The sequence below is a fragment of the Stegodyphus dumicola genome, chromosome 6 (assembly GCF_044657685.1).
Source record: "Stegodyphus dumicola isolate Sdum_Otavi_A_Nest chromosome 6, ASM4465768v1".
NCBI lineage: Eukaryota > Metazoa > Arthropoda > Arachnida > Araneae > Eresidae > Stegodyphus > Stegodyphus dumicola.
In genome coordinates, this window is record NC_140773.1 from 47,445,869 (window position 1) to 47,567,286 (window position 121,418).

General features: G+C 33.0%; 1 protein-coding gene, 1 long non-coding RNA gene and 1 other non-coding gene across 3 annotated transcripts; 1 reads left to right on the forward strand and 2 right to left on the reverse strand.

The window, feature by feature from the left end:
* Positions 1 to 15,244: 15,244 nt before the first annotated feature.
* Helz (Helicase with zinc finger) lies at positions 15,245 to 95,904 on the forward strand. Its single transcript, XM_035359487.2, has 16 exons — positions 15,245 to 15,409; positions 22,787 to 22,974; positions 31,575 to 31,881; positions 37,323 to 37,496; positions 40,601 to 40,986; positions 56,812 to 57,028; positions 62,526 to 62,636; positions 63,677 to 63,798; positions 72,950 to 73,156; positions 74,555 to 74,814; positions 82,361 to 82,479; positions 84,323 to 84,616; positions 85,127 to 85,234; positions 86,745 to 86,820; positions 90,044 to 90,239; positions 93,248 to 95,904. The coding sequence occupies exons 2-16, from the start codon at positions 22,802 to 22,804 to the stop codon at positions 95,658 to 95,660; spliced, it is 5,163 nt and encodes a 1,720-aa protein (XP_035215378.1). The 5' UTR covers positions 15,245 to 15,409; positions 22,787 to 22,801; the 3' UTR covers positions 95,661 to 95,904.
* On the reverse strand, positions 82,974 to 107,636 carry LOC118188958 (uncharacterized). The gene is made up of 3 exons (XR_004758195.2): positions 107,373 to 107,636; positions 88,968 to 89,216; positions 82,974 to 83,861 (listed from the first exon to the last, which is right to left on the reverse strand). It is a non-coding gene; the product is annotated as an uncharacterized LOC118188958 (long non-coding RNA).
* TRNAI-UAU (transfer RNA isoleucine (anticodon UAU)) lies at positions 106,851 to 106,942 on the reverse strand. The gene is given in 2 exon segments: positions 106,851 to 106,886; positions 106,905 to 106,942. It is a non-coding gene; the product is annotated as a tRNA-Ile (tRNA).
* Positions 107,637 to 121,418: the final 13,782 nt, after the last annotated feature.

Below are 121,418 nucleotides of genomic sequence, written 5' to 3' on the forward strand. Positions count from 1 at the left end.
TATATGTTACAGAATTATTAGCGTTTGTTTTGTAAGGATCTTAAGTTTTACTAACGTTTATTTTATTTTAAATCTTTACTATCACTTCTTATTTTCTACTTCCGGCCAGAATTATAAGCATTAAAGTATTTATGCAAAGTTTGTCTGGCGAACGCCAAGTACTTAAGTTGTGGCTTTTTGCCAAGCGAGGGAGAGGAAGCAGTTAGTTGAAGCAGGCTGCTTACCTTAGAAGTTTTACTCAGTTACTGTTTGCCTTCCAGGCCAGAGGTTTTAATCCTCTTGATAATTTTTAAACGTATTGTAGTGTTCACAGTTCTCTGTACTACATACGGCTTCCTGTTAATATAAGGCCAATCTTCCACGTTTATTATTTTAAAGTTAACTTAGAGTTTAGTTCTATTTTTATATTTTTACGTTAGACCCCAAGTAGCGGGTCTGTGTATTCCGAAGTACGGAAGTTATTGTAAATAGAGAAAAAATAAAGGGTTTTGTATACCCTTCTTGTGTATCCTGTCTACCTCCCCACAATTAGTGAACATAGCTTTAGTAAGCTCTCTGTTCCGAGTCAGGTCCTTGCATGTTCCCGAAGAAGGTTAGACGGAACATTGAACCTGATAGTTTTACAGAAACGAGATATGACAGGGAAACCTTTAAGAAAATTATATGATCAACTGGAAACTAAACTCCGTGCTCTTGAAGTTCTTGGGGGTAACACGAGAAAAATATGCTGCAATGTTATTTCCACTCGTGGAATCAGCATTACCAGACGAAACTTTAAAAGCGTGAGAGCGTTTTCGGACAGATCATCGCAGAACTAGAGATCTAGATGAAAATGTGCAGACCGTTGCTGAGAAGAGTGACTCAGATTCGTTGCTAGAATTTCTCCAAGACGAGGTTGATGGAGAGGAAACAGTATATCTTTCTTAGCAAAGTTTTCAGCAAAATAAAACAGAATCAAGTAAGGCGTGATAACAGAAATAATTTCGAAAGCAAGATTCTTAATATTTACTAATAATTCTAATCGAGTATCAACTGCCGCTGAACTCTTTACGTCGGTACAGGGACAAATTTCATGCATAATTTGCACCAAGTCTCATAATTCTTCGAATTGTTTTAAAGCTAGAAAAATGTCTTTAAAAGAGAGAGAGAAAATTTTATTAAAAAATCTGGGTGTTGTTTTCTATGCTGAAAATATGGTCATCACGTACGAAAATGTAAGGTAAAAGAAAGTTGTCTGAGCTGCGGAAAGAAACACCCTATTTTATTATATATAAAATTAAATCAGCATACCTCTACGCCCACCACCGACGAGGCTGAGCAGATAGAAAATCCTGTCTAGAAAGATCAATCTCTGGCAAATGTGTCTAAATCCTCTTGCGCAAAGTTGCAAACCTTCAGCCAATGTGAGAGGGAATGGGATAAAACATAAGGGGGCAAGAGCAATTATTGATACTGCTTTCTCAGAGTCGTATGTGTTAAAAAGTGCTGCCGAAGTGATGCGATGTCAGGTTGGAAGCTATGAATATCTCCAGCATTCTCTTCTTGGAGGAAGCAACACAGGGGTGTGTAAACATGATATATTTATATTATATTTATATTATATTTATCGAGTATTGATGGAACTTTAAAAATGCAGCTTCAAAGTATTAAGCCAAGAAATGATTTTCGAGACCGTTCCGCCTGTAGTTCCTGAGTTTTGCACAAAAGAACTATCAGTCAGTAATATATACATTGATGATTATGATCGGGCCCTACTGAAATTTTAACTGGAGCCTTGTAGCTGGAAAGTTAATGATTGGTGGTCTTAAAATGTTATCGTATGGTTTGACTGCGACTAAGACGCATCTCGGGCATGTGATGGGTTCAAAAGATAAAAATGCATGTTTACTTGTCATTTCCATGTTATCATTTCCATGTTATCAGTCAATAACGAAGTTGCGGCTACTGGACTCGCTTGGAATTACTGATCCATATGCACAAAAGACCAAAATTAAACTCCAGGAAGCTGCTAGGGAATACTTTATAGAGACAGTTAACGTGGAAAACAATCGTTATACTGCTCATTGATCTTGGATAGAAAATTATCCTCCACTTCCTATCATTATGATTTAGCACTAAAACACTGAATGCTACTGTGCAGCATCTTAAATACCAATCATTGTATAAGTAATATGAATTTTTTTTGATTGTATCAGAGCAGATTATAGACGAGATGAAAGATCAAAAGATCCTTGCGTGCACCATTTACTACATAGTTCCGTTGTGAAGGAAGATAGCACTATTAGAATAAGACCGGTCTTTGATGCTTCTGCCAAACTGAAAGGGTCACCGAACCTCAACGACTGTTTAGAGAAAGTAGAAAATCTTATTGAGTCAATTCCAAACATTTTAGTTCGTTTCTGTACAGAGAAAATAGGTGTTATTGCAGATATGCGAAAAGCTTTCCTCCAGATAAATGTCTTGCTTACCCGCAAAGGTTTTCTACGTTTTTTATGGCTTGAGAGCAATGGAGAGCTCGAAAGTTTTGAAGATGTAGCTACTATTCTTCAATTAAATGATTTACAGAAACTAATTTTTGCTAAACCCTGGTGACAGGCAAAGCAAAATTCTTTGTTCTTAATGAACCCAAGTTGAACTAAATAATTAAAAAGTAGAAAACACACTATATACAGTATGTTCATCGATTAGCATAATTCATTATGGTGTATCGTTCTTGGTCTTTTGCACAGATGAATGAGTGTAAAGTCATAATCTCCTATGCTATGCACAGCTTCATTTTCGTGGTTATCGCATTTGGTGTAGAAATAATGCGAGGCAATAAGAATCTCACTATCTAAGAGTTTAATTTTTAATTCTCGATGTATTGCGGTATTTCTTGCAACCCACGGAGAGTCCGTAATAATTCTGAGAAACTTATTTTACTGTTTTTGCAGTAGCTGACGATTCGATCTGGCTGTGGCGGCCCATGCTGGTGCGGCGTACAGTAAAATCGGTCTTATTGCTTGAAGATAGAGAACCCTCTTTGTGTACTGATCAGTAACTTTGAATTTATCCCTATTACAGACATAAATAGACATAAAAGCTTTATGAGCTTTTTCACGGATATACATAATATTCGGTCGGAAAGATGAAAGTTAAGTTAAGTTTGACAGTTATCGCCGCGATATCGCGCGGGGCGCGACGTTTCCGGCTCAGTCAGATGGAGCCACATGGGCACATAACGTAGCAAGGTCATAACAGATGAGGTCCAGGCTAATGAAGTAGCAGGGGGTGACTTAGGACATGCAAGGAGACACGAGACCAACGGAGAGGCATAGTAGAACAGAGCGAAGCATATCAGTAGCACGTAGGATCAATAACAAATAAACGCGTCATTATAGAGGTAAACGAGACAAACTAGTGAGAAAATACCTCGGAAAGTAAAATGAGTACATTTGAATGAGAAGGTGGTGATTGTAACGTACAGCAAGTCAAAGATGTAGGTATGTCATGTAGGGGAGTTAGAGTCTCGGCTGAAATGAGCCGCAAAAGGACGATATATTTTGTCTTTTTGAAGCACTTGATAATTAAGCACTTGGAGCTAAGAAAGATGATTACATTCAAGGGCTCTACTGAAGAATTTTTCATTCGTGCGATATAAGATCTCCTCCACTCTTTCCACTTTAAGACCCTTGTGAAGCGTGTCGTTGCTGACGAAGAAGTGGGCATCAGTAATGAGCCTGAAATATTTATTTTGAACAATTTGTAATTCCTTGACGGAATTTGTAATCAAATAATTTTTTTAATAATAACGTATATTAGCTTTGACGAAATTTTTAAAACCACGTTGCTTATTTTCAATTGCTTAAATATCCGTTTCTTTTTTAATTAATTCTAATTTAATTTACGTTTCTATTTTTAAATTAATTTGTGCATATCAATTCTTAAGAGATTGCTCACATTCCCGCAAGCGCTTTTGTACTAAATGTTTTGAGTTGTTTGAGTTGACAGTTAATTGATTTTAAATCTTTTTTTTTTTTTTTTTTCTTTTTCTTAATTGTGAACATTTTAATTAAGGAATGTTTTTCAAGGAGATTTCCATTCTACTTGGTGAATTTTTTTCAGCATTCTGATTACTTAAGAAAGCCTTGTTCGTTCACTGTTAAATTTATTTGTGTTGTTATTCAGAAAAATACCTTTGCTTTGATTTTTAAGTCAGAGCATTGCCATTGCCATTTTAAGTCAGGCCATTGCTTAGTTCTTAAAAATATTATAATCAGTATAGAATGAATTTTATTTCTTTCTGTGTCTGGGCACCAATATAGGGCGCACAAGCTACAAGGTCTTTCGTTCGATTCGTTATCACCATAGAACTGGAAGCGGGGAATTGATTTAAAAACAAAACACACGGGGGACAAAGGAGGAGAAGGTGAGAAGCTCCGAATCAGTTTTTTTTCTTTCCCCTACCCTTTCTCCTTATACCGGCGGCAGGTCTGCAGCCATGTAAAGGAAAGAAATCCCACATGTAAACAAGAATGCCAGATGCCAACTTATATTTAAACCTTAATAACTTTTTTTTAGTATAAATTACATTTGATTGATACATTATTTTAAATATAAAAGTATTTTACAATATATTTAAAAAAAATCTTTCAAGTCGCAAAAAGTAGAAGGAGATCGCAAAAATTTCGCAAAATCGCAAATACTAAAATTTTAGTGGACAAGCTTGTCCAAAGTCACAAATTTGCGAAAAATCGCACGATCTGGCAACACTGTGTTCAATACGATTGGGACAATACATACCACAATAAGAATTAATTTAAAATTTCTTAAATCTGACATTAAAAATGTTAAATTACTACTTAATAAGAATAATAAGAACTATTTAATACTAAGTATGCCTTAAATATAATTTTACTTATTCTAAAATTTTAAAAAAATATACGGACAAATCAAATCTTGAGTAATTGGTGTGCTCAAAAACATAAGTGCCCCATCTGCCCATTATGGCCAGGTTTCTTTAGTCATATATTTGATTCCTAATTCTTTATAAGCACTTCAGACATAAAAACCCATTTAAAAGTGGGGTTTATTTACCCAATAGGGCATAAAATCTAATTTCTAGGACGTATGTACCCATTAGAACCGAAAGGCTTATGAAGAGAAAACCTCCGATACAGAGAAAAAGTATTCAATTTACCAGTTGGAGGTCCTTGCGCTCGTAGAAGCACTGAAAAAGTTTTGTGTTTGCCTTTGGGGAATTTCATTTTAGATAGTGACGGAATTTTCAGCATTTCAATAGACGATGGAAAAACGAGATTTAGCGACGTGTGTCGCCCGTTGGTCTCTGTTATTACAGGAATTCGATTATGTTATAAAAGCATCGTAAGGACGTTAGAATGCCACTTGCCGATGCCTTGAATAGAGCTCCAATAAACGTGTTATGTGTTTCTGTTGAAGATATTCTACTTACATAGAAATTAAAACTTGACCAAGCAAATGACTCCGAAATAAAAATCATTAAGAAATTATTGAAAACCTCAAGTTTTGAAAATTCTTGTCATAGAAATGACGTATTATACAAGTTTATTGACGGCAGAGAATTCATAGACGTACTGGAACGCATGCAGACTAAAGTCACAAAAGATGCCTACAAGAAAGGACATACCGGTATCAAGCATATAGAAAAACACTTAGAGGAATGCTATTTCATTCCCAAACTTCCGCAGAAGATGGAAAAAGTTATCGCCAATTGCTTTCATTTCGTCCTAGTAAACCGCAAAGCAGGAAAAAAGGAAGGATTTTTACATCCGGAGATTCGAGGAAGACATGTTGCATACATTTCACACGTTGCATACACCACTTGGGTCCTACGGAAAATATCCATAAAACTACAAGCACATATTAGTAGTGGTCGACGCGTTTACTAAATTTATTTGCAATTTTGAGGCTCCAGGCGCCCACTAGGAAACCTCAAGCAGTTTAAAGGCTCGCTGAATACGACAACTCCATCGACAGTATTGTTTCGCCCTGGACAACCATGAATATCTGACAATGTAGCTCCACCACAACCAATGAAACGGACAAGACAGTACCATACGGTACCTGCCGAGCCTGAAACAGCCATCGGCAGCGATGCCTCCAGTCCTGTGGAGACTGATTTTAAACATATGTGGCCGAGACTGCCTAGGTACAGATACTAATCAGTATCTTCCCAGGTTTTACCTGAGTCGATCCCGGAGTGGTGTTCAAATAAGACAAGAATTTTCCTATTCAGACAGGCAGCGAGACGGACTGTTTGTTTTAATAATCGCCCGGCGCCTTTCTGACTTAGCGCATTCGTGCGCCACACGACCTTATACCTATTGCCAGCGCTGGCCTGGACGTAATACAGAAGTGATGCCATCTTTTCTATTACCAGCTCGGAAAGCGAAAAGCGATAAATCAGAAGCACCTTTTCCGTGTGAGACGAGTAACATGTGCAGATGGCAGAGACGCCTCATCTACCAAATATCACGACTAACTATAAATAACTACTTTTCTTGTAAATATTCAATATTATCATTGTTTGTCTTCATTAAAATGTCTTTCGCTAATTAATTTGGTTGTTATTATTCCCCCGTATATGTATCTCTCTCTCTCTCTCTCTCTCTCTCTATATATATATATATATATATATATATATAATTTATCAAGCAAAGCAGTAATAACATTTTATGAAAAACCAATTTTGGTCTAGAAAACATCTTGCGCAATATGCTGCAAAATAAGTAAAATATAAAAATTGTAGAAAGCTCGCCTAAAAGTTACCAAGAGCTGCTGCTTCAAAAGGTTTAAAACGTTTTAAAAAATTAATACACATGAAAAGCAAATCATTAGACATGTAAAACATAAATAAAATTAAAAAACTGAAAAAGTTAAAAAGTAAGCGGAAAATGGTAAATTAGCCAAATTCGACTTCCAAACAGGCTTTTCAAGGGAAATTTCATTTATTTGAACGTCGAATCAAGCTAACCCCATTACGCGTTTCGCCGAAACAGACAATTGAAACTTTTTCGCTAAAAAAATTTTTTGACAAAGTGTCTTGGAAATTTTAATAGTCTCAATTCTCTGTTATATATATATATATATATATACTATATCTTATGTTTTACAGAGTTGTAACATAATGCTTATAAAGCGCTGAATTTTTTAGTTTAGATTCCTTAAATTTGCACAAAATAGGATATAACAAACAAAAACTGAGTGGCCAGCATATGACCTCCCACCAATTCTGTATTTTAAATAACAAAGAACTTCAAGTGATACTTTACTCAAAGCTTAATGTTGTTTCAAACATAGAATTGATTCATTGTTCCTAAATAAAATCTACTATGCTTACAAATGCTATGGCTCAGTGTTAATTATAAACACTATGTAGAGACGTTAGGATTTTTTGGAAGCTGGAGAGAAGAAAAATTAGCAAACGCTTTCGCCGGGAATCGAACCACAGACCTCTGGAATACCGGCCCAGCGTGCAGAACCACTACACCACGAAGGCACGCTAAGAAGGCGGGAGAAATACCTTATATACTCCCCCTTTTAAAGAGCGACTGGGGTTTTTAGGGGACCTAATCGCCAAACCCTGGGTGTGGAGAATCCTCCTCCAACACCTTTTAGTTCGGGCGCCACAGTAGAGACATTAGGATTTTTTGGACCGATCGTATTGCGCAACTATAGAATTTCGGATTCACAAATAAATCACTTAATAACTACAAAATTTTTGAAGCAGCATAGCTTTAGAATTCTTGATAGAGTGTTAAGTGTTGCCATACGCGTTTTACAATCTTTCTCAGTATATGATATCAGTGTTCAGGTTTCTTAATAAGATGACAACTTTATTAATTGACACATTAACTTTACATATCAAAATTCACTTTCTTTGCACTCACGTCACATAAAATTTAACAGTAAAAATTAGAAAATCTTTAGAATTCTTAATTCTTCGATCACTGTAGGCAGTAGCTTCTTTTGAGGGTTCCTTTTTATCGTTTCTAAAACTCTCTGATGCGTAAGTTAGGATATAGTTATTATATTGGGAGGGGCAGAAATATTGCCTGTGTTACCACCTTGAAATTCCTCTGCATCAAGATACATTGGATCATTAGGTAGCAAGAAAACATCTCTTCTGGGTAAATTATTTTCCTTTAAGGAATTTTTCTGTTGAAGGAATGAATTCTTTAAAGAAACAATCTCCTAAAATTTCATTGCTCATTCATGTGCTTTTCTGACTGCGGTACTTTACAGAAGAGCGTTTTTCGAAACTGTTTTAAAAAGCTTTATGACCTGGGAATTTTCAGCCATTACAAGGTCCATTTGAGGCTTCTTGTAGCATTCTGCATGCTAAAACTGTCAACCTTTCTTCACTACGCTTATAGCCAGGAACTATCGCTTCAGTTCTGGGTACAAAACTCTTACTACGTAGCATTTTTTAATTAAGGCTTAAATCATCAGTATTAAATATGTAATCATCGATCTGACGTTAGTTTCAATTACTTTCTGAACTATTTTCTTCAATACTTTCATTTCTTCAAAATCTGATGATAGGTTTTCATCAGAAACAGTTAACTGACGGATACTGTAGCATTTCTTCCATTTCGAGCCAACCGATTATTGCTCTGAAATTTGGGCCCCCTTTGTTTAAATAATAACGAAATTGCAACACCTTTTGTTCTAAAATAGTCTTCAAAATAGGATCCTGAAATCTGTAAAGAAAGCATACAAAGCTTCATTTATTTTCTAATAGTTCCCTTCTTTCAGAGTTTTTTTTTTTTTTTTTCTTTTTGTTAGATTTTTTCCAGATATTCTCGGAGTTGGTTCGGTGTGAATAGTAGTAATTCGCAACATCCGTGCATATGAAACTTGATTCACACAGACAATAAAAAAATTGTTTTAGAGGAACAGTTATAGGCCGGCAACTTCTTTTTACAATTCAAAAGCATAGTCCTACATAAAAAATTCTCTACACATTTTCCCCCACTCCGAGATAAACTAGGTTCCCCATAACTCAAATTTTCATACATTGCAGTATCACAGGAATAATATTCTAACCGTTAAACAAATCTAACGAATTTTAAAGCTTAATCTAATGAAAATCAAAATTATGCAAATTTTTGTTAAATACCTTCAATTAAATTTTGTAAAATAATATTATAAGCATAAAAGCACTACATTACATTTACACATAATATTAAATTATGATGTTCAAATATTCAGCAACAAATTCACAAACAGATTAATATAATAGTGATAATAATAAATTCAGTTAAAATCTGTTAACTTAAATCACAGTCCTTTTAAAGTCAATCATAAAGCCTATAAGTCCTGTATTTCAAATGGGTACATAATGATCTTACCTATTTTCTAGATGTTTCGTAGAAAACATTCATCGCCTATCAACACCATATCATTTATTTTGAAATTTGGACTTCTTTTGAATTCTGCATTGTGTGTGCTGATCGTAGATTCATGATATATTCACTTTTGCACATCTTTCAGAATAAATTCAGTAAGTCTTCTCTCTAACTAAAACGTTTCTTTAAAATATCCTTGCTTGAAAAGCCTGATTTGTTCTGTTTTACATTAGATAAACTTAAAATTCTTTTGCCAAGTAAGACATGTGCAGGTGTTGAAGGATATAGTTCTTCTGGCTTAGTATAGGTATAAGTTAATGGTCTCGAATTTATGATTCCCTCAATTTCAATCAGAACTGTCTCTAATTCTTTTAGAGTCAATGAAGATCTTGCAGTTGCTGTCTACAAAACTGTTTTTACTGATCTGACCATCCTTTCATAATATTCACCCAACCATGTTCCTCTTTCAGGGATGTATTTACATTTGATTCGTTGGGGTAAAAAATATTTCTTTATATCAGAGTCTCCATCATTCCTTTATATCAGAATCAATCTCCATATTTGTCTTATATATAGACAAAGAGAAAGAAGGAGGTCCACTTCAGCTAGTTTAAATGTTTTTGCATTATTCGTGTAGTTGTTAGAATACAACCCACCACTAGATGTAAATTTTCTGAAAGCGAGCATGAATTGCTCTTTGTTCTATTTGGACGCATAACAGAACTGGTAAAGAAAAGCATATAAAATTTACTGTCATTGTTCTTTACAAAGAGAGGACCAGCAAAGTCTATTCCCGTTATACCAAAAGGTGATGATTCTGCAATTCTATGAGCTAGCAGTTGTATTGTAGCTTGCATTCCTGGACGAGCACTATAACGTTCACTCGCTATGAATCCTTTGGGAAGTGACTTTATGTACAGTCTTTCTCTTATAACCCAAAATCTTTCTCAAGTTTGGACTAATGTATGAAAACTTTCTGCATGGTATACCTGATTATAAGCATCATTAATTATAAGTTCAGTGAATCTGCGTAATAGCACGGTGGACAATGTTACGCGGGCAATAGCATTGGATATTTTTAAAAAAACTTCATCTTTGATTCTTGTAATCTCTCGCCAACTACAATAATTACTTTCTCATCTAAAGCTGTATTCAAGTCCCGAATCTTTGAAATTTTTTAATTTCTGTTTTATTCTTTCGGAATGCGTTTTCCTTCTTTCAGATTCTTTAATTCTTCCAGAAAATGTTCCTTCTGTATTTGCTTGATCCAACATATCGTTGCATATCACCTGCAATTAATTCAGTTTGAATTCTGTCTTCTTTGTTTTTGCTTCTCACGTTAAATCTCTTAATATAGGCTGTTCTTCTGTACGGCTTTGGAATTGAACCATATTTGTCAAAATTCAGAGGTAATTTTCTTCTTTCTTATTTTCGTCAAATTTCGCATTCATTGATATGTTAAACTTTATATACATTTTTAAACTTCTTTCTTCTAGTCAAAGGGACAATTTCAATTGTACTGTAATGCCCTTTTTTTAGGTTATCTCGACTGCTGCAATGTCTCCAATTCGATGGATATGGTATTCCTTAAATTTAACTAACTGTATTCGCGACGAAATGCTTCCACTTTTTGGTATTTCCGCCGATCCAGCAAAGAGTTACTGCAGAATCAGTCCACAAGAAGTAATTATCTCATGTGTGAAAAATGGGTTTTAAGAAGTTTATTCTTCCAGCAATCAATTTTGCCATGAACTCTAACCTTGAAAAAGTTAATGTCTTTACTGGTGCTATGCTTGATTTAGATTTCAAAATTTTCATCTGATGTTTTGTAGCGGACATAAATGATAGCTCCGTATGCTAATTCACTAACGTCGGCAAAAAGTATGTAATTGGAATTCGGTGAGACCTGTTTTGAAATAATATCTAGGTATCGATAAAGTTTCCAATTTAGAAATATCTTACACCATTTAACTTTCAAATCCTCCCCCCATCTACATCTCTCTCCCATAATCTTCACTCCAATTACAAATGGTGTAATTAATCCCATTTATATCAGTACAATTAAAACTACTTAAATTAATTTTTTAACTTAAAGATGTTTAATATGAACGTTGAATTTAGGATGTGCATAATTTGAATATATACTGTATATTCTTTAATGCATTTGTTAATATAGTACATTTTTATACACTAGAAATTAAAATAAAAGTAGAGAGAAATACGTTTTAATTTAAACCATAAAATTTATAAATTTATAATTACTCATCAAAACATAAAATTAAGTACATTAATACAGACATTAGTTTAAAAATCAGACTTTAAAACGAAACAGATAACTTGAAAATTTATTTGGTAACAGTAAATTTGCAAGTTACCTGTCTCGTTTTAATCTAAGATCAAGCCTTTTATGTGAATGTTCAAAAATAGTACCTCAGGATGTGGAACATTTGATTTTCTCATGTCCTACTTTTGATGGTCCTAGATTATGCTTGCAGAACGATTTGAAAATGTTCGGAGTGACTTGGCTAGTGAACTTATTTGTCTTCGTGAAGTCCAGACTGCTGTTCTCGACTTTTGTTCGTTTCATTTATGCGTGTAACTTTTTTAATGTTTTAGTTTAAGCCACGTCTTGTACATCTGTGGTGCACGGGGAGTCTTTATGTTTTCAAATAAAAAATAAAAAAGTTAAAAAAGTTAAAAACATACACTCCTACTTCATATGTGAAGCCGGAAAACAGCAAATAGATTATTTTCACTAAAATTAAATCAAGGAATTGATTATCTGATAGATCAATTGCCAGAAGCCTATATCAACAACTACAAAAACAAGCGAATTATTCCTTACCTTTATTTGAGTAGTTATTGCTGTCTTTGATGCGGATGCTCCGGTGAAGAATGGCCTTAATTTATTGATCTTGAGAAGAGAAAAAAAATATGCCTGACCTCTACCATCTTCAGTTTAGCTCTAAAACGACAGTCAGAGAGTTAAGTGATTGATAGCTGAAGGAAAATTTTCCCACGCGTCGATCTTTGCAATGATACGAGATTCGCTTTTTGTCGAGTAGATCGCAAAAAACGAGCCTTTCTTCCGACTCGACTGTGTCCAGACAAGATTGTCAATGAATAAAGACTTGTGATAGAAAATATACAAATGATGAAGAAATTTACGATCCAATTGCTTTCTTTGGATTGAGTTTCTTTATAATTTTCTGTATTTCTTTGGGAGAAATCGGGTTGTTTAGATTTTCAGGATCTTTACATAGAAAATTGGTCGCGTGATTGATAACTAAGAACATATAGTGAATTTGAGTTTCAGAAAGCAGAGCCTCCTTTTACTCTGTATCACGTGAAGAACATCAGTAAAACAAAAAGATGAAAATAAAAGTCAGGTGGCCGTAATCAGTCGACGAAGAGGTAGCTTTCTGGTCGAAGGTCCAAATCAGTGAGCTGAAAAATCTTGTACAGTCAAAAGTTGTTAATTCGGACACCCATAATCCGGAATGATCTATAATCCGGACCTCAAAGCTACAAACTTTCTGCGCATGCGTCGCGTTGACGCATGCGCGTAAGACCTTTACGGCTGCGAATATGCTTGTGCGCGTGCGCAAAATATGTTTACGAGTGCGCGTTTAATGTATAACGGACGGTATAAGCTAAGCTAAAATTATTTAATTATCTATTTCAGTTAATGTTGCAGATTGCGTTGTTCCTTAATCTTCGAATTGGATCCGGCTTATTATTTTTTGCCAACTGTTAGAGCAATTTTATAAAAGTAAGCTTGAACTTTTCAATTATGTCAAATAGAATTTCTGATATATATTTACTAATATGTAAAGGATTTACAAAGCGAAAGTATATTTCGAAGTTCATTAAACAAAAAGTGGAATTGCTGCAAAAAATGGATAAAGGCATATCCTTTGTTTATCTAAACTTTAACGTTTGTTTATCTAAGCTTTGTTTATCTTTAATGCAGCGGTGGGCGCGCAATGAATTGGAAGTTGATCTGTCAGCACTATCCTTATCTTCAGGGCAGATGTTTTTATTTTATTTGGCTTATAATTCCTTACTAAATGTAGTATTTCATCTCGATGTACTCCGTCTTTGATATGATTTAAATCAAATTCCTCGTCATTATAATTCGCTTCCGATAGGGAAGAAAGTGACAGAGGTTATTGAAAACGAAAAAATTTCGATTGACAAATTAGTCCGTAGACACAGCAATTATAGGACTTGAACAGCGGAATTTTGTAACTGAACAAGAAATTATGTCTGTTTATAGAATTAAAGAGAATGTATTATCACGTAAAAAACGAAGCAACTTAAACAACTTACATTGAAAGAAATGTTTAATAAAGCAAACAAATAAATATTAAGCTTTTTTTTTGTAAATTTTGATACCCTTTAGATCATAATTGTTCTTTATTTCATAAATTACGGTTTCATATTTTTAATTTTATAATTTCTGCATGCCATCTTACCAGATTTAAACTGATGATCTATAATCCGGAAAATCGATAATCCGGAATCGCCGAAGTCCCGACGAGTCCGGATTAACGACTTTTGATTGTATAAGTAAAAAGTGTTAAGAATGGAGAATGTCAGATGGATATTTGTGCTTTTCTCTGGGAAATGGAGAACATCTAAGAGAGCTGATGCAGTTGTTAGGAGGAGTGAGAACTGAATAGAAGAAATTTTTGGCAAGTTTTTGAATATAATCTTGAATTACTTTGAGATCACGGTGGATATACGAATTTGGAATGAACCATGGCGCGTTGATAATCTCTCTGCGTGATTTTTTTGAAGAACTTGGACGTGTTGAAGGTGAGTTTTGGCAGCGTGGCCTTAGACAGGACTAGCATAGAGTAATGCTGGTCGAAGTATAGATTTATATAAGAGGAGTTTATTAGAAGCAGACATGTGATTTCTTCTGCCAAGAAGTGGGCGCATAGTTGCAAGCGTGATATTAATTTTTTTTTTCACAGTTTCCCTGAGATGTTTCTTAAAAGTCAATTTTTTATCAAGAATGACTCCTAGATATTTAACTTTGTTAGCCCAGTCAATTTCTTCATCAAACGGAAGAGGTCTAGGTGGAGTGAAATTTGTTTGGCCTTTGCGAAAATTATTGCTTTAGATTTTTCGGTATTAACTGCAATCTTCCAAAAATTGAACCAATTTTCTAGATGATTGAGGTAATGTTGAAGAAGGAGCTGGACAACAGTAACAGTAGAAGCTTGGGTTATAATTGCAGTATCATCAGTGAAAAGAGCAATGGTAATTTGTGCGCGTGCGGGAATATCGTAAATGTAAATGTTATATAAATATAGAGAAAGTACAGATCCTTGGGGCACTCCAGCGAAAATTTTTGTCGTGGAAGAAACAGAACTGCCAATTTTCACTGCAAAGATTCTGTCTTGGAGATAGGAAGCAATAAGTCTAATACAATGATCGGGGAAGTTTAACTTGATAAGTTTGTATATAAGTCCTCGGTGCCATACCCTATCAAAAGCTTTCTCAATATCAAGGAAAATGGCTCCGGTAGGGAACTTACAATTGAAACCGTCAGTAATATAGTTGATGACACGAAGCAGCTGGTGATTAGTACTGTGAAGAAGACGGAAGCCAAACTGTTCTTCTGGAATGTAGGAGCTCTGTGGAATAAAGGTGATTGATAATATTCATATCATTCGAGTGTGGGAAATTATTTAAAGTAAACTGTGGTTCATAGTTATTAGCGAAGAGGTTGACAATTTTCTCGTAAATTTTGGTATTACTATCATCTAGATTGGGTCAAATATTGGATTTTCTTTCGAACACAACCTACATTTATTTCGTAAAATCAGTTTGGCAACAATAGAATGGAATAGTTCATTTATTTGCGTTGGGTAGTGAAAGGATGCGGTAGTCAATTAATTCTCGTTTATTATCGTTTAGCGCGTTAATATTTTCTGTTTTGTAGTATGTTAGGAATTAAAGGACGGCAGATAATTTGTATAATAATTTCTGAACTCTTTTAAGTATCTGTTAAGTTCTTGTAAAAGGTATATCTATATGTTTTTAAAACATAATTTTCTAATTTATTTTCCCAAACACTCTGCAATTGAGCATTGTAAAGAACTGCTTTCTTTTCTTTCATAAAAATTCTTTTTAGTAGCATTATTAACTAAGAAATATGAAGTGATATCAGAATTTTACAGTTACACAGTTTTTCTTTTCGAATTTGTATATGTTATAGGTGTCTTTCTTGTTATATTTTTCCCTCCTTTTTTTTGCTCTTTTCTCATTTCTTTTTTTAATGGTCTTCCACCATTCTTATTGTTATTTTGCATGCTTAACGAGAAATTGATCCCCATTTTAAATTCGTTTTGAACTATTTTTAAGATTCTGGAAAATGATATGTTAATCATTTTTTTTTTTTTTTTTTTTATTTGTATTAGCAATTTTTTTTTTTTTTTTGTTTTGGCTGTAGTATATGCATTTTATCTTTTTAAGATCTTTGATACTTATAAAAGTTTTGTAAACCTGAAGATAACTTTTTATGTAAAGTGTAATGATAGCAATATAATTTGGTATGATATTTAATAATTTAAGTGATTGTTCAATTAGAAACTTGAATCTTTGTCACTTTTACATGAAACTTATTTGCAAAATCCTTATTATAATTCAGTTTTTTTTTAGTTTCTGTATGAATAATTTAAAATAGGCCTTTCTGCATATGAAAAGTAAAATTTTGTATGTTCTAAATCATTCGTACGCAATGTACAGTATTTTGAATTTAAGTGTACTAAGCTGTACATGAAATGAACAGTATGCTAGTGTAATCTGTACTTTGAAAGTTAATATCCTAAAATTTCGAGACTGTATAAAGTATGCATGGGTATTATATGCTTTTTGCATTACTATATCTTTGTGGTTCATCATGCTCTGAAATGCAATATGTAAGGAGTTTGTGAAAAATTGACATAATGCGTATCATTTTTATGTATGAAAACTAGCATGTCACATTTATAAACTTAATTTGTCACAAATAATAAAAGATTTGTTTTGGCATACAAAGTCACAGTAATTTTTAAATTGAAAATTTTATATTAAGTTTTTAATATTGTATTAAACGTTTTATAATGTTTATAATACTATGAGATATAGCATACTATGTCGAGGCCCGTATAATGTTGCAAATATACATACACAGTAGTACCTCCTGTAAGGAACACATCTATTTAAGACACAGTTTTGTTGGTTCCAGTGGCTTTGAATTAGACACATATTTACTTAATAAGGGACACCTCTATTTAAGGGACAAAACATCTGGTAGGTACCCCTTATTGGGAGGTACTACTGTATGTGGCCCAAGGAAAAAAGAATTGCATTTGATGTATAATTTTTAATAAGTTTTGTGAATTTTAACAAGGAAAGGGTGAATGTATTTATCAGTATAAATAAATTTGATTTTTTTGTAAAACTCTATTAAAAGTCCTGTAAAATTAAAGCTTTTGGAAATTACTTGTCCACTTTAACCAGAATCTCAACTGTGTGTCACCCTCCTCCCCCTTTTGTTCAATCTTGTGAATTAGTTTTTCTTGCCGTTGATGTTTTTTCTACTTTAGATTAATACAAAGCTGGTTGAATCAACAACAAAGACATGCTTAAAAGTAGATTATAGAAAATAATAGAAGCTCTTGAAGTTGCTGCTAAACCATATTATTGTAAAGCATTATCTTATGATCTTCTGTGTACCTAGTTGGGCTCACTAGTAGCCGATTGGGAAAGTCCCTGAGCACTGGTAGTTTGGTCTGAAGGTCGAAATCCTACAAACAGGCTGGCTGCATGAATGTTTTATTGGTTTCTCCCATGTGTAATGTGTTTATACTAGCCAGTTTCCCTTCGAAAGTTCTCCACGAAACCATACCTCCCTTCATGTAGTGCCTGAACACGTAAATACAGTCAAAAGTCATTAATCCAGACTCGTCGGGACTTCGGCGATTCCGGATTATCAATTTTTCCGGATTATAGATCATCAGTTTAAATCTGGTAATATGGCATGCAGAAATTATAAAATTAAAAGTATGAAACCGTAATTTATGAAATAAAGAACAATTATGATCTAAAGGGTATCAAAATTTACATAAAAAAGCTTAATATTTATTTGTTTATTTTATTAAACATTTCTTTCAATGTAAGTTGTTTAAGTTGCTTTGTTTTTTACGTGATAATACATTCTCTTTAATTCTATAAACAGATGTAATTTCTTGTTCAGTTACAAAGTTCCGCTGTTCAAGTCTTATAATTGCTGTGTCTACGGACTAATTTGTCAATCGAAATTTTTTCGTTTTCAATAACCTCTGTCACTTTCTTCCAGAATTTGAAATTTGGGCCCAATCCAAATATAATTTACACATTTCTTATTATTTATTTTCAAAATTTGTATTTTAAAATATTTTTCTAAATTTTTCAAACAAAATTTTCTATTATAACCTATAAAATTTTTAACATCGTCTTAACGTAGATGTATTTCTAAATGTATCTGCAAAAAATTATGAGTTCTTTATTCAAAATTTCCAATGATATATGTGAATTTACGTTTTGCCCCATTTTGAAAATTGCCGTATTTAATATAAGTGATAATAACGACAATGTGGTTTATGTAATTTGTTAAAATTATTTAAAAGAATGAATGATGGACCTTTTTTTCTTTCGTGCATGAATGAAAAAAAGGAAAGTAAGTAGGTTACTATAAATAAAGAATTCCACCAAGTGAATTATTCTTGGTGCAAACTGAAAAAATACGCCAAGATAAATTTTTAAATTTCTCCATACACTTCTTTCCAAAAATTACAAAATTTAATACCTAGGCATAATTTGAGTCATAGAATCAAAATATGGAAAAAAATTGATATGTTATTTCAGGAAAAGTCCGATTTTGTGTTGAAATACCTATGTTAGAATAATTTAATAAATATCCTAAGTCATGCTTTCGAGACATGAAAAATGCAGTTTCAATTTCGTTAATCAGCCCAGTAGAACAGGAGATACAGAACTGTTCCCCCCCCTCTTTTTTTTTTTTTTTTTTGCGCAGTTTGCACAGTGATCTGTTTTCACTAAGCAAACCATTGGAGAACTGTACAAAGTTGGCATTAAACACAACTTCGACATTGTGCACTTATCTTTTATGATAAATCCTTCTGTATTTTCTTTTCGTTCTGCTGCACAATTTGACATTGCATACCAGAATAACATAAGTAAAACTATCAATGAATAACATAAGACTATTAATAATAATGAAATCTAACAATGAATCTACAATGAAATCACAAAATTTGTCATTGAATTGGTATTTATGCAACCAAGGTACTTGCATATTTATTTACACAACCGCCTTAACAGAAGGTGCCAAATTTTGAGAATGGGGCAAACTCTGGGAACCATGCACATAACAAGGCCCCAACTAACCGTGCTTGTAACAGTTTTTCAGTCCAGCTCCATGGCCATTTTCACATGCATTCTCTTTGTTTTATTTCAATTTCCAGTAGTTTTTATATACATGTCGAGGTATTTTTCCCCTTAAACTCAAGGAAGCCCACCAGCGGCCGAGCAGTAAAGTCTCTGAACACTGGTAGTTCAGACTAAGGTTCGAATCCCGCGAACGGACTGGCTGCAGGGACGTTTTTGTGGTTTTCCCCATGTGTAATGTGCATATGAGCCAGTTTCCCTTAGAAAGTCCTCCACGAAGGCATCGCTCCCTTTAGGCATATAGCCCTAGTGTGCTTTGCTGTAATCTCAATAAACCAAACCAAACCAGCCCTTAAATTCATTTTAGACTCGACTTGTGGAATTTGCCAAGTGTGAAGAAACTGTGATAAAATTTCTGCAGAAATAAAAGTATTTTTCTGCTAAGAGGAACAATTGTTTTGAATCTGTTAAAGTAGTGATAACCCTGAAATTTCCACCAGAACAAGACATAAAAACCAACTTGTAAGTAGATTTATTGATTGATGTTGGGAATGAATACCTAATTAGAATGTAAAATATATATGTAATAATTAAATTTAAAAATTAAGTAAGTTGTCATGCCTTCTTATGTATAAAAATTGCCGTATTGCACCAAGGCAGCTGCTTTAATACATAAGTACGGATATTTTATCTGTAATATAGATCTACTGACAACAAATTTTCCTGTTATTCTTAGCTTTTAAAATAGCCAAACTGTATGTATGTATTCAAACTATAAGTAATGATATTTTTAAATTCGCAGACGTGAATCTTGAAATGTGTCCAGTAGTGTATATTGGAAAGAAAATAAAGTACAAATCGGGGAGCATCATTCTAGAACCATAATCGAGAAAATGCCATTTACTCATGGCCTTTTTGGAACTTAAGGGTTCCAGGGCCAAACTGTTGGTCACTTAGTTAAACATGAACAGTTTGTTGCAGTGTTAAACATTTTGCTACAAAATTGGTTTGGTTTATGTGATTATGGCAATGCCTCGATGGCTATCTGCCTAAGGAGAGGAATGCTTTCATGGAGGACTTTCTAAGGGAAACTGGCTCATATACATGTTACACATGAGAAAAACCGTGGAAACACCCATGCAGCCAGCCCGTTCGCACCACAAAATCTGACTTTTCTGGCATAATTTTTTTTTCTCCATATTCCAATCCAATGTTTCAAATTATGCAAAAGTGCCAAGTTTCTTAAAAATCGCCCAGTTTTGAAAAAATTGGGTCTCAAAATTTTAGTTCCCCCAATATTAATTGAAGTTGGTGCATATTTATTAATATATCTATTTTTTATTAAACTTATTTAATTGCTTCTTTTGGAATTCAAAATTCCAAATAAAATTAGCGCATTTTTTATGATTTATTTTTTTTAATTTGTATTTTTAAATAATACTTATATATTTTTGAAAATTTCAAATTATACATATAAAATTTTTGCCATCATTTTAAAATCAGTATATTTCTGGACATACCTGCAAAGAATTAGAAGTTTTTATTCAAAATTTCACAATACATATATATGTGAATTTATATCTGGTTGTAACAAAAGTTTTTTTGCCAAAAAAAAAAAAAAATTCTTAATAAAGTTAAAAAAAATTAAAAGTAGTACCTTTAAGTGTGGATAGTAATCACCATGCAAATCTGATTTTCTCCAAACGTTTTGGTAGTGTTTCAAAACCTTCGAACCTTCCAAAAACAGATCAACCTCATTTCAGACATCCTGTGCAGAATGGAAGATAGCACCAGCAGGATGTAGCTGCAGGTGTGAAAAAAGGTAGAAGTCAGAAGGGATATTGGGACTATATGGTGGGTGTGATAAACGAACCCATTTGAGTCCATATAGAGTCCAGCTGGTGAATGCAGACACAGGTGGTCTTGCATTATCTTTTACGCCAGAAACTCAGTTCGATGTTTTTCCTTGATAGCAGTATCAACACAAACTAGTATCTCGCTGTACATCTTATTATCGACTATACCTTATTGTATTTACCTTTTTCCAGATACTCTTTGTGGATAACACTATGGCAACCCCACCAGCATGATCTTTTTGTAAGTCAGTTTGTGCTTTGCGATACTGCCCACAGGCTCACCAAGTGCAGAATAACCCTGTTTTTAACCTGTGGTGTTGAAGTTAAAACAACTTATTTAAAATGACAATCCAGTCCAGAATTTTGTCTTTGTGTTGATATTCAAGCAGATTAGTGCACGCCCAAACAGGTCTGTCCTTATCTGCTTGAGTCGGCTTATGTGGCACCCTGCAGTTGAATCTGTACGTCAAGTTTATGTGATGCATAGCTTGACTAATGGATATGGCACTAACGTTTAACTCGTTAGCAAGTTCTTGAGTGGTTGCTTACTGATCTTCTTCCACAAGTTCTCACAGGTGAGCCTCATCAACATCAGTAAGCTGGCCAGAGCACTCTGTTTCTAGAATGTCATAGTCCTTGTTTTTGAACTTTTGGTAAAAAAACTTTACAGTGTTATATAATACAACAGGAGTCTGCAATTTTGTAGCTGTGGTTTGCCAAACCAATCTGTCAATACGATTCAGGGTGCTGCACATAGGAAATATTTGAAAGTATTCGATTCTCGCAGAAATGCATGCAGAGTTAGAGATTAGAGGCCAAGATTACAGATTTAGAGTTTTATTATGTATTAATTATGCATCATTTAAAGGTATTAATATAAAATAAACAAAATAAAATGTAATTATTCTATCAACATAAAAAAAAATTAATTATACATATACAGTTCAAAGTTCGTAATCCGGACTCTTCGGGACTTCAGCGATTCTGGATTAGGGGGTTTTCCGGATTATAGATCATCAGTTTAAATCTGGTAAGATGGCATGCAGAAATTATACAATTAAAAATATGAAACCATAATTTATGAAATAAAGAGCAATTATGATCTAAAGGGTATCAAATTTTACAAAAAAAAAAAGCTTAATATTTATTTGTTTACTTTATTAAACATTTCTTTCAACGTGTGCATGCGTAGAGCATACATCACGCGCACTTATAACCTTAGTGATTAACTTTAAAAAATTGCGAAGTATTTCAGTTTTTTTTTTTTTTTTTTTTGAAAAACTCCCAAGACTGATAGAAGTAATTATTCATCAAAAGTGATTTTAATTTTTTGCATTATTGCCTTAATTTTTTTTTTTTTTTTTTTTTGAAAATAAAGTTAATAGTAATATTGATGAGAAAACAGTGCATTACCACCAGATTTTGAATAAAGGTCTCCCGTTTCTCAGTGTTAAAATTTTACCATCACATTCTAGAGAAATTGGCACAGTAACAAAATTTGAACGTTCATGATGATATTCTTTAGAATTTTATACTTCAATTTTTTAATTAGTAATATTTTAGAAGTTTAGGCTATCATTCATTTAAACATAAAATGTGCTTTACAGTGAAGCTGTACATTAAAATAAGGGTACTATTCGGTTTCGAGGGCCGTAAAAAAATTGCAGCGAAAATGTATGCGTAGTCGGTAGCGAAATAGCGATGCAGGCATCCATTCAGTTATGTTTAGCAATTTTTATATAAATTATAAGAATGATCTGAAATGGTTATTTACTCTTATGCTTCCATTCAGTCATGTTTAGCTTTTTTCATATAAATTATAATAATAAAGTATTATATGAAATTAACCTTTCATCTAAATTAAAACATCAATCTTAGATAGTTATTTACTATTATACTTCCTTTCTTGCCGCAATTATTTTTGGCAGCATTGGCATCAACAATAGTTTGGCGATTTTTTACGGACCTCGAATCCGAATAGTACCAGAATAAAATACAGAATTATATTAAATATTTTTTTTGGGGGGGGGGTATTGCCATGTTGTTAAATATTTTTTGGGGGGTATTGCCGTGTTGAGGAATTTTTATTTATTTATTTTCTTTTTGCTGCAGCTGTGAAAAAGAAAAATGGATAACTTTTGCACATACTGCAGTGTAATTGTTGGCTCCGAGGCAGAATTGCGGGCACACTGCAATTCTGAAGGGCATCAACTGACAATAATGAGTGATGAAGGCAGAGAATGGAAATTTCGAGCCCCTCCTAGAGGTGTTGGAGCTGATCAGTATGCACTTTGTGTATCGTAAGTACTTTTTAAAAGAATCTTTATCATAATTTTACCTTGAATTTTTTATAAAGAAACGTATTGTTTTTAATAATAAAGCATTCTGTACGAGAGAGAGAGACTATACCTTACTTAAATATGTTTATATTTAAAATGAGCAGATTTATTAAATTATTAATTAATTTGTCAGGCTAATAATAGTCTTGAAATTTATTTGTTAAAATAATAATTTTGAACTCCATTTGGTAACATCTTAATGTGTCTTATCAGTTTATGTGTCGTCAAATTCATGCACAAATGTTTCATAACCAGAGTTTAAACCATCAAATGATCAGTTGATTATATGCAATTTACTAAATTTTTAATGTACTTTTTGTTTGGGATCTCGTAGCCAAAAGTTCAAAAATTTAGACTATCCTTAGATGTAGTCCATAGTAACTAAACAGGCTAATTTAATGGCATATAATATAAATATTAATTATCCCCTCCAAGGAATATTCTTAGATATCCTTTAGGGAAATAGTCTTCAGATATTTTATACTAGTTAACCAAAAATTTAAGATTTCTGTTTATGAATATCTAAACATCAGAAGTATCGTCTTGTAGCTATTTTATGGCATTGATGTGCTGTATCTGCTTTTCACTATTAAGTGTAATATTAATGTTTAGCAAAAATATCTTTGATCTCTGATTTTGTTTTTGAAAGTTTATTGTGTTATGAAATATTACTGCTTGCTTCATCAGTGTCTTCTAATTTATTACTTTTTGAGGAATTTGTATTTTGTTTGGTTGATCTTTACAATATGGTAACTGGTAGTTTGGCGACATTTTGGAGGCGATAAAGGTTACTACCTGGCACTTTGGTAATAATGTGAGCAGTACTCAGTTCCGATTACGCATTATTTTGTGTGAGGGAAATGAGAGATCATGGGATATGTCATGTGATATTAATGGACGAATTACGGTTCTTTAATCGGAAAAGGGAGGAAATTGGGAAAAAATCTAGAAATTTTGTATTTGGCTTTATTCTGTGTTATGTGAAACAGTGTTCGTGAATTTTTGGATCCCATGGCCGTAACTAAAGTGAATTCGAAATGGGTATTTATGTATGTATTAATTTAATGTATGTGCTCATTTATATTTTAAGTAGTGTTTTTGAATTTAATTATATTTTAATTAAATGATAGTTATTTTGTGAATTTTATGTTTGTAGGAATTTAGTACACGTTTAAGTTGAAGTAAACATGCATGGAAATAATTTAAATATTTGATACTAAGTATTTGTAATGCTTGCAGTATGAATTCGTTGGTGATGTGTATAATGTAATAGATGATTTAGAGGTAAAAGTTTTTGGATATTTTATTTATTTTATATGTGGAAATGTTCATATTTGGAAAGGGTAAATACTTTTTCGCGATCAGGTAATTTCATATATGTTCTTTTTACCGGGTTTAAAGATTGAGAAAATTGTCATGTATTTTCGTGAAATTTTTCTAACTTATGAGAAAAAAGCAGTGTACATGGATATAGTGAAGAGTGTGCGCAATGCCATTTTTGTGCAATTCTGGGATGTTTTTTTAAGTAAAAATAAGTCGGTGTGTACATGGTTTATGTGTATGTGTTATTTTGAAAAACGCGTAAGGAGTATGGTATTGTGCACTTTTTCCCAATTTTGCAGTGAATATTTGTCATGATTAAGCAGTTTTGTTAGATAAAATTTCTAGCATAAGTGTAATTCGGCTAGTAGATTGTTGGAAGAAGTGTTCAGTAGATAAAAAGAAAAGAAACATGTCTTTACTTCGTGAAGACAAAATGGCGGCGGGAAAAAAAAATAGAGGGTTGCTGTAGGAGAGTTGGTCGCCAAATTTTCGCCAAAAAAACGCCAAGTTACCATAATGTAAAGATCAACCTTTTGTTTTCTAAAATGTAAATACTTAGTCATTTTATTGTTATAAAGCCTAAATTTTTGCAAAATGCAGTTTTAAGTTTTTGATATTTTAGCATTTTCATGGCGACTGTCAGGCATATGTGTAAGCAAGAAATTCTTTCATTTTCTAGCCAGCATGCTGGTGCGCCAGAAGCATTTCTCGTTCATCCCTAATCGCCACACATTTGTTCCAGTGCCCTGGAATGTTTTTAAATACCACTAGATCATGTCCTGTGTCCATTACTTTTGAACTGAATATAGTTTTAGGATGCGGATTTTCAATTTGTCACATTCTGTGTAACGTTGGTGTCAGCTGTTGCGGGGTAAAATGTAAACAAACAGAGCTGGTCTTTAACTCACCACATGATATAAACATTTGTGTTTCTGACATACCTTAAAAACTTCTTTTTCTGTTCTTTCCTTTGCTACTATGTAGGGTCTTTTAGGATTACTGTGTGGGGGTAGTACTATTTCACTTTGCATTGCTTTTACCGCTTATATTTCACGTTCCTCTATTTTATTTCGGAAAGCCTTGACCTTCAGTTTATTATGACAAGCAAGCATTATTTATCAAACTCGTATTGTAAATGAGCCAATTAGTGACATGACAGAGAGTGTTGATTCATATTGTAAAGAGTTAGAGAGAGATATTTCTAGTGATTCTCATGTGGAAATTTTGTAAGGAGACTCTCCGAGTGTCTGCCATCTGGTTCACATGACGGAATAATTTTAATAGTACTTCTAAAATTTATTTCTCAAAGTAAGCAATTTTCTTTCTATATTTTCATGTAAAGTAAAGGAAGGATTATAAAATGCTAATTTAAACGCATATGATAGCTTAAGTAATACTCTAAAATAGTACCAAAAATTATGATGCTAGGTCATAAACTTTTTTTGCGATTTTTTTTTTTCTAAACTTAGTCTTAGCAGATGTAAAACCCCTGGCCTGCAGCATGATTTCTTTCAACTTTCATCTGTCCCAAGGGAACATCTTAAACAAAGGCACACTATCTTGAAAGGGTTAAAATGCATCTTTTTTATTGTTTTTAAATAAATTTCAACAGAATTTTGAAAAATGCATTTTTTATATTTTGTAGTATATCTTTTAAATATGAATTTTATTATAATATAATTAAGCATTGCCTTTTTAAAACAATTTTAAATTTAAAAATTCTAGTTTAATTTTCTTTCTTTTTTTTTTTTTTTTTTTTTCACATCTGAATTGAAATGAATGGGATTCTGATGTAAGCTATGTAGGTATATGTCTAATGAAGCAAAGCTTATGTAATAAATTGTTAATATTTTGAATATTATATTTGTATTATTTGAGTATTGCATTTGTATAATTTGAGTATTGTATTTGTATATTTTGAGTATTTTTAATATTTGACTAAGTATATTTAAATTTAAAACTGTTTATCATTAGTTAATAAGTAATTTTAATCATGTGGTAATGTAAGGTATATACCAATAAAACTGAGACAGCCAGAAATGACTGGATCATAAAGAATTGACAAACTTGCCATGGAATAAAGGAAAGTTTAAAATAGTTTATAATCTGCCTGTGGGGGAAGAAATTTTAGGAAAGAAATCGCTTTGAAATAATGCTAGATAATAAAATTGTTGATTCGTGTGTCGTGTTGTTTTGTATGCAGACATTCCAGGGTATTGCAGTAGTGAGCAGCATTGATTGTTTCACCTGGGGCTGGGAACTTAAATAAGAAGTGGGCCTTTTTTCATATCGAAAGAAATGTCAGCATGATTTTGCCCTTACTCTGTATCATCCTAGACTTCTTTGGCAGTAGGGACCTGGGAATGTTTCCATTGTTGCCTTTGTTGTTTACTTTCTAGTTGGTAGTGATGGCCCCAGGATTCATGAGCTGCCACAACTCTGTCCAAGAAATTATCCCCAGCATTATATCGTAGAAAATGCTGCAAGGACACTCCCATGCGAAGCCATCTCTGATTATGAGACTGTATGTCATGCACTATGCATTCAATTTTCTGTAATGCAGTTTCTCATTAATGATGGCAAGAAAAGAACCGAAACTCAACACCCACCTCCTTGCTAATGCCATTATTGTGCGTTGTCTTTTTGCACTGACTGATGATCTAGACAACTTCATCCAGCAAAGCAACTATGAAGGTGACTTTAATCAGGTCATGGATCATCTTTCAAAGATTCCCATCCCTTGCAGAAATGCTTGTGCCAGTCCTGTACACGGAACAATGACAATGAGTATTCTTTGTACACTGTTTCAATCTGTTGATGCATTTCAGGAACTCCAACACTTTCTTCTACTAAAAAACAAATAACATCATATTACTTTTCTTGAGTTGCAAACATTATGCGGATGTGGATGAAATGACAAATGATTACTTGTCAGATGATACTGTTGGCTGACCACCAGCTCACATCATGTGGTTCTGCACGATTACCTAGGGCAAGTCCATTCCACAATAGGGGCTGTCTTTCGTATCCCCTGCATTTCCTTGACACACAGTTTTTGTGACTGACATGTAAAAACATCAAATTATGACCACTGTTCTGTTTTGATTTGATCCACGCTTGGATTGCAAAGTCATGGACACAGTTCGAAACTGCTTTCAGTGTCAGCCAAATTCTTTCTCCGAACAGTGTATATTCACTGCTTGATACAACAGTGGAACAAGTGCTTTTGTAATTTTGATTATTGCATTTGAAAATAAATAATAACTTTTCATTTTGTGGCTACTGTTCCATTTTCATTTGATACACCATACAAAACATTAACTGCTATGAAAACTTGTATACCTCACTTCCTTTAGAAGAAATTTATAAAAGGGTACAATTACTCAAGTATTTTATCAATTTTATTACATAAATTGCTTTTCACTCAAAATTTTACTACATAAATTGCTTTTCACTCAAAATTTTACTACATAAATTGCTTTTCACTCAAAATTTGTATTAGCGAAAATGCTGAATTCAGAATGAGTTCTTTAATTCTGGGTACCTTTACTTCATGGGGCTATTTGGCCTAACTTGATTTGCCAGTTTGGTATCACCATTATTACTTGAGTAAAAGACAAAACACCTTCGTATTTATTAATCATTGTTCACTGAACGGGAGTTGGTTTGTTCCCCTTGAAAAGTCAATTAATTCCTGATCAATAGCAATAATTACTTGCTTTTAATTTAATTTATTTTTCAAAGTTTGAAATTTTGTTATTCATAATTTAATTCAAGTCCCTGTAAAACATTTTTAACAATTTACATTCAAGTTACTTTAAAACAATTTTCGACAAATGAACAAAATTTAAACTTCCTACCTCTGGGTCGCTCTTCTTAGATACTTCTACCAAAATTAAAATTAGGAGATAATATAATCAGTATTTCTTTAGTAAATAAATTATTATTATCTTACTTTGCAGCTATTGTGCAAGTATTAGAATAACTTGTTTTCGAACTAAGTGAATTTTAAGATCATACAACATTTCATGCATACATATATATACAAGGTCCGGCTAATAATTTCCAGGACTCGTGGAATAACTCAGAAGAAAAAAAGATTAAACACATAGCCATTTAATATGATTCAAAGTAATCCCCATCAGTCGTAATGCACGTCTGTGCTCGGATGAACAAATTTCAGAAAGAAGTTTTAAATTCCTCCTTTGGAATGCTCTTTAATAGTGACGTTACAGTTTTCTTGATGGCTTCGACATCCTGAGATCTCGTTCCCTTCAGCAAATTTTTCAGCTTAGGAAACAGGAAAAATCTGCAGTTGCTAGGTCTGGAGAGTATGTTGGATGCTGCATTTCAACGACACCATATTGGGCTAAGAATCGCCTCACAGGCAACACAATGTGGGGGTGGACATTGTCATGTAGCAGCAGCCAGCTCCCATTTTGTTGAAAATGATGCCTCACTCTACGAATTCGTTTTCAAAGTCGGTCAAGAACTTCTGTGTAGAATTCTTCATTGATAGTCATGTTAGAAGGAAGAAATTAATGATGAATGAGTCCATAGCAATCGAAGAAAGCAATTAACATGACCGTGATTTTGGACTTTTCAAATCGAAATTTTTTCTGCCTTGGTGAACTTCGAGACCGCCATTCGGAGCTTTGACGCTTGGTTTCAGGGTCATATTGATAACACCAAGACTTATCTCCCGTGACTGTCCTATCCAGGAACGCAGGGTCAGCATCAGCGTTGTCGATAATTTCACCACAAGTATCTAGCCTCAATTGCTTTTCTTCGTCTATTAAATGTTGAGCAACGAATCTGGAACAAATCTTGCTTTTGCCTAGGTCTTGCGTCAAAATTCGCCGAACCGTCTCTTTGCCCATGTTGAATTCATTGGCGACTACTCGAATAGTCAATCGACGATCACATTTCACCATATGACTAACTTTTTCAATTGCTTCCAGCATGCGTACGGACTGCGGCCGACCTGTATGTGGATCATCTTCGACGCTTTCGAACCCGTCCCGAAAGCGTTTAAACCATTCAAAAGTTCTTGAGCGGGATAATGTTTCCTCGCCATAAACTTGTTTTCACATTTCATAGGTTTCCACAGCTGTCTTGCCCAATTTGAAGTAAAATTTAATGTTAATTCTTTGTTCCATTTTCACTTTGATAATAGGAATTTAAGAGCTATGTTTTAACACCTTTCCACAAGAACCATTTACTTCGGAATGGCGCCAATTGCACTGCACATGCACAAGAAAACGCTCTTCAATATGCAATCATTAGCACCATCTTCTTACTTTTTGTTCTCTTACAATTACATCAGTCCTGGAAATTATTAGCCAGACCTTGTATATGTATACAGTCAAAAGTCGTTAATTCGGACACCCGTAATCCGGAATGATCTATAATCCGGACCTCAAAGCTAAAATCTTTCTGCGCATGCGCCGCATTGACGCATGCGCATAGGCGTTTTACTCGTGTGCGCAAGACATTTACGACTGCGCATATGCATCTGTGCAAGTGCAGAATACGTTTTCGCGTGCGCGTTTAATGTATGACGGACGGTATAAGCTAAAATTATCTAATTATCTATTTCAGTTAATGTTGATAATTGCGTTGTTCCTTAATCTTCAAATTGGATCCGGCTTATTATTTTTTGCAGACTGTAAGAGCAATTTTCTAAAAGTAAGCTTGAACTTTCGATTATGTCAAATAGAATTTCCGATGCTGGAGCTCCCAAAGGATCTAGAAAACAAAAGTATGTTTCGATGTCCATCAAACAAAAAACAAATTGCTACAAAAAATGAATAAAAGCATATCCTTTGTTTATCTAACCATTCCGAAATCTGTTTATCAATTTCACGCTGCTCTGAGCGGGGGGGGGGGCACGTCACACAGCAATGAACTGGAAGTTGATCTGTCAACACTATCGTTATCTTCAGGGCAGATGTTTTTATTTTAGTCGGCTTATAATTCCTTACTAAATGTAGTATTTAATTTCGATGTACTCCGTCTTTGATATGATTTAAATCAAATTCCTCGTCATTATAAATATCACGAATACAAATCACATAGTTTTCTGGTTGCAATTTTCTAATTTCGGCTATGAGTAAGGTATGCTTTACTCATCCGCGCGTTAAAAGAAATGTTTAATAAAGTAAACAAATAAATATTAGGCTTCTTTTTTGGTAAATTTGGATACCCTTTAGATCATAATTGCTCATTATTTTATAAATTACGGTTTCATATTTTTAGTTTTATAATTTCTGCATGCCATCTTACCAGATTTAAACTGATGATCTATAATCCGGAAAAATCGATAATCCGGAATCGCCGAAGTCCCGACGAGTCCGGATTAAAGACTTTTGACTGTATATACATATATATATATACATACATGCATACATATATATCCATTCCTCTTTCCCAGCTTAAAAATCCTTACTCAGCCTTTATTTTTGCAATTGCAAAATTTGCAATTTTTGATGTCATTTTCAACTTGCTTTGAGGTATTGGTTAGTTAGAATAATTAAAGTATTTACTTGAATACTCTCTGCTACTCTCTTGAAGGGTACTCTTCTGTCATCAGGACCAGATTCAGATATGTATGTATATATGCATGTATGTGTTCATGCATATGGTATATGTGTGTGTGTGTGTATGCACACACATATGTTCACATGCATTTCTTAATCTGATCCTTGCAGTAGTTGTGTTTAGTACAAATATTTCTTTTGTATCATAATTTTATTTAAAGGAAGAGTTTTAAACATGTAATGATATAATTTTTTTTATTAAATTTCTAGTTGCTGTTTACTTTTATCTGAATTTTATCAATTAAAAAAAACAAATGGAAGTTAAATGCCATAATAAAATTTTGAATAGCTAAATGATACAAAATTAAAAGTTGTCAGCAAAGTAATGCAGTTTTTAGAATGCTGTTAAAGTTTGTCTTGAAAGTATAGTATTTGCAGAGACGTGATTTCCTTTAGATATTTTTTAAGTGCTGTATAAACCTAAATTATATTTTGGGAAAAAAATAGACTAATAATCTGGAAAGTTGTGGAAAAATATTCTGTTAAATTTTCAGCAAGTTTCTTTAAATAAGTGTATTAAAATTAAAAATGTTTTTAAATTTTTGGTTGTTATTCTTGTATTTTAGTATATTGCGTAACTAGAGTATATTGATTTCTCTGCTGTTTCGGTTCTTAATAAAAGTTTTGTTCCAATTTTAGTTATTCTGCAACCGGAAAGTGTCGATTTGGTCAACAGTGTTGTGATGCTCATGGTGGAGAAGAACTTACCGAGTGGAGGGAGAGATTTGATTATCGGCAGATGAAGTTACAGAGGGCGAAAGAATGTCGACTTCAGGGTCGCAACTATACAGAGCAGTTACTTGAGAAGTGGTTAACTTCTTCGAATCCCAATATGATCATGACCGAGTCGCTGGATACGGTTGATATTAGAGTTGAACCGGAAGTCAGCTTAACTCTTACCGAGAAAAATATTTGTAGGGAGTGGACATTTCACATACGTGCTAAGGTAATAATTATTGCAACTGACTATTTTCAGTTTATCAAAATGTATAGCATATTACTGTATTTGTTAGTTTTAGCGGTCTTAGTGAGAAACAAGAATTGGCATATTTTAGCTTTGTTGAGAAATAGATTGTTACTGATTCATGCATGTAATTCATTCATATCTACAATACATAATTTATGTAATATGCACATAGTAGTTAAATGTAAAAGTAGTTAAATGTAATTTTATACTTATTTTATATAATAGAATTTTGTAAGAAATTTATTTAAAATAAAAACAACAAAAAAGAACTCTAAGGCCAAAAATAGTTTTGCCACTTTCTGATTGTCTTCGGCTCCATTAAAGATAGTCGTTGCCGATTTTGGAGAGAAATGCTTATTTTAGTATTTTTATGTTTGATTCAAAAATGCATCTAGGGCTGCTTATTTATTTATTTTACATTCTTCTTTTTCCATATAAGACATGCACACTTCGTATTTTTCCCTTTTGTTATTCCTATGTACATAGCAAGCTATAGTTGCTAAAAAAGTAAGAGAATTGCCTAAACTTGGCATTGTACTTCACTTTGGCACTCAAATCAAAAAATCGGAAGAAGAAAAAAAGACCACGAGGTCTTGAATTGAACTGCATTATGCTGTATGCATATGAAAAAAGCCCGAGATTTCACCAAAGATGATGAAAAATGAAGTATTGGGTCTGGGGAAAAGGTCATGGCGTTTTTCATAATAGACGGCATCAGTGGCAAATAACTCAGGAAACACAAATTGCAGTGACACCACTAAACCCTCTTTGGAGAGGTAATTCTTCAAGTGTTACTGTGAGCATATAAACAATGTACATGGTGGAGTTGGTAGAAAGTTGTGTGCATTTGACAATGGAGAAAAGTAAGGAAAAAATGTGCTATATTTTGCAATATAGCATGACAAAGGAGAACGCTGTGCAGGTTTGTGAAAAAAATTTGTTCTGTGTATGGTGAAGGTATATTATCAAAATCTTGTGCACAGAAATGGTTTGCTAGCTTTCATTCTGCTAATTTTGATGTAAAAGATTATTCACACCCTGGTCGTCCAGTCACTGAAAAAGCTGATAAAATTCTTGCAAAATCTTCCAGCAAAGATAAGCACATCAGCAGTGTCAACATCGGTATGGAGCTGGGCATTGACCACAAAACTGTTTTGAACACCATTTACACAATTCTGCAAGTTTGATGCCTAGGTTTCGCATGAGTTGAGCACAAAAAGCATGCTAGACTGAATTAACTTCTGTGATGCACTACTGAAATACAATGAATTTGAGCCATTTCTCATATGTGTCATAACCGGCGATAAAAAATGGATTACATATGAGAATCGCTCGCATAAACGATTATAGATAAAGGATGAGGAGCCGTCAGAAGCTGTTGCGATGCCGAACAAAGTGTGTGGTATGACTAGAAGGGAATTGTCCACCTAAGCTGGTTCCAATTGGTCAGATAATTAATTTTCAACTCTACTGTGAACAACTAGAGAGACTATGCCAGACAGTTGAAAGAAGCTGGCCCGAATTGAACAGTAGGAAAGGTGTTGTCTTCCATCATGACAATGCCCGACTACACACTTCTTTGATGACCCGTCAAAAATTGTGCAAGCTTAGTTGGGAAGTTATGATATGCCCACCATATAATTCAGACATAGCACCATCAGACCATCACTTATTCCGATCGCTGTTGAACTCTTTCAGTTGAATTAGGCTGGTTTCCAAAGAGTCACGTGAAAACAGTTTGACTCTGTTCTTCAACCAGAAACCACATAAGTTTTTCACACATGGCATCATGGCTTTACTCGAAAGATGGCGAAACATTGTCAATAATAATGGAGCATGTTTGGTTTCAATATTTCACACTATAAGTTTCTATTTCACACTATAAGGTTTTTTATTTTACACTATAAGAAAACTAGTTGAATTTTACTCCAAAAACACCACAAATGTTTTCCCAAACCCAATATAATAGTCCATCGCAATGCTAAAATGCTGAAATTCCCATAGGAAGAATCTGTGCAGTCACACTTGCAAAAATGTCAAAAACATGGAATGCTGTCTGTGTATATGATTATGTGCCTACTTAAGTTGCCACATAAATACCCACTTTCTGCCAACATGGTGTATTGCATCATAACTACTCATTTGTAGCTTTTTCATTTTCAGCAGCAGATAATAATAATAGAGTACCATAATTTTTTAAAAAATTAAATAAAAATTTTCATTAAATGGAAACTCGCCTGCAATTTCAAGGAGTAACAGATAATAACATTTCAAATATAGCTTATAGTAATTAAAAATGACTCAAATTTTAATTAAAATTTACAGTTAGATTCTTTCTTGATTTGCTGACCATGGCTTGTAAATAATTTGAACGCACTATGAAAATGCGTGGTAAAGGATCTTGGTATTCTTCTATGCTAAACCTCAAGAATTTGCCATCCTGTAAACCAAGCATTCATGTTTTGAAGCAACTTGTCTTTCAACCCTACACATCTTATAACTTAATTTTCCAAACGGTTAAAAAGTCTCAAGTTCAGTTAACGACTCATTTTGAATTTCCAAATTCTAGTTCAATTCAATGTTGATTAAGATAATATTTCGCTTTGAGAAAAGGCATATACTGTGATTTTTTTGGGGTGGCGGGGTTTAAAAAATGCTGCACAGAATTCTAACTTTTATGCACAAAGGTTGTCAGTTGGCTGCAGAATCAAAAACAAAAAAAAAAAATAAATTATATATTAAAAGAAACCACTCTGTGTTTGTTACTTTTATTGAAAGAAAAGAATTGAAAATCTCATGAATGCAAAGTGGAAAAATTTTGAAATTCAGCAATAAAGAATAGCCAGACTCAGTTGTCTTAATGATTTAACTTCAGAGTTAAGCCGCTTTGCAGTATACTTTAAGTGATACATTTATGTGCTCATATGTATGTTAAACAGCAGAGGTCAACTGAAAAATTATATGCTCATATAGTAAGCACTCTTATATTCCACAAACAGAAGTAGTGTGTAGTAGTAAATGTAAAAGATGCACACACATTAGAACTTTGATTATTATGGATACTCTTCCTTGATTACAGTCAGAAATAATTGTAAATCAGTGCTAAAAATAGAGTAATCTTTGTAAAATATATTCAGCCATAATTTGGTTTAAAAAAACTGAAATCTTTCAGATTTTATTACTTCCAAACAGGTGCTTTCTTCATTTATAGACACATACACACTTCGAGGGCATTTGGCCTAGCGCCATATTGGATTAAAAATATTTAAAAACAGTATACAGTGTTGCCACTGCTTGCTTTGAAATAATTGAGTTTTTTAACATAAAATTCATTAAAGATCTACAACATGTGAAATACACAATAAAACAAATTCCAAATTCAAGCGTCCAGGTGCCCATGATTGGATGGAGGACTACGCTATTCAGAATTTGATGACCAGGTACAGTTTTCTTTTCACAGTGCAAGAAACATAAATACATTCATGTAGATTTTTCATTATTTAGTTTTTTTTAATATAATACGGGGTGATAATATTTAATGGCAACAATTTGAAAAATGGTACAGCCATTTATAGTTATTTGACGCAGAATGCCGTTTTGAGATTAATAGCTTTTCTGGGCTGGCACCCATTTAGACTACAAAAAAGAAAAGATTCAATAAATATTAAAAACTGAGTTTTTATATTTTGTTGTGTCAATAATACTGGTTATTAAGTGTGAATATTTGGAAGAAATGCTAATATTGACTAGTAGAAATATTTCTGTTTATACTAACAATGTTTGTAATTTAGTTTTTTCATTTTTTGTTTCTCGTAACAATCTATCAACACAAGTTTATCCATGCAACCTGAACAATGTTGTCATTTTATTGCAGCGTAAGGGCTTTATCATACTCATGGTCTGGCACATTGCCAGTGCTAAGAGACATGTCATTATTTGATGTCATGCAAGATTTTCATCTTCTAATTAAAATTATATGATGCTTAACATATTAAGAAATTTAAAGCAGTATATGTGCTTTTGCTGATGTCATATATTATATATGTCATTACAGAATAATTGTTTGTGCTGACTAACAACTGTGTGCCTAACAATGTGATTTTAAATTAGTTTAGTAAATTATCAAAAGCTGATTACAAAGTAAGTTTGTTGAATGAAAAATAAGAAATATTTTAACTGTAAACTAGTGTATTTTTAGATACTCTCGAATTTGTCATAGTATTTTGAGGCATATTCTTGGTGTAACTTGTATCATTCTATTCCTTCAAAAGTTAAAGAAAAGTAGAAAAAGAACTATATTTTAAGCGTTAGTATTTTTTCAGTTCTTCTGCTTCTTTTAATACTCTATACTTTTCTATAAATACTGTTTCTCTACTCTTGACCTTGTTAAAATTACAGTCAAAAGTCGTTAATCCGGACTCCTCGAGACTATTAAACAGACATAATTTCTTGTTTAGTTACAAAGTTCTGCTGTTCAAGTCCTATAATTGCTGTGTTGAGAATACCGACTAATTTGTCAATAGAAATGTTTTCGTTTTCAATAACCTCTGGGTCACTTTCTTCACTATCGGAAGCGAATTATAATGACGAGGAACTTGATTTAAATCATATCAATCATATCAAAGACTGAGTACATCGAAATGAAATACTACACTTAGTACGGAATTATAAACCAAATAAAATAAAAACATCTTGCTTGAAGATAAGGATAGTGCTGACAGATTAACTTCCAATCCGCCACTTGAAATTGATAAACAGATTTCGGATTTCAAAACATACTTTCGCTTTGTAGATACAAATTACATTTTAGTAAATATATATCGGAAATTCTATTTGACATAATCTTTCTAATCTATCATAATCTAATAATGACGTTTCTGCCCCCCCCCCCTCTGCCGCAGAGCAGCGTGAAATTGATAAACAGATTTCGGATTTCAAAACATACTTTCGCTTTGTAGTAAATATATATCGGAAATTCTATTTGACATAATCGAAAGTTCAAGCTTACTTTTATAAAATATCTCTAACAGTCTGCAAAAAATAATAAGCCAGATCCTATTCGAAGATTAAGGAACAACGCAATCTGCAACATTAACTGAATTAGATAACTTTAGCTTAGCGTATAACTCCGTTACACATTAAACGCGCATGCGCACAAATATATTTGCAGCCGTAAGGGTCTTACGTGCTCTCGTAAACGCCTGTGCGCATGCGTGAACGCGACCCATGCGCAGAAAGTTTGTAGCTTTGAAGTCCGGATTATGGGTGTCCGAATTAACGACTTTTGACTGTATTGTTTTTTCTTTGAAAATGTAATTTATTTTAAAAATTAAAATGGTTTTAAAATTTTCAAGTTAAGATAACTTAATGTATACATTGTTTTAAATGTAATAGGCATGATTTTTTTTTTTTTACTGTAGGCTACACTGCAACATATTGCATTATTATATGAAACCCATAGGAATCATTTTAGAATATCTGAACTAAGAGCTGGAAGATCTTCCGGCATTAAGGACTTTAATATTGGTCCGCAGTGTCAGGAATGGAGTAATGTAGACAACAGTGATTATAGTGATGAGGAATATACATGTAAAGTAAGTTTTTATTTTTCATTAAAGATTTAACTTTACATTATTATTGTTATTACTTTCGTAATAATTATTGCTAATAGGAGGAAATTATGGGTTGATTTATTCAAGAAATAGTATCTACTAGTTAAAAGTAGTAATAATACTTATTGTGTGACTTTGTGTATCATCTTAAGCAAAGAATATAAGCCATTCTTTTATTTTTCTATATTTAAGTTAAAAAATAGCATTTCAGTAATTATGTTTCTCAGCCTGATGATTGTTATGCAAGTAATAATCAAAATGGGTTCTTATGCATTATCCCGTCGACTGAATATTGGCCACTATTAAATCATGAAAAGCTGGTGGAGAGCAAGTCAAAGTTACATCAGTTGTTGGATTTTTGAAATAATTGATGCTTTTTTATTTAATAAGCAATCAGTATGGAGTAAAAACTTCCTGCAGGTAACTGTTCCATTCTACTACTGTTTTGTCAGCCATTTGCAATTGACCATATGGTATGTACTAATATACACTTTTTTTTTTTTTTTTTTTTTTTTGGTGGTAGGATCTCATAACTGAAAAATAATCTACTGCTATGTCAGAAGGAAGTCACAAATTTTAACCATTTTTTCAAAATGTGAGGAAAAATACAGCTGTGTCAACTAATTGATATCCTTCTTCATAAAAGTAAAATGTGGCTTATTGAGAATGAATTGGAGTTGCATGAAACAAAATGGCACATGTTATGAGCGTCTTGCTTATCCATAATTAGCACTAAATTTTGCTTCTTGGTGACAGTCTTCAAAATAATACGTAAGTACCTCAAAAGGAAAAAAGGGGTGCTTTCTGATTATTCACATTTCAAATGAAAAAGGAGGAAGTCTTTCTGACTTTGGAGAGCATTTATGAACTATTTGGCGACTAATTTTTCATTAAGCTAATATGCTAAAGGCAAAAGTTGGTGGCAAAATGGCGGCATGCTAAGAATTCCATACAAGAGCCATCAATCATTAAAATTAAAAAAATTAGGGATATTTGTCATAAAACACCTTTTTTACCTCCCAAAAAAATCCTTTTTTTTTTTTTTTTTTATCATTGTTTTCTCTCCTTGAATACAGTGATTAGTTTTCTTTGCTGAAAATGTCAGTGAATTGCATAAACTCCACCACATTGTACAACTTTGGTATTGCAGCCAAAACAGATGCGTTATGTGCATACCTGGGACTTCTCTTATGCATTGTTGTTCTCTTGTACACAGCAATCCGTTTTCACTTAAAGAATAAGAATTGCACAAACTTGGTATCCTACAACTTGGGTATTGCTCACTAGGAAAAACAGATGTGCTACGCACATATCTGCATTGTCATGCAAAATACTTTTTAGTGACATTGTGGGTTGACTAAAACTATTTTGGCAGCATACTGCTTTGTCTCATAAATACTTTTTATGACTTTTTAATTTTTGGTGGGGTTTACAGTACCAAAAATAATTTTCCTAAAAAAATTATTTCAGTATAATTAAAAGTGGCTTAAAATGAGTAAATTTTTTATTACTTTGTAGATTATGTTTTTAATTTAGTGTAATTATGATAAAATATAATATTATTCAATAAAATTGATTTAACTTAACAATTGCAATCATTAGGGAAGAATAGGCTAATTTTGTTTGAAATTAGGTCTATCAAAACAGTTTTCTTTGTTGCGTTTATTCTGCATTTAGTCATTAGTTAAAAATATGGGAACAAAGTGAATTTCCATGAGAAATGAAAGCAAGCAATGTTATTTATTAGTTTTAATCATCATGACTGTCTGGTAATTAATTCCATGCAAGACATATTTTTACACATGTGTGAAGGTGTAATTTTTTACTTGAATTTATCTATAATAATGGTTGTGGCGATTAAATAAGTACAGTAGAAGTCCAGAAATCGGGAAAGCTTGGGATCAGAGGTTGTGCAGATTTTAGGATTTTGCGAATTTCAGAACAGAGAAGATAAATCATGATATTTAGACTAAAAGTGCAAAATAAATAAGGTATATTAGATACATTTAATTAAATTATTATATGCATTGCTGCAATAACTTATTATACATATATAAATTAAATTATTATTACATATATAAATTGATTATATTATTCGTTGTATTATATATACACAACATCCAGGTTTGCCAATTTCGCCTCGTGCAAAGATTTCCGGTTTCGGATTCCGGTGTTAGAATCACTGTTGCTGTAAAATTTCAACAGCTTTTCTTTATTTTTCCATATATTGTACACAATCGTGTCGCAATTCCATACGATTCTGCTGTAAGCCGAGGAGTAGCACCTGCCTCCATCTTTTGCAGAATTTTCACTTTTTGCATTACCGTCAATGCAACGTGTTTATGTTTTTCAACGTTGCAAGCATGAGTGCGTTTCTTATCTGTAATTGTATTAAAAAGAGCTGAAATTTAAAATATTCTTAATTTATCCACAAAATATCTGGATTAAAAAAAAAAAAAGGCAGCACTAAATAATCTCGTGAAATAACAAAGCTCAGAAAATACAACATTGTGAATCGTGAAGTTGAAAGAAGAGTCGAGTGAATCGTCTGCTTTTTTACCTCGATGCAGATTAGAGCGATATTTCGTACTCAATGTCGCGGTTTCTGGAACCTATAAATTGAATGTTTATATTTTGAGAGGTAACAAGGATTTTAGGAGTTGTTGGATTTCAGGTCAGCGGATTTTCGGTATTTGATTGTATTTGTTTTATATTAATCTTTTAAAGAATTAATTTTATGAATATTTTTGTAGTTATGTTGGATCAATGATTTTGAATTTTTTTTAATTAAAAAATATTTTTTAACCTTTGTATCATCAAAATAATCATATTGTAATAAATCTCTGCAGAAGCATTATATGATTAACCTATTCATCAGTATTCTAACAACAGAATCATTGATAATTTCTTTAAAAAATAAGATTCTTAGAAATCCTAATTGAGAAACAATATGAAATATATATACAGTATTTTACTATATGTTTTTTGTTTGCATATTTGGCATTTTTTATTTAAAATACTGATGGGAGGGAAATTCCTGTGTTTTTTCATGTAGTCTTAAATTATTGAATTAATGTTTTCTTTAGGTTCGCTTTGCTACCTGTATTTATGGCACATTCCGACAAGCTGTTGTATTTGATTTTGGATTTGAACCAGTTTTAGTTCAGAAACTCTGTGTAGATGTAGTATCTCTGTCAAATATGGAAAAACTTCAGCAGGCAAAAGATACTGCTGTATCCTTCATTGAGCGTTGGAGCAGTAGTGATGTCACTGTGGTTCCATTTGAAAATCGTCCATATTCCTTAGGTGATCAAGAAGAATGTCTCCTTTCATGCTATCCAGCTCCGAATAGTGCAAAATTTACTGTAACTCAGTCAGTACTGGAACCTGTATTAACAAAAAATAATTATACTGCAAGACAGCATGAACTTCTCTGTATAGAAGAAATGGCACAGTATGAATTGCTGTCAAGGTAATAGAAATTAACATATGATTTTTTATATTGAAAAATTATGTAGGATTTTTATTCTATTTATTTCATTATTTAATGTATTTATTTTTTCATTATGTAACGTATTTATTTTCTAGGCATAATCTAAAACTATTTTGCTAGGAAGTATCACCCGTTGCCAGCCTTTGATGGCTTTGTTATGATCATAACTATGATTTTTTTCTTTCTTCCTGTATTTTTATATGAATAAAAAATACTGTAATACAGGGTTTGTACTGTTCTTAAAAGTCCTCAAGAATTTTAAGTTTTTGGTAACGATGTTTGGCCCTAAAGTGTCCTTAATTTCGATGAAAATGTGCAGATTATCGTTAATTTTTCTTATTTGACATTTCTAACTTTTTTTTTTTAACTTCCATTCAGTGTGGGAATTAACATTGTGGATGAGTATAGAATTTAAACCATGCAGCATATAACAAAGTCATCATAAATTCATTATGTAAATAATGAGAAACAATCGGCCACTCCAGAATGAAAATTTCAAAATTTGATTGCTTTTTTGTACAGTTTTTTAAAATAGGTGTTATAAACAAAGTACCATCTTATTTGCAGTGAAAAAGAGTTTCTTGAACTTTGGCACAAATTTTACAGTCATACTTGAACTTACTGTGATGAAAAGATGACCATAAAAAAAAATGTCAAAGCTTGATCTTCATAAAACTCGCACTTCCACTCACTGTTATCTGAAAATTTATCATTGTTAAGGACCAAACTCCCTCAGGGGGCTCACTTTTGTGAGTACGGGTGTGGCAATCCCGAGGTACCCTAGCCCTTCAGGGGATCATCTTCTTGGTGAGACGGGTGTCACGATCCTGGAGCCCCAGTGATCTATCCTCTTTTCCGTCTCCTCTCCTCTTGGCTGGATCTTTTTCCCTTCCCTTCTCCCTTGTGGTTTCTCTCTACGGAGTTTGGGGCTCGTCACGAGAGGCTGGAACAGACCTTGTTTCTAGTTTTCAAGTGGGGAGAAAACTGCCCACGTGTTTGCCGTGCGTGGAGACCCGTGTCGCTGGAAAGGAGGGTCCTGGTAGTTGAGGGGCGAGGTACTGTCCCCAACACACTGCTTTGGCCTCTGCTTCAGCTAAACGGGAGGCACCTTAGTCGTCCTCACGGGTGTCAATCGGCTGGTCACTAGTCCTTGTGTCAGTGGCTTGGGGTCAAGCTCTCGGGAGTACCTGCTTTCGGGAAAGCCGACTGTGGGGCTTCAGTTTGCGTATAGGTCCGGCTAGCCCTAACACAGGAATCTGTGTTCCCTTGTTGGGCTCCGTGGTGGGCGGGGCCGTCGGACCCGAATCTTTATTCTTTCACTATGGCTTCTCATATTTACTTAATAAAAGATTTCGAGGTAACTCCAGTCACTCAAGTCAATCCTGTCACTCAAGTCACTCAAATCACTCCTGTCACTCAACCTAGTTCTGAAACTTCTACTCCTAAACCAGTCACTCAACCTAGTTCTGAAACATCAACTGTTAAACCAGTCATTCAACCTATTTCTGAAACGTCTACTGCTAAACCACTCACTCAACCACTCACTCAACCACTCACTCAACCTCTCACTCAACCTACTTCTGAAAAGTCTACTGCAAAAAAATTACGTACAGATACAAATGAAAAAAATCATAACAATATTCCCCGTTTCCTAGTCATCTCTAGTCCTTCTGGCGAAATGCATAAGATGTCTCCTTTCGTAATAAACAAATACATCCAGTCCTGTATTGGTGAGCCGAGAAATATAAAGCGTCTCCGCTCCGGAGACCTGCTTATTGATACAACCTCAGCCACCCAGTCTGCTTCTTTACTTCAGATAACTAAACTTGGGCAAGCGAATGTGACTGTAACACCACATAAGTCACTCAACTATTGTCGGGGTGTAATCTCAGAATTCGACCTTCTGTATGTTTCTGAAGAAGAGATCGCTTCTGAGCTCTCCGAACAAAATGTCTGCGGTGTAAGGCGGATCAAGATGCGTAAAGAAGGTAAGTTGATAGACACGAAACACGTGATCCTTACCTTCAACACGCCTGATCTGCCCAAGAATATTAAGGCCGGATATCTAAATATTCCTGTAAGACCTTATATTCCAAACCCTATGCGATGTTTCCAATGCCAGCGTTTCGGCCATTCTAAGACGTCTTGTCGTGGCAGCCTTACATGCGCCCGATGCTCACAGATTGGCCACGATTCTGAAAATTGTACGGCTGCGCCTCTTTGTATAAATTGCAAGGGTGAGCACCCAGCATTTTCACGCCTCTGCCCAAAATGGAAATTGGAAAAAGAAGTGCAGACTGCAAAGTTTACGAGGAACATCTCATATGCCGAAGCCAGAAGATTAGTCCAGAGCACACAGCTTCGACCAAATACATCATACGCCAGTGCTGTAAAATCATCTCGTACAGTCGCCACCCAAACATCAATAGGCACACAGACCCTAGCAAATAAAACCCATCCGTCTACATCCAACAAGCAAAAAGAAAATGCAACCCATATAGTACAAAAGAAAGAAACAGTTATTCAAAGTAAGCCCAAAACTTCTACACATAAAATATCCAATAAAAATAGAAGTCACAGCAATAGCTCTTTTGATGATATGATTTCTGAATCTGCGGATTCAGACTTTATGGAAGTAGAAGAGGGTCTAGAAGTTCCCAGGCATCTACTTCCACGAAAAACAAAAGAACAGCACAGAAAAAACAAAAACCATTCATAATGGCCACCCTCATGTCATGGAACTGTCGCGGTTTCCACCGAAATTTCCTTGACATCAAATCTATAATAAATGTGTATCATCCTGTGTGCTTAGCAATACAGGAAACAAATTTGAAACCTGAACACCATGCAAAACTTCGGAGGTTTTCTTTCGTCAGGAAGGATAACATTGCAGGTGAGCGTGCCAGTGGAGGTGTAGGTCTCCTCTCCTCACTGGATTATCCCTCAAATGTACTTCCTTTGACGACATCCCTCCAAGTTGTCGCTACTCAAATAAATTTTGATATTATTGTTTCATTTGTTTCTTTGTATTTGCCTCCAAATGAGCACATTTATCAGCAAGATTTAAATAATCTAATAGAGCAGCTGCCTGAGCCTTTTATCATAATAGGAGATTTTAACGGCCATAGTCCACTCTGGGGAAGTAAAGATACAAATTGCCGAGGAAGACAAATAGAGCAGATGATCGAAGATCATAGCCTTTGTCTCCTAAATAATGGGCAAGATACGTACTTCCATGAGCCTTCAAGGACATTCCACGCTCTCGATCTTGCCATCTGTTCACCATCTCTGTTGCCATTTTGCACTTTTAGTGTCGGAAATGACCTGTACAACAGCGATCATTATCCTATTTTTGTGTCTCTTGCACGAAGAGGAGCAAACCCCGTGTCGAGAGTCCCTCGTTTTATCCTGGACAGGGCAGACTGGGAACTCTTCTCTTCCGTTGCAGAGCTGACAGAGGAAATGGTAGAAGGTGTGCATATCGATGACGCTGTTGAAGCTGTTACTAATACTATTATTCAGGCAGCTATGCTTTCGATTCCTAGAACATCAGGAAAAACACTAAAATATTCGAAACCGTGGTGGAATCGCGACTGTCATGAAGCACTGAAAAAACAGAAAAAAGCATGGGGTATTTTTCGTAGATATCCTACTCTGCGAAACCTCATAGCTTTTAAAAGAGCCAAAGCAAATGCACGGAAAGTAAGAAGGCAGAGCCAGAGGGATTCCTGGATTTCATATGTGTCCTCAATAACATCCTCTACGCCTAGTAAGCGGGTTTGGGAAAGAGTTCGAAAAGCATGCGGAATGTACAAAGACCACTCACTTTCCTTTCTGGAAAAAGATGGCCGAGTGATTAGCTCCATAGAAAAAATTGCAAATACAATTGGTGAGACATTTGCTGCCGTTTCTTCCAGCCGAAATTACTCACCTGCATTTCTTTCTATCAAGCAACGCTCTGAGAAAAATCCCATCGCTTTCAACTCTTCCAACTTTGAGCCGTACAATAGAGACTTTACTATGGTTGAACTAAAGAGAGCTTTGTTGCAGACACATAGGTCTTGTCCGGGTCTGGATGGCGTGTATTATGAAATGCTAAAGCATCTGTCCTGTAAGTCACTGAGTGCCCTTCTCACACTTTACAATAGAGTGTGGAAGGAGCGTACATTTCCCAGTGCATGGAGGAGAGCTATTGTCATTCCTATTGCGAAGCCAGGGAAAGACCCGAGGAATCCCTCGAACTATCGGCCAATTGCCCTTACCAGCTGTGTTTGCAAACTGTTTGAAAAGATGGTAAACAGCCGCCTAGTCTACTTCTTGGAAAAGAATGATATTATATCGCCTTATCAGAGTGGTTTTCGAAAGGGAAGAACAACTGTAGATAACATGCTCCTCTTAGAGACATCTATTCGAAAAGCATTTGTAAGAAGAAGCCACCTTGTCTCGATATTCTTCGACATTGAAAAAGCTTATGATAAGGCATGGAGATACGGTATACTCCGGGATCTTCACGAGAGTGGCTTGCGCGGCAACCTACCAATTTTCATTCAAAATTTCTTGAACACTAGAACTTTTCAAGTAAGAATTGGCTCTGTTTTTTCGGATGTTTTTGAACAGGAAGAGGGTGTGCCTCAAGGCTGTGTGCTCAGTGTAACCCTGTTTAGTTTAAAAATAAATTCTGTACTAAAAGAACTTCCTCCCACCATCTTGGGATCTCTATATGTTGATGATCTGCAGATTAGCTGTCGAGGAGCAGACATGAGATATGTAGAGAGGCAACTGCAGATGGCTCTGATTAAGATCCAAGAATGGTCAGACAAACAGGGATTTACATTTTCGAAACAGAAAACTGTCTGCGTGCACTTTTGTAGGAAGCGAGGTCTCCATCCTGAACCTGAGTTATACTTGAATGGTACAATTATTCCAGTTGCGCCTGAAGTAAAATTTTTAGGAGTGACGTTCGACCGAAAATTGACTTTCCTTTCTCATGTTTTAAACCTGAGAAAGAAGTGTCTAAAAACACTAAATATTTTAAAAGTGTTGGCGAACACCTGCTGGGGTGCAGAGCGTTGCTCCATGCTTCGCATTTACAGAGCGCTTATCCGCTCTAAACTGGACTATGGCTCAGTTGTTTATGGATCCGCTCGCTCATCTGTTTTGTTAAAACTGGATCCTGTTCACCATCAAGGTCTGCGGATTTGTTCAGGAGCTTTCAGGACTTCTCCTGTGCAGAGCCTATATGTTGACTGTAACGAACCATCACTTCATCTGAGGCGTGAGCAATTGTCCCTTTTGCAATATTTTAATACTCTATCTCAACCTGAACATCCCAATAAGCTGTGCTTACTTGATAATGAGTGTAACACATTATTTGAAACACGTCCATCCTGTGTTCCTACTTTCCCTTTAAGAGTTCGCCCTGTCATTGAGGAACTCTCCCTCTCTGATATGCACCCCCAAGCAGTACAGAATTTTGAAATTCCACCTTGGGAAAATTCACGGATCCAGCTTCTTGATGTTTTTAAACATCACGTAAAGGCGAGCACTAACGAGATCGTTTACAGACAACTTTTCGCTGAGCACAGGCACAAATATAGCAGTTATTATCCGATATACACAGATGGATCAAAGTCAAATGATCATGTCGGGATGGCTTTTGTATTTGAAAATTACATAGAGGGCAGATGCCTGCACCATGCTTTCTCTGTCCTAACATCTGAACTAACTGCAATATATTATGCTCTTTTGTACATCTCAAAGCTCTGCCACAAAAAGTTCATAGTTTACACAGACTCGTATAGTGCTCTTAAATCCTTGGAAGCTTTTCCCAACGCTCAGAATCCTGTGGTAGTGGATGTTCTCAAAATTCATAGAAATTTAATGATACGAGGATATGAAATCCTGTACTGCTGGGTTCCCGGGCATACGGGAATAAAGGGAAACGAGCTTGCAGACATCGCGGCAAAATCTGCTGTCGAACTGTCCAGTCGCCTTATCCCTTTTAGAGACATCTGCTGTGTCATCAAGGGAAAGATACGAAAAAAATGGCAGCAAATTTGGGATGTTCAGCATCACAACAAGTTGAGAAACATCAAACCTAGAATTGAGCATTGGGATTTTGCTGGAAATCGTAAAGAGGACGTTCTTTTGACTCGACTCAGAATTGGTCATACCAGAGTCACACATAGCTATCTTCTTAAAGCTGAAAATGAGCCTGTTTGTTTTAATTGTAATGTTTGTTTATCTGTTCGTCATATTTTAATTGAGTGTCAATGTTTTAATAGTCTTCGCCAGAAATATTTTAATAGCTGTGACTTACCTCTCGACCGTTTAATCGGAAGAGAGGTCAATTCTAATTTATTTTATTATTTAAAAGAGATTGGCTTTTATTACCAAATGTAATTTGTTTTGAAGACTGTGTCTTGAATGTTAATATGTGCTTTTAACTTGTTTTTATATGACTTCATCCTCTGGATTTGGTACATTTATCTACTTGTTTTTATTTATTGAATTTTAATGTCATCAATTGTAATCATCTCATCTTTTGTTAGGCGCGTCATAATCATCTCTGGTTTTTGCGCCATAATCACTCACTCACTCACTCACTAAGGACCAAAGATACGAGTAGAACATTTGAAAAAAAGGGAGGATATTCTTGGGAAAAAAAAAAAAAAAAGTCTGCTGAACCAATTAAAATATTCTAAATCTGGTGAGATCCTGTATTTATGTAGAGAGTTCAGATATTGTATATTTTATGTAGAGAGTTCAAATATTTTTGCTTTTCATTTTCAGAATAAAAAATAAAAAAATTCACTGCCCAGATTACGTAAAACTTAATTTTGTTTATCTATTTTTTCATGATATTTTTTTTGGGGGGGGGAGGCAATTCTTTCAAAACATTCACATATATGTTCAGCTTTTTCCCTTTTTTCTAAATTGGCTAGAAAAAATCTTTAATTTTCACTCTCATTAAGTAGGCAAGTTATGTTAAAAATGTAGAAAAGTCCAGGACAAAATAAAAAATATTTTACTGGTGTTAATATACGAGGGCTATCCAGAAAGTAGATTACGTTTTGGAATAAAAAAATAAACAAAGTATAGGAAACAAATTTTATTATATACAGATGAAAGCCACACTCAAATACTACTTTTCTACATAGTCACCATACAAATTAAGGCATTTATCGTAGCGATGTACGAGCTTGGAAATTCCTTCGTCGAAAAATTCGGCCGCCTGCGCCTTCAACCACTTCGTTACCTCTTCTTGCCTTCCATCTTGCACAAAACTTGTGGTAACCAAGCTTTTCGCTGATGATTTCGTGCAACAAACTTCGCGAAATTTGTGGAAAACTCAAAGAAAGTTCCGTTATTGTGAAATTTCGATTTTCACGGACTTTAGCATCGACTTTTTCGAGAAGTTCGGCGGTCACTATGCTGGGTCTCCCACTTCGATCTTCGTCGTGAACATTGGTTCGGCCATTTTGAAATCTTATGACCCACTGACGCACTCCACCTTCAGTGATAATATTGTTCCCATACACTTCACGAAGCTGCCGATAGATTTCTATTGGTTTACAGTTTTTTGCAGTCAGAAACCTTATTACTGAGCGCACCTCGCAGCTCGCGGGATTTTCAATTAACGCAGACATTTCAAACCGTCACAGTATCTGAACGGAGCACAGCACGAACCTCTCACTAGCACGGCTAGATGCAGACTGAGCTGCGCAACGCTCTGACCCCAAGATGGCCGCGCTAGCCCCACCCCTAGCGGACACAGACGGAAACGTAATCTACTTCCTGGATGGCCCTCGTTACAAGAGACATTTTGCAAGAAGATTCTGATAGTTTTCTCATATTTATTAGAGATTTTGGAAAAAGCAGTGAAAACCAAGTTATTGGAATTTTCTGCAGTAGTATTTTATTATTTTACAGCCTCTATTATTTAAACAGCGTAAAGAGCTCTCATGTTAATGAAGTGCGACAAAGCAACCACCCAACTCGAAACCCTTTATCGGGTGGACTTCAAATAACTATGTTTAGTATTGTTTGACCATGGTTTTCCTAGAACTTCAAGTGTGGTCACTACTTTAGTGCAGTTTCCTAACAAGAAGGCTCATGGTACTATTTAATAACTGGAGCCATAATAATAAGGAAATGCCTTTTCTACTTTTGTGATACCAAATCTTTTTCTCTTGATTCAATCGGAAGCCCTTTATTTTTTTTATTTTATTATGATTTTTCCCTATTGAAAAATGTGGAAAATTGCAAAAATGATTTTATTCCTGTCATATGGACAGGCATCTGTGGGAAGGAATTTATCTTTTAGTAAAGGTATTGAAAATTAGCAATATAAAAGGTTTATCTTATATATTTGAATGCGTAGTATATTATTTCTTAATTTTTTGAGTTATTATCAACAATGACATTAAAGAAACTGCCTTTAAAGGCTCTTTGCAAACTTGATTAAAAGTTTATGGAGCTTCATTAAAAGATATTTGCATAGAGCTGACCACCCATGATTTCATTTCTTTTGAGATTACTGTCTCAGAAAAATGTGTGATAGATAGGATAAATTTTTGCCGAGAGTCGAATTTTTGCAAGAATGTGTGTGTATGAAAGTAATATGATCGTTGAACTTGATGAAAGCCAGTTTAGAAAACAAAAATATAATCATAGTATAAGAGTGAATGGAACCTGAAAGGGGTGTGACTTTTTTTTTTTTCCCAAAACTTTAGAGAAGGAAGATAACTCTTCTCAAATTTATCAAGAGAAACATGAAGTAAGGTTCAATAATTGCCTCAGATGGTTTGAAATCTGTAATTGTCTTTAAAGAAAGTTTGGAAAGTAGAAATATAATCATAGTAAAATGGAACCAGGCTGTATATGAAGGCATTGAAAGGGCGTCTGGCTGGTTTTTGTCCCATTAAAAAGAATTAAGCGATTTTTCTTGAAGTCATTAAGGGAAGCAGGTTCTGTAATTATATTAGATAGCTGCAGGGCATGGTAAAGATTTTATGCATGTTTCAGTCAGCAATAGTATGACAGTTTAGGACCATGTTTCTGGGGCTGTCAGGAACTCAAAGATTTGTGGAGCTCCTTGAAAAGATCGCTGTGGAACTGACCACTTGTAATTTCTTTTGAGATCGATGTCTCGGAGAAGTTTGCCTTTGACCGAATGGCCGTTCTGCTCAGAGTTGTTCTCATGTTAGATGGACTATAAGGGACTGTGGTTAGGACTACTAATTGTTTGGTCACCATTTGCTCATTGGCTCCAAGCATGTTTGCTGCTTTAGTGCAGTTTACAAACATGAAGGCTTATGGCACCATTTAAATAATGGAAGCCATAATGATATGGTTAAACCTTTCCTTTTCTTGGTACAGTTTTGCTTTCTTTATTTTTTGTTTTTAATTGGTTAATGTATCAACTTCAAATACCACTGTTTTGCAAAATAAGGAAACAAAATAAGGAACTTACATATTTTCCTATGATAATTTTTAACAAGCAAAATCCATTACCAAACAAGGCAAATTTAGTGCCTCTAATTAATAAGCATGACATGGAAACACAATCATAAGAACTTTGGCTGGGTTCCATGTAGCACTGATTAAATAATTGTATCTATCGTTATCTATTTGAGTTAGTTTTGTCCAAACTTTCACTGGAATGATTGGCTTAAATCTAAACTTATATTTATTCAATTTTTTTATGCTATATCTGCAACTTATTCTGTTGGTTCCTAACTAAACAAACAATGATGTGCTCATTTAAACTGCCACCAGAATGGTACAAATTTGGCGAGACTTCCGCTAATTTTATGGCGGACAGAAAAATATGTAAGTATGAAAAATTATTTTGAATAGAAAAAATCGGTATGTTGATCTAAAATATGCATAAAAATTTAATACAGTTTTCTCCTTATTATTCGCCCACCAGCGGCCGAGCGGTAAAGTCGCTGAACACTGGTAGTTCGGTCCGAGGTTCGAATCCCGCAAACGGGCTGGCTGCATGGGTGTTTTCGTGGTTTTCCCCATGTGTAACGTGTATACGAGCCAGTTTCCCTTAGAAAGTCCTCCACGAAAGGCATCCCTCCTCTTAGGCAGATAGCCCTAGTGTGCTTTGCCATAATTAAATACACCACCACACCTCCTTATTATTCTATTGCTTGTATCATATATTCATTCCATATCTTAGTGTTTTTAAAATAATTGATTCATAAATACAAAAGTATACTTAATCAATTATGCATGATTCATTTTTCCGTCATTCTGATAGCTGAAATATTCCTCTTTTGTAGACTGTGAAAACTCATTAGTAAATCCAAGTGGTTTTGATGGAGTTCATATTTGGTAAATTTATAGCATTAAAAAGGTCTGTGAAGGTGTAAACAGATGATAACCTGTGAATGCAAGATCTAGACTATGATAATTGTACAAAAATCCATCCATATTGCAGTGATTTGTATCAAGCCTCCATTGAAATTGGTACTTGTGTTATCGTAGCATTGTATAATGTAATATTTTTTGTAGCCAAATCTTTTTTTTTTTTTTTTTTTTCCAGTTTGGCTATTTGTGAGCAGTGAAATCCAGTAGTTTAATTTGGTTGCAGCAATTCATATCTATTACATGATTTTCCTTCTAGTCTATCAGATATATAGCATGGTTTTTTTTGTGTATAAATCTTTGGTACAATTCTAATATACGCCCTAATTTCACCAAATGTGGCGATATGTGTTCTGCGCTGGTTTTTGGCGCGATTGCGTGTTCTATGGCAACCCTGTTGACGTTGAAAAATCTTTTGCTGGAGCTCGTTGGTTCGCCTCTGTGTCTCAGAAGATGGGAGGGAAAGATAAAATAGTAGTTGTTGAATTGAAGTTCGGCAAAAGGAAATATGATTGTGGCTATCCTATTGAGGGGTAGTGGGTATTTGGAAGTGTGGAAAGAGGGTCTGGGAGATTATTTTTAATGGCAGTGCATGATAGAACTAGGGATTTGTGATTTTATTTATTTGTGAACCATAGTATAAATTTTCTGGATAGTGTGTCTGGCTGTCATGTAAATACGATAGTGACATCGTGGCGGCATGTTAAAGGCGGTATGAAATTTATATTTCTGGTATTCAAAAACGTATTAATTCATGGTAAGTGCATTTTATTTTATCCTTGTTCTTATTTTGTAGAATGTTATGTTCTTTAGTATGAATTTCTTTCGTTGTTGTTTTTTTAAATTGTTTGAAATTTATTTTAGTTTATTTTGTTGTTTAGTGTCTAGACTGTACAATTCGTAGATGTTTTTTAAAGTTGAAACAGAACGCTGTTTACATAGTATTATTTGAAATTTATTATGTTATTTTATTAAAGTGAGGAGTGCGTAGATCGTAGATTCCTTCCTTGCCTAAATTGTGCAATTCGTAGAATTTTTTTTAAGTTTAAACAGGACGCTGTGTACATGGTATTCTTTGAAATTTATTTTTGTTATGTTAATTTATTAAAGCGAGGTGTGCGTAGTTTGTAGATTCGTTCATTGCCTATATTGTGCAATTCGTAGATGTTTTTTCAAGTTAAAACATTTCGCTGTGTACATAGATTCTTGTCAAATATTTTTGGTTAGAAACTTTACGTTTTTGCTATCTAAATTTTTTGTTTTTGTTTCGGATTTTTAGCTAAATTGTGTGTTCAAAACGTAGTTTTTGCATGTGCGAAAACCGCGTTTTTGGAGAAAATTTAGGCTAAAAGTTCAAAATGTAGACAAAAAAATTAGATAGTAATATGGCAAGGTGAAGTTTCTCGCCAAAAATATTTGGCGACTTGAGGGCGCATATCAGAGTAGTTCCAAATCTTTTGTAATGACCTTGCTGACTCATTCCACTTTAAGCATGATTTTATTTGGTTAACATTATACAAAACATTCCACATTTAATAGCTAATGATGAGTTATGTGAAGAAAGACTTGTTTTTATTTCATTTAAAGAACTAATCTTAAGTATGAATGTTTGCAAAACTTTTATCATTCAGTTGCTTTAGTACCAAAGTACTACTAAGTTTTACCACTTCAGGTTTTTGCTGAAGTTTTGAAATTATAATGGTTCTGATATTTGTCTTGCCAAAATGTCATGTCATCAAATGAGATTCACTGCCAGTCATATCTTCGATTGTATTCACATCTGTAGTTGTCTGGTGCATTATTAACATCAGAATTCCCCCACTGTAAATTTCTGGAACTACTTTTTTCATATTGAATTCTGGATGATTATGTGATCTATCACTTTCAGTTATTTACTTATTTCTGAGATGGTGTCACTGCAATGCTAATTTTAAATTCAAAAGTGTGATAAAATAGCAAGGAAAAGAAATGATTTAAACAATAATCCATTTTAATCCTGCCATCTACAAAATAAATTACTAGCTAAAAAGAGAAATTACATATGAGGCGTATTCGGAAACTAAGTACCGTTTTGAAAAAAAAAAAAAAAAAAAAAAAAAAAAAAAAAGTAAAACAATTTTTTCGAATCCAATTTTATTTTTTACATGAAATTACATGTCTTAAACTATTTTTCAACATAGTTTCCGCCAGTGATCAAACACTTGTCATAGCGGGTGACCAGTTTTTGTATACCATCGTTAAAGAAACTTCCCACCAGTTTCGATAACCACAACTCCACAGCATTTTTCATGTCATCGTCAGATCCAAAGCGCTTGCCACCAAGCTTGCACTTCATGTGCAGGAACAAGTGGTAGTCGGACGGCGCCAAGTCCGGGCTGTACGGCGGATGATCGAACTGCTCCCAATGAAACTGTCGAATTAATGATTGAGTGACACCAGCAGTATGGGGCCGAGCATTGTCATGGAGCAACACAATTCCTTTACTGAGCATTCCTCTTCATTCGTTTTGAATGGCATGCCTTAGTTTTGTTAGTGTCTCACAATATCGTGCCACATTAATGGTTTCACCTCTGGGAGGAAATTCAGTAAGCAAAATGCTTTTCCTATCCCGGAAGACAGTGCACATGATTTTTTTGTGATGACATTGTCACTTTGAACTTTTGTTTTTTCGGAGAATGAGTGTGTCTCCACTCCATCGATTGTTGTTTCGATTCTGGTGTGAAATGACATACCCAAGTTTCATCAGCTGTCACAATTTGGTTCAAAAAGTTTTCTCCCTCATCACTGTACCGCGTGAGAAATGTCAGGGCACTACCAAGTCGCTTTGTTTTGTGAACATCAGCGAGCATTTTTGGAACCCATTGGGAGCACAGTTTGCGATAATTCAAGCGGTCAGACACAATTTCGAACAAAACAGTACGTGAAATTTGTGGAAATGTCTCTGAAAGAGTTGTCATTGTGAAGCGTCTGTTCTCATGAATTGCTTCATCAACTTTCCTTACCAAATCATCGGTGACAACAGAAGGCCGACCACTCCGAGCCTCGGCGTGGACATTTGTTCGACCTGCATTAAACATTCTTACCCACCTTCTCACCATTCCATCACTTATCGCGTATTCACCATAAACTTCTGTCACTTGATGATAAATTTCGGCCGGTTTAACATTCCTCGCGTTCAAAAATTTAATCAAGGCACGAATCTCACAGTCAGCGGGAGAATTAATTGTCTTAAACATTTTGAATGTGCACAACAAACTGAAAACACAACATAGAGCAACCAAAATGGCGACAATTGAAAGTCAGTGAACAAGAAAGACTAGTGCGCATGCGCGGGACACCTACCACAGCGCTGCGACAGCACTAGAATGAAACGATACTTAGTTTCCGAATACACTATGTACTACGTGATTACCAAATCCTCTGACTTCAGCTGCATATATAGTGTAATTTTTTTCATTGATTTGCAGTACATCATTTTCTTTTCTGCAGTAAAGAAACGTATATAAAAAATGTTTATTTGCTGACATGTGTTAAAACTGCACAGAAATTGCAAGAGCTCGCTGATCACAATAAAGCTTTGTCTATATTGTTGACGTGCAAGGTATAAAATGAAAAATTATATTTGTTTGTCTGAAGTTGGTAGCTATGCGATAAAACACTGTTCCCCATTAAGTGAAAAATGGGGCAAATATATATTTGTGCAAATTTAAGAGAATTTGCATGTTATTTCAAATTTCTAAAAAACTAATAGACATATTACTATAGATAAAAAACTAATAGACATAAACAATAGACATATTTTAATGAATATGGTTAATAGATTGGTCTGAATATATATTTATAACAGAGAAAGAGATGTACTATTTAAAAGTCATTTTAGGTACACATGATTATCAGCAAAGCTCATAGAGCAAAGATGTCTAAAATTCACATCATATCGAACTGAAAATGAGTGTAATATGGGGTATGGTTCCCTCAGACATCCAGACAGGTTGTGGTAGGGTGAAATAGTAGACAGGAGGCAGTTAGAGTCCATGTGGCAGTAAATCTCACTCTGGTATTTTTTGGAAGATGGTGGGGAGATGAAACTGCTCTCCCATGATCGTCCCAGCCATACTCTATAGGTTTAAAGTCAAGAGATTTGGCTGGCCAATCCATGCGTCGAATGTTCTCATTTTCCAGGTAATCGTCAACCAGCTGAGCCCTATGTGGACAAGCTTTGTTATCCATTACCAGAAACCCAGAACCAAATGTGCCCCTGAAAAGTCAAATATATGGCTGCAAGATCTCCTGTCTGTGTCTCGTAGCAGTCAAGAAGCCTTTGTCAAACACATGCAGGCATGTATGATCATCCAATTTAATGCTTGCTAAACTGTTAGACTTCCACTATAGTAATGATCTTTTTCTTTATGCAGGGGTATGGTCTTATGTTCTAGGCTCTCTATAGATATAAGTATGCCAAGAATCAGTGTCCAGGCTGAATTTTGAGTCGTATGTAAAAACCACAGTGCTCCACATAAGTCTGGTCCAAGGTGCATGTTGTCTGCACTGTGGTAAATATGCTTGCTATCTTGTGTGCTGCAGTGAGAAAATGCAAACAGTAGGTCTTTTCCATATAGTCTTATCTCATGAAGCCTTCTGGCAATTGCGGACCATGAAACTCGAGCTTCAGTGGTAGCCTACAGCACTGTGAATCTTGGTCAACAATTGTCCAGACCTGCTCAGTATGGATTCAGAGTCCTGAAACTGTTTCCATAAAATGCAGAACACTTGTCATTACATTGAGCTCTGTAGCCACCTGCGCTTACGATTGGCCTGCCTCTATTCTGCTGAAAATTCTCCATCTCATTCCATCATCCATATGTTTCCAACTACTCATTTTACCTGACACCTTATAAAATTTATCCAGTTTCAGAGAGAATGAATGTTGTGAAGGAGTACGAGAACACAAATCATCAAAATCCTCTTGTGTTATATCCCTCCATAATCACAGCTTGACATGCACGCACGCTCACATGTTGGACTCTGAATGTTTGCGTAATTCTTCAATGGCATAATTAGTACTTTTGATTCAATAATTTTTGTAAAAATAGACATAATTATTAAATTTTCTTAAATTTTGCACATGAATGTACTTTGCAACCCACTAGTTTGTTTTTAATTTTAAATGTGATTAGAAGGATTTAAGCACTTGCTGAATACTGCCTCATCTATTAATTTTTAAGTTCTTTATCAATTTATTAAGGTTTGAATTATTAATTTATTAAATGTTGATTTCTAAGCCATATTTTAATTGCTGTTTATGTTTATTAAGGTTTGAATTATTAATTTATTAAATGTTGATTTCTAAGTTATTTTTTAATCTGCTATTTAAATCGTTTGCATCTGAGAAAATTTAACATTCTTAAATGTTTTTAATTATAGATATAATGTGAAAGCTCATCTGAATTTAACTAGCTGTTATCTACTTACTCCTAATTCTGCAGTTACTGCCAAATATGCTCATGATGGTGAATTATTTGCCAATATGCAATTATCTTCAGTATTATCTGAAGATTCCGCCTCTGGACGACTTGTGTTAACTAATTGTAGTACTGTATTGTTAGCTTCAGTAAAAACTAAAGGAGAAGAGCAACGAAAGGTTTGTTTGCATTAATAATTAAAATGATCAATGTATTTGATTTAAAAAATTTGTGCACTAGAAAATTCTGTTATATCCCCCCCCTCCCCCCGATAAAACAGACTTTTTGGTTTAAAATTAGGTGTAAGTAAATGAAATCGTATTATAAGTGTATAGTGTTACCATGTCATCGTAGGAGATTTTTCGGTTCTTCTCTGTTAACAGGGTGCCACTGGCACCAAACCTAAACATTGGTACAAAATCTGACTGGATGGTGGCAACACTAACAATGCATAAAGCTTCATTAAAAGAATAACTACTTTACATATATAATAAATATAATATATGCTTTGTTTTAATGTGTATGATGCCAAGGCTGTGAGCGATGTCAGACTTATGCAATTCTGAGATGTTTTTTAAGCAAAAATAAATAGTTGTGTATATGGGAAGAATAATGGCCACAAATTCAGTGAAAAATGGCTCTGCACGTTGACACAAAGCAACTGAAAATCTGGGAGAGAAGATTACTGGATTGATGTTCATTCTTACCATGTATTCACAAAACGAATTAAGGAAGAAGCCTACCTCCATTAATACACAGTGATGCTAGAATGTAAACAGGCTAACACATTTGCCATCCAGTTAACAGAAAAGCACTGTTTTTTTTTTTTTAATATTTTAAGCTATAAATAAGATGCTAATATCTATAAATTAGAAATTATTCTGCTTTTGTTTCTATCAGTTGTAAAATTGATCAAATTTGTCATAGATTCAATTTTTTCTGTACTTTTTTCTTTGTTAAAATTTTTGATATGTGATTCATAAGTTATAGAATTAGAAATGATTGTTGATCAAGGAATTTATTAAATATTCTTCAAAGAATTGTCATTTTTGTAAAAAGAATATGAAGAGCATCCTCAAAGTGAAAAGCTCCATTACTTAGTTTTGTAATATCAGTATTAATCATATATTATATCTTATGCTACTTCCTCTAAAGAAAAGGGGAATAATTGAGAAATTATTTTTTTAAGCTTTTCATTAAAAAAAAAAAAAAAAAAAAAAAAAAAAAAAAAAAAAACTTTAACTAAATGATTCATATGGTTAATTTTTTTAGTTAAAAAATTGGTACTAAAGAATTACCGAAACCGCCAATTAATTGGTCTTAATTTTCATACCATTAGTATTCTTTATATAGCTGATGAAATAATTTACTTCTCATGGAGCATGTGTGCTTTTTTAAAACACTTTTTACCTTACTTGGAACTTACAGTGAAATCTCACATCATAAATGTCTTACATAACTAACAATTTGGCTTGTGAATAAATTAAAATAATGAAAAAAAAGTGCATCAGATGATGAATGGTGTCTCAAGTTATGAACGCTTAGGTTGGCAACATGATTTTCAAAGATGTTTTGAAGTAACCTCTGCCACATGATTAAAATTCAAGAACTTTTGGAAACATTTTAACATTTTCTTTGCTTATCTGTCATTAACTAAATACGGTAGCAAGAGACTTACAGAGCCATGAATTCTGCCTAGAGAAATTTATGTCTAGTTAGGGTTGCAGACAGAGAGATTGAGCATTTTCATACATGGGACTTTTTTTTTTTTGTGGTTATTTTTGATATTGTATTTCTAGGTAAAAGCATGAGCTAGAAAGTTACATTGGAGATGCAAAGAAGTTACTAAAGGATTGTAAAATAGCTTAACATGAAAATACTACTGCTACTTCAGAAACAGCATCAAAAGATGATTTTGGAAAAAAAGGGAAGCGGAAGAAAGAAAAATGATCCTATATATCTCATCGCAAAATTTGTGCAAAATAACATGCAGTATGAAGATTTCACCCACCCTGATAAAGCAGTAAAGCTATAGCATAAACATTCTCAACGACAGTGCTATGTCTCACTTTAAGAAGATTTTAAAACTTTGGTTACAAAAAACTGCATTGTGCAAATTTTGAGTGAAATAAGGCCCATTGAGCGCCAAGTAGAGTTGAGTTGCACTTAGAAGACAAAGAAAAGATGGCTCTGAAAGACAGTAACTTGATGTTTTTATGGAAAGAAATTCTGCAGCCAAGCACTAACATCTTTCTAATTTTCCACTTACAGTGTCCATTCTTCTTTGGATATTAAATCGTTTCTGTTTTATCTGTTTAATATTGTATTATCTTTTTTGCTTTATATTTAATGATTTCCGTTGGTTTGGGAATTACAAATTTGTGCACGAAGTATTTTTGTAAAGTTTAAAATAAGCAGTCATGTGGTCCAGAACTAATTTAATTTATTTTATATTAATTCTGGTGGGGAAAATTATTTTGCTTTAGAAACATTTCAGTTAATGAACAGTTCAGAAATACGCCTTCAGGACCATATTTGTGAATTGAGATTTCCTTGAATTAATGTATCGGCACTTATTTGTGAACTGAGATTTCACTGTATTAATATATACAGATTGGTTATATTATATATTGAAGCTGCTAGCTTTCCTGGTAAATCCAAAAAACCCCATTTTTTGTAAAATTTTCTGATCTAGTAAATATTCAAGTTTTTCTGTTTTAAATTTATCTGAATTTAGATTCATCTCCTTTTAATGTAGTTCCAGAAGAAAAGTTGCTCCCTAAATTTTCAAAGAAAAAGACATTCTATCAAAAGGATATTAATGACAAATTTCTAAAGAAGTGAAATTGAACTCAAGTTTTTCCAAGGAATTTTTAACATAATTTTCTAATTTTTATTTGATCTGAACTGTTTTACTTTATCATGAAAATTTATAAAACATTTTATAAAGACCTCATCATAATTTCATTTTATTATTATCGTATTTAATTAGCCATAAATGTAGCTTAAAATTATGAACTGCGTTGCTGCATTTTTTGTAAACTTCCTAATTTTTCATATTTCATGGTTGACAGCTATGATGTATAGGAACTAATGTCTAAAATTTTAATTATCAAATGTGGTACTTTTCGGTTATGTATTTGGTACTTTTTGAGCTCTGACAGGAGAACTGACATTTTGTGCTGATTCTCAGTGTTACGTCATCCATTGCCCGCCGTAAAAGGGCACTGTTTAATCTTGCTAGTTTTTCTGTATCATAGTATATGTTTGTGAGTAAGAGTAAATGTCTTGTCCTGAAAGGTAGTGTCGATTTTTTAATGAGTGTGGAGTTCAATTTCTTCCCCCCCTTCACAAAAGAGGTGAACATTTTTTTTTTGGTGTCAGATGTGGGATATTACCTTAAGAATGTTTTAAAGGATAAAATTGGAAGAATAGTGTTTTGGAGTGATTCTTGTATTGCGTTGCATTGGGTGAAGGGAAGTGCGAAGAGATGGAAACAGTTCGTTGCCAACCAGGTTGTGGAAATTCAGGAAAGATTGAGTCCAAGTGATTGGTATTATTGTCCGTCTGACGATAATCCCGCAGATTTGCTGACTAGAGGAATCTCGGCTGAGAAGTTGGTACTTGATGAAAAATGGTGGTCAGGTCCAATTTGGCTTCGAAAAAGTTTTGAGAGTTGGCCTAAACAGTGGATTAGAGGGTTATCCAATGTAGACAGTACGGAAATACTAAGAGAGCAAAGAAAAAATTCTGCCAAATGTTTTATCGTTCAGTTGGAATTAGTTGAGCAGCTTCGGAACAAATTTTCAGTTTGGAGTAAGTTGCAGAGGTTGTTGCTTGGTGTTTAAGGTTTATAAGAAATGTGAGGGGGAATAGGATTTTGACTCCTTTCTTAGAAATAAGTGAACTAAAAGAAGCACATGATATTATAATCAAACTAGTCCAAAGAACTGAGTATAAAAAGGAAATAGCTACTTTAGAGAAAGCAAGAGTGTTAAAGAAAAGTTCTTTAATTTCTCTAAATCCGTTCTTAGACATACAGCAGCATACTACGTGTAGGAGGACGTTTAAGAAACGCCAGCTTACCAGACTCAAGTCAAATAATATTGTAAAACATCAAATAATATTGCCTAAGAATCATCCTGTTACGAAAATGTTAGTGACATTTTATTACCTTAATTATATGCACAGAGGAGTACAATTAGTTAACTCTGCAAAGGAACAAAAGTATTGGATTATAGGAGCAAAAGTTGCAATACGCAGAGAAATAAGAAAGTGCGTTATCTGTGTCAGATTTTGCTCTGAGTTTTTGAAACAAATGATTGCTGATTTACCTTCTATGAGAGTGAATCCCGGAAGACCATTCTTAAATGCGGAACTGACTTTTCAGGACCATTCTTGATCAGCCCTAGACGTGGTAGAGGAGTTAAACTACTGAAAATGTACATATGTGTGTTTGTATGCTTTGCAACGAAAGCCATCCATTTAGAACTTGTTAGTGATCTTAGTACTCAGGTATGTATTGCAGTTCTGAAACGATTCATAGGACGACGGGGAAAGCCCCCTGAAATATTCAGTGATTGTGGAACGAACTTTATCAGTGCAAAGAATTACTTAAAAGCATGTACGATGGAGGCACTTGGTACTTACTTGACCAACGAAGGCGTTAAATGGACAATGAATGTTCCATCAGCCCCTCATTTTGGAGGCATATGGGAGGCTGCCGTTAAATCCATGAAGTTTCACATGAGACGTGTTATAGGATTGCAGATCCTCTCACAAGAAGAATTTTCAACAAGTCTAGTGGAGATTGAAGCCATACTTAACTTTCTTTAGTGGCTGCTTCCGAGAACCCAAATGATATTTCTGTCATTACACCAGGTCATTTTATTATCAGTTCTGAGTTAAAAAGTGTTCTTGAGCCTGATGTAACCAATGAGAAAATTCCCATCCGTGAACGGTGGAAATTAGTCAAACAGATTTCCCAATCGTTTTGGAAATCGTGGTCAAAAGACTACTTAACTCAGGTGCAAGTGCGCAACAAGTGGAAACTTCCCAGTGCCGATTTACATGTGAATGACTTGGTGCTAATCAAGGATGAGAACTTGCCTCCACTTAAGTGGAAGATGGCAAAAGTAATTTTCACTTACAAGGGAACTGACCAAAGAGTAAGGTCAGTCAACTTAAAAACTGCGTCGGGTGAAACGAAAAGACCAATACATAAACTGGTTAGACTTCCTATAAATGACTGATTGAATTATTTCTTCCATTTTTTATAATTAATTTACAGTTTGTTTAATTTTTATGTGTTGCATTATATTTCAGTTTATATTTCTAGTTGAGGTGATGACGAGGTCATGGGAGCCCAGTGTGTTACACCATCCATTGCCCGCCGTAAGAGGGTGCTGCTTAATCTTGCTAGTTTCTCTGTATCATAGTATATGTTTGTGAGTAGGAATAAATGTCTTGTCCTGAAAGGTAGCTTTGATCTTTTAATGAGTGTGGAGTTCAATTTCTGCCCCCCTTCACAAAAGAGGTGAACACTCAGCATTAGTTCAAACAGAAATTAAGTTGTTTCGCAGAACTATTTTCATGTCAAATATTGCTTTTAAAATCTAGTTATATAAATTAATAATTATGTAAAAAGAGGATCTTGAAAATTTAAATTTTTTTCAGGTTTATGAAGCAGTGATTGAAGATAAGGGGAAGACTGCAATATATATTAGATTATCAAAGAGATGTTGTGAGGAATTAAAATTGGAACCTGACAGGGAAATATTAGTTGAAGTAAGTACAATTGGTAATTTTTATTTATAAAATAAGTTTATTTTCTTGATTTAGATTATATATAAATGCATCATATTTGTACATTCTGTAAATCTTTGTTCTTCTTGACATTTTGGTTAGTATTGAACTTGTTATTTTTTTTTTATTATTATTTTTTATTTATTTTTATTTTTATTTTTATTTATTTATTTATTTTTTTTTTTAAGTACAGACAGTTTTACAGTATTTAAGTCTGTCCCCAACCTGGTATGAACTTCAATGAAATGTGTCAGTTTCTTTAAATTTTCCAGTTAGCTAATAAGTTATTGAATCTTTTATACCTTTTATTGTCCAATATTTTTTAACACATTTATATGCAACAGTTTCAAGTTCATATGAATCCGTGTAATAAATGATGGTTGAATCTGTGTAATGAATGTATACACATACAAAACGTGTGGAATAATGTCACTGTGTACTAAATATTGGGAAAATTCAAAAAAATACTTTTTAACCTTAAAAATTATATATATACGTTTGTGTGTGTATTATTATATGAGGATAGACCATGCATTAACAAATACTTCAGGTACTATTCAAACTGGTATGTGCAGAGTTGAAAGTTGTGGAAATAAATAAATTTCATAGCAATAAAACAAGCCATGTGCATGTATCTTTATGGTTTGTTTTAAAACAAATGAAAAACTTAAGATTAAAGGGACATATAACAATGGTGAATTGTGAAACTCTATTGCATAAATCTTTTTAATTTTCTTTCTTGTATACAATTTCACTTCATTGCCATCAATAATTAACAAAGAAAGGCTATTATAGATATGAGTTCTTTATATGCTTAGTATTCTAAATAAAAATTTCTTTAAATGTCGTAAATGCTTATATGAAATATTTTTTCATCTGTCGGACTTCGGTAATTAGTTCAATATCTTTTCAGTTAATAATATTGCTTATGCGTTGTTTTGGGACCTTTATCTATTTGATGTTTTATATGTAAAAAGCTTATGTCAGAACTATATTTTGTAATTGGTATATATAAATTTCAGGTTCAGTTTCAACTGAATCGTTTACCTCTGTGTGAGATGCATTTTGCTGTTGACCGACTGCATCTTCCATCAATAGTATTTCCTGATATTTCTGTAGTTCCTAAAATTTGGAATACAAATATGTGAGTAAAATCATTTGAAATACATAGTTTTAGGTCATTTTGATGTGAATTCGATATTTTTCAAAATCAATTTAAAGAAGGATTTATCTTGTTCATTTTCTCTGAAACCATGCATTTTAGATCATTCTAAGAATGGTGCAATACATTATTTATTCTGATTGATAAATGAGCATTTTAAAATGTTTAACAATGTATTCTTAAAAATTTTAAAACATCTAATGTATTCCTTTTATTTTTACTTAATTATCTCCTAATGATTGATAATTTATTACTAAATCCTTTTGTGGCATTAGATAGAAACATAGCATCAGGAAAAATTTTTAAATTATAAGGGGGGAATGATTTTACTTTAGAAAAAAATGAGCCTAATGTAAAAATGTTTCTTAGATCAGTTTTCTTTATAGTCTTTAAACTTGATTTATCTGCATTAAAAATGCTTTTTAGGATAATTTATCACTTTCTATGTACAAAGCTGCCTCAGATTACCTACAAATTGAATACTAGTAATGTCATGAATTTTGTTATCTGAACGGTTGCTTTGAAATTTCATTACATTCATATTGAATAAAAATTTTAAAAAAAGTCAAAAGATTATAATTTTTCATGAGGATTTTCACTAAGAAGGCGTAGTACCCAATAGTTTTAATAGCAGTTTTTATTTTAATGAATTGTTCTCTGTAGTTGAGTGAGTATGGCCTGGGATGGGGTTACAGAATATTAGGAAATAAAATTGAGAATGAACATACTAAGTACCAAAATCATTTAGAAAATCTTAGTCATCCTCCAAATTTAGTAGTATTATCTTTGTTGTATAATATTATCAATTTATTATAGATACACCTGCTGTAAGGAAGTTCCATAAAGATGGATAGGTGTAATCACATTAAAATACTGGCCATTTTAAGTAAAAAGACCATGAATTAATGAGGAGTTAACACATTTAAGGTTATAAGAATACCATTTTTTTAACTATAGATGTAAAATATTTTTCTGCTGCCTTATTTTCAGGTTACATAACCATGTCTTGAACTCTGAATAAGAAAAATCATTGATAATTTAAAGCATATTTATGATTTCCCCATTATTCATTACAACACTAAGATAGTTTGTCTCTACATTTATGAAAATAGTTAATAGAACCAGAGATAACTAATCATCCGTCAAGTCAGAAAGAATATGAACTTTTTCCCAAAAAGGTTAGTGAAAACCGGAATTTTTTTCCCCGAAATTCAGGAAAGTTAAAACCTACAGACTAGGGCTGTCATCATAAAAAGTTCATGCTTTAAATAGTATACAGAAAAGAAAAATTTCCACTTTTCAAAAGAAAGCAAATGAATTATGGCAGTAGTGCCCAACCTTGTGCTCGCCAGCCCAATTAGGTACTATGAACAAAAAATATTTTAAAAGTAACCAGTCATTCATATTTCTTAATTGTTAAAATATGGTAATTTATAGTCATAAGAGATATCTTGCAAGATGTTATAAAGTAATTGATTGCTGACGGATGAACTTGATAACGAGTATGGAATCTTATTGCTTCATTCCAATGTTAGATGGCTCAGCAAGGGAAAAGTACTTTGTAGAACTTTTTTGAACGATTTGTAGAACTTCTTTCGCCAATAAAACGATTTTTGGAATCCGGAAACGAAAGTTATAAAGAATTTTACGATAATAATTGGTTATCCGATCTGTATTTTCTCATAGATATAACAGCTAAACTGAACAGACTGAACAAAGATCTCCAGGGAAAAGAAAAATACCCTTTTTGAATTGACTGGGACTGCAACTGCTTTTCAGATAAAGTTAAATTTGTAAATAAATCAGTTGAAAGAAAAAAATTTCACCAATTTTCAAAATTTATCAAGCCATATTAATAACCACAATTGAAACAGAGAAATACTCAGAAAACCTAAATGCACTGAAAAATTATTTTGAACTCCCCTTCTCTGATTTCCATAAAGTTCAACCAATATTATTATTCATCTCAAACCCATTTACCAAAATTAGTATTTCAGATATATCACATAAGATTGGAAATATGTTTAACAAAAATGTTGATGTTTTGGAAAGCGCATTTTGGCCTCCAAGTAGGCCAAAATGTTCTCGCGAGAGGCCAAAGGCTGGGCACCACTGAATTATGGTAATTTTAGTTTATCTCAAAAAAACATTTTACCTACTTCTTATCTCAATTTTATCAACACATAACTTTCTCCTCCACTTTTTAAGTGAGCTGTTTTTTAAATGTTATTGTTAAAAATGTTATTGTTCTATTCTGTTTCTCTTATGAAATGTAATTGCCATTCAGAAATAAATAAGGTGGTTAAAACGTTATCATATTAGGAAGTTGTGCATATAATGGATAATCCACCAATAAGTATTTGGACACCAATGCAAATGCCGATATCTGCAATCCTGATATACATCACGTCCTTCGCTGTTAAATATCATGTAGGAAACAACATTGGCATTAGTTGCAGCATGCAAGATACCACACAGTGCAGAGCTATCTGATTTCGAAAAAGGTGTAATCGTCAGGTATTACAAAAATAGCTGAATCTTAGGGGCATATCTAGCATGCTGAATTACCTAAAATCAACAGTAGCCTAAGGGATTCAGAAGTGGAAGGTGAGTGGTGATTATTGAAATGCACCCCGTGTTGGCAGATCCACAAAAGTAAGAGATAGAGACCGGCAGGTACTGTCTAGAGAAATTCGGAAGAACTGCATCCAGCCAATTGCCCACATATTCCAGGAGTGTAGTTTTGATGAATACCATCTATACAGAAACACATCTGCTTAGTTTTCATGATTGTGCTGCTGTCCATAAGCCTTGATCACCCATGTCCAACCACTCTGCTTGGTTAATGTGATAGTGCACCATTAAATGCACTATAACGTTAACCAAGCAGTGTGGTTGGACTTGGGTGACATATTTTTCTTTTTTTATCGCAGGTGTCCAAATACTTATTGGTAGATAGTGTATTATTAATTACACAGTTTTTAAAATTCAACCTAAGTTTAAACTCCTTAATTTTATTTTGAAACACCAAAAGAATAATATTTATATTTATTTAACTGGCTGGACATTTGTAATTTAATGCATTCATCAGGAATATCCAATACTCTTTGGTTATTTATCAGACTCATTAATGAGAATATTGCCCAGGGAGAAGTTCCGTACGAGGTTTGATGTAGAACACATTGGGGAATGAATCGGAAGGTCTTCAAGCCCTCTTCCTCTATCCCTATGAGAGCACTCTCAGCTTGCCAGTATTCTTAGTGCCTCCATACCATATAGGCACTACACATTTACAAGCTCTGAAGCCCTCACTAGAATTTGAACCTGGGCTTAGGCATATGGGAGCCAGCATTGCTTACCCCTATACTGATAAGGACAATATTATGAATTTATAATATTATAAATTCTTCTCTAAGAAGATTTCATCTGTAACACTTTCTAGAATTTGTTAGCTCCCCCCCCCCCTCCTAAAAAAATCCTACTTTTTGAATGGTTTAGATCAGTGTTGTGTTTCCCAACCTTTTATACCTGCAGACTGACGAAAATGGGGAAATTATTTTATGGACTGGTGTCAACAAAGAATAAAAAAAAAACTACATACAAATAGATATTTTATTTATTAAATCTAATGGTATACAAATGTAAATTTTAGTCAGTATGACATTTGTTGCTGCTTACTTTTTAATAAATTTGATATGTATGGTTGCAGGTTTGCTTCTGCAAGAGTATGTGCTTCTTTGACATGCAATTGATTTCTTTGGTTTTTATAACTGACATAGCTGATAGTTTTTTCCACATAAGTAGAAAGTTAAAAAAATAAATTTGATAACTTCATAACAGAGAGATGGATATTCTTTATTAAGAGATATCAAAATTGAATAAATGATTGCATTTTATGTCTTGATGCAAGAGTAACATCAGAAGACAATTCGATCAGTTTTTCCTTGTTATAAAGATCAACTGCACATGAATTTACATCTTCCAAGAAAGCATTATTAATCTGTAGTTTATGTGGATCCTCAGTTTCAGAGACATTATGATTAAAGTTTTCAGTTAACACCTCTAAATGTTGATATATTATGCTGAATATGATATTTTGATAAATGTTGGCAGAAATCAAGAATTCTCCAAAAAGTGAAACACTTTAAAGCTTTCTGTTGTATGCGGCTGTACTTAAAGAGCCAGTTTGTTTTTGAAAGCTTCCATTTTATTTCTAAGTGTAAAAATATTCATACTAAGAAATATTAAGTTCGTTAAGAAGACCTACGCAAGTTTAGCCATCCATTTCTCATTCAAAAAATTATCTGGTAGATCAGATTTTCATTCGAGTAGGAATGCTTACTTCTGTCAGTTTGAAAAGCTGTGCAAGAACCCTTCCTCTTGGTAACCACCTCACTATCACATGGAGTAAATAACATTGGTGGTCTGAATCCATACTCTCGTACAAAGTCATAAATAGTCTTAAATTTGTAGCACGACTACAAATTTTGTTAATTATCTTCACTGTTTCATTCGTCTCTGTATTTAATTCAGAGAAAAAGCTCTTTTGGTGTTCTTTGTAAATCATGAAACAATTGAACAAAGCAGCCCTGTCTGTAGACATGCCAACAGATTTGCTCCACTTTAAGCCATGATTTTTAAAATACTCATTAAGTATATTAAATATTTTTTAACTTGTGGTCCAAACAGGTAAGTTAAGACAACATAGATGTTCTTCCCATAAGTCTTTATTGTTATTATATCTCACGAAGCAAAGTAAGATAACATGGTTATTCACATCAGTTGATTCAGTTGAATCAGAAAACGTTTTAATTTATTGATCCCTTCCATAACTTGAATTTCTACATTGGTAGCCCATGTCGGCAGTTCTTCTCGTTATGGTGATATTCGATATTGCAAATGACAAGTCAGTTTCATAGTATCATTTGAAAAAATTTCATGGCACACCACACATAAAGGTCTTGGTGATACTTTACTGCTAGGAGTTATAATGAAACCAAGCTTTAAATAACCTTTATCATAATATCTAACAAAGTCGTCGTCCTTCTTTTTTTTTTATTTTTTTTATTTTTACCATACATTCTGAAATATCAACATATTTTCTTTTCTTTGTTTCTTCTTCAGCCCTGCTTTCAGAACCAGCACTGCCTTTCTCTGGAATATTATCCTTGTCTGTAACTATATTAAAAAGTGTTATGATTTTGCCATTTGGTCTTTCTTTTCTTCCATTACAATGTTTTTCAGATTTTATCAAAAGAAAATTTGCTTAATGCAAAACTAAAAATAAATAAATAAATAAAAAATAAAATAAAAGAAGTGCTTAAAAAATCAGATTTCTTACAACATGCCATCAGCAGAGATCTTAAGTAGTACTTACCAAAGAGAAAGAAATGGCTCAGAACTCGGATTCATTCATTTTTCGGGGCTGTCGCATATTAGATATTGGGCATGTCATTCACTGAGCCTTTAGAGCTGAGCACTGATCTATTGACTGGAATCTAAGTGCATTATTTAAAGACATGCATAGAGTGTTTAAAGATAGTCAGGCTAAATGATATAGTACCATCACTAACTGTGTAACTTTTCTGCTAAAATTTTGTGAAATAAGATGATGTGAAAACATACCTGTTGTTGAGAAAGCTATTTATATTTTTCCTCATGTAAAGAAATATATGAAATCATCTGAAATGCTGTGTCAGCTGGAAGAGAAGCTGTTAAGATAAACTTCTTTTGGCAAAAATCTTTTTGTTTCTGTTACTGGAGCCCAACATCCATTTCTAAAATCATTTCAGACAGCTGATCGTATGTCTCCCTTTCTGTACTCAACTTTGGATAGTAAGCTAAATCAGCTTCTTTCAATTTTCAGATTTTGAAGAACTTTGAAATGCTGTAAAACTAGTTCTAATTTTTATCACGTGGCATTACCAAAGTAGAAAATGGTTTCTCAGTAAATTATTAAGCAGCAATACAAACTATTTATGATGTCATAAAAGTAAATTGTAATGTGATGAATATTAGTATAACTTCTAATTAGTTACGATGTGCCAGATCTGCTCATGGTGTATATCATCAAACACTCTAAAACAAAAAGCTGTGTAACAGTGAAGAAAAAGATTTAAAAAAAAAAATATCGGACAAAAGGAAAGCACAAACAAAACGTAAAATTTTGGAGTAAAAAACAAACAAGCATTAAGCAGGGATATTTCTTCAGTTGATTCACAAACTGCAGAATTAAAACAACAAATTTAGTTTTGTGTTTCCCTAACCACTAGCCTGGACGGTATAATGGTTAGGGTAGCCTTTTGAGATACCGAAGGGTCTGGGTTTGAATTCCGGGGAAAGCATGGTTCTAACTGTCTGGCCCTTCATGGGAGGCAATGGTGGCCATATATTATGTACCTTCACAGTAAAAGGCCACCACTTTTGCATTCAGGCATTGGCCTTAGAAGTGGCCAGTGCTGAATAGGTATGTGTCCACCATTGGATTTAAAAAAGAAAAAAAAAAAAAAAAAAAAGGTAATTTTTTATTAGCATTTTTTTCTGCTAATGTTTTCTAATATTCTAAATGACTTTTTCCCCTCTTCAATTCTAATCAAAAGTTACATTTAATTTATATTATGTATGTATATATTAAGTTTTCCATAAAAAAGTCTGTTGACTTCTTAAATAAATATATATATAAAATCTCCTTTTTTGACCTCTCAGAATTTGGCCACTGTCATAGTATTACAGAGGTGATTGTTCAGGAGTTATATATTATATATTATTTAATAGGATATATAAAAATATAATTAAAGGGGGATACTTCCTATTAAAATTTTTATATTTCAAATTATATTAAGAAAGTAAAAGAATTATGATTTGAAATCTAAAAAATTCCAGTTTACAAATTCATGGTTTTTAAGTAATATTAAAATTTTTTTAATTTAAAAAAAGTTTAGAAAAATTTTTTACAACTATTAAATAGTAAAACTTAAATTGGCATGGAAAAATTGCTTCACTATCAATGGCCAATAGTAGTGGATATACATAAAATTGTTAATGATAATTAAAGACTTATAAAGAAAATTACTTAGAAATGAACAATTGAAAAGATAATGAAATAATACCGACCCTTCAGAGGGAATTACCTTTTTTTGACACTCCTTTCGACCGTTCAAACATCATTCTTCATCCTTGCTATGCATATGCAAATCGAAATTGGAAATGAAATTAAATGCGAATATTAATTTAATTCCTCACATTTACCATACTCATATGCATATCAAGAATTCTCTTACACAAAGTAAATTAATTAAAAATTATTTGAAATGAAAGACTTTATTTAAATGCAAAAATACTTTTAGAACAAAACGTAAGTTTCGAATCAACGAGATGAACAAAACATGTAAAAATTTGAAAATAAAACATTATAATGCAAATGTAAATAAAAGGAATATACATAACAAATAAAAAATGTTTAATTAAATGAAATATCTAATTTAAAAATGAATTAGGCCAGAATAATTTTAAAAACCGAAAGCTTACTCTATACATTGTTCTAGTAAGTACAATGAACATTGTATTATTCTTTATACCAAGGGCAGATGTCTTCCGTGCTGTTGCCAGGTTTATGAGAATAGCATAAATTAGGTTGGTGACATTTGTAATGGCATGGCTAGAAAGTGTGACTAAATTGAATAAGTAAGTAAATTATTTTTTAAATTTCTGGCTAAAAGTCATGAAACAGAAAAACGATAGTGTAAAAGTTAAAAATCTTCATGCAAAACAAGCTGTAATTGAGATTTAAGAAAATAAATTGGCTCTGAGTTAGTAAAAGGTTAGTAAAAGCTTAGAAGCCAGAAAAAGAATATTAAAAATTTTTATACTTTGTACTATTTATGTATGTACAAATCTTCTAATAATAGCCATACAACTTTATCCTCCTTATTAAAGGTTTTGGATTTAGCCTTCATATATCTTATACTAAAAGATAAAAATTAATGCCTGCCTTTTTGAAATAAAGATCAATAAATTGAGTTGGTACTTGGTTATCCTTTAGTGTGAATTGCTTCCCTATTGCCCTTTTATAAACAACAACTTCCATTCCTGAATTTATTTTTGATATTTTTTCAAACAAAGTTGTCATTCATGACAAAAGTTTATCACAGTTAATGGTGGAAAAAATCCGGTATTTAAAAGTTTACACATGGCATTGAAAAATCAATGAATTTCATTTCTGATTTTGTTTGCTGAATTGTAAGCATTTAATTTCTTTTGTAAGTGTATGTTTTTATACATGTAAAATTAATTTTTAACTAATTATATTTGTGCTGACATTTTGTAATAAATGTATTTCAATATCAGTGTCTGCATATATTTCAGATGTGTAACAGTCACTTCTGGTATTATATATTCTTTTCTTGTATTTGAAAAGGGAATGTACTCTTTTCTGGTAATTAAGAAGGGAATTTATTTGGAATGAACTAATTTTGTGATGCAATTGAGATAGTGCTAAAGTACATAAATATTGCATAGCAATTTTTCTTAGTTTGGCAAAAACTTAATTTGGAAGTTACCCAGGAGATTAACTCCTACTGTTTAATGCTTTGGGGATTTGAAAGTAATTTTTTTTTTTTTTTTGGTCAAAGTCATGTAATTAGCAAATTTTTTTTTGTTCTCAAGTTGTACCATCATTAATTTACCTTCAGCATAGCCAGCATGCACTACCTGGCTAGACTGGAATTTTCTTAAAACACACCTGGAAAACTTATAAAAGTCTGGGTTCTCCTGTAGAAGGGACATTAATATGCTTAAATTTTTCATAGACTAGCAGGAAAGTTCCATGGACCAGTGCTTGGGAAACACTAGTTTAGATGCATATTTAATGTATCCTTTCTTTCATTTGCTTTGTAGTAGTAAGTGAGATAAATTAAATTTTTGTATTGCTCATAGTTATTGCATTGTATTTTGTAAGAAACATTCAAAAGTAGCTTGGTTACTCATATTTAAAGTTGATAACTAGTTCATCTTGTTTGGTTTGAGAAAGCTGAAGAAACTAAAAGTGGAATTTTAGTGAGAATCCTCGAGGTCAAACATAATAAACTTTTTCATATTATTTGATGTGACTGAAAATTCACAACTTCTCTTTCAGGCATGAGAATTTTAATTTGGAACCAAGGCTGAATCCTAAGCAGAAGGAAGCTATTTTAGCCATCACTACACCCTTGTCTATCAGATTGCCTCCAGTTTTAATAATTGGTCCATTTGGAACTGGGAAGACATTTACTCTGGCCCAAGCTGTTAAAATAATCTTAAGTGATCCTCATTCTAGAGTTTTAGTCTGTACCCATTCTAATAGGTAAGTTGTTTCATTCTTTAACTTAATTTTGTGCATCAGCATAAATGTATTTTGTTTTCTGTCTTGGTAAATTGATGTCAGAAGGAACTAAAAAAGACTCTCTACATTGACCCAACTATTTATAATAATGTCAGAAGGAACTTAAAAAATAAAAAAATAATAAAAATAAAAATAAAAATAAAAATGATTTGTAAATTACATATTTTTTAATCTGCTGAAATTAATTTATAAATTTCAATAATTTTATTACTAGGTAAAGTACTACTTTTACCTAGTTTTTTTTTTTTTTTTTTTTTTTTTTTTTTTTTTTTGTCGCATTACTGCCTTTGTATATTTCATATGTATCATGTTGCTCCTCTAATTTCCCTGTATTTATATAATCAGTTTTGTATAAAAAATTGCAAATTAAAAAAATCTTATTCTGTCAGTATATTTAACAAATTTTCAGTACTTATTATCTCCAATCACATTTTCTTGTCACCCTTTTTCTGTGACAAAAAGATAGCCTTGTCACCATTTCACTTTATTTACTTCCAAAAATATATATATATATTAGTGAGCTTTATGCTATGTTGTTGATAATCAGTTTGATCAAATTTTTATATTCTGGTTCTTAATCATCTTTGAGAAAGATTAATTTGTTTAATGATAATTAAACGGGATTGTTTAATGATAATTAAACGTAAAAATGGGGCTATTCTGCTAATTGTCTCTCAGCATACTTTTGCTTAGTAAATATGTTTTCATCAACTTCTATAGCTTTATTTTCTCCCCTTATCTTCTTGTCTAATATAATTCACACAATTTCATGTAGATAATTCCACCATTCAATTCTAATTTCTGGTGGCATTGATTTCTTTATCACGGTGTATGATAGATGTCATTTCTTACTAACTAAATGAATCATAATGTGACTAAATGTATTTTACTGCCCTAAAACCAATTCCAAATGGCAAAGACTAGATTTTTCTCAACATTCTTCTTATGCCCCACTACCATACCTGTACTTCCTTATTTACTTTTTTAAACTTCATTATATGGTCGTTTTGGCAAGGTTTTTCACCGTAGGATGAATACCAGACTCCTGAAAAACAGTAATAACTTCTGCATCTGTACGTGACAAATTTTTTAAATAGTATTTATTTTCTTCAGCATTGATAAACAGTTAATTACATAAACTACCTAAAATATACCACCTTAGCATGATGTGCTGAATGTTGCAAGTAAGCTCAAATAATGCAAATGGCTATGAAGTATCTGTTATTGCCAAAAATATCAAGAAAGACCAAATGTAGCCTAAAAGTACCAAATTTTCATCTGAAAAAGAGGGAATATTTATCACTCCTTATTTATGTTCATGCATGAAATTTCTTAAAATATATTGTTTTATTTTTATAGTGCTGCTGACATTTATATCCGAGAATATTTCCATCCACAAGTTGCTGAAGGAAAAATAGAAGCTACACCTCTTCGTATATACTATCGCCATCGATGGGTAGCTACAGTTCATCCTACTGTTCAACAGTACTGTTTAGTGTCTACTGCTGGTAGTGACAGGAATTTTAACATGCCAAATGTTGATGATGTTAAGAAGCACCGAGTGATTGTGACAACTTTAAGCACATCACGATATCTAGTTCAACTTGGTTTAGAAAAAGGTAACTTTCATTACGCTATTAAGCATTGATTTGTTACAACTTTCTTCCGTTAAACAATTGCATTTTTATTTGTTTGACTTAATGTGAACTACTAAATTTTCTTGCGTCAGTTAGTTACTAAATTGTGTAAATTTAAAAATCACCACCTTCCAAAAAAGGATTTTATATTGTTTGCTATAGTATATAAATCTGTTAGCCTTTGCTCAAATCTTAAATTGTTTATCATGCTTATATAGAGAAGCTGTCAAAGCTTTTTTATATTGTATAATGTCTGGTAAGTTGGTTTTCATGTGTTTTTAAATAAGATGAGAAATAAACTTTGATTGGTTTTTCATAACAGTGCTAGAAGTAAGAATTAGCTTTCCCCTTCGAGATAAGTTAAATACTGTCATGTCCAAAATTATCTTTACATGCATATGGAATCATGGATCATGGATTTTTCAGAAGCTGTGTATATAATTTTATGAATTTGTATGGAATGATGCATAATCTCATAACACATAAATATAAAGGGGAAAAAAATAATAAGAGAGAAAACTAGAGTATGAAACAATAAAAATAGTAATACTATGTTAAACAGAGAGTTCCAGGGGTGGGCATATAAATTAAGGCATATGAATTTAATATGAAATGTGATCTACCCTGAATTGCACACATATGCTGAAAGAGAATGCTCTTTTGTTGCTCAATGTCTTGACTTTCAAGTGGCTCAATGTGAACTAGCATTATTGTTCATAAATAAAAAGTCAGATACATATGCACATCTGAAAAGTCTTATGCAAGTTTCTGACACCTCATCCTGATATCTTCAAGGACGAGTCACAGATTGGCCCTTGAAAATGTGTAATATATCCATCAAGCATTATTCCTCCCCATACCATCACATCTGGAACTACTGAAACAGTCCTGCTCCCTAATGTTCGAAGGAAGATTTAGAGTTCCTGACTTTCTCTAGATGTAAGCACGTTTAGAATCATGTTAAACTAAATCTCGACTAATTCGTGAAGAGAATATGGGATTATTGGTGTTCACTCAAGTTCTGATGTTCTTTGCAGTAAATTAAGTGATCCTTTGTTTGTTGTGAAAACATTGAAACACATATTCTTGGCTTTCTGGCATAAAGGCATTTTTCATTAAACCTTGTTTATACAGTTTGTCTTGATAACAACAATTCCAATGACAGCTGCAAGCTCTGAGCAGTAGACTTGTTATGATGGTCAATTATTGCCAGATATCAATCTTGAGAAATGGTTGTTATTCATTTATGATTTTGTCTAGACTTCCCTAGATTGCACATGATATTGCAAGCTGGTCCGAGAGCTCGTGGTAACTTTTACGACATCTTTACAATGTTGCGAAGACACAAAGTATTTGCCGTTGCATATTGGCAATTTGTCGATGTTGCTGAAACGTCATGATATGATTGCTTTTACATGTGGTTGTTTTAGCATTTTTTCATAGTTCATCAGCATTACTTTTAGAATGAAAAGAGACTAAATCTGCTTTTTCAAGAATCTGAAGTCCACATAAGATTTACTTTGCAATGTTTCATTACTTTATTTCATTTAAATATATTAATCTAAGGTAGATTCATCTAATGAAATATAAATTTAATATAAATACTTTTGATTTATTAAATTTAATTAGTACTAAAAATACATGCTAAATAATTGTTTAAAATTTTGCTAAAATAATTAATACTTAAAGTATTTTTATAAATATTATAGCAAAATATTTTTAAATGAAACTAATCTATAAAGTAAGTTATTAAGTTATGCATTTTATATATTTTATAAAATCATATTTCCGAAATCAATGCAAATCACATGTGGGCAATTATTTCAGTGCTGAAATATGACTTATTTCAGAACTGAATTCTTATTTGTATTATTTATTATTATTTATAATCTGACTTATTTCAGCACTTATTTATTATTTTTGAAGTAAGGACAAATTTATTTGAATTTATTGAATATAATGTCACCATATTAATTTATTTGAATTAATATGGTGACATTATATGAAACATTTTACCGCATACAGTGCAAAAAGTACAGTTTTCGTGAAGATATGATTGTGCATGAAAATGTAGTCACGGGTAAAAATGGGGCGATTTTAATAATTTCGAGAAAATGTCCAATGTTAAAAGACTATGCATATTTAATGGCTGTCCAATATCTATGATAGAAAACTCATCGACATTCAGGAGAAGCAGAATGGTACATTATTTACTGGATGCTTATATAAATGAACATCTCGAGATTTGTGGGCCTTGGCTAGCTGCCAAAGTTGAACAAATGACTGCACAATTAATTGAGATTTTAGCAGTTCTTTCAAGTAATTTGGTAAATATGCCATCTGTAAGGCATTTGAAAAGACTGACTTCATGTTTGAAATTGAATCAAGCAATGACTGATGTAAATAATATTGTATTACATTATTAAAAGTAAATGAAATGCACTCTCAATCAAAGAATGAATTGTGAATCTTTTTATTGTTCTGTATCTACTTACTTCAATTGCCTTCAGCGAGTGAATTCCATTGCTGTGAGCTCCTGTTTGTAAGCCTCTGAATTTAGGAGAAATCATTGTGAGAATGTTGAATTTGTGCTTATTTTGTTTGTGAATATCTGCTCTACAAGAAATGCTACAATGCTAATTGTGAATGTAGTGTTCATGAAATAGTGTTCTGTTTTGGTGTTTTATGTGTTTCAGTGGTGTTCTCCTATCTCTGTGGTTCCAGCGGTGCAATATTTGGATACTCGTATTAGCTTTGTGCTTCGGTTATAACATCCTAAGTGCTAAATTGCATATCATTTGTATTAATCAATTATTGTGTCCATATTGAAAGGTTGGGTCTCAGAATTAATTCATATAAAATCAAAAATAACATACAATGGTAAGACACTTTCTGGTTTTACTGAAAATGCAATCAATACAGAAGCATCAACAATTCAAGCTGTTATGGTATGTTCATTATTTTCAAAATACAAAGAAATTATTGGATTGGTACCAGTACTTAATATGACTGCTGAAGATGAATTAGATATGTGTAATAGCTAAAATTAATAATAATGCACATTCTATAGTGTGTTGTCTTTTATATATAGTATGCAGAAAAGGTTAATGATTTTGAACAGTGTATGAATGACTGAAAAAATAATGTTAAGGAAACATTAGCATTTCTTTGAAATATTGTAATCTATAATTATATGATATTTAATTGTGTAATATTAAAAAACACCCAAGCACTGTGTAATTCACGTGTTTTTTTAAATATTGCCATTATGTATGTTTATTAGATTATTTCAATAAATGAATGTTGGAAATTAGGTTTTATTTTTTATTAAATTTAAGTATATTCTATTTTCTTCACTTACTTTTTATGTGCTTGTGATAAAGAAATTCATACTAAATAGAAACAAAAAGTTTCATCGTGTGCTATTTAACGAAGAGCTTACTTTAACGTACTTAGCTTACTATCGTATACTATATTATTTAAATTATTTCTGTACAGTAACAAAAGGAAAGCTATTGATTATAAAAAGTGCGTGAAATAATCATTGTAATCTGCCACTATTCTAAAATGTAGAAACTAAAAATAAGTAAATACATTAACATATGATCCAAAGAAATGGAGTTAAGAAACATCAGCATTACTAGTAAATACTGCAATCCATAATTATTGCACTTTTAATTGCTTACTATTTAAAAAACATGAATATTTTTGTACTAATTGGGAATTTTAGTTCTGTTACTTTCCTTCTGCTATTTATACTTTCAAACACTGCTAATTCATGTTTTTTCTTAAATAGTGCTGTCATGTATGTTGTTTGTTGGGTTATTACTTCATTTTAGATATGAATATAGAGATATATATTTTAGATATGAAGTTATTAGATTTAGGTATATTTTTGTATGAAATATTTTTGCTCACATTTATTAACTGCTTTATACAGTCTTTGATTTGCATATCTTGGAGTATACTTATGGTAAAATGCTGATTCTGTTACCTTAAGAACTGCCTCCTAATTTATCATGGCAAAGGTAATTTTCAATGTCTCTGAGATTTAACAGAAAAAAATGTGATAATGCTGTTACCAGAAACACTCTCTCTCTCTCTCTCTCTCTTTTTTTTTTTTTTTTTTTTTTTATTCACATATATATCTTTACTTTTATTTGTCTAATTGAGTTTTATTTACTTAAAACCTACTATTAATGTTATATATTTATAATAACCACTTTCATAATTACTCTCACTTAAAAAAAATGATGCGCTGAAAGTAATTAAAGCTATTATTAATTATGCATATTTAGTCTAAAGAGAAATTAAAAAACTATAGTTTAAAGTACTGAAAATAATTAAGGCTATTATTAATTATGCATATTTAGTCTAAAGAGAAAAAATTGTATTATCTTCTGGCTTTCAGAAAATGATAAAATATTTAAACTTTAGAAAAATCCAAGGAATACAAAATTTTAAAAAAGAAGAAAAATATATTAATTATTAAGCTTATTTTTCTGCATAAATATGTCACACAAGGACATAATGACATTTTCAAAACTGTTGCCAAAAGGTGGAATTTTGTGAACATTTAGGCATCGTTAAGATGTCATGATACGATGCTTTCACAACCAAAATATCACCTTCGAAAGACGCAATAACAAACTATGCAACAAAAACCTCATCTGTAAAGGTGTAATTAAGACGTCTTTGCAACGATTGCAAAACAGTGGAGTTTTGCAAACATCTGGGCATCTTAAAGACGACATATTGCAACATGACTCGCACTAGTTTGCAACGTCATTACGACGTTGCCGTGCTACTTGGGTCATTATATCAGTCCCAAAATTCTGAAATTATTTCTGTAGGAAAGAGACTGTCTCTTGAAATATTCACACATCTCAATGCTTCCACGGCTGTCTACCCTGTTGGCCAATAATTCACCACTTCATAGATACTTCTAAACGCACTTTGGAGCCATAATAAACCATTTTGAGCTCTTACACACTGAAATCAAATGTTGTATTGCAAAAATTCGCTCATACATTCACTTAATGCAAACTGCTGAATTCACTATCAAATGACATAACTCTTTGAGTTGCATATTTGAAAGTGTTTGATAACTTTTGATCGGTAAATGCTAGTTAGGCTTGTCTTTTTAACATTCCCTACAAAAATGGACATCGATTAGATATTTCATAGAATACCATTATTTTTATGTATATATTGATACATTTTAATGTGAGTTTAGATTTTAGTAAATCACAGTTGCTAAACTACTAACTAGTTGAATTTTTCAGTAACAAATTGTGAATATATTATGATTGCTGAATTGTTGGGAATTGCTTCAATTTCACTATTTAGTCATTCAAATACATGTTTGTTTTTCTTGACGTTATGTAGAAAAAGATTTTGGCTGCAGTCTATCTTGCGTTTTATATCAATGTATTTAGTTTAAAATGAGACTGTCCTTGAATGTAAAACCCTCCATATATTCTAGGATATGTTTTAAAAAATAAAAATATAGGTGACTATAGATTGTGTCTTCCAGTAACTCTTAGTCCCCCTTTTTTCGCTTCAGAATTTCTTTGGAATAAAAGCATTGTTAGCTGTAACTCGAGGACATTGTTAGTGATATATTATTTACCTGTTTGTTTTCAGGCATATCGATGACCATTGTAGTAGATGTGGGACTCAATTAAAATCAAAATCATTCAGCTAGATATATCTACTATAATTAACCATAGTTATACATATGCATATATATATATATATAATCTGTGAGTTATGGATTACTGGAGCACGAGACAAAAGTTTAAACTACACTACTTTATTACAAAACTATTATAATGTAATGAAAAGAGCTAGATGTAATATTAACATAATAGCTGGTGATCCCACAAGGATGATACAGTTATAGAATAGTTCACAAGATGATTTACATAGTCTTGGCACCTCATTTTATCTTAAACCAAGTTAAAACGTTTACACAATCGCTGAACATCACTTTTGACCTTTTTGCACGCTTATTACTTCTTGAAGGCTCAACAGTATGATTCTCTGCCTTGCAGTTTCATAGATTGTCAGCCTTGGATCCAGAACTGAGGCACATTTGCTTCTGTTCACATCTAGAGCTCATCTCTGTGCTGTGCTGGTAGCAAACTTTAGTGACGTCAGTCCTAAATGGGCATACAAACACACACGTGTAATGTTGTAGTTTTTGCAGAAGACTAAACTAATTCACTTAGTCATGGCCTAGAAGACTGTTGCTTAGATTATGACTGGTGTAAAAATCACACTTGATGTGATGGTTAAAACATCATTTTTATTTTGCACAGGAATAGTTACATCTTTACTTAAAACTGGTGCAACACTAAGGGTGCTAAACGCAGCCCACAATATCTATGTTTATATAGTTTACATTTGAAACAATATAGAAGGAAGTCAAAGCAAGAGACATGGTTTACTCAAGCAGCAGTAGGTAAGAAAAAATAATGCATGCTTATTGTCCTCGTATTTACAGCCAGAAAGTCTTTGTCTTAATCCTGAGTAGCAATTGGACTAATGTTTGCAGCAATGCACATGCTGCTGTGAAAGATTGTTGTAACATCTTGCAGAATGTATCATTTGAAGTAGGGATTCATTTAATTAAATTTATGAATCTGAAGGTCTGTTGCTAAATAGTTCCAATTAAGTTTAATAATTTTGTTATAAGCTAAAAAATATGTAAATTGAGATTCAAGCTTTAATTTGTACTAGTCCCTTAACTCTCCATTTTAATGTGGCTGTATTCCTTTACTGCCTAAGAATAGTAATAAATAATTTCAAACTGCCTCATTTTGGAATTAATCAATGTCACATGATTCTTACATAATGATGCAGGCATATATACATACATCAGTGCTGGAGTGTAATCAAGAGATTGCATCCATTATGCCTTTAGTTAATCTGTATGCAATAGTTATAGAATTATCAACAGTTTAAAATTTGTTTAAATGCAGCTAAGCCTAACAGAGCATCTATATTAGTTTGCATTTGAAACTTAGCAGAATAGTGAATTAAGTCAGTTTCTGCACCTACATACATATACATTTTTATGGTTTTCCCCATGTGTAATGTGTATCCGAGCCAGTTTCCTGTCCAGTCAATAAAACATGCATTTTTTGTCATAAAATGTGATGTTTAGTACTGCAAGTCATTGAAGTATGAAATTTTATGCCTCAGAGTTGACTATTGTGCAACCAATTATGGAAAAATATTGAGATACTGATAGTTTTATCTATCTGTGTATTAGTTTTCTCATAATTTGTCATAAACCATATCAGTTTATATTAGATAATCCTTCACAAAATCAGTTCTGTTAAATTACTTCTTGTCAGCTTTGCCTTAGTTTATAATTTAGCTATCTAAATGTATCTTTGTCTCTGATATATGTCTTGTCTTAAAAACCAGTTTTAATCTGTTTTAAAAATAATCGAGGCATTCTGTTTTTTAAAATACAATTGCTAGTTAATAATGTTAAATATTTTGTGTTTCATTTCAGGTTTTTTTACTCATATTCTTATTGATGAAGCTGCTCAAGCTATGGAATGTGAGGCAATTATGCCGTTATCATTAGCAAATGAAAATACACGCATTGTCCTGGCTGGAGATCATATGCAGGTAATTTTTGTGCTAATTATGAGTCTACATGTTTTATACACTCGCATACATATGTAATTTTAGAATAGTTTGCAGATTAGTGTTTTGCAGTATACTAGAAACTATGCCTCAAATATTTTAAGGGAATGTTATGTGTTGAATGTTGTTTTAAAAGCAATGTTGTAAAAAAGGAATTTAAAAAGGAATGTTGTAAAAAAGAAATTCAAAAAGGAATGTTTTGAAAAAAGAAATGCTGAAAAAAAATTTTGTGTTAAATGTTTGTTTTCTTAAATATTTTAAGGAATGTTATGTGTTGAATGTTGTTTTAAAAGGAATGTTGTGCATATGTTAATGTTGTATTTGAAAAGTAATGCATATTTTTTTACATTCAACATTAACATAAGCTGCTATTTTTGTAAGATATTTGATGCATATATGCAAAATACTGTATTTACAAATTTTTGAAAAGTAATCAACTAAAAATATATAACAAAAGTATGAAGATGCATAAATGTGTGAAATAAAAGATAACTGCAGAAATCTGATGATTTTGAGATTGAATATAACACCATGATATGTAAGTAAAATTTTTACAATATCAAATACAAGGGTTATTTTTTAAGATCCATTTTGAAATAAAAACAAAACAATCAAAACATTAAAAAAAAACTGTTTGTTTTCTGAATTTACAGACAATTCTGTATTTTTCTAAGTAATGTTTTCAGAAGTTTAAACATTTATTGTAACAAATACTAAGGGTTTTGGATATTCTTTTCTTAGGACATTGCTGCCTGTGATAGTCGTGTTCACTTCTCCATCTGTTCCAGTTTTCCTTGAACAGTATCATCCATTTTTGCATTTAACTGCACTCGTTGCATTGTCATGTCTACTTCACACATATGGTGATGAATATCTGCAGCTTTCATATTTCATGCTGTTAAGAACCAGATTACTCAGTTGGCAGGGTGTTCAATTTTCCTAAACATTTTAATCTTGGACTAAAGCATACAAACTGACATCCTGAATATACATGTATTGGATTTTGCACAAAGAATCCCAGCAACCTGCACGTACATTCCTTCTCAAGTGCACTTGAAACTTCAAGCTACATTCAGAATGGGTCTAACTTAAAAAATAGCCTGCATACAAATAAACTTACTGATTAACAGTAGACATTGATATTGTTTGTATTATTGTGGTTTCTCTGTTTGATTTCTTATTTTTGGAATACTGGAATGTTTTTCAATTTGAATGCTAAGGACTCTTTAATGTTGTCTGTCTCATTGTCTCAGCGGTTGGTGAAGTTCTCACGTTGCACATGGGACTTGGTTTTCTTTTTAAAGCAGGAATTGTTGATCTGGAGTTCTATATCCACAACTATATCTTATTTCTGAGCACCATGACTAAGAAAGAAAAATGACAGTATAAGTCACAACTTACTTGCTCTTCTTGAAGAAAGAAAGTTTCTACTTTGAATACTAAGCAATTTACTGCTTTATTGTAACTTAAAGGCATAATAATTTATTTTCTGTATAAACAATAGTATTGTCAGCTGCTGAAAAAATTGTCCAATTTCACAGAGAACAATCTGTAAGTATGATGTGGGAAAATTAAGAGGCATAAAAGGCATTATTATAATAAAATGACATTATATAACATGTTTGTAAAATAAAATTGAGTTATGTTTCATAGTATTGGCATCAGTGTCAAAATTGTCAAATTCCCATGGCCCGTCTGTATATATTTGTATATTTGTCTATAATAAATAATGACTTCAAAACTATAGCTTGTTTTTATCTAAATTATATTTGAATTGATTATCTTCTGTAGTTTCTAAATATTTATTTATTTATTTATTTTCCAGCTTAGCCCAGAAGTTTATTCTCAGTTTGCACAACAAAGAAATCTGCATACTTCACTTCTGGAGAGATTGTATGATTTGTACCCTGAAGACTATCCTTGTAAAGTTTTACTCTGCGAGAATTATCGATCGCATGAGGCAATAATCCAGTATACTTCAGAATTATTTTATGATAATCATCTTCTAGCTAGTGGACAACAACCACGTCATAAAAAGTATTACCCCTTGACTTTCTTCACTGCGAGAGGGGAAGATGTCCAGGATTGCAATAGTACTGCTTTTCATAATAATGCTGAGGTTCGTAAGTTGATTTTTGATGAACTTTCAACTAAAATACTATGGAAATGATATTTTACTCTTATTCTGTATATACTAAAACCTTACTTTTTCATAATCTAAAGGAGAAAAAAGTTTTGTATTTTAAATTATAGTAAGGTTCTAAACTCTTTTTGAGTCTCCACTTTAATTTTTCAAATTTAATTTTTCTTATTATTCATTTTAGAAATTTAGAATTGTATATCGACTAACATTAAGAATTTTCATCTGGTGATGAGCATTTTAGAGTTGCAGAATTTACCATATTAATAATTTTGAAGTTATCTAATAGTATGGTATTATTGTGTATGTGTATTTTAAAATTGAAAATTTCATCCTTTCCCTTAAAGGAGTTAACAAATTCTAGTTGCTTTAAATTAATGCAGGGGGGACAAGTACATTTACAAATTTAAGGTGTAAATTTATATTAAAAATTTAAGTGTATGCTTATTCTTATTCATTACATTAAATAAAATGTCTTCTTGTTTTTAGGTTTATGAAATAGTTGAGAGAGTAATTGAATTAAAGAAGAAATGGCCCAAATCGTGGGGTGAACAAGATGAAACTAGTATAGGAGTTGTTACACCATATTATGACCAGGTAAGCATAATTTTAGAAGTTTTGCAAAAATTCATCCTGGGTTAGCTAGCTCCTCAATTGGCTAGCAGAAATTTTTATTTCTTAACAGTGTTGCCTGAAGGAATGTAATAATGACCCACAAATGATCTCAATAGTTCACAATTATTTTTTTTATTAAATTTTAAACATTAATGTCAAATCATTAACACTTGAAAACTCCATAAAATAATGAGGACTGTGTTAATATTATAATTTTAATACAGTTCTCTCTTTTTAGAATATATTTTAGTATGTTCATTTTACCTTTTGTACAGTTATTGCTTGAAACCTCAATTTAATGTGGACCTAGATGAATGTGCCTTGTTAAGCAATTAATCTTCCGAGTGCATTAAACCTGTACCTGTAGAAAAATTTGCAAAATTTATAAATATTTTGCAAATATTTGTTTAAATTACCACTTGGATGCATTATTATTGTGTATTAAATTTATTTAAAATTGTAGCAACTGATTATATTATTAAAATGTAAAATTGATTTAAATCAAGGAATATGTTTATTTCTGTTATATTGCTCAGCTGTTTTATGTATTTACAGATTAAATTTGAAAGATAAATTAAAAATCGATTGAAACTAAAGTTTCTATTTTACCAGATGGTGATGCTCTGAGAATTGGAGAGGCGTAACATATACAAGATAAACTGAAAACTGTTTAATGCAGTAGCAATACTTTCTAAGGAAAATGAATAGCATATATATAGTAGTGGTTGTAATACTTGTATTACTATACATAGTAAAAAGGTAAAAAAAATTGCAGAAAGACTTTGCCAAGGATGTTTCTGAACTCCCCCCCCCCTCCAGAAAAAAGAGGAAAATCCAAAGATCAACTGAAAATTTTGTGAACATTAAAATAAAAAATTAATTGATAAAATGTAGATATGTGCATTAAAGTACAAAATGCATATAATATTTTTTGATGGCTATATAAATAAATGATTGTATCTCTATGCATTTTCTGTAATAGTATTTGATGTTTTATTCCCCTTACATAATCAATTACAGACATAATTGTTAATACTTTAACTACAAATGCTTTGTGATTTTAGGTCTTTAATACTTAGTTTAATTAAAACTCATCATTGAATATTTAAAATTTCCTCCCTTAAGAAATTCGTTCCCTGAGGTCGATAGCCTTCACATGCTTTATGATAATCAAGTAATCTTTTCCTATAAAAATATACAAGGTCAGTTATGTAAAATTCGGTTAATTATAAGTCTATAATGTCAGTTAATTAAAAATCTTAATAGGGGGAAAAAGCCCTAAAATGGTTCCTTAACAAATAAATATTTTAATTTATCATTTATATTTAAAATTCGTTTCATATTTTAAGCTAGTTTTATTTTATTTGAAAGTTTAGAGTAAATTTATCTGTAATATGTTTTTCTTAGAAATGTATATATATATATTATAATTTGAAAATTAGGCTGTGAGTATTTTATTTTACAGTGTACTTAAAATTGGATTCTCTTTAAGGTTGTCAGAATTCGTAATGAATTACGAAAGAAAAAATTACATGGTGTATCTGTTGAAAGAGTGCTGAACGTCCAAGGTACAAATATATTAATTTTTGTGGAAAAGATATTCAGTATTTGCCTTTTGAATAATTTTAATGTTTATTTAAAAAAAAAAAAAAAAAAAACATTATACAAGGTGAGACTGAAAAGTAAGGTGACTTACCCCTCCTTTCGAAAATGAAAACAGCGACGGCCTGAAACATGTGCATTACGATCTTCGGTATGCAACGTTGAAGTTCAGATTCATTTGCAAAGTTTCTCATTTTGTGTTTGTTCATGCAGTTGCTTAAACGTGATAGGTGTTAGTGCATTGCTTAATGGAGCAGAAAATGAATCTAAAATTCTGTTTTAAAATGGGTAAAACTGCTATGGAAACCTTGGAAACGCTTTGAAGTGTGTATTGCGAAGAAACTTTATCTCGCAAGACAGTATTTCAGTGGTTCAAACTTTTCTGCCAAGGTCGTGAAAGCATGGAGGATGAGCACCGCAGTGAAAGACCGTTGACAAGCAGAACGACGGCAAATGTTGTTGTGAAAGAGTTAGGAAGTTATTGCTGTAAGATTGCCATTTGTTCATCCGAATAATGTTGAATGAATTGAATTTTTCTTGTGAAATCATCCGAACAATATTGACACAGGATTTGGGTAAATGGAAACTTTGTGCGATGTCTTTTCCTCATTACTTAAGCGATGAACAAAAACAAGCGATTGAGCTCCTGTGGGGACTTAATCAATGTAGCAGATAATGATGACACATTTTTACAGTCAATTGTTATAGGAGATGACACGTGGTGTTTCATGTATGATCCACATACGCCAAAGTATGGAGTGTCGTGGTCCCTCATCGCCGAAATCCAGAAAGTTTCGTTTCGAAAAATCAAAGGTTAAGACAATGTTGATTACCTTTTTCAATGCATAGGGAATTATCCATAAAGAATACGTACCGGAAGGTCAAACAGTTAATGGTAAATTTTATTGCCATGTTATGAAGCACCTCCTGGCTCACATTCGTCGTGTTCAGCCCCATCTTGCTGCATCAGGCAAGTGATTTCTTTGCATGATGATGCATGCCCTCATACTGAAATGTGTGTTAGATGGTTCCTCAAGCAGCAAAAGCTTACAGAGTTGTTTCACCCTCCTTATTTCCATGATCTTGCACCAGCAGACTTTTTCCTCTTTCCACAACTAAAATTGGCACTTAAGTGACACCGATTTTCAAGCATCTCTAGACTGCTGTTACCAAGGGACTTACCACAGTCTAAATGGAAGACTTTTTTAAAAGTTTCCAGAACTTGTATGAATGTTGTCAGAAGGGCATTGTAGACGGTGTGAACTACTTGTGACAGTGATGTATATAAATATATAATACAGTTATTATTATGACATCAGTCAGCTTACTTTTCGGTCTCACTTTGTACTTCAAGTAGAAATAAATCTAGATTATATGAAATAAAATTTCCACGTATTTTTGCAATACTGTATATATTACAAAAAATACATATTTTATATTTTAGTGTTACTTCCTTTTTGCAGAGATGTTCCTGCATTTTATGGTGAATTTAGTTTTTTTAATTTATTAGTTTTTCAGGAAGTTTATTTAAAATAGATCTTTATAAGAATTTAAAAAAAAAATTTTTAAATTTAAATATCCTTATAAGAATTACAAAGAGATGATTGATTAGGGTTCCCCCCCCTTCATTTTAAGAAGCTTTCTTAGAGTATATATATGGTATGTTCCTTTTATTTTGTCAGTCATTAGCCCCCAGAATTTTTAATGAACATTTCTTTCTTAAAATATTCAAATAAGTGAATGTGAAGGCAAATTGCATAAGGCAACTAAATATCAATTTACGTTAAAACAACTAATAAAGTTCCATTTATTCAAAACATTAGATACTATATCATGAATGAGTAATGGTAAGTTAAGGTAATATCATTTTAGGGATAGAAAATAAAAGCAGATTTTCCTTATATATGGGGATAGAGCATTTCTACAAAATTGTTTTGAAGACAAAATGGTGTAAGAAAGCAAAGAAACAATTTTGATTAATTTTCAGTTATTTCTATGCTTCTAAAAACAATCTTATCAAAAATACCTGTATAGAACATATATAAAAAACATTTTATCAAAATTTAATACTAAGAGCCAAAATGGTATGATGCATAACCTGTGTAAAACTCACTGTATACTGGTGGTGCATATTCAGTGTGCTTTCATCTCCCTCTTCCCACAAACCAAGCAAGTCAACCATTATGTTGTAACACATACAGTTCTTGATAACAATAGTGTTTTCATATCAGTTGATGAAGTTATGTTAAAATTTATAGGAACAGTGGATATTGTGGTCATAAATCTTGCAAAATAAAGATAGAAAATGTGAATACTCTGCATTTCCAATTTTTTTAATTGAAAGGAGATGCCAGGTCCAGATCTAGAAAAGAATTAAATGTTGGTAGTTATTCATTTAACTAAATCATTTCAAAGAAACAAAAAAGCATGATTTATTTTATTTGACATATTATATTTAAAAATTTGGGTTTCTGTGTTTCAACGAGTTCAGCTTGCATTTCAGTTATGCAGTATAGTGAGTGCAAACAAATGCAATTGAATTACAAATTTACAGTTAACAGATATCGCACATATTTGGGTGGAAAGAATTGTTTACATTTCTCACAACCGCTGAAAGGTTAAGACTACATCAATTAACAGAAAATATATGACGGTCTCATTGAAAAGTGCCTCACTAGTAAGTGAGTGGTTAAAACTGCTGAATGCTATAGTTTGGCCCAGGTTTGATCCCAGGTGAACAGACTGTATAGTTGGTTTTGGGGATTTACCCATGGGTAATGTTCAATACAAGTTGGTTTCCATTAGAAAGTTCATCAAGAAGGCATCCCTACTTTAGGCAGATAGCTGTTGTTTGCTGGGTTATATTCCAGTTCCAAATTAAAGATCGTGTACCATAGCATTTAAAGAGAAATTTAGATCAATGGAAATGTCTGATATTTAAGCACTTTTCCATTATGCTATCAGTCTGGTATGATCTATGTGCTGAATATTTAAAGATAGTTATGTCAGATATATTTAAGAATTATAGGACATAACAGTAATGCATAAGATTTCATATTATATGAATTAAGTTAAAATGCTGTCTAATTTAAAGGCTAACGACATTAAGCTACTTAGTGAGATAATTATTTATTTTATCACATTTCGCAAGATCTAAATGACTTATATTCTTTTCTGTTTGATTTACAGGTAAACAGTTCAGAGTTATTTTTTTGAGTACAGTAAGAACTCGTCAAACATGTAGTCAGAAAGCAAAGCTAGAATCTGATTTAGACCATGGCTTTCTCTCTAATGCTAGACTTCTGAATACTGCAATCACAAGAGCTCAATCTCTTGTGGCTGTTGTAGGTGATCCTGTATCATTGTGTTCTGTTGGAAAGTGCAGGTAAGTTTCATTGAAATTTAGTTTGCAAGTTTTATTTTGTATGAAAAACTAAATTTTTGCAGCAGTATTATATGAAAGGTGCATAAATAAATTGGTAATCAAAATGATGCTTTTTGTCCATTAAATTGTATATTTTATTTATATATTTATTATATATTTGTGGGGATTTTAAACAATGAGCAAATTAATTAACGAAAGACATTTTAATTACACAAACGATTATTACATAAATTTAGCATTTAAGAGGATTAAACAAGTAATGATCGTCAAAGTTCTTTTTGAACAGAAGCAGCGTCTCTGCTCCCACGTCAATTGTCTATCATCTCAAAACGGTAATTCCCCTAATTTTTGCTTGGCGCCTTCGAAGCTCATAGAGAGAATGACGTCACGGCATCTGAGTTCAGTTATTTGTATGCTTCTAAAAACAATCTTATCAAAAATATCTGTATAGAACATATATAAAAAACATTTTATCAAAATTTAATACTAAGAGCCAAAATGGTATGATGCATAACCTGTGTAAAACTCACTGTATACTGGTGGTGCATATTCAGAAACAGGCATTAGTTTTTAAATTCAGTTTTGAATATCTGTGAATTTTTACATATGTAGATATGGATTTTTTTTAACTACTTAAAGGACAGTGAATATTTTATTCGCTGGTCTTTTATTAAAGAACTTTGTATAAAAAATATTGAGGAGAGCGGATCTCTTATTTATAGTGTTAAAACTGTTTGTATTCATCTTTTTTTAATATGCTATCCGATCCAACAACTTTGGCATGTTAATATAAGGTGTTTCAGCTTAAAGTCTCTTTTTGAGCCATACATTGTAGTGGTGTATGATATGATGATAAGTCTTAAAGGTAAAAAAAAATAATTTGCATTTACTTAAAAAATGGTATTGCATAATATAGGTTAAAAATTCTCTCATTTAGGAGTATAGCACAATAATTTCTTCATGTCTCTTGTAAAAGGGAAAAGTAGGAAAAAAATATAGTATGCTTATCTGTTAGGAGTACTAAGGTTCAGGATTGACTATTTTTATATATGTATGCAAAAAGCAGGAATATCTGGTTGTAATGAAAGTTTTCCACCAAAAAATGTTCTTAAAAAGTTAGAAAGAAAAACATGGAAACAGTGCCTTTAATTCATCTAAATCTATGATTTTCTACTCTTTTTTTGGGTAATACCATGGCAATCCCACCAGATATAAAGCATGATCTTCTTGTTAGTCAAACTGCACTTTGTGATGCATCCGATAGGCTCATTTGGCACAGACCAATCCTCTTTTTGGCTTGTGTTGTTGAAGTAAATCCACTTTTCATCACAAATGACAATCTGGTACAGATTAGTGCAGGCTTGAACACATTTGTCCTTATCTGTTTGAGTCAGCTGTTGCGGCACCCAGCGATTGAACTTGTATGTCAAGTTTATGTGATGTATAGCACAACTAATGGAGATAGCAGTAACGTCTTAATTCCTTAGCTATCTTTTGAGTGGTTGCATATTAATCTTCTTCCAAAAATTCTCATAGGTGGTCCCCATCAACATCAATAGGCCGGCCAGAGCACTCTACTGCTTGAATGTCATAGTCCGTGTTTTTGAAATCTTGGGTACCAAACCTTCACAGTGTCATATGATACAACATTATTACCTAAAGCTATACATATGTTTGGCGACATTCTGTAGCTGACTTTTTGTAACAGAACTGGAGGTAAATGGTAGTTCTAATATGGATGATAGTTCCATTTCAGACACCTTGTTCTTAATGATAACGATATCTTTTTACAAATTTCACAACAGATTGTTTTAAAGCAAGTTTCTTTCTTTCAAATGCCAAAAATTGTTTGACAAAATATGTTTAAACATGGCAATGCAAACTGTTTACGCAGACGATATCCGTGGTGGCGGGAAACTTTCATTACAACTTGATATATGTATAGTGGAGTGCCTATATAAACTCTAATTGAAAAACGATTTAATTAACTTTAGTAATTTAAAAATTTTTAGCAGTTAATATAATTCAGATTTCAGTTCATAGTTTTGTGAATTCTTAGACTATATTGGTGCCATTAATGTACTCTGAATTTTGATTTTACTTGCGGTATTGTAGAATGTGAATGCAGGAGCAAAGTATCAGTTGAAAACTATAATTAGAGATCTTTCAGTCAGTTTAATGACTTTTTAAGCCTCTTGCTTTATCTTTCATTTGAATGATTTTTTTATACATTATTACCTATGTTCCTTTTTTTATCTGAATATGTAGTATGTAATTATGAAAAACTACAATAAAATTATGGGTATTATTTAAACTAAAGGTAATTTTTGTGTATCAATTCATAAAACACGTTAAATAACTAGTACTACTACTTAAATTTAGAATTTCAGCCTAGTACATAATATGTAACTGTTCTGTTTATAACTTATTTCAAAATTTTATGAATTATTAAAAAAATAAAACTAGTATTATGCAGTTAAAAATTATTTTTAAGTGCATAATAGTATAATTGTGTTTAGGTCTATACATCATAAAACTGAGTTCATGCTTTTTAATAATATTAAATATGTGTGTAACTAAGGAAGTATTAGTGTCTAATTTTAGTTGACATATAATTTTGACTCATTGCCAGTTTCTATTGTATAAGTAGCAGTTCTCAACCTTTTGACTAACGCATACCATCTAAACAAAAATTGAAAACCTTTAGGATCACCACTAGAAAATACTATTACCACCGCTCTTGAACAAAGCTCAGATCGCATAAATTTATGAGTGTTAGAGAAAAAGCTCAGTCGGGATGTTGGGGTTTTAATTTTTGAATTTAAAAGTTAAAAATACTTTGCTTCCTTGCGTACCACCTATTTTTCTCTTGCGTACTGCCGGTTGAGAACCCCTGGTCTAAAGTATAAAAATAGTCAAGCTTTATCTTTATAACTTTACTGTTTAAGTTTTAGTGATAAGTGTTTTCATATTGTAATTACTTTTTTTTCCCCTCCCATTTATTTCAGGAAACTCTGGGAAAAATATATCCTTACTTGTAATAAAGAAAAAAGTCTGTTTGGAATTACATGGGATTCACTGAGGTCAGAACTGGATAGTATGGAATTAAAAAAGAATTTCATTCTTAATCCTCTCGCTCCTGAATTTGTTCCAGGACGAATGTATCATGCACCAGATGCTCCAGCTTCTACTGATACCGTATGCACTGATACCCCAATGCAATTTCCATTTTATTTTCTGCCATTCGGAAGTCCATTTCAAGGTTCTCCTTTAATACAACCTGCTATTGCTCACATGATGTCTGCACCTAATCCTTACAATGTTGTCAGTTGTATTTGCCCCTCAATAATGCCTCCTACTCAGCCCAATCCATTTCAGAATCACACATTTAACACCCCACCTCTTCTTCCTCCACCCCCACCCCCACCTCTACAGCAACAACAGCATTCAACAAATATTCCAAATCGTATGACCCCTGCAATTCTTAATCGAAAAGTTTCTAATAATCGAGGAAATTCTGTGCATTTAGATCATAATGGTCAGGTAAAGGAGTTTGAACTTGGTATAGGAAGGCAGACAAAGCGAAATGAAGTCCATGTCCCATATGTAGTTAATAAACAACCATCTTATAGGCCCTTTGATGAACATTCTCAGAATGAAATAGATGATGTAAAATGTGCTGTTCCTAATCGTGTAGAACCATTTAATAATTTTAATATTTCTAATGAAGTTGATAGTAATGTGCATTTTCAAAATAACCAAAGTTTGTATAATTTTGAGGAAAAAGCAAATAAGCCTCTTAATATGCTGAAGGCAGAAGAAATGGTAAATATTTTTATGAAAAACAGTTTACCCGGAAATCAAATAAATCACATAAATGCATTTACAAAGAATGGTTTGCCTGGTAATCAGTTAAATAGTGTACCTTTGTTTTCTGATCACATGTCCTTGCGAAATAAAATTCCTCCAGTAAATGGTGTATGGTGTCCTTTCCCCTCAAAGTCTGTTGATTCTGAGAGCCACAGTGCTCCACATAATCGTAGTGAAGAATCTATGAAATGTTGTTTTAGACATGGGTTTTCCAATGAACGGGAAAGAGCTCGTAATGCAATTACTAGTGTCCCAACTGTACATCCTTTGATGTCATCTAATAATGCACCTGGTGCTTTTGAAAAATGGTCCGATTTGTCCGAATCGATGACGAATGCAAATAATATTGAAGTTGTTGAATTGAGTCGCTCTCCTATTTTCCAACAGTTGCAAGAAAAATTAAATCTTTTAGAAAAAGTGTTACCTGCAGGAGTTGATGTCCTCTCTTTTGTTGAGAATGAAGAACAAACGATAGCGTTTCTGCAACATTTGATTCAGTCTGTAGGCCGAAATGCTGCAAGAACACTCTCGCTTCTTATAAAAGCTATAAAAAGAGATCAAGAAATTATTCAGGAATTGGATTTTTCTCAGAAAAGACATGTAAGTCAAAGATTTAATGCTTCACAAGTTCCACATGTATCTACTTCAGTAATAAGGAATCTCCCTTCATCTTTCTCCAGACCAATTAATGCTCACCATCAAGAAGTGTTTAATAATTCAGAATCATTCGCAAATGATTCATCAGCATCTCCTTTTCCATTGCCTTGCATCATTAATTCGGATAAAATTGAGCCTAGATTTTTTAATAATGAACATGATCAAGATTTACAAAGGCCACAAATGAATAATCTTCAGACTAATTGGATGAATAGCTCTCAAGATAATATGGGAATATATGATAGGGTAATTTTGAATAGGGCTAGTCAAGAACCACCTGTTTTAGAAATGTCTAAATTATTCATTTCTAACCAGCTTGAAAACAGGCGAGATCATTTGGCAAGAGATGATATTTTCCCTCATGAATCTTTTGGTAATCGCCATCATATTGAAGTAGATAGAATGGACGAAAAACATATGTGGATCTCACCTGAATACAAATTATCCCAAAATATTGAGCAAACAGGTTCACCATTCCAGTTTGCAGAACCTATTAATTCACAAGGCTCTTATTTAAGCCGTTTGAGAAGTATTTCGAGTTCTGTTGATGAACGGGAAAATGGTTATGCTTTTCCATTTGAATTTTCAAGAGCAAATGATCAGTCATTGTCTAAGAACATAGATTCAGCTAAACAAATGACAGCTGGTCCTTTGTCCATGTCATATCCAGATATTCCGGATATTTTATCATCTCATATCTTACCAAATGGCAAAGAGAATTCATCCAAAGTTATTCGAAAGCCAACTGCTAGATCTGAGAGTTCTGCCGTAAACAATTCACCGTTTAAATTTGATTTGCCCTTACAGTTGAATAATGATTCATCTTTGCAATATCCTCAGTTGTCTTCAGAAGGAATGACCTATGCCAAAATAGTTCGATCTCCTCAGCAATGATATCATAAAATTTAGTGTCTTTAAATGTGCTATGCAAGTAAACACATTACATTATTGTTGTGGATGGAATTTTACTGGGAATGTAATTTTTAACTCTATAAATGTTTAATTTTTCATCTACTTTTTGTGCTGTAGAGATGCATGTAATTTTTTTCATGTACATTAGTTTCACTTCGTGCTGTTTGTATATAGTTCTCATTGTATTTTCTATTTCATTAAAGACTAAAAAATTTAAAAAATGCAAGGTTCTGTTTTACTGCAAATGTAACACTGAAATTTATAAAATAACTGGTAGAAATATACTTTCATTTATAATTATTTCAAGCACATTTGTAAATATATTGTATCTCTTCATATAATGGCAATTTCTGTATGCAGGGTTTTCTATCTATCTATCTAGGATAAAATTTTCTATTAAATAATCCTTTTTCAATTCTAAACATTGTTTAAGCAATATTGTATAATTATTAGATTCATTAAGGACTGAAATTTTCTGAGCGACACAGGATTTTAGATCTGTCATGAAAACCTGTATTTAAACAGCATTTATTAACTAAATTTGTATAATGATTTATTTTAGTCTTTATTTTCATAAACTTGCATTCATTAGGATGATATTTACATTATTACATTACATATTGTTTAAGTTATTATAAATTTGCATTAGTGTATTTCAATCAGGAAGAAAAGAAAATGAGTTTTAGTGGTGTTAAAAATTAATGAAGCGTCATGAACAAGAACATAAGAATTATACTGCATGCTGCATATCTCATATAAATTTTATTTCTGTTCTGATGAGTAGATGAAATTATTGCAGCAGAGTACTTGAAGGTTGTCTGCTTTTGAAGAGATTCTTTTGTGGCAGATTTTCTAAAGAAAGAAGGACATTATCTTGGGAAAAAACATAAAATTCTTACACAGCCAGTCTTTTCAGTTGCTAAGGGCTGCTATCGGAGAACTACTAGTGTTTTCATAGTCTGTTAGTAGTCCTCCATTAAACAGTTTTAATGAATTGCAGAATTCAAATTTCGATATTTTCCATTTTGCCGGCGCAGGTGATAAAGTTGATAAAAACAGTACAACCGATGCCAAACGGAATATCCTCATTGGTAAACTTTTACACATGATTTTCAAAAGAAGTAGCTGCAATTTCTTATGGGATTGATTGTTTCTTTCAAAACTGGCATAAAATTATATATAATTTTTAAACCAGATTTACCAGATAGTTCAATTTTATGCCCTAAGTGATAGAAATTATTTTCAATATGTTAGCCTTAGCGTCACCAGCGCTGTGGATGTTGCTTCTTTTTCTTTCGGAAAGAATCAAAATTTCTTCTTTGTTTCTGCTAAATAAACTTCTTTAGAGCATATCGTGCTGATAATGTGATAGAAATTACTTAAATGACAGATATATTTTGAAAATATAGTAGAAAAAAATAAGCAAACCACAAATGCACATTACAGGTTTAGTTAGCCAAGTAAATATTTCTACTATATTTTCAAAATATATCATCTGCCATTTAAGTAATTTCTATCACTAAGGACTTTCATGGTAATTAAGTCAATTAGGATGCATTCACACCGCTCACCCGAAGGCAAAAATATAGAAAAGGCGAAGTCAAGGGTTAAATTCATCAATTCTAATGAGAATGCTCTAGCGAAGTAAAGCGCTGCGGTTTTACATAATTTCTAAGTAAGCTATTCGTACGAATTGAAATAATTCTTGCATTTAAATTTGTATTTCATAAGATTTAACTTCAAACTAATGTAGATAATTACTGGCAGAATTAGATTTTTGTAGCGTAGTTTACGTGAGATGAGATCACTTGGGGTCATGTGATATGAACTGGTAAATCAGGATGTTGGACCATGAGATAATAGTAAATTCTTAAATTAATGTCTTTTTACACATTTATTTCCTTTATTTACTGTCTTTTTAAAAAATTTTAAATGATTAAAATGTTTATGCTTTCAAAATAAAAAGTTCTTAGAACTAACATTTTTTATTTATGTGTATACTGTGTGTTGTCTCCAATAAAGTGTACTTGGCGAGATTTGCACCGGCCAAACGGAAAAGTACCCAAATTTCATAGGATCTAAATGAAATGGGTACATGGTGTTTCTTAACAGAAAGTGTAACTGCATAAATATTGCTTTGTTTTTCCACATGTAATGTAGGCAGAGCTGGTTTCTCTTAGAAAATTATCCATGCAGGCATTTCTGCCCATAGATCACGTTAATGTGCTTTGCCATGATTTAGTAATCCAACTCAGTTAATAGCAAATGCAAGTCTTTGTGAAAAGGACGGCAATTCTGGAATCATCATATATGGTTTTTGCTTTTAAACAGTAATAATAATAAAAACATTGAATTTTATTATTAAATATTAAGTTTCCATACCTATCATAAATCTGAATTAAGATCTTTGATTGATTGACAAATATATTAAAATATTTATATACATTGATAATCAAAATTAAGAGATAATGAGGTTGTAACCAATATCCAATGCTATAATTATTTATGTTAATTAAATACAACTCAAATTGCACTTACGTGCATACGTTTGTGCTAAAAATATGGAAATTCGGTGGTTGGCAATGTGGACACATGCTGGAATTCCAATCTATAGTTTTAATTAAAGTGAATGTGGTTTCTAAGAGTAATCAGTATTCAGTAGTTAGCAAATAATTAGTATTTCAGCACAGGGCGGGAGAAATGACATCTGAAACACTGCATAAAAGAAAAGTTGTGTAGTGGATTTCTCATTCGGAAAGTGCTTTGTAAGGTTGGAATTTGCTCAAAATACCGTGTTATGCCTTGAAAAAGAAGACAAAATGCGTACCAGCATGTTTCAAAATTTGATACAGGCAGGCTCATTGCCTTTCGAAAGTGTAGATTATTGTTCCACGATATTGCTGTTCGCACTGGCCGATAACCAAACACTGTCATGCGAATATGGAATCAATGGATTGCTGAAGATCATAATGAACGGCATGCAGGATCTCAGTGCTCTCCCACGACTAATGCCAGAGAGGACAGACATATTGTGAGGTCAGTCCTGCAAAACCGTATAACCACATCACGGACCAATAATCAACACCATGTTTGCAGAATGCCCAGTATTGCTTTGTAAGGTGTGTCGATGGTTGTAGCAGTCAGCTACAATACCATATCGGTAGAGTGACCATTACTTCAGTGTCTCTTGACAGTGTAGCATAGAGAGACAGACAGCGACTGTGCTGCGCCAAACGACAAAGCTGGGCACAGTCAAACGAGTCTGGGTTTTATGTGAAGTATTCTGATGGCCGTATACATGTCTGGAGTGTCAGAGGGGACCGCACATTTCCTGCTTGCATTTGATATCGCCATATGCGTTCTAAACCTAGTGTGATGGTTTAGGCAGCCTGTCTCTAGTTCGGATCGATGGTAATTTGAATGCAGATGGGTAGATTTCGGACATCTTATGCCCAGTCACTGTGCCTTGTCTTTGAGGCTCCCAAACGACATGTTCTTACAAGATAGTGCAAGACACATGTTGTTCATCATGTTCTGACCTTCCTCGATACACAGGGTATTCGATTGCTGCCCTGGCCTTCATGGTCTCTAGATCTGTCACCCATTGAAAGCATCTGGTCATATGTTGCTGAAAGACTTTTCTGCCACCCCACTCCAGCTAATACGGTTGATGAAGCGTGACATAGACTTGAAGCAAAATGGAATGAGATGATCATTTCTGTCATCCAAGGCCAGTTTGACTCCATGCCTAACAGGGTAAGAGCCGTTTTAGCTGCCAGGGGTGGCAGCAGTGTGTACTAATTTCACACCCCTGTGAACCTCCGAAGTGATTATAAATTTAATCATTTTGTTTTCATGCCGTACTGTTTATGTGCAACAAATATCTTTTTTTGTATTTGCTTTCCTTCATGATGTTGCAGTTTTGGTGGCCAGCAGTGTAACTGATAGAATTGAGGAAGGTCAAACTTAAATTGAGTTTGCCCAAGATTTGAATATCTCTCAAACTGTTATATTTAGAGTTTGTAGCTGCTTTTTAAGCTGTGGAACGTTTGACAGACAGCCTGGTCAAGGGCAACGAAGAGCAACAACTGCAGGTTGCCTAAGATTTGAATATTCCTCAAACTGTCATATCAGGAGTTTGAGCTGCTTTTTAAGATCTGGATTAGTTAACAGACAGCCTGTCAAGGGTGACCAAGAGCAACAACTGCATTTGAAGACACTGTGAAGCGACTACAAGAAATTTGGGTTTAGACCTCCAGGCTGCTACAGAAACTCGAATTAGCCATTCTACTGCTTCATGAAGGCTTATATTGGACTGCATGCAAGAAAACTAATGGTTTGTGTCCCACTCTCTCCAGCTTCTAGAAAGGCCTGTTTAAACTGGTGACATTGTCATGTTCAGTGGAGCCAATACAACTGGGCCTCAATATTCTTTACTGACGAGTTCAGATATAGTCTGAATGGTGATTCTAGACTTGTTTTTTAATCTGGAGAGAGGAAGTAGCATGCAACTTCCGTTCCCTTGTCCATGAAATATCTTGTTTCTGCAGTTGTGGTTTAATGGTGTGGGGGAGAATTATGACAAATGGCCGCCTCAAGCTGCATATCAAGGAGGTTCTGTAACCGCTCTGAGGTATTGGAACCCCAAGGTTACACTGTTTAAGGGTGCTATTAGCCCAGAGTTTCTGCTAATAGGTGACAGACAGAACGCATCCTCATCCAGCATATGTGAATTGCACTGAATTTCAGTGTGCGGAAATTCTTCACCTGACCCTCCAGGAGCTGAAAAGTGAACTTTTAAAAGAGTGGTATGCATTCCACAAGACTTGATCAACACTTTGGTAAAATCTATGAAATCAAGATGTGGGGTATGTATGTATATCTGTTCTAGGTGACCAAATACCATATTTAAAATAAAATAAAATAAAAAAATCTTTCCTGCTACAGGTAACTTTATTTTTCCATCATTTTCCAATTTCCATAAATTTGGTTTTAATTTTAATAATTTGTGAATAATCAACTACCAAACATTATAATTTATGTTAACTAATGCTTTTATACTAATTTGCATTAATTTTTCTTGAAGTATCAGTTATGTTTTATTTCTGTCATTATCCTTTTATTTCGATGACCAGTATATGTGTAGATAAAATTTTATGTAGCTTATTTTTACAGTAACTTTGTAACAGAATTGGGTAGATAAGAGTTTATACCACAAGAATAAAAACATCACTTATAAACTACAGTGGCACAGATACAATTTCTGAATGTTTCTACATCTTAATTTCTGCTGCTGAATTTTAAAAAGCAGAAGGGATTTATAAGTAGTTGAATATTTATTTTGTCTTATAATTTGTTGAAGCATTACATATTGCAATTGATTTTTCATTTTAATATATATTTGAATATATAATTAAATACTTGCAAAAATTTTTTATTCTTTTATGTGGAGTGTTTCAAAAAGAAGCCAGTTCTTTTTTTTTTAAAAAGTAAAAACAAGCTTTTGCTTGCTTGTAAACTCTGCATATTACAAATAATTATCTTATATTGCCATATCATATCTTATTATCATAAGGAAAGTTTATTGTGGCAGACATTTTGTATGAAAGTAATGGTTTTGAGACGTATACATTCTAGTAGTTCAGTAGTTATGGAATGCATTCATGTTATAATTCATTCTAGGGCTTATGTGTGGTTTTCATAGATAAAGTTTCAAGTATTGACTTTGGAGAATGGCAGATCATGAGTGCAATATATGATCAGTGTGAGCTCTTTAACTGATCTAGCAGTTAGCTCATTCAAATATTGTACTGAACAGTGGATAAAAATCTTTTCATGATATGTAAAATGTATTTTTGTAGTCCAAGAAATATCAGTTTTGTGTACTGACAAAATCTTTTCAACTGAGGTTCTAGGGAAAGATAATTAAAAAAAAAGTTGATTTGGTTCATTTAGAAAAAAAATTTTCAGGATTCAGGTAGGATTATTTGAATGAGGCAAACGAACTAGATTTGATATGCTTGTGGAAATGGTTGTCATATAGAATGCTTTAAGAGAAACTGGCCCATTTCAAATTACATATCAAGAAAACTTCATGCTATTAATTTCTTCAGTCAATTGGAATAGAATTGCCGTGAACTATTGATGTTGAACAGTTTTTGGTCACTTGACCACTTTCAACTGGTATGATAAATAATAAATTGAATTTTACGTGTTTTTCAAAAATGTACTGAAATTGATTTTTTTTGGAGGAGGGGTCAGTTTATGCTGTACCTCAATAACAATTTTTGGAATACAAATTTCTGAATGAAGCTGATTGACTTTTTTTGTTCAGGCAAAAGCACACGAGTTATCTGCAAAAGGAAGAAGAGGTTTTTTTAGGGTTAATTTGATTCATATCCACGTTATGCGTTGGAAAAAAAACCTTTTAATCAGTAATAAAACGTGGAACAAATTATCAGACTGACAGCTGTTGGGCTTTGTGATGGAGGAGACGTAGGTTATGTAATGTTACGTAAAAATGGTAAGACGATAAAGCAGCCAAAAGTAAATCTGTTGAATTTTCTCCGACTGAAATAAGGCTTGCATTATCAATATTTCATCATTATACCTTATTATTCTAGAGTATTGTCAGCAATTTTTACACAAGAAGTTTCTGTTAGCTTACATTACAAAGCTGAGTCAAGCTTACAGAAAGCATTCAAAATGAAGCAGCATTCAAAGGTTTCTCAAGTATACGAAACTGCGAAGTGTTATGCATGTGGCGCCATCTATGTACAATAAGTTTTAGTGTTCGTTGAAGCAAATTTTAAATTCCATTAGAAAATGAGTTTTTTTAAATTAGTTTTCCTCAAGAAATGCTAACGCGTTTTTCATTCTGTAAACTCTTTTTAAATGCATTAGGTTTGTATTAGAAAGCAGAAGAAATTTATAAGTAGTTGAATATTTATTTTGTCTTATAATTTGTTGAAGCATTACATATTGCAATTATTTTTCATTTTAATATATATTTGAATATAATTACTTGCAAAAAGTTTTTTATTTTTTTATGTGGAGTGTTTCAAAAAGAAGCCAGTTCTTTTTTTTTATGAAGTAAAAACAAGGGATTTCAATTTAAATCTTCAAAGGAATTTTTTTTTACTTTTTTTTTTTGCAAATCTTAAAAAAAAATTAAAAACTCAAATACTCATACTTTTTTTATTTTTCGAATCTTTCAAATTCTAACTTAAACCTTAAGCACCTTAACTCAACTTTGGAAGGGTTAATTTATTGACTTTAGAAGTTCGTTAAAACATGGATGCGGCTTTTGCGATTTGGTTACTTAGATTATACCAATAGCACTTTGTCAAGGCTTTCCTGGACCCCCAGATTTTTGAGGATTTTTAGGGACCCTTGCGTGCATTAAAACTCTCAAAAGTAGCTATAAATTTGTCGAAAAATGCTTCATATACTCGAGGAGCTGGCAGACAGTTTCCACATTTGCATCTCTAGACGGTTCTCAGTACCACATTCTTAATTTTCTGAAGATAGTTTCGCGTTCGGTAATTCAGGGCTTATTGGTGCTAATTTATACTTGGTTTAATTAAAAAGATTTTTTAAAAAATACAAATTTTGGATCGTTACCGAAATTTTTTTGGCAAACTATGTTGGGTAAATGAACCAGGATTCAAGAGTTTTAATTATCTACTTTATTCATCAGTTTTCGTTATATCTCTCTAATGAATGCAGATATTTAAAAAATATGTACTGTTAATTTTTTGATATAAAGTACTGTCATCTCATTTTTTTCCGTAAATGCAGATTTCAAATTTTACTTTATCAAAATTTTTAATATTAAATAAAAGTTTGTTATTGTTTTTATATTAATGTTTCGAGAAAATGTACGATTTTTCTCATCTTTAAAACAAACGCCTATTTAAATACTAAATTTCAAATTCTGCATCAGAAGTTTATATTAAACTGTTTAGAAACTGTTAACTGTTAGTTTATATTAAACTGTATTGTTTATTTAACTAGATGTTTGTATAAAAGATTTAATCAAATTGCAAAACTTACGTTAAACGTTTAATCAAACTTAAAAATGTCATCGTTATTATATCTTAAAATCAAAGTGAAGTGCTTGGATTTCATATGCATACGTATAGCAATATTCTACTGTAATTCTGCTTTTTTGAACCACTCTTTCGTTCTTTATACAGAGGCTGTTCACACATTTTTTAGACGATGTATATTGTATTCACAAAACTAAATTACATAAAATTATTGTGTTTTAATTATTCTATTTGACGTCCGTTATTCTGAACTATCTTTCGACACCGCAATTTCCAGGATAATAAAGCCTTTTGAAGTGGCAGAAGCGATATTCTATCCCATTCCTCCCGAACAGCTTTCCAGAGTCCTGTTAGGGTTTTGGGATAACGTTTGGATAATGCAGTTTTTTAAAGTCCGAAAGCACAAAAATCCATAGGTGACACATCGGGAGATTTAGTAGGGATATCAATGAAGGGTATGGCCTTGATACCAGTTTTTTGTTCCATTTCTTTTAGGAAATTTGCAGTGGATTTTGATGTGTGACTGCTAGCTTTGTCCTGATGGAGTCTCACAGATTGATGGCACTGTGGGTAAAGCTATGGTATTTTATTCAGAAAAATTGGCGATAAAATATGTTCCTGATAGTATTTGGAGTTAATCTTGACATTGTTTTGCACTTTATTTATAAGAAAAACCAACAACAATCATGTATCCCTTAGAAAAACTTTCTTTCGATTCTTTGAACCATGTACTTAAAATTTTTTCTCCCCTTTTATGATAATAAATGTGCTCTTTTTTGTTACAATTATTTAAATACAAACATGCTTCATCTATTGTGGCAATTGTTTTCCATTTTTCTTTGGATAATGTGACTTACCTCTCGACCGTTTAATCGGAAGAGAGGCTAATCGTAATTTATTTTATTATTTAAAAGAGACAGGCTTTTACTACCTAATTTAATTTGTTTTGAGGATTCTGTCTTGGATTTTAATGTGTGTTTTTACCTTGTTTTTATATGACTGCATCCTCTGGATTTGGTACATTTGTCCACTTGTTTTTATTTATTGTATTTTAATTTCATAAATTTTGATCATCTCACCTTGTGTTTGGCGTGTCATAATCATCTTTGGTTTTGCGCCAAAAACCCCACTCACTCACTTTTCTTTGGATAAGTGTTTCTCATATAGAATTCTGCAGCGTGTCCTGCGTTGAGCGATATGCTTTGGAAGAAAACGATGTACATTGCGTTTTTTCGCTTTCTTAAGATTTAAATCAACGTTTATCATTTTGTTTACAGTGGACACCGAGCATTTTAATGATTTTGCAACTGTCCTTTGACTAGGGGGATTTTATTTTAACATTAAACAACGTACCTTTGCAATAGTCGAAGATGTCCGTTTTTTCCTTGGATACTTGTTTGGAATTTTTGTCCAACTTGAGGCTCCAATTTGACGTTTTTTTTCCTTTCTTGTTGATGATATTACCTATCGACTATTTAGATATCACAAAACCATGACTCTCACATCGTTTTTGGATAACGAAGTATGCATATTTCTCTTCGGAAAGAGCGTAAATGTACCCTTCGAACCACTGCTTTGTTAAATTCGCCATTTTGAATAAAAACAAAACTTTCAAGCCACAGACAATAATTTTGACTTTTAAAAACATAGTACAATTTCAATTACTTCTTTTGCAGCAAACGATTTTTTATTACCGCTTACCAAAATCGTCTAAAAAATATGCGAACAGCCTCTGTATAATAATATAGATATAGTAAAGTGCAGAACAGAATTATTAAATATAAAAAAAAATTAGGTAAAAAACAGAAGAAAAGTATTAATGTCCAATATTCTCTCTGTTAAGAGTTTTTGTTGCTCTACATGAACGATTTCAAGAATTTTTGAAACAATTTTAAGAATTATTTTTAAAAACTTTACTAGGGTAAAAATGTTAAGACATACTACATTGGCTTCTAAAATAAATGTGTTTATTAATAAACGTTTTGTTAAGTAAATCACGAACAATATTTTTGGATAAATGGATAAATTACTGAATAAATGATATTTGGATAAATTACTAAATAAATGATAACCTCACAATGTGCAACTTTCGTCTTTCTGTTATTTTATATCGTATTTCTTTATAACTCATTCATTTATGATATCTGGAAGAAATATTTATGGGATTGCAATATTTGAAAAATTTACGACAAAGATCACAACTATTAATTCTCATTTGAAGTTACATAGCCCCATATTCTCTATACATACTGCAAACAGATTTGATTAAACAAATTTAAGTCTAGTTGATTACCGGATAAACGATACAAAGCTATTAAGTTGAGATAAATTATTTAAATAAATATTAAAAGTCAATTTTAATAAGCAGCTAGACGAGCCAAAAGTATTTAAATAATCAGTTCTGCTAAACCGGTTAAATCCCATCACTGGTAATAAAGGTATCGAAAACTGAAAAAAAATTATCCTGTTCTTACATTGCTCTGAAATAATTAATACCTCTTCTCTTTTTGAGATCTAACAATAAGGTTAAAATTCTTACGTAAAGAAATAGATTAAATGAATCAAATTTCGCAAATTTCGCTTAAATGACGTTTCATGTCAGAATTATAATTGATTCATATTAAATATAAAATTCGATCTTAATCGCTTAAATGTCATTCATAGATTTATAGCTAGTTTTCCATGATTTAATTGATACAACAATTTAACACTGTCATAGTTAGCAAATTAAAGAACATTTATTCGCTTGATTCCAATAAAATATTTCATATGACTTCAATTTCTATTTCATATGACTCAATTGTACTATATAAAGGACATAACCTTTATATAGTACAATTTTTTTTTTTTTAAAGCGGGAATATGTGTATCAGACGAAGTTAACTTCGATGTACTTTTTCTAATACAATCTTTTGAGAATTAAAATTTAAACATATAATAAATACTTCACGTTCTTGAGTAAATGAAATGCTTTTAAAAACTATGGGGAGTTTGTATTCTTCAATTTAAAAATTTTGTAAGTTAAGTGAATATTTTTATTAAACCTTTTTTTTTTTTTTTTTTTTTTTTTTTAAGTTTGTGCCTTTTTCGATGGGTTTAATATCCAATAAAAAAATGCTACTTCCCCAGGTGAGGCTCGAACTCACAACCCCGGCATAACTCACAAGTACTGCCTTATAAGTACCGTGCGCTAACCAATTGCGCCACTGGGGACTCGAAGATGTTTGTTTAAAAAGCTTACAAAAACAAATTCACTAATAATATTTTTTTAATAATTTTATTGTTTATTAATTTACTGGATGCTCTATTTATAGTTATAAAAGTAAACTACTCTATAAAAATGTATTGTTGCAAGGACGTATATAAGATACTGATAAAGATAAGCGAACATCAAATTCGATTGTTAGTGTACATATGGCTCGATATTATTCCTCGACGTAATATTTTCACAAATGTTTTACCTACAAAAAACGGAACAGCAAAAATATAATATAATAAATTATGTTGAAAGAACTGTAAATATCAGGAAAATAATAAGAATTTAATACTGATTGATGTTCATCAAAGAAATTATGTCACACACATAAAAGCCATATAATTCAAAGAAAATTCATCTTAGCATTTTTTAATAAGTCTTACTTACTAAAAGATTTAAATATTCATTTTTCAGGCAGAAAAAGAAGTTCAGTTTGCACATTTCACTGTAATATATCTAGGTGGTGCGTTGAAGAAATTTTCGTAAATATAAATGCAAAATTGTTTTTTGCTGCTGGCGCCATCTGTTAGGAATCTGTGTGAAAGTAGCAATTAAGTAAAAGTAGCTATTATTTAGCGATTTTTTTCCAGTAAAAAATAAATAATATAAAATAACAAGGAGAAGGGAAAATAGTGAAATTTTCTAAACATGGTTTTTTTTTTTTTTTTTTTTTTTTTTTTTCTGTGTGTGTGTGTGTGTGTGTGTGTGTGTGTGTTTACGTGTAATTTCATCTGTTTCATTGCAAAAAAGTAAGTAAAATTGTTCATAGGTTTACGTTTTTAGATTCCGTATCATTGACAAAATTGCAGTAGCTGTGTTATCAAACAAAACCCAAATTTTCAATGTGATTCATATTTTAGAATTGTTAGGCTCAGGTTAAATGCATTAGATTTTTTTATTAAAAGGGATTTCAGTTTAGAGGGAAGATTTATTCTGTAAAGTTTACGTTACTTGCTTCAGTCATAAAATTTCTACATTTTCACTCATTTTACTTCCAGCGAAAGATGTAAATAACTTTTGTCCTTTTCCTTTTTGGATTTAAAACTTTTTGCACCTTTTTTCATGCAGTTTGCCACTGCACTTTTTCTTTTTCTTTCTTTCTTTCCTTTTTTTTTTTTTTTTTTTTTTTTTTTTTAAGTTTTGCATATAAAATGAATATGGGATTGATTTTAAACATATTAATTTCATTTATTTTATTTATTTGGCTTTATAACCTCTTTGTTGCTGTCAGCGCGCAATTGGATTAGGTTTTGAACTGCTTTTTACTTCGTTTTTATTCATTTACATATATATGTAAATATATATATATATAAATTAAAATTGTGAGTATAAATTAGTAAACATTTTTAATTAAGCGCTAAGGCAGCAACAATAGCTTTGCGAGGTACCCGTTCTACTACTACCTTGTATTAACTGGTTATAAGTAATCCATTATGCATTAATTGGTTATCCTAGGAAGTAGATTACTCATTTATTTGAAGTTTAAATAATTTATATACATATAAGAATGTATAAAACACGCTTTTTTAACATACAATTTCTCGTTTGTAAACATTTGTTACATCAAATAACTACTTAAAACAATTAAAAAGTGTTCTCTTATATTACCATTTACGATACGATATTTCTTCAGTTAGCTTTTTTGCGGCATACCCAGTGTGAAAATGGACGAACAGATCAATAAAAAGGTAGTGTAAAAAAGAAAAGCGTTATTCAAACGAATGATTTCAACGAACGAATGAAACGAATTTAAAAAGTGAACTGAAATTGCGTTTAGCGAATTATTTTATTCAAAAATATAATAATCATATTATAAATTAGTTAAAAAAAAAGTATCTTAAATTTCTAAAACATTTTTGAAGATCCATTGTGTGTTGTAGAGATCAGTCCCGGATCTAGCGGTAGCAAGCCGGGGCTCTTGCCCCGGGCGGCAACTTTTGCGGGTGGCAAATTCAAATATAACTCTAGATCTCTAGATCGTATTTGGTATGTTATTAGCTAAAACAGTTCTCTAATTTTAGTACAATGTCAATACACTGAAGTGCCTCTGAATTAGGGATAGACATGGCTATGCAAATTTTATAGCGCTCCGCGGGATCTGTGCTGACGTGAGGAAGTTGGGGGTAAATGTACATACAGCTAGTACTATGGTTGTTGTTAATCATTTGTTTCAATTATTAGGATGGGTAAAACTTCTGATTTAGACAGCTTCAATCTCGGACAGATGTAAGCACTCCACGCATGGGCCATTCAATTTCCAAAATCCTCAGCGGCCAGGATTTTCAAGGTTGACAGTGTCAAGAGTATACCGAGAATACACGCATGGCTGGATAAAGAACTAGCGATCGGGCAAATTGCAAAGGACAATTAACTTAGAACAAGTATGGTGTGAGACGGCTCAGCCGTATTGTACATAGCCAGCGAAGCCAAACATTAGCTCAAATTCCCCCTCCGCAGAGCGACAGTCCTACAGTCAGTAAAAGGGTCGTGAAACGCTTCCTTCACCATATGGGCTTCGGAAGCCATAGACCTACGCGAGTACCTTTGCAGAATGCATGCCATCGAGCTGCACTTCTTGCTTGGGCAAGAGAATACAGAGAATAGACTCTAGTAGACTTGGAATAAGTAGCAAGGAGTGATGAGTCTCGATTCCGACTAATTAACCGACCGATGGGAGGCTGAGAATATGGCGTCAAACACATGAAGTCATGAATCCTGTATGGCAAATTGGAACTCTACAAGGCCATGGTGGCTTAATCATGGTGTGGGATGTTTTATTTTGGCAGTGTTTGGGATCTTTGGTACTAGTACCAATCTTTCTCAATATGATTCGGTACGTAGAGTTGTTGGGCATCATCTCCATCCACTTAGAGTCTCCTGTCATTCACACGGAAATGGAGTACCCCAGCGAGATAACTGCACCTCTCTTAAGTCCCGGTTAGCTACTGCCTGGTTGGATGAGCATTCTTCTGACTTCTATGTCATAAATTGGCTACTTAAGAGCCCTGACTTAAGTTCTTCTGAGCATCTTTCGGATGTTTTGGAGAAAAGTTTGTAACCTCATCACACAACACTAGCGACTCTTCCTAAATTATAGACAGCTCTATCTGATGTTTGGCAAGCCATTTCCGTAGAATGCCTTCAGAAACTTATTGAATCTATGCTTCGTCGTTTAGCAGCCATTATAAAGGCCAGAGGAGGCCCAATTCGTTATTGACCACCTATCCCTAATTCAGTGGCACTTTAGTGTAGTTTTAAGGCCAAGTTTAGTAAGAGAAGTTAGTCTTTTAAGAAGATTTCTAATTAAATACAAAAAATCCTTTCAAAGGAACATGAGTTAAAATAAAGTTAGGTACAGCCGATTACAGCTATAAATATAAGATCAGAAAGAGGCCAATAGAGGGACTCCTGACGTCTCTGATAGAATCAGACTGACCCTATCAGTAACATATGGAGTCCCTCTATCGTTTCCTGTCTGGGCGGGGTGTATTTAAATAAGAAATAGAACGATAGCTTGTTGAAAAATTCGCCTGGTTTCCATAGCAACTTCTGTTGGGAAATGGAGAAATAACTTTTTTTTAAGAGCTAACCCAAAAAATTAACCTTGGGCCATCCTGGACAAATGAATAATTCGAATTAATATTCTTCGAGTATATATATAAGACACCGTCATTATGTCTTCAAGATGAAGCAAGGCTGTCAAGATGAAGCAAGGCTGTCAAGATGAAGCAAGGCTGTCAAGATGAAGCAAGGCATTTAGATTTTTTTGCAGCCAGTCGGCAACTTAGGCTGATCTTTAGTTTGACTCGGAACAGTGGAGTGCATTTTGAATTTTGTTAAATTTATTATTTTTATTTATTTATTTATTTATTTTTTTTTTTTTTTCTTAGATATGCTTGCTTTCAATAGCCAGCACTATATTTAGCGAGACGCGCCCATTTATTTAGGACTGTTGAGTGTAATTACGTCAGTTCTTAGTTATTCTTATTAAGGCAGTTCATAGTGCATTTCATTTAGATTAAAACAAACCATCTGCGATCCGAGGAAGAGAAAAGCGGAATATAGAAAACGAGCCAAAGATAAGGCCAAACAGAGAAAACAAATTTCAGCTAAGATGAAAAAATAAGTTTACGGATGAAATAAACCATCAGACCTTGCCGCAATTCCGATTATGCTGAGATTCTAGATGGTATTAATATTTCTTGCAATCTGCGCGGCAAAACATGACTGCACATATCATCCTTAAACAATCTAGAAGTCAGCATTTAAAAAGAACAACCTTCTTCATCGACATCAAACGAATAGCTGGAGGACATGAAACCATGATATAAAGATCTCTTCCTTTAGCTGGGGGCGGGAGGCAGAAAGACGAAAAACTAAACATTTTTTATTTTTTGGACCCATGCAGTTGGCTGGTCATAGAAAAAATGAACGATCACCAACAATCTTTCTTAAGCAGTCAATCAGTATTATTAGCAAGTAAATATCCGGTAAAACGTAAACCTCAGTCCCATTGAACGTGATGGCAGACATTTGACATGTAATACAGAACATTAGTAAATAATGAAAAGCTTAGAAGATCTTGATTTACATATTCTAAAAACAAGAATCCAATTTTTTGCACACCCTGCAAGATTTATCAGAAACATGGTGCTGCCGCTACACCATACTACAGGATTCATTAATTAGAAAATTTTTAGCAAGATTAACTGAGCATGAAGGGTCTGGAATCCACAGAGGTGCATGATTATGTGCAAAATTCAAGTACAGCAAATGAAATTGTTCCAAGGCATTGACCACGACACTGAGCGACTCATTCACACAGAGAAAGAAAAGTGGAGAAAAATTCTATACAACCATGAATGTGGTACTGTATCTTTCAACAAACTATCGTTCTTTTTTTTTTTTTTTTTTTTTTTTTTTTTTATCTGATGAAATCCCAAGTAACCTCTTCACAAAGTGTCCTCGACCTAGCGAAGGAAATTTTCTGAATTTAAAATCTCTTCGCTTGCCAAACATAATTCAACTCTTTAAGTACCAGTCAAAGCACCTAGCAAAGGCAAAGGAATCATATTTATCAAAGATAATTCAATATGAAGTTATTAACTTAAAGACAAAACAGTCTGAAGTAGCATTTTAAACGATATTAAAAAGCCAAATACTACACAATAATGCTCGATTGCACTCTATATGTGTCTCAAACAGATAAAAATGAACCAGGTGATTTAATATGTAAAAACGTGTGGTGATGTGTGTGAGATAAAGGAAAATTTAATTTATTTCATAGAAGTTGGTGGAAAGATGGGAGAATGTATTTCTGAACGCATTGTAGAAAATTAGTGTCTTAATTGACACTTGATGGTTTAGATATTGGACAATGTCGGTGTCAATCTTATGACAACGGGTTTAATACGGCTGGCATTTCTAAAACAGTACAAGCTAGAATTACAGAAATGAATAAGCTGGAGGAATTTGTGCTTTGTTTAGCTCACTTCTCGTATCTTGTCGGTGTGCATTCTTCTCCTTCGTGCCCGAAAGCTATTAATCTGTTTGGAATTACTCAGAAAATACTTCGCTTTTTTGGGGATGCACTACTCGATGGTATATTATGAAAAAATGTACAAAATACAACTTTAAAGGAAGCAGCCAGACGAGATGGTCGGCAAAATATGTGGCTGTGAAAGTCCTTCTAATGAATTTACCGGAAGTCCAAAATATTTGAAAGAAATTAAAGATATTTCTCTTGATGTGGAATCAAAGCACGAGGTAGGACATCTGGTACATGCTGTGAAAAATTTTGAATTTACTATCAACCTGAAAATTCGAGCTAATATTTTCCAGAATTCAATCGAGCAAATATAGAAATTCAAAAGGATTTCCTCTTCCGCGTTCTGTCTAGTTAAAGAAAGAACTGACCAAAACTGAGGAATTATAAGAAATGAGAGAAAATTTTTATGGAATATTGGATACAAGAGTCTAAAACAGTAGCCGAAAAAATTGCATTTGGGTCTATTCTGACAAAGAAAGAATTCCAAAGCACAAAAAGCAATCTGATGAACTGTTTGAGGATGAATCACGAACACTTTAATCTGTTCAGATCGAAGTTTCGGCAAATTAAAACATATTAAAAAATATCTACGATCATCGGTGAGCCAGGAGCGTTTATCAAGTCTCGCGATTTTGACAACCGAAAATCAAATCGCAGATCAAATTATGACGATTCCACGCACTTAGTTGCAGAACAAAAGACTTACAGAGTAAAATTTTAATTTTCGTTACTAATTCCGTGATATTTTAATAGCGTTAAGGCAGGTAAGAACTTAAAATTACTTATGAAATAGGAAGTAGGAAAAACAAGACAGGAAGCACGAATACTTTCAATAATATGCCATATTTTGTATGCAATGGCCCCATTAGTGGCTGAGCAATAAAAGCCGCTGAGCACTAGTAATTCGGTCCGAGGGTCAAGTATATGTGAACGTGCTGAATGTATGAGAATTTCTGTGAAATTCCCCGTGTGTAACATAAAGACGAGCCAGTTTCCCTTACCAAATTTTTTCCACGGGGCGTTCCTCCTTTTCTATGCAGTGTCTAATGGCAAAACACATAGTAAATAATCAGACAAATCCGCTGAATACTGGTAGTTCGACCTCGCCTGGGTTCAAACCCAGGAGAATGGGCTGGCTGCATGGTTTGTTTTCATGGATTTCCTCATGTGTAAAGTGAATACGAGCCAGTTTCATTTAACAAGCTCCTACACGAGAGCACCTCTCCTCTAAGCAGATAACCATCCTGTTTTTGCTATATTCATATAATCTAACCTAACTTAATTTAACCAGTATGCAGTAATACGGAATAGTGAGAAGCTTAGGAGATTCCGTTCCCCCTAGAGCGGAAAAACGAATGGTGGCGAGGACTGGAGGATAGTTAGGCTTAGGATTGAATCCGAAAGTAAGCTCACCAGAAAGGCGATCCATCTAGAAGGGGACGATTTTCTAATTATGTAGCTTTGGTACGTATTTTTCCTTTATTAAAAAAAAAAAAAAAAAAAAAAAAAAAAAAGCACGTAAAGAATTTAGTATAAAATGAAGCTTAGGTTTTTTACCTCAAACCCTATCTATTTCTGTATTTATTAAACAAATTAAAACTTGTTAGAGAAACTTAAAGGATGATGGGTGAGGGCGGCAGGTTTAGCTTTTGCTCCACATCAGAAAAATCCAAGATCCGACACTGGTAGAGATTAATAAATATTGCTTCATATAAAGCAAGGAATTAAAATCGTACTCAGCATCTGCTTTAAGGAGGAAGACGAGACAGGGCGATAAGGCAGAATTCTTTTTTCCTTTCACAGAATAACACCCAAAATTATTTTCTCCCGGGTTGCCAAATACAGTAAGCCCGGCCTTGTGCTATGTTACAAGGTCTTGTGTTATGTTACAGAGTCGCCATCTCTCTTTCTATGCTGCATTGTCAAGGCAAGCCGAAGTAATGGCTAACCTGTTGATAGTTCACTCTGATGTAAACGTCGATGCACCTTAGCTGATACTGGGCGTGCTGCAAACATGCCCATTTCCTGACTAATGGTCCGTGATGTGGTCGTACGGTTTTACAAGGCTGACCTCACAATGTGTCTGTCCTCTCTGGCGTCAGTAATGGAAGAGCGTTGAGATCTTGCATGCCGTTCAGTATGACCCTCAGCTATCCATTGAATCCATATTCGCATGACAGTGGTTGGATGTCGACCAGTGCGGCCGGCGATATCACGAAACGATAATCTACACTTTCGGTAAAGAACGATCTTGCCTGCATCGAATTTAGAAACTTGCTGGTACGCCTTTCGTCTTCTTATTCGAGGCATAACACTATATTCTGAGAAAACTCCAACCTTACAAAGCTCTTTCCAAATGAGAAATCTACTGCACAACTTTCCTTTTATACAGTGCTTATGCTTCAAACGCTGTTTCTCCCTCCTGCGTCGTCTAAATGCGCTGAAATACTAATCATTTGCATATCCTAACAACTTCGTCCTTTCATGCGATTTTGACGTTCGTCAGATCATTCCTTCCTGGTGTTGCAATTTTAATGGTCAGCAGCGTATATGTATGTTTCTGGCAATGTGATAAAACAACTGTACTTAGAGCCATCAAATTTTGAATAACGTACGTCTCCACTCGAATATGGGCACCTAGAAGCCCAAATTTGGAATTTGTTTTATTATTTATTTCATATTTTGTAAAACATTTATGAGCTTTTGACTAAGAAACTCAACGATTTCAAAGCGAGCAGTGACAACACAATACGGAAAATAATAATAATAATAATGATTTTATCTCCAGAGCGCGAGACTGTGTATCGGAAAATCTAAAGATATGCTCTTTTAAATATTTCGCGATATTGCTGTTGAATTTAATATTATGGTTGAAGTGCGAAGAACATAATGTTTAATAAACAAAGGTAACACACAAAAAGTTAAAAATACACCCTTCGGGCGTACTATAAAATCTCAGATTTTTTTCGCTCTTTCTCAAGGTCTAATTTACGAATGAAACAGAAACGCTACTATAGCAGATTTGCTATCGTCAGATATCGTCAGATTTACGAAGAAAAGCAAAAGCAGTTAAGCTAACCACACTCGATACTGTTTTAAAGAAAAAAAGTACCCGTTTGTTGACAAAGTGAAAAAATATTAATTTTTATTGTCATTTATCACATTTTTTCTTTGTTATTATTATCTTGTCAAATTATTTTTTTACTTCAGGAAAAGTAGGTTTTTTTTTTTTTTTTTGGGGGGGGGGGGACATTACATTTTTACTTGAACTTGAAACATTTTTGTATTCGGAACCAGTGTCTTCATTATTATATCATTCCTATGGGAAAATAGCTTTCGCTCTAAGAGCGATAATTCGATTAAAACTAACCCGTAAAGTCTGGAATTACATGTATTCGTTCAGAATTAAGTTCGCCGCCCGACGCAATCCCTCTTACTTCTAGATAATGCCGCCCATTGTTGCTCTAAATTCACCAAATTTTGCCATCCGCTTCGGTTTACACGCCAGCTCTTATTAAAAAACGCCTCTGACGAGCCCTTATTAAAAAAATTACAAGCTGAAGACTTTAGTTATTATATTCCAGGACCTCAACAAACAATTTGCCCTTAAAAATTATTTAAGCACTTTTAAATATTAAGAAAAACACATAAAATTCTTTAAAAATAACTGAAATTTGGCCATTTTACTCAGATTCCAGTTTAAACATCTGAAACAGATTGAACTAAATAATTGTGAATGAATAGTGTATGTATACGAGTGCTTAAATGAAAATTATAAGTAATGAGCTTAAAAGAAAAAGAGAGAGAGGAAGAGATTGCTTGAAGGAATGAACTTAAGAGACTTCACATAGAAAGCGAGAATCTTGCTTTTAGAAATCGAGTCTATGTAAATAATGCCCGATAATGGCTAAGTCGACAAGGTTCAAAGCTGGAGCCCAGGCTTAAGAACGCTCCAGAATCGAGCTCGAATTCAGTATATAGGTAGCCCTCGCCTTTCGTCCATTTGGTTCTCGTACAATTCAAAACAACGAATTGTACAAGAGCAGAATTTATCACATTTTTAAAAATTAAATTAATTTTGTTTTCTATTTCCCCCCATTATTACAAAAATTATTCTTTTCCTAGTAGTCGCTCCTAGAAAGAGCGGTAGCTCGCGCTCACTCACATATTGCCTCCTAAAGTAACTGACTTCTTGAAATCTGTGACGTGTAGAGACGCGGTGACGGGGACCGTATATCAAATACATATAGCAGGTGTAGTCTTGCGTTAGGAAGATACGACATAAACAGATCTACGATATGTTCAGTTTTGAAAAACAAGAATGAAATTAAGCAATGCGTTCAAAATTGCTTGAGATTGTTTCTAAAAGACACGGCATAGTGAAGGATGAAATGCAAAGATCTTTGTCATCATGGTTTAATGATCAGTTTTAACACGATGCTCGTCTAACGTTTCAACTATTCGAGCTAAGGTCATAAGTTTGCGTGAATACTGGAATACTGGATTAAAAGAAGATCCTAATACGGTGTTTCAAGCAAGTAATGACTGGTTCGACAAATTTAAAGTGAGATATTCTTTACATAAAATTAAATTCTCTTGAGCATCGGCTGATGCAGATAAAGATTCATTTCCTCATTGTCCAAAATTATTGTAGATGTGAAGAATATTTTTTTAGCCAAATATTCATTGTATTTTTTTGGGGGGAAACAATGCTTAGTCGTACATTTTTATCAAAGGAAGAATCAGTTGTGGCTGGACATAAACCTTCTGAAACCGACTGACATTGCCTCTTGGTTACAGCTGGATTTAAAATTGAAGCCAATGTTAGTTTAATCAAGCAGAAAATCCGAAAGCATTGAAAGGAAAAGATAAAGTATTGCTTCCAGTAATTTGGAGAATCAAATAAATTGGTCTGGATTACTGTGTTAATATTTATAGATTGCCTAACTCTTCATTTCGAGCCCACAGTAAGGCAATATTGCAAAGATAAATATTTACAGTTAAAGCATTATTAACTTAGGCAATGCTCCAGGGCACCCAAAATCTCTGCAGAATTTATACTCGGAAATCAATGTTGCACTTCTTCCTCCCAATGCTGTCTATCTCATACAATCTCTCGATTAAACACTGATAATTATGTTTTAAACTATACTGCATATGAGAAAAATTCTGAATAAAAGCCATCAAGGTAACAGGCAGGGAAGAAGGGTCAACATTAAGAGATTATTGGAATAACAGTAATATATGGAACGCAATAAACAGCACTGGAGGCTCGTGGGGCTAAAATAAAAGAGTCAACAATGAAAGTTCCTAAAAACGATTGTGCCCACAAATCATGAATAATTTTATAAATTTTGAAACTGCCACAATTGAAAGAATTAGTCCTATCAATAATGAAGACGTTAATGAAGTGACTTGATTTCACACAGAACGTCTATCAAATAAATACTTTATTGAGTAACAAGACTTAAATGAAATACAAAGTGAAAGTGAGGAAGAAGTAGATAAAATCGTCAAGATTTCGACAATCAAAGATATGAATGAAGCCTTCGTGCATCTTGAAAATTTTTTGACTACCATGGAAGAATGTGGTCAGAATAGAGAAAGCATTGTATCATGTACGTAGGGTGATTGAGAAAAACAACATGCTACACTTTATCAAGAAAACACTTTATCAAGAAAAGAAAAAAGGTGGTGTTCAGCTAACTCTTGATAAGTTTACAAAGAAAACCACCGAAAGCGCTTAAGCAAGTCTCGTTAACTTAATTATATACATTGATAAGCAAATATTTTAAAATACGACTTTTATTTTTTACCCCCCATCCTTCTATTTCGAGCATTCGACATTCGCCCATATTTACTGGAACCAAACATGTGGCGAAAGTCTGTAACCTTATTTTTACTTCAGACAAAAGCAGAAAATAGTTGTCTGATGTTGAAGGAATACTGTATGCAGTCCCAGGCTATTAGCTAATCGGGCTGTGATGACAGGCCTAACATTTTAAAAATAAATTATCTAAAAATTCAAAGTACAGAACTTAAAAATCATATATTTTAGAATGAATTGTCCAAAATAAAGATGTAAAACGGGCGAAGTAATTTTCTGTGACACTGATATTATTCTAACACAAATTTTAACGCCACAAGGACGTTTTGGAATTCTGATATCTTGAAGATGTAACTGCGCATTTCATTTCGACTAAATCGCTTGTTCGGAAGGCAGTAGTAAAGATTTCTCATAAACCGGTCATTATTTCTAAAATTAAAAGTGTCTGAATTTTATAAAAAGCTGTCAAGACAGTAAAAAATGCAGTAAATAAGATAATAAAAACTTGCAGGCTGAAGATTTCAGGTTACAGTCTGGCGCTTCTAAAGCTGTAGTTAAATAAATAAATAATAAAGGAAGAAAAAGAAAGAAAGAAATCTAAAAGGGTTCAGATTTTAACCATCGCTCAAAAGAATTTATTAAAGTTTTTTACGCAGAGCTCGCAGTCTACCAGTCTGCTATTGCACTTACTCCTATTAACCCTTTCGCCGTACTCTCCTGTCCGCAAGCCAGTTTCCCTTAGAAAGTCCTCCACGAAGGCATCCCTCCCCTTAAGCAGATAGCCCTAGTATGCTTTGCCATAATTAAATACACCATACTCCTGTCCGCAAAAATTTCTCCCCCCCCCCAGCGGCCGTCTGTTTTTTCGTAGCGTGTAATGTTGTTTTCTCTGTACATCATAACTTTCCATACATGACTTTCGTAGTGGATGAATGTCAATGAATATTAAGTAAAATTATAAGGAAATAAAGCATAATAGAAAAATAATATCTCTGCTTATTTCTAACAGCAGAATAATTTGATAACATCTGATCAAGGCGGTCCACTCCTCCCATTTTGCTGTTGTAATCTTTTACAATTATTGGTTTTTTACAGTCCTTTTCCGTGTTCCAACATCAATCATCGAGTTATTATGGACTGTACTCATAAAACGTATATCCTTCTTTTCTTTCAGATTCACAACCTCATTTTTTCTCTTTTTCTGCTGAGTAGACGTTAAAGCTATCTCTCACTATCTTGTATCTTATGTAAAATGGCGCTAATATTCATAAAACCCGGGGCGAATTCAATTAGAAATAGAATGCCTGATTAGTGCTACCCTCTAGGAGGTATTAGAACAAACAAAAATAAAAACTCAAACAAGTAAACATTTAGAAAGCGTTTTAAACGTTTCAAAGTTTTAAAATGTAGAAGAACGCTTGAGGTGCGTTACGGCCGCCCTACGGAAGTTTCACTTGAACGCGCTAGACGCGTTACAAACGACGAAGAGGTTAATAAATTTCTTTTTGTATTTTCAGCTTTATTATTAAACTAAAAATAAGCTTTATTATTATTTCTTTGCACTTACGGCATATAAATTCAACAGCAAAATTACAGATAATTTTAATAGCAGCATATGTTTAGAATTTCCGATGCAACGTGTTAAGTGTTGACATAATATTTGTCAACTTTTTCAGTCTTTTCTCAGTTTCTTATATCAATGTTCAGTTTTCTTAGTAAGATGTCTTGAAAAACTTTTTTTTTGTCTATTTATTATTAACATTTTGTGTGTTAAATTTATTAATTAAATATCTAAGCCACATAAAATTGAATTCTACAAGAAAAGCACAATTTAAAAACAGATATGTTTGAGCCTTGCGTGCTGGAGTTAAAACTAGTTTGTGTTGCCATTGCTCCCTTTCAGGTCGTTGAATTTATTAATAAAAAAAATTATTAAAATTTTACAAAGTATGAAATGTAAAATTCGAAATTCAAAATTTGGGCTTCCAGGTGCTCATGTCCGGGTAAAGGACTGCGTTAGTCAAAATTTGATGGCTCTAGATATCGTTGTTTTTTCACAATGCGAGGAACATACGTACATGCATGCAGCTTCTTCATCATTTAATTTCTTTAAAAATATTACAGGGCGATAATATTTGGAAGCAACAATTTGAAAAGTCATACAACCGCTTACAGTGGATGACCCCAAATCCCGTTTCAAGATTAAGAGCCCTTTCGGACTAACGACCTTTTTTGGCTAAAAAGAGTTAAACTTATTAGCTGGAAAAGAAAGTGTTTCTTCTCTTGGTATGCAGATTTTAGTTTAACAGCGAAATCCTTTCAAGGTAAGCAATTACTGGCCTACTTATTGAATAATTAGTCTTCCGAGAAGTTAAAGATGTAGAATATAAAATATTACATTTTAAAATGGGTTGTTCAAATTGGCAAAAATAAATTGTAGAAAAAAAATCCTATGATATTATTCCATCGTAAATTTATTCCACTTATGCTCTTTATTATTAAATAATGAAGAATCTGTATTCATGTATGTGTGTTCCTTTGTAAAGTAATTAATGATAACGAGGATGTATTTGTTGCCATGAGCAGCTCTTGGCAGAGGTCCAGGCGATGCATTTGAAAGGCGCTTGTGTATTATAACGTTGCAGCTTTTCTCGGTTACGTTTCTTCATTCCTTTCCGGCGAAGGCAAGCATCGAAGTTTGGCACCACTTTTGCACATGATCTCTCTCCAGCAAAAGCGCTCTCGAGCTCTATGTAAAGTCTTCATTATTCCGAAGTAGCTTCCTTTCTTACTGCTTTATAGTTTTTTAAGAACGTCTGAGATCCAAGACCTTGAAAGTATCTGCTCCCATCGGAATGCCTTTCCGTCATTCGATTCGAAATTCCGGTACAAGACGTCGTTTCGAATACGTAGGGAGATCCAGAGAGCGCATTATTGTTTTGTTGTAGGATTATAGATCAAAATGTCTTGCCAGATAGGCTTTTTATTTAGACTTTTCAAGTGAATTAAAAGGCTTTAATGTAGTCGTCTTACAACTGGTCTTTCCTGACTCCATCAC

Excerpts from the sequence above, each read along its gene's own strand:
- Helz (XM_035359487.2), top strand. The coding sequence starts at position 22,802 with ATGGATAACTTTTGCACATACTGCAGTGTAATTGTTGGCTCCGAGGCA. Across the intron at positions 40,987-56,811 it reads CAGTATGAATTGCTGTCAAG|ATATAATGTGAAAGCTCATC; the intron begins GTAATAGAAATT and ends TTTTAATTATAG. Across the intron at positions 85,235-86,744 it reads TTACACCATATTATGACCAG|GTTGTCAGAATTCGTAATGA; the intron begins GTAAGCATAATT and ends ATTCTCTTTAAG.